Below are 144,179 nucleotides of genomic sequence, written 5' to 3'. Positions count from 1 at the left end.
TGGCACTAAAAAGGAACTGTCTCAAGACAGAATATTGTTGAATATGTGTTCCGTGTAATTGTGAGGGTTATACAACTTGCAGTACACTAAAGACTGCTGAATACATATTGACTGTTTTCTTGTTTAATATCTACAAACGCTTTCCTACTGAACACGATGACATTGGCTAAGTGCATTATTAATAACTAATTTTCTTTGTTATATCTATTTCCCTGCCAAATTCCTAAGCTCCACCTCCAGAAGTTAAAGAAAATGCTTTGACTGTAGTTTTCAGGTAAAGCTGCCATTTCATTTTCACTGATCCTTGCTCTTTCCCAACCTTTAACTGCAGAAAAATTTTTCTCTACGGTCAAAATATTTTGAACTCAGGAAAAGTATGAACTGTTCAGAAAGGATTTGAGTTTGAAAAAAAAGGATGCAGCTTTACCAACTAAAGTTAATGAAAATTGTTTGTTAAGTGCTTACTATGTGCTAAGCACTGGGGTAGAAGCAGTATAATTACATTGGACAAGTCTCTGTCCATAGTCTGGCACATAGTAAGCACTTAATAAATACCACAGTTATTATTGTCATTATTATTGTTAATATTAAATATGAAGGCTTCAGAGAAGGCCTCTTGGATGAGATGTGATTTTAGGAGGGCTATGAAGCCGGGGAGTGTGGCGGACTGTCAGATATCTAGGTACAATGAGAAGGTTGATCTGGTTGGAGGAATGAGCTGTGCAGACTGTTTTGTTGTAGTAGATTACCTAAGTAACATAGAAGGGGGAGAGCTGAATGAAAGTCTTAAAGCTGATAATAAGGAGTTTCTGTTTGATGTGGAGCTGGGTGGGCATCCATTGGAGGTTTATGAGGAGTGGGAAGATATGAGTGGAGTCTTCTTTTAAATGCATTATTGGGGCTGCAAAGTGAAATATAGACTGGAGAGGGGAGAGGCAGTGGCAGGGAGGTCAGTGAGGGGGCTGATGCAGTAGTCAAGGCAGGATAGGATAAGTACTTGGATCAGCGTGGTAAAAGTTTTGATGGAAAGGACAGGATGGATTCTAAAAATGTAAAATATAGAACAGGCAGGATTCCATGAAAGGTTGACTGTATGGGTTGAATAAGAGAAATGAATTGAGGATAATGCTAAGATAATGCTTGTGAGTCAGGGAGGATGGTGGTATAGTCTACAGTGACAAGGAATTGGTGGGAGGAGAGACAGTCAGATAAGGAAACTAAGGCAGAGAAAAGCTAAGTGACACTTCAGACAAGTGGTGGAGCTGGGATTAGAACCCAGATCCTCTGACTCCAAGTTTTGTGCTCTTTCTCACATTTAGATTCTAAGTTTCTTGAAGTCACAGGGACCTAATAATGATGATGAAGATGATGATGATAATAATAATAATAAATGTGGCATTTGTTAAGTGCTTACTATGTGCTAAACATAGGGACAACACAGTCAGATAGGACCACCCCCATCCTACATGGGATTCACAGTCTAATGGGGATGGAGAACACTTAATAATAATAATAATAATGGTATTTTTAAGAGCTTACTATGTGCCAAGAACTGTACTAAGCACTGGGGTAGATACAAGCAAATCAGATTGGACACAGTCCCTGTCCCAAATAGGGCTCACAGTCTTAATCACAATTTTAAAATGGGGATGAAGACTGTGAGCCCCATGAGGGAGAACCTGATCACCTTGTATCCCCCAGTGCTTAGAACAGTGCTTTGCACATAATAAGTGCTTAACAAATACCAACATTATTATTATTATTATTAATTGTATAGATAAGGTAACTGAGGCACAGAGAAATTAAGTGACTTGCCCACGGCCACACAGCAGACAAGTGATGGAGCTGGGATTAGAACTCATGACCTTCTGGCTCCCAGGCCCATGTTCTATCCACTATGCCATGCTGCTTCCCTTAGTATAATGCACTTACTGTACACTGTAGGTGCTCAATAAATGACTTTTACACAGGTCATGATGGCAACTGTGTGGAGTTAGCATTATCCCATAGTGAACTGGCCCATACTGATCCAGTTCACTATGCCCCTGGCTTCTCCAGTGTGGACACATTCAAGAACAGGCCAATTCCACAGGGTCTGTAGGACCCATATGCCCAAACTCCACCAGGACAAGAACAGAGGAAGAAAAGGAAGAGGGGGAGATGATAGAAGGGGGACACAGAAGCAGGCAGGTTCTGCTTCTCTCCCATTCACTCCTATCACTTCACCTCTTTGAAAATTCTCCTTAGCTACTCTGAAAGTTGACCTTCATATTTAAGAATATTTCCTCATCTAATAACCCTATATCTGGACATAGATGGCTTTACAGGAAAAGAAAATTTCACTGTGAAGCCTGTCAACTATATGAACATTCAATTTACCAGGCAGTTCATGACAAGAAAGCAGACTTTGAACTGGGTGAATTGCCACGGAACCTTGAATCCCTAATGTTTCTTTGGTTAACATGGAGAGCAGAATGGGAAAACCACAACTGGGAATTGGATGGATGGAGGTGTAGGAGGAATGTATTCAGTTATGCTTTCAGATCATCTGGGTCTCCTTTCCCTTTACTATCCTCTACAGCTAATATATCGTGATAGATGGTAATACAGCAGAATGAATACATACTTCACAAAAAATATGTACACATGAAATACTGTTCGTAGATACTCGTGTCACACTATTATTCAATTCAGAGGAGCTATGAGTCAGCCTTTGTCTGGTGTTGGGGTTGTTGCCCATCAGATTGTAATCTCCCTAACGGCAGGACCTGGATTTCGTGCGGTTCATTTCCAAACCACTCATTCAGGGCTATGCACCCACTAGGCGCTAAAGAATGCTGTGGTTGTTGATAATGATGGTGAGATTGGCACTCACAAGTCAGAAAACCATGTAATATGTCCTGGTGGTGATAGAAGAATTTTAGGAAATTACTAAACTACTAAATTAAAATCTCCTCTTCTATTCTTTCCCCAGGATAGCACACTTTTATATATTTTTTAATATATATTCAGTGGTAGAACATGGGAAAATGCAGCTCTGTCATCTTGAAAGTTCTAATTATTCAGAACTAAAGTAGAGCAGGGTTCCCAGAGTCCATCATTTTCATTTCCCTCCCTGTGTGTGTTCCAGAATTAACCAGTCTCTTCTTTTTGTCAAAATAATAAGGAATTTTGGCTTTTTGACATAAATTTGACACTTTTTCAGTATTATGTGACCCTGGTTTTTGCTTTGTCCTCATTTACTTGTACCTATTTGTAGGAAAGAAATCTTCGAGCATCCGTGCTCACCCTTTGTGTTTTTTATAATTTGTTTTTTGTTATAGGGTATTTATTAAGCACTTACTATGAGCCAGGATATTAGGTTGGACACAGTCCATGTCCCACATGGGGCTTGCAGCCTTACTCCTCAATTTACAGATGCGGTAACTGAGGCATAGGTAAGTTAAATGACTTGCCCAAGGTCACACAGAAGACAAGTGGCAAAGTTGGAATTAGAACCCAGGTTCTTCTGACACCCAGTCCTCTGCTCTATTCACTGGGCCATGTGTCTAAGCCCCAACAATCAGTGTTCTAGGCCTTCTTCTGGAAAGTTGAACCCATTTGCATTTGGGGGTGCCCGTGCCTAGATTTTTTTGTTTTCTTTGCTTTTTGGTGGGGAGTTTAACATTTTAGGCTCAACAAAAAACAGAACAACTTTTAGAAAATTGGGTTTTATCCATTTTTAAATTTTTTTAAATAACAACAACAATAATAATAATAATGATGATTGTGGTATAAGGCTTTGAATAGGGGGAAAGTAATTGTCTGGAGGATTTGAGGAGGGAGGGCATTCCAGGCCAGAGGTAGGACATAGGCCAGAGATCGGTGACAAGACAGGCGAGATCGAGGCACAGTGAGAAGGTTAGCAGTAGAGGACCGAAGTGTGCGGGCTGGATTGTAGGAGGAGAGAAGAGAGGAGAGGTAGAAGGAGGCAAGGTGATGGAGTGCTTTAAAGCCAATAGTGAGGAGTTTTTGTTTGATACAGAGTTAGCTGGGCAACCATTGAAGATTTTGAGGAGTGGGGTGACATTTCCTGAACGTTTTTGTAGATAGATAAATTTAGGCAGCAGAGTAATCAGGTCAGACCCAATCTTTATTCCACTTGGGACTCACTGTCTTAATCCCCATTTTCCAGATGAGGTAACTAAGGCACAGAGAAGTGAAGTCACTTGCCCAAGGTCACACAGTAGATACGTTGCAGAGCCAGGACCAGAACCCATGTCCTCTGACTTCCAGGCCTGTGCTCTTCCCACTAGGCCATGCTGCTTTGGGGAAAAAAACTCCAAAAAACTGTGTATCTTGAGAGGAAATGTAAGCCATGTGTTTCCGATCCATCCTAATGCTATTTTGTCAGAGTAATTTGATGCACAAGAAGCCTTTTTTTTATTGCTTTAGGAACTTCTTTTTTCTGCCTAATAATGGGAAATTGTGTTTGAAAAAGAGTGAGTAAACTCAGAATCCAAGAACTCAAGATTCAAAGTGTTTTTCTGTTGGCGAAATGGCCCTGCCTTCCCTGATGTCTGTCCCACATCATGGAAACAGTCTATTCACACACCCATTCTCTCTACTCTGCAGAGAAACAGTATACATCCACACTGCCTGGCAAATCTCCATGTTGGGTTCCTGAAGTTTAAGATCACTTCATTTTTCTCTGGTTGGGGTTCAGAAGTAATTGTTCCTGAATACATTTTTAGAAGGAAACTTTCCATAATGTATTTTGTAAAATGTATACTGCCTTAAACTCTAATGATCCCAGAGACATTTTCCATTCCAGGTTTCTTTGGCTCATTTCAGTATGTCATTTTTTCCTGTTTCTTTTTTTTTTCCTTCTTCCATTTCTCTAGCCTGATTTACTTTAGTTTTTTCCTCTCCATGAAAGATGTTAGAGTGCTATATTGAATTTTAGACCTAAACTCTTGATGATCACTTAATCATTCCATGATATTTATCAAGCACTCACTGAGTGTAGAGCATTTTATTGAGTGCTGAGGAGAGTACAATGTGGAATTATGCTAATTTTTAATTACCATACCCAGCAAGTCTAACACAAAGGATTACTCAATGAAATTCATATAATCTTTACAAAGCATAAGTAAAGATATTTTAGGAAGTAGTATTTATTGAGCATGTATGAGAACAAGTCTTGGTCCCTGCCCTTGAGGAGTTTACGAACTAATAGGAAGATGGTTAGACATATCAGATACATACATTAGGTACGGGGGAATGTTGTACATATATCATTCAATAGTATTTATTGAGCGCTTACTATGTGCAGAGCACTGTACTAAGTGCTTGGAATGAACAAGTCGGCAACAGATAGAAACAGTCCCTGCCGTTTGACGGGCTTACAGTCTAATCGCTGACAACAGCAAGAGTACCTGGGTTCTAATCCTGGCTTCACCGCTTGACTACTGTGTGACCTTGGGCAAGTCATTTCATTTCTCCATGCCTCAGTTACCTCATCTGTAAAATGGGAATTAAAAGTGTGAATCTCATGCAGGACATGGTCTGTGTCCCACCGGATTAGCTTGTATCTATCCCAATGCTTAGTATAGTGTCTGGCACTTAGTAAGTGCTTAACAAACACCATTTAAAAAAGAGTAGGGAAAAATGAATGAATCAGTAAATCAATGCAACACGAAAATATCACAATTATTACTATCATTACTACCATTAAAATAATACATACATAGGGGACTAAAGTTGTTCTCCTGATTGTTGTACTTTCAGAAGCCTTTCCAAATGGAAAGAGTGTTATCCTTTGGATTTGAATAGGGATTGATTTATTCATTCAATCGTATTTATTGAGCTCTTATTCTGTGCAGAACTCCATACTAAGTGTTTGGGAAAGTACAATGCAACAATAAACAGTGGTGTTCCCTGCCCACAATGAGCTTACAGTCTAAAGGATGAAGTTAAAGTCAGGGGGAAAGGTGTCAGTAATGTGTCAGAGGCAGGAGTGTTGAGAATAAAGAATGATAAGATTAGGTTGGGAGAGAGGAATGAAGAGCACAGGGTGGGATGTAGCGATTGTAAGGAGCAAATGTGTAACTGCATTAATCACATACTGTGAAAGATCACTGGGACTGCTTGGATGATTTACACCTGACAAGGATTAAAGGTAATAAAGTGAATATGGATCCTTCTAGAACCGGCAACCTCCAGAGGAAAAAGGGCAATAAGGTTTGCCAACATCCATTTGTTTTCTCCACAGAGTCCCAGTATTCATGACTGAACTAAGTCTCCAACCAAATCACGAGTGGATCAGTATTACAAATTGGAAATGATTTAAACAGAAAAATTCGAAGACAGATTTGCAAGTGTAGGTCCAAAGGATGATCAAAGAAACACTGAGAGCTCTAGCATGTGCTTGGAGTCAGATCTCCAGCCCATGTGACCTGCCTAAAGCTCTTCCTCGGGCAAGAGGGTGGAAAAGGTTTGAAACTAAGGCAAACCCAAATTGGATCACCCTAGTTTCCTTTATCCCAGTTGTAGATTAAGCAGAGATTAAACAACCTCACCACGTGGAAATCTTCTTCTGGAAGGATCCCAGGCAGGAAGAGATCAGGAACCAGAAAGGCGGTTACCAGCAGGGAAGAAAGCAGAAACAAAAAAGACCTCTCCTCTAGGAAAATCCCTTAGGGAAACCAAGCCCCACCCCAGCCCATGGATGGGTGTAGCCACTTTATTAGTGAAAAAATGCCAAACTCCACCTAGAAAGGCCCAGTGGCCTTTGGGAAATATAGGCAAACCAGTCCTATGCTTCCTGGATCCTGTAAGCCCTCAATAAATATCACTGATAGATTGAGTGATTTTCCTTTCCTTCCCTGCAACTGCCTTGTCAGCTTTCAAACAGATCTGCTTGGAAGGTTTGAAATCAATCAATTGATGGTATTTATCAAGCACTTACTATCTATAGAGCACTGTATTAAGTAAGCATACTTTCTACTCACAAGAGACGGTTGTGACTCAGCTGCCTAGCAAAGATGGACAGACTTACAGAGAGTCTTGAAACCCAAGAGTCAGAACTTTGGTTCTGAATCTTCAGGGAAATGGGTAGCCATTCGAAGCTTCTGAGGAGAGAAATGTGTTCAGAACAATGTTTTTAGGAAGATCTGGGCAGCAGAGATGAGAATTTGGAGGCATGAATACCTATTAGGAGGCTGATGCAGTAGTTTAGTTAGGAGATCATAAGAGCTTGAACCAGGGTAGTGACTGTAAGGATGGAGAGGAACAGGCTGACCTGAGAAATATTATGAAAGAAAATTTACAGCTAGCATTTATTCCATCCACATCCACCTTTCCCAAGCCCTCCTCAAGCAAGAAGAAAAAAGTGTTTCTAAGACAATGAGTCAACTTCACTCATTCCTCCTCTCCCTTCTCTCCCCACATAATATATAAATGCTAAATATAAATCTCCTTAAAAGATCTCTCTCTCCAAAGCCCCAGGCCTCAGGATGGCTTCGAGAAAATGAAGATTTGTTTTGCCACTTTTTTAGCCTACCCTTCACAATGATAAGTCATATTACAATTACAATCCCATCATATATCCATTGACAATTAGCTTGCCAAAACTCACAGAAGAAAAGACATTTTATGTTACAAAACCATTCTTTCTACTTCTCCCAGTGAATGAAGACTAAACAATTTTAGCTGCTGATTCTCTTCCATATGGGAAAGATGTTTGCATATAACCTAATCAGAACCCCAGTTCTCTCTACAAGTACTCAGAGGAGCCAGAGATTTCACTCTATCCATTCATTCTGAAGGAGTATGCTGAATGCACTAAGGCAGACAGACGCTACCCAACCCCCACAAAGCAGAACAGAAAAGATATTTGGCAGGCTCCAAGATGAATGACAATAGTAACAGTGAATAAAGACCCAAATATTCTGACTATTGGGGAGACGTTTCCCCAATGTAAACATAAAGTGCACATGACAGAGGGAACTTTTACAATTTTATGATCTACTGTGTTTGGCAGCTTCTCTGGCACTGACTGTTGTATCTATTTTGGGGATCGCCTGTGTATTCCCAGATTGCCATTTTCTTCTGTGTTTCTATCTGCTAAATATTCTTCAGTATATTATCACTTCATTTTACTTTCAGCCATTTCCTCTGAGAGAGGCATCAGCCAGGCTGTAAAGGCAGAGTCACTTCCCCCTAAAGCTTATACAAGTTTAAATTTAAGTTTAAGTTAAGTTTAAGTCAAAATATCAAAAGGTTTAAAGGAGGAACAGCATGGCTTAGTGGATAGTGAATGGACCTGGGTTCTAATCCTGGCTTTGCACATGTCTTCTGTGTGACCGTGGGCAAGTTGCTTAACTTCTCTGTGTCACCATTACCTTATCTAATAATGTTGGTATTTGTTAAGCGCTTACTATGTGCAGAGCACTGTTCTAAGCGCTGGGGTAGACTCAGGGGAATCAGGTTGTCCCACGTGGGGCTCATAGTCTTAATCCCCATTTTACAGATGAGGTAACTGAGGCACAGAGAAGTTAATTGACTTGCCCACAGTCACACAGCTGACAAGTGGCAGAGCTGGGATTCGAACTCATGACCTCTGACTCCAAAGCCCATGCTCTTTCCACTGAGCCATGCTGCTTCTCATCTGTAAAATGGGGATGAGAGTGTGACCTCCCTCCCCCAAATGGGGGATAAGGACTGTTCAACCTGATTAACTCACCTCTACCCTGGTACTTAGAACAGTGCTTGGCACAGAGTAAGTGCTTAAGAAATGCCATAATTATCCCCTCTAGACTGTGAGCTCACTGTGGGCAGGGAATGTGTGTATTTATTGTTATATTTTACTCTCTCCAGAGCTTAGTTCAGTTCTTTGCACACAATAAGTGCTCGATAAATATGATTGAATTAATTAATTAATTAAAAGAATGAAGTTCCTTACAATAGTGGAAATAATAGAATTATGGTTCTTGTTAAGTTTTTACTATGTACCAAGCATCGTATTAAGTGTTGAGGGTCCATGCAAATGATAAGGTCAGATCAAGTCCCTGTGTCACATGGAGCACACTGTCTAATTGGGAGCAAGAACAAGCAACAAATTCCTATTTTACAGATGAGGAACCTGAGGGACAGAGAAGTTAAGCGACTTGCCCACGGTCACACTTAAGACAAAAGATAGAGCCGAGGTTAGACTGTAGGTCCTCAGACGACCAGACCTGTGCTCTTTCCCAAAGGCCATGCTTCCCTGAAGAAATATTTTATGGTTGCTAGTCTTTTCCTGTTTTCCCTTCTGCCTTCCCTAACTGTAAAAGTCACTCCTCTTTTCCCTAGTGCAATATTCTACATAGTACGAAGCTGTGGCTTTTCTATAGGACATCCTATTTTTCAGTCATTTTCCTCCAACCTTTAATGTATAATATGCAATAATATATCAATTCTAATTACAGACCATGGCTATCTAGTTTTAAAAATAAATCTAACAATTTATGCTGCTCCATCCCTTGTTGGAGTGGTCCCAAGTCCTTTAATAATAAGAATAATAAGAATAATAATAATGATGGTATTTGTTCAGCACTTACTATGTGCCAAACACCGTTCTAAGCCCTGGGGTAAATATAAGGTTATCAGGTTGTCCCACATGGGGCTCACAGTCTTAATCCCCATTTTATAGATGAGGTAACTGAGCCACAGATAAATTAAGTGACTTGACCAAAGTCATACAGCTGACAAGTGGCAAAGCCTGGATTAGAACCCATTACCTCTTACTCCCAAGCCTGTGCTCTTTCCATTAAGCAACACTGCTTCTCAAGTTTAAGCAAACTTGCCCTATGTGTTTGGGTTTGTTTTATATCCTCCATGGCCACTCAGTCCATTCTTTGATCAATCCACATTGATCTCTATTTTAATCGATTTATCAGTACCCTTTGTTGTTTAACTTACTATTTGTGGAGGACCGTACTATAAGTGCTGGGAACTGCCCTAGAGGAGTTTACAATCTAGCACAGGATGACTGACACTATCCATAGTTCCCTGAAGCTAGGGATCTAGGAGCCTCCCTTTCAGTATTGCACCCAGAGAGTTTCTACCCCTCAACCACTCTCGGCATCTATCCTGTCGAGCAGAGGCCTACCCATTCCATTCCTAGCTTGGCCAGTGGCTAGCAAGTGGAAGGCAATCTCCTACAAGTAAAAACTCACCTATGCCAGGCAGCAGCGCCATGGGAGAGACTCGAGGGTGGAGACTCAAGTTGACTGCGTGGAAGAAGTAAACCACTTCTGTATTTTTATCAAGAAAAGTCTATGGGTACACTAATAATAATTATGCTATTTGTTAAGTATTTACTGTGTGCCAAGCACTGTTCTAAGCACTGGGGTAGATACCAGGTGATCAGGTTGGACACAGTTCCTGTCCTAAATTTGGCTCACATTCTTAATCCCCATTTTGCAAATGAGGAAACTGAGGCCCAGAGAAATGAATTGACTTGTTCAAGGTCATACAGCAGTCAAGTGGTGGAGCCAGGATTAGAACCCACAACCTCTGACTCCCAAGCCCAGGCTCTTGCCACTACATCATGCTGCTCTTCTACATTATTGCAATGATTACAGATGGAGGTGGGGTATTCTGGGAGAGATGTATCCATGGAGTCACTATGGGTGGGAAACGACTCGACAGTACAAGACAAGATAAGACAAGGGAGATAGGACATGACCAGTCTGGGGAGTGGCGACCATCCTCCTCACAGCTTATCCTGTCCCAGTTATATCCTTTCCCCTTGGCTTGGGTGGCTTTGGGTTGTGCAAGCTATAAGGATTCACCAGATTGGGAAGGGAAAGGGGTGGCCTTAACAGGACAGGTTTAACAACAAGTAAAAACCACACAGGGCAGTTGGGGGTTACAGGCTGGGGCCAGCTGGGCTGGAGAAAGTTTGGGCCCAGGGTCAGGTTTCGCTGTGGGATGCAGGGAGGAAGACAGTCTGGAAAGCTGGAAAATGGGGATTCATTGCCTAGTTTCCCTCCTACTTAGACTGTGAGCCTCATGTGTAACTAGGACTGTGTCCGATCTAGGTATACTGTGCTTACCCCAGCACTTAGAGCAGTGTTTGAAACATAGCAAGCATTTAACAAATACCCTAAAAAAACTTATGGGAACAGAAGTTTCAAAGAGCCTTGGAAAGAAGTGTGAGTGAGGAAAGGAGGTGAGGGGATTGAGAGAGGGCGGGGAAAGGAAAGAAAAATACATTTAAATGCTTACCTGGATGAGAGGAGGGACATTGGAAAAAAATATGTTTTTCCTAATACACTTTCCAGTAATGATTTTGCATTACTTGATGTCAAAGTTTAAAAAAATATATATGTGAATTTCTAATGTGTTTTTTGAAAAATCTTCCCTCTAAAATCACCAAACATACAGGATTACCCTATTAGAAAGTTCCTTTGGCATTGGAAACTAAACACGCTCTGAATAAAGACATTTTGTTCTGCATCATTCAGTACCCAGGATGGTTGGTAGTTTTGCTGCAGATTATACTACTTACAAAGCTTGGTAGGATTGATGAAAAAAAATTGATGATAAAATTAGGGAAGTGGCAAGGTCTAGTGGAAAGAGCACAGGCCTGGGGGACAGAGGACCTGGCTCTCTCATTTGCCTACTGTGTGATCTTGGATAAGTCACTTGACTTTTCCTCAGTTTTCTCTTCTGTAAAATGGGCTTTCAGTACCTCTCCTCCCCTCTGCTTAGACTGTGAGCTCCATATGGTACAAAGAATATGTCCAATCTACCTATACTTTTTCAACCCTAGCATTTGGCGCAGTGCTTGTCAAATTGAAAGTGCTTTACAAATACCAAAGTTATCATTATTATTCTTATTATCATTAATAATAGAGTAGAAGAGTTAATCATATTCACTGTAAAAGTTGACCTACTTTCCTTGTACCTCCCACTTTTATTTACTTTAACTCTCATGCCTCCTAGTGCTATTATTTCCAGAGCTTTTTGGAAGATAAAGAACAAATTGCATAAAATGATTTATTGAAGATTTAAATACCTCCATTTGTGGGATAAGTATCAGAATTTTCTATTTCAAGGTTATTTTAGTGAATCTTAATGATAGGCTACCAAGGATGAAATTAAGGTTGACTTAGGGTTAACAGAATTCAGTGATAACACATAATTCTGTGGTAGTACTGTCTGGGATTAATAAAGTTCTTTACCCAAAAATGCTTTTATTGAATAACTTTATGTTAAATAGTTCCACTGCTTCCTTTGTGGTTTAAGCAGAAATATGTGTACAGAAGAGCCTGACTAGCTCCCTCATAAGCAGAAGCAGGATGTGACTCCACAGTTATCTTAAATAAAAATGTTACTGCACTCTTTCACTCTTTCAATAGTTACCCAATCAATCAATTAATGTTTTTTCATTGAGCACTTACTCTGTGCAGATTACTTTACTAAACACTTGCCAAAGTACACATTTGCAGATGCACTGTGTCCAAGGGGAAAGAGCCTGGGCCTGGAAGTCAGAGGACCTGGGTTCTAATTCCTGCTCTGCCACTTGCCCACTGTTTAACTTCTCTGTGCCTCAGTTTTCTTAACTGCAATATGGGGATTCAGTACCTCCTCTTTAGACTCTGAGCCCCCTGAGAGATAGCCCTTGTGTCTGACTTGATTATCTTGTGTATATACCCCAGTGCTAAGAGTACAGTGCCGGCATATAAGTCCTTAAAGCCAATTATATTATTATTATTATCACAATGCAATAGAATTGATAAATACAAAATTCGATGGAGTAGCTGTGAAGATTTCATTGACAATACAAAATTTTATCTGTTACCAAATTCTGCTACTTAGGCAGTGTATTATCCAACATTGAAATAAAAATCATAAAAATATATAGTAATATTCCTACCAAATATAATATTTATTTAAATTTACTATAAGTGCCAAGTATTAGATTAAGTTCCCTTTATGTCAAAGCACTGAAACTCTAATATCTGGCTAAGAAGCTGATGGGAGAGAGAGGCAATGAAGTCTTTTGCTCTTTTATGTTCCCATTCTGTTCTAAATCCTTATGTTTCCCCAAGAGGTGGGTCCTAATATCTCTGTGGACTTCTTTCAGATTTGAGAAAATATATTATGATACTGGTAGGAAGTCACTGACCCAAAAGAGGAGAAGAATAAGAAACAGAAAGCTTTAGCCTTCTGTAAAATAATAATAAAAAATCTGGAAGCACAAGGATGGCCTTCAGATGACTATGAGTTATCATTTAAGGGGACCGTATTCACTTAAATAAAAATGGCTCTAGTCAGAAATGCTAAATTAAATGAGACAACATGGCAGCAATATGTTCGGCCTGATCCTGGCTGCAGGCCTTGAATTACAGTCATGCAAACTCATGGGTACATATAGCTTGAAAATATGAATTCAGTCATTCGTGTAGAGCACTAACATAGGGAGCATGTGTTCTGTGGCGGCTGTGTGTCAGAGTGAGGTGGCAAATAGAAGGGGTTTTGGAAAATATCAACGAGGCTTCATGAGCTTTCTTGAGATTCATTCATTCATTCAATAGTATTTATTGAGCGCTTACTATGTGCAGAGCACTGTACTAAGCGCTTGGAATGAACAAGTCGGCAACATATAGAGACAGTCCCTGCCGTTTGACGGGCTTACGGTCTAATCGGGGGAGACAGACAGACGAGAACAATGGCAATAAATAGAGTCAAGGGGAAGAACATCTCGTAAAAGCAATGGCAACTAAATAGAATCAAGGCGATGTACATTTCATTAACAAAATAAATAGAGTAATGAAAATATATACAGTTGAACAGATGAGTACAGTGCTGAGGGGATGAAACGGGAGAGGGGGAGGAGAGCGAAAGGGGGGAGAAGAGGGTTTAGCTGCGGAGAGGTGAAGTGGGGGGGTAGAGGGAGCAGAGGGAGAAGAGGAGCTCAGTTTGGGAAGGCCTCTTGGAGGAGGTGAGTTTTAAGTAGGGTTTTGAAGAGGGGAAGAGAATCAGTTTGGCGGAGGTGAGGAGGGAGGGCGTTCCGGGACCGCAGGAGGACGTGGCCCAGGGGTCAACGGCGGGATAGGTGAGACCGAGGGACGGTGAGGAGGTGGGTGGCAGAGGAGCAGAGCGTGCGGGGTGGGCAGTAGAAAGAAGGGAGGAGAGGTAGGAAGGGGCAAGGTGATGGACAGCCTTGAAGCCTAGAGTGAGGAGTTTCTGTTTGGAGCGGAGGTTGATAGGCAACCACTGGAGGTGTTTAAGAAGGGGAGTGACATGCCCAGAGCGTTTCTGCAGGAAGATGAGCCAGGCAGCGGAGTGAAGAATAGACCGGAGCGGGGCAGGAGAGGAGGAAGGGAGATCAGAGAGAAGGCTGACACAGTAGTCTAGCCGGGATATAACAAGAGCCTGTAGCAGTAAGGTAGCCATTTGGGTAGAGAGGAAAGGGTGGATCTCGGCGATATTGTAAAGGTTAAACCGGCAGGTCTCGGTAACGGATAGGATGTGTGGGGTGAACGAGAGAGACGAGTCAAGGACGACACCGAGATTGCGGGCCCTAGAGACGGGAAGGATGGTCGTGCCATCCACGGTGATAGGGAAGTCTGGGAGAGGACCGGGTTTGGGAGGGAAGATGAGGAGCTCAGTCTTGCTCATGTTGAGTTTTAGATATGTGAATCTAATAATGAAACCCTGCCTCACTGCCTTGTTGCTTACTTTCTCTCATTATCTTGCCCATGAAAAAGATATGCCAAATATATCTATTTCAACTGTATCCATTCAAAAGAAGGACTTTGCTGATGAAAAGATTAGAAAAATGCAAGACTTTTCTAAGCCCGTATAGCTTAGTGGCTGTATCTGATCTAATATCTTGTACCTACCCCAGAACTTAGCACAGTGCTTGGTACATTGTAATTTCTTACACCACGATTATTAACAACTATTGCAAGATATAGTGAGAACAGGAAATGCAACTAAATAGCCAGAAATACACAAGATATTTGCCACAAAACTTACCATGGAAATTTCCAAACAAGCCCAGAACAGGCCTCCCTCGACCTTATTAAATTGACGGAGATGAGGAAATCATGAATTAATGTCCTGAATAGATTGACAGATCATAAGGATAACTCAACAAAGCCTTCCTTCCTTTTAAATGTTCTTTGTAAGAGAAAAAAATTCAATCTTTAGTCTGGGAGGTCTGTTCAGTAGTATTTTAATGCCTTCTCTCCAGCTAGCAGCCCAATTATAACTAAAAGATCAAACATTCTCCATATCTTAGATATTCTCACAAATGGAGCATGAAAAGAAATGCTTTGCTCTCTACTGACCGAGGTCTACCATTTCCTAACTATAATGGCATTTCTAGCGGTAGAGATGAGATGCAGCAGCTAAAACAGTTTATTTAGAGTAATTCATTAAGTAATTGCACTCATTAAGCACCTACTGCATGCTTACAGTCCAACCTGATTTGCTTGTATCCATCCCAGTGCTTAATACAGTGCTTGGCACAAAGTAAGCTCTTAACAAATACCACAATTACCTTTATTATCAGAGTCCTGAGCTAGGTCCAGGGGAACATAGAACAAAACTTAAAAGACATAGTTCCTCTAGTGCAGGAAGATATAAATTCTTAACAAATAATGGGAGCAGGAGGAAAAATATATATAAATTTGGAAGTAGCAAGAATATGAAAAAAAATGAATAAATGAATAAATGTAGTTTGTCCTGGTCAGGAAATGTTTCTCTTTATTGTTATATTGTACTCTCCCAAGTGCTTAGTACAGTGCTCTGCACATCTCTCAGTAAATATGATTGAATAAATATATGCATAGGTTCTAGAGAGGCAGTGTATGCATAATTGTTAAGGGTGACTTTCTCTTCTCTTGGTTCTCCTCCTATCTTTCTAACCGCTCCTTCACAGTCTCTAATCCTCCCCCGCCTCCTACCTTCTGATAATGGGTGACTCTCAAAGTTCAATTCTGGTTCCCCTTCTATTCTTCATCAATATCCACTTCCTTGGAAAACTTATTCCCTTCCATGGCTTCAACTACTATCTCTATAAAGATGGTTTCCAAATCTCTATCTCCAGCCCTGACCTCTCTCCATCCCTGCAGTCTAATATTTCCTCCTGCCTTCCTGACGTCTCTACTTAGATTACCCAAGAACATGTCCAGTTTAACACTTCTAAAACAGAGCCCCTCATCTTCTCACTTAAACCCTGTCCTCTCCCGTTTTTCCCATCATTTAAGATAATACCACTATCCTCCCTATCTCAAAAGCCATAACCTCTGCGTTGTCTTCTACACATCTCTCTCATTCAACCCACATATTGAATCTGTCATCAAATCCTGTTGGTTCAATCTTCACAACATCACAAAATCCTCCCTTTCCTCTCCATCCAAACTGCTACTTTGCTGATCAAGCACTTTCCTTTTCTCACCTTGAATACTACATCTGCCCCCTCACTGATCTTCTTGCCTTGTTTCTTCCCATACCAGTCCATACTTCACTCTGCTGCACAGATCATTTTTCTAAAAAGAGTTCAACCTATATATCCCTACTCCTCAAGAACTTCCAGTTGTTGCCCATCCTCCTCCACATCAAACAAAAACTCCTTATCTTGGCTTTAAAGCACTCAATCAGCTCTTCCTCTCCTACCTTACTTCACTGATCTCTTACTTCAGTCAAGCCTGCCCACTTGGCTCCTCTAGTGCCAGCTTTATCCCAATCTCGTCTATCTCACCACTTACCCCTTTAATACGTTCTGCCTTTGGCCTGAAACTTCCTCCTCCATATATGACAGACCACCACTCTCCCCATCGTCAAAGCCTTATTAAGGTCACATTTTCTCCAAGACTCCTTCCCCGTTTAAGCCATTTTTCCCCAGCTCCCTCTCCCTTCTGTGCTTGGATCTGGGACCTTTAGGTTTTTGGTATTTGCCCCAACCTTAATCCTACAGCACTTATGAACCTATCTATTTATTATACATTATAAACCATTAATTTATATTAACATCTATCTCCCCCTCTAGACTGTAAACTCATTGTGGGAAGGGAATGTCTAACAATTATGTTGTATTGTGCTCTTCCAAGTGCTTCAGTTCAGTGATCCGCACATAGTAAGCACTCAATAAATACAATGGATTTGATTGATTGATTGATTGAACATAATGAGATAGAACATTTTTATCATATGACATTGTGGGATCACTGTATTTGCTGAGGATGTATGTAGTGAAGAGTAAATGACTAAAACATGGGCGAGAATTCTCAACCAGCAAGACTGACAAAAAAGGAAGCCTGATTTGCCATGGGCACTCCTTAAGAAATAATTTATAAAGATGTCAAGACATTCACCACTCTTCACCTTTTGGGTAGTGGATAAATATTTGTTGACTTAATCAATGTGGGCATATTCTTAAGAACATTTTGTGTAGTACTATTGATTTATACTTAAAGGTAAAAGAGTAGTCTTTTGAACAGAATTTCAGAGGTAGTGTACAGATTCGGTCATTTTTCTTGCACATGCATTCCTATCCATCTCCACATAAGACAAATCTCCTTACCATTGGCTTTAAAACACTCAGTCAGTTCTCCCTTCGTGCCTTGCCTTTCTGATCTACTACAACACAGCCCACACAATTGTAGCTCTAGTGCCAATTTAACTGTCTGTTTGTTAATCTCATCTGTCTTACTTCCAGTTCCTTACCCATGTCCTCCCTCTAGCCTGGAGCTCCCTCCCCCTTCATATCTGACAGAGCACCATTCTCCTTACCCCCAAAGCCCCCTCTAAAAATCATGTGCATGAAGTTTTCCTAAGCCCTCATTTCCTGTACCCACTTACCCCTCTTTGTCTACTCTGTACTCAAGTCTACATCCCTTAAACACTTATGGCATTTATCTGCTTATTATGTGCCAGACACTCTACTAAGTGTTGGGTTAGATACAAGCTAAGTAGGTGGCAAATAGTCTATGCCCTACTTGGAGCTCACAGACTTAATCCCTCGATTAATCCCCCAGTTAGACTATGAGCCAATCATTGGGCAGAGATTGTCTCTATCAGTTGCCGAATTGTACATTCCAAGCGCTTGGTACTGTGCTCTGCACATAGTAGGTGCTCAATAAATACTATTGAATGAATGAATGAATCCCCATTTTACAGATGAGGTACCTGAGGCACAGAGAAGTTAAGCAACTTGCCCAAGGTCACACAGCAGGCCAATGGCAGACCTGGGATTAGAACCCATGTCATTCATTTACTGTGTGCAAAACACTGTACTAAGTGCTAGGGAGAGTACAATATAAAAATAAACAGACATGTTCCCTGTCCACAGAGAGCTTACAGTCCTTCTGACTCCCAGGCCCATACTCTATCCATTAAGCCACACTGCTTCTCACTGGATATTTAGCACACTTTCAGCCCCATAGCCTTACAAACACAACCTTTCACTCCACCATTTCCCTTTTCTGTAATTTATTTGAATGGCTGTTTCCCCCTCTAGGCTGTAATCTTATGGACAGTTATCATGTCTACCAACATTATTGTATTGTACTTGCCCAAGTGCTTCATACCACATTCTGCACACAATGAGCACTTAAAATATGCTACTGATTGTTTGATTAATCCTGGAAACCCATATATTATCTTAAAACCGAGTTCCATCTACAATTCTTTCAATGGAGAATTAAGGATGATAATCATATTTATTATTTATAACAATAATAATAGTAATATGTTCACCAGATGCCAAATATTGTACTAAGCACTCGTGTAGGTAAAAGATAACTGGTTGGACACAATTCCTATTCCACATGGGGTCCACAGTCTAACTGGGAGGGAGAATAGAGAAGCAGCATGGCTCAGTGCTAAGAGCACGGGCTTGGGAGTCAGAGGTTGTGGGTTCTAATTCCGGCTCCACCACTTGTCAGCTGTATGACCTTGGGCGAGTCACTTAACTTCTCTGGGCCTCAGTGACCTCATCTGTAAAATGGGGATGAAGACTGTGAGCCCCATGTGGGACAACCTAATTACCTTGCATCTGCCCCAGTGCTTAGAACAGTGCTTGGCACATAGTGAGTGCTTAACAAATACCAATATTATTATTATTATTAATACATATTGAATCCCCATTTTACAGATGAGGAAACTGAGGCAGAGAGACATTAAACAACATCCTAGTTCGCATAGCAGGCAAGTATGAGAGCTGGAATTAGAACTCAGGTCTTCTGGCTCCCAAGCCTATGCTCTATCCATTAGACCATACTGTTTCGCATGATTCCAAGTCATTTGAAACAGTACAGAGCACCATTCTCCTTACCCTCAAAGCCCCCTCTAAAAATCATGTATAAAATTCAGCAAAATTCAGGAAGATTGTGGGATTTAAAAAAAAATATCTTATAGAGCTTTCGTCTAACTTTATAAGCCAAAATTGGATATGGATTCTTGTTCTTTGTTTCTCTGACATTTCTCTGACATTTTTTGACTACTTGATTTTGCTGGATTATTAATGTGTTGCCATTTTATAAAGGTACTGCTGGCTCTAGTATCCTTTGGGAGATACTTACTCAGATGACATTAGCACCCCCCTTACCCAACTCAACCGACTACCCATTTAAAACTAGTTTCTAGGAAAGGATGTTACTGATACCATTGCATCATTAATAAAGATTAAGAGAGATTCCAAAAGAATAGGGTCTGTTAAAATCAAAGTTTCAATGAGAGCTCACTGATAAGATGGTTTTCTAATGTCTTCCTTGCTATAGTTGTCTGGCTATATTTATGGTTAAATATTTCTTCATAATAGTAATTGTGGTATTTGTTAAACATTTACTTTTTGCTAAGCACTGAACTAAGCACTGGGGTATTGTAATGGTATTTGTTAAGCACTTACTATATGCCAGCCACTGTACTAAGTCCTGGGATGGATACAAGCAAATCAGGTTGGACACAGTCCCTGTTTCACATGGGGATCACAGTCTCAATCCCCGTTTTACAGATCAGGTAACTGAGGCCCAGAGAAATGAAGTGACATCCAAGATCGCACAGCAGATAAGTGGCAGAGACAGGATTAGGCAGATCTGACACATCTGTTCTGCATGAGATTTAATAATAATAATGATAATGTTGGTATTTGTTAAGCGCTTACTATGTGCCGAGCACTGTTCTAAGCACTGGGGTAGACACAGGGGAATCATGTTGTCCCACGTGGGGCTCACAGTCTTAATCCCCATTTTACAGATGAGGGAACTGAGGCACAGAGAAGTTAAGTGACTTGCCCACAGTCACACAGCTGACAAGTGGCAGAGCTGGGATTCGAACTCATGAGCCCTGACTCCAAAGCCCATGCTCTTTCCACTGCGCCACGCTGCTTCCCCTGCGCCACGCTGCTTCCCCTACCTAAGGGTAAGGGAGAACCCATAACAGATGAGGAAAATGAGATATGGAGAAGTTACATGACTTACCCAAAGTCACACGGCATGCAAGTGGGAAACATGGGATTAGAATACAGGTCCTCTGACTCCCAGGCCTGAGGTCCTTCCACTAGGCCATGCTGGTTCTTTGTTTTCTGGTCTTTGTTTTTTGTTTATGGTATCCGTTTAGCATTTACTATGTACCAGGCACTGTACTAAGCATTGGGATAGATATAATCAGATTGGACAGGCAGTCCCTGTCCCACATAGGACACATAGGACACATATGACCAAATAGGACAGTCTTAATCCCTATTCTACAGATGAGGTAACTGACTCATAAAGAATTTAAGTGAATTGTCCAAGGTCACACAGCAAAGTGGAGGTGTCAGGATTGAAACCCAGAACCTCTAATTCCCAAGCCTGTGCTCTTTTCACTAGGCCACGCTGCTTCCTATATTCTATTCCTCTTTTTCACTGCATTCTATCCAATTTACTAATGAAAAAGCACACTAGAGCAGAAATGACTATGTAGTGTCTTCAGTGAAATCTACTTTGTATCCTTTATGTGGCTTCATGATCTTGCTTGATGTTTAATGTGTCCCCGTTTCATATAGGTATTACAGGTTCTAGTTGAGAAGCAGTGTGGTCTAGTGGAAAAAGCACAGGCCTGGGAGTCAGAGGACCTGGGTTCTAACTTTAATTCCACCATTGGTCTGCTAGGTGACCTTGTGCAAGTCATTTCACTTCTCCGTGCCCCAGCTCTCTCAATGGCAAAATGGAGATGCAGTACCTGTTCTCCCATCTTCTTAGACTGGGAGCCCCATGAGGGACTAGGTTATTTTGTATCTACTCCAATGCTTAGTACTTTCTTGACACATAGAAAGCTTTTAACAAATACCACAGTATGTATCATTATCATTAGTGCATCACTGCAACCATTATCATTAGTTGTGGGTTCTAATTTTGGCTCTGCCATTTATCAGCTACGTGACTTTGGGCAAGTCACTTAACTTATCTGTGCCTCAGTTACTTCATCGGCAAAATGGGGATTAAGATTGTGAGCTCCACGTGGACAATCTGATTACCTTGTATCTATCCTAGTGCTTAGAAGAGTGTTTGGCACATAGTAAGTGCTTAACAAATACCATAATTATTATTAGTAGTAATGGTAGTATCCTCTGGGAAATACTCAGACAGCAAGCCCAATATGATGATTAACACTTTGTTAACACTTACTGTGTAGCAATGTTTTAAGTGCTAGGGTAGATACAAGTAAATTAGATCAGACATAGTCTCTGGCCTATATGGGGCTCACAGTTTAAGGAGGAGGAACAGATATTGAATCCCCATTTAACAAATAAGGAAACTGAGGCACAGAGCAGTGAAGCAACTTGTCCAGTGTCATACAACAGACCAATATCAGAGTCAGGATTAGAACCCAGGTCTTTGATTCCCAGGCCCATGCTATCTCTTTCCACTAGGCCAAACTCCTCCATCAGTGTTTACATACTAATATTTAGTATTCCATCACTTGAGGGCAAGGATCATGTTTACTAATTCTATTGTACTCTTTTAAGTGATCAGTGCAATGCTTTGCACAAAAATAATCACTCAATATGTAACACTGATTGATTGGCTGATTAACTTTCCCCAATAATGGCAGCCATCTGGACAGAGGTTATAGAGTTTCTGTGCCTACTTTACGTATGCTCAATCAATCAATAAATAAATGGTATTTATTGAGCTGTTACTATGAGCAGAGCACTGTACTAAGTGCTTGGGAGAGTACTACAGAGTTAGCAGAAATGTTCCCTGCTGTCCATTTTTATTCAGTCTTCAATCTCTTCGTCTCTTTGTCCCATAGAACAATGTGTTTGTTCAGTGACGTCATTCAAGTCTGTCTCCATTATAGATCCTTGGTTATGTGTGGATTTTGCCAGGTGCAGGCTGATACCTAATCTCAGTCTTGTTCTGGCTAGTCGTTAAATCCATAGCTCCTCAACAATTCTGAAAAGCCATTCATAATCACCTCCATCTCTTCTTGCAGGTTGTCAGCAAAGAGCAACTCCTTTCTGACTGATCCAGAGTCTTCAGTGGGAATTTCTTGATGCTATTACTGTCAGACCTTAAGGAGTCATTTAGCCGCCTGTTTATACTGCTCCATCTGCAGATGGAGATAATGATATGTGTCAGATACAGAGCCTGACAGGGTTGATATGACAATTACAGTTTTGTGAAGCCCTGAGAGTTCTTTTGGTGAAATGCTTCCTATATGCAAGTGGTTTATTGTAGCAAATGTCATCCTATTTCGTAAAGTACAATAGTGGACAAAAAGAAAAAAAGAAATTTAGTAGAGGGTAAATTATATGTGATAATGTTGGAATTTTGTCAAGCGCTTACTATGTGTCAAGCACTGTTCTAAGCACCGGGGTAGATACAAGGTAATCAGGTTGTCCCACGGGGGGCTCACAGTCTTCATCCCCAGTTTACAGATGAAGTAACTGAGGCCCATAGAAGTTAAGTGACTTGCCCAAGGTCACACAGCTGACAAGTGGCAGAGCAGGGATTAGAACCCATGATCTCTGACTCCCAAGCCGGGGCTCTTTCCACTGAGTCATGCTGCTTATATACAGAGACATGAATATATACATACACATATATTTATATGCACACACACCTATATGCATACATAAATACATATGCATGTATAATAATAAACGATAATAATATACAATAACATAATAATGATAATGGTATTTGTTAAGCCTATACTATGTGCCAGGCACTTTACTAAGCTCCAGGGTGGTTTCAAGCAAATCTTGTTGGTCCCAGTCCCTGTGACCAACTGTGGGGCTGGTTCACAGTCTCATTCCCCATTTTACAGATGAGGTAACTTAGGCACAGAGAAGTTAAGTGATTTGCCCTAGTCCACACACCAGACAGATTGGCAGAACTGTGGTAAGAACCCAGGTCTTTCTGACTCCCAGTCCCTTGTTCTATCCATTACCATGTTGCTTCTCATGTCACTTATGCACACACATATATATAATCACACACACTTATAATAATAATAATAATGTTGGTATTTGTTAAGCGCTTACTATGTGCCGAGCACTGTTCTAAGCGCTGGGGTAGACATAGGGGAATCAGGTTGTCCCACGAGGGGCTCACAGTCTTAATCCCCATTTTACAGATGAGGGAACTGAGGCACAGAGAAGTTAAGTGACTTGCCCACAGTCACACAGCCAACAAGTGGCAGAGCTGGGATTCGAACTCATGAGCCCTGACTCCAAAGCCCATGCTCTTTCCACTGAGCCACGCTGCTCATACACACAAATACACATACCCAGGTGTATTATACCCACATAGACACCTTCATTTACAAGAATAATTTATAGCAAAATTTTACCCATATAAGCCAGTGTGGCTGAAAAAGCTAATGTGAAAGTAACACATCATTCTACTCTGTCTATTCATAAAGATAAAATTTTGCTTTATTTTGCCCCTAGAGACCTTGAATCTTTGTTCAAGCCTGCATTTTGGAATCCCCATCTTCTCTTTACTTGCCAAGCACAACCCCTTTCCAAGATTTCAACCCTTCCACTCCAACTGATCACTTAAATTTTCCCATTTTCTATGTACCTTATTGCTCCTACTAGTTCCATGACAGTAGAAGTGATTTTCTGCAAGTTTTTTCTTGAGGGCCTGTGAGTGAGAACTAATTAACATGTGTTTACCCATTCCCAGTCATATTAATCAAAGCTTTATTACCATAACAAGGGCTTTTCTTTGGAAGTCCAAGAAGCTATTCGGTACCTATCACTATCATGATAACCACTTACTTCCCACAGTTTCTTGGGGGTCCTGAGGTCTCAGGACTGAAACTCATCCATCCTCCCTGATGAGATTCCACCAGGGCAAGATGCTGAATTAATGCATCCCCAACATGGAATGTGAGTGTCTAGCACCGGAGGAAAAGGACTGCCTAGTGGAAAGATCACAGGCCTGGATATCAAAGGACCTGGGTTCTAAACTCAACTCTGCCATTTTTTTATGGTATTCGTAAGCACTTTAAGCTTTGGGATTGTCAGGTTGGACACAGTCTCTGGCCTTCATGTAGCTCACAGCCTTAATCCCCATTTTATAGATGAGGTAACTGAGGAACAGAGAATTGAAGTGACTTCCTCAAGGTCACACAACAGACAAGTAGAAGAGCCAGGATTAGAATCCAGGTCCTTCTGACTTTCAGGCCTGTGCTCTATCCATCAGGCCATGCTGCTCCTGTCTCCTTCCTCAGTTTCCTCATTTGTAAAATGGGGATTCGATGTCTATCCGCCCTCCTACTTAGACTGTAAGCCCATGTAGGACAGGGACTGTGTTTGACTTGATTAACTTATATCTACCTTAGAGCAGTGCTTGACACATAGTAAGTGCTTAACAAATATAATAATAATAATGAAATAATAATAACAACAATGATAGCCATATCCAAGTTTGCCTATATACTAAATAAGGGCATTTGGAGGTGCAAAATGGAAATGGGCCTTAGGTAAGGATAGAAAGATAGTTTCAGAGAGTATTTTCAACACCTTTCAGATAAGACAATTATATGTGGCTTTAAAGAGGAAATTTGAGAGGATGTTCCAGTACTTTCAATGCACACTTCTTTCTAAGGGCTAATATTCACTACATTGCCCGAGTTAAAACCTGGGAGAGTGATATTGACAGGCTTAAAGAAGCTAGATGTTAGTTGTTTCTATTTCCATTAATAGAACTCAGTAGCACTGAATCAACCTTAGTCTACAGATTTCAGTGTAATGGTGATCGAGTATACAAGAAGTAAAAGATAAATTCCTTGGGTTAAATAGGAGTAAGACTAGAAGATTTAGAGAACGGGGATGCAAACTTTGGTCTACATTTCAACCATAAATCATGAAGAACAGTTTAAATCTGCTCATGATAAGTCTATTGATACAATTTTCAAGGGAGATAAAATTTGAATTTTCCCATTTATTATAGTTTCCAGGCTATTTCCTTTCAAAAATTGCTGGTTATAATTCTAACAAAAAGTCATATGTGCAACAGACTCGTCTCCTGAATTTTGTCAGCACATTATCTTGGAATGATACAGGATTTGACATAAATGTCAGCTCAAGTTGGGCTTCCACTGCCGGGGAAATAAATCTACAAAGTCCTTGACCCCAAGATAAGATTCCAAGGGTTCTCACAGAGGAAGCCAACAACTCACCAGACCAGGAAGGAATAGAGGAACTGCTCTGAGAAAATCCAAGAAGGCTAAAAGAAAATGGAGTCTTTTTGAAGATTATTCATAGTTTCTTTTCACAATAACCCAAAAACAGGAATGCTACCAGGCCAAAGACAGCTGTCTACCTTGAGTCTCTGGGATCAGAGTCCAATTTTCCTGGACCACTCAGTGGCTCTTAATAATAACAACAATCATAATAATGATCGTGATAATAATAATAATAGTATTTTCAAGTACTTACTAAGTGCCAAATGCAGTACCAAGCACTCTGGGTACAAACAAGTTAATTAGGTCCTTCATGGAGCTCAAATTCTAGTTAGAAGGGGAACAGGTATTGAATCCCATTTTGCAAATAAGGAAACTGATGCAGCTAAGGTTGCTCTGAAGATAAGTGGCAGAGCTGAGATTAGAAATCAGTTTCTCTGTTTCCCAGGCCCAGGCTCTTTCCATTAGGCCATGCTGCTTCTCAACACTCTGAACCTTCTCCTTCTCCTGTAAACTCTATCAAACCTTGGCTTCATTGACACTGTACTTTCCTGCTTTTCCTCCTATCTCCTGTCTCTCTGACCATTCCTTCTCATTCTCTTTCACAGGATGCTCCTCTGTGTTCCATCTGCTAACCTGCAAGGCTTAGTTCTAGGTTCCCTTCTATTCTCCATCTATACCCACTCCCTTGAAAAACACTGCTGCTTGAGTTATTTTTTCTAAAATAAAATTATGGGTACATCTCCCCACTCCTCAGGTGTCTCCAGTGGCAGGCCATCCATGTCTGCATCAAGCAGAAACTTCTAATCATCAGATTCATGACATTCAATCAGCTCTTTCCCCTTTAATTATCCTCATTTCTCTTCCACTATAACCCAGCTCAGTCACTTCACTCCTTGAATACCTAGCTCCTCATGATCCCTTGCTTTCATCTCTTTCACCATTGATCCCTTGCTCATACCCTCCTTCCTGTGTGGCATTTCTTCCTCCTACATAGCCAATCGAGCAGAACGCTTCTCATCTTCAAAGTCCTACTAAAATCATAATTCCTCCAGATAGTCTTCCCTGACTAAGCTCTCATCCCACACCTTATTTTCCCTCCCTAGTGACTCACCCATGTACTTAGTCCCACCCCCTAAGCCCTTAGGTTTTTACCTAATCCCCACCCCTAGATCACTAATGTATATATCCTTATACTCAGTTGCTTCGTTTACCTGTAATTTATTGTAAGGTCTGAACCCATTAGACTGTATGCTCCTTGAGGTTGGTGACTCTGTCTACCACCTGTATTGTACTCTCATAAATACTTACTACAGTTTAAGTGCTTAATAAATGGCATGAATTGAGACTGACAGCTTTATTTGGTTTTGGTTTTTTAAAGCAAGCGATGTAGAAAAGGGTGCAGAGGGAAGAGGAGCAAAGGAAGCAGAGGAAAAACAGGAATAGATGGGTGGATAGGAGGCAGCTTAAAGTGGAATAGGGTAGATCAATAGTCACAACAGCAAGTTTTTCTCTTGGAGTGATCACATCCTACGATGCATTTACAGACTTAGCATGATAGCTCTCTGAATTTTAGGCTAAGATATAACAGATACAGGCCAACACCTTACCACAACAAGGAGGTATCTTTTCACACACTTGCTGTGGAATGGATTGCCAACAGCACATTTGGATTTGACCAGCAGCATCATCACCAGTGAAAAGTGGCTGCATCAAATCTTCCTAGTGGCAATACAGAGTTGGAAGTGGTGATCAAAGTTTACCACTTCAGTAGTTATCAATTTACTAATGCAATTATAGACCAAGATGAAGGAAACTAAATGAAGACTGCCACATTTCCATTAAGACAAAACATTGTTGGTGTCTTGAACTATTTGAATATTAAATGGAAAAGAGATTTGGAGAAATGAAGGACACTAGGCTATAGTCAGACAACAAACGTTGAAGAAATGCCTTACTGTAGTTCAGATCTAGTGAGAGCAACATGGGTGAAGGATGGAGAAAAGAGAGTTACCTAGGTGGCTGCTATATGGTGAAATGTAATTGGGTTCCGTAGTCTGAGACTTGCTCTCCCTCTTCTTCCTGTTGAGAGAGATTTCATCAACTCATTCTACCTAACCCTTGTCCAGGCCATACATAATGCATATGATCACAGTCATCCTGTAAATCTGAAGGATAGTGTCAGTCAATCAATCAATCATATTTATTGAGCACTTACCTCTCAGGTGAGTGCAATATTGCACAGTTGGTAGGCATGTTTCCTGCACACAAAGATCTTACAATCATCTTACCTCCAGTCCTGAAGAGGGTGTAGTCCCTCTCTAGTATTTCATCAATTTTCTCATGGCTCACAGCCACAAAATATTTTCTTTCAGGATTCGGGCCCAGGCTAATCTCTGAAGCTGCTTACACTCTATTAATATAGCCTATCACTTTCTGAGATTAGAGTATGCAAAATATTTCCACTGCAGATTCCTTCATCGTGGCTTAGTGGAAAGAGCATGGAGCTTAGAGTCACAAAGACCTGTGTTCTAATCCTGACTCACTACTCATCTACTGTATGACCTCACCTCTATGCCTCAGTTATCTTATCTGTAAAGTGGGGATCAAGTGTGTGAAACCCAAGTGGGATAACAACTGTGTCCAAACTGATTAGCCTGTCTCTATCTCAGCGGTTAGTACAATGCCTGGTACATAGTAAGTGCTTAAAAAATACCACTAATATTATTATTATTATTATGTCCAGTAGAACTAAAAAGAGTCAAAGGAACTTAATATTTTTAATAGAAGTGGTGCAAATGTGCAACTGTCTATATGATTCATAAACACTGATGTGCCATAGTCTTTGAATACAGTCTTTTGATAGGACGTAAAATCCTTAGTTCAATAAACAAGACATATAATCCCGAAAATTGATGGCATCAGGATAATCAGATCCATCAGCACACTTAGTCACATCCAAAGTAGAAAAAAAAACACAGACCAACAAGCTAGGAGGCATTTTGCATGGCTGCTATTGCCAAACAGTTCCAACCAGATAATACCCAGCGTTAAGGAAAATAATCAGGAAAGTTTACTGAGTAAGTAACTGAAGAAAATTAAATTTATAATAAAATTCCAGAGGCCCTAAACTCATGAGGGGGTTCTTAGCATCAATCCAGATGCTAAGAAATTGGCCAGAGTCCTCCAACTCCCATAAAACCCTACCCATCTGGTAGTCACTCAAATAATGAACTTTTTTTAGTGGTATTTTTTAAGTGCTTACTATGTGTCAAGCAGTGTTCTAAGCATTGGGGTAGATACAAGTGAATTAGAATGGGCACAGTCCCTGTCCCACATGGGGGCTCACAGTCAAAGTAGGAGGGAGAGCAGACATTTAATCCCCATTTTTCAGTTGAGAAACTGAGGCACAGAGAAATGACGCGACTTGCTCAAGGTTACACAGCAAGTAATTGGAAGAGCTAGGATTAGAAACAGGTCCTTTGACTCCCAGGATCATGCTCTTTCCATTAGGCCATACTTCTTCTCTAATTAAAGAACTAGAGGATAAGGTTCAAGACAGCCACATCTCTGATTGTAAACTCCCCAAAAGCAGGAATGGCATCTTTTGTTTTCCCGGGTGCTTAGCAGAGGGGTCTGTGTTCACTGAAATCCGATGATAAATGAATAAACGAACTATGGAAAACACTCTCAAAAACATCAACCTTTCTTTTATCACTTCTGGTAGCATGTTCTCTGTCAGAGGGCAAATGCTCTAACCTCTCTCTAAGACTTTTTTCTCCGTAACATCATGGTATTAGAACTAGTTTCCTTCATCTAGCAAAGAACTTCTGTGAGGTTATGGACAAGCATTTGTGAAATGCTTAGAGTTCCCAGTAAGTAAAGAAAGTATTGTGAAACTTTTGCACATTCTATGGCTTGGAACGGCTAAGAAAGTCTACAGATAATCACATCATTCCCCATCCTGAAACCAGGTGACACAGATGTTTCTAACAGCTTTTTCCAAGAATAAAGTAGAAAAGTCAAAGTTTCACCCTGACCCTCCCCCAGACTCCCGTGAGAGGAGGAAAAAGGTAGAGGAAACATTTGTATGGTATATCGGGCAGGGTCCTGTAAGTTATAAATTGTATCCATGCTTAATCTTGTGTGATATTTGACAAATTGTGGGGGATTGGGGCATCTGTTTCCTGTGTGAGTATGTGTGTATGTGGGAAGGGGGGCGGGGGGGAGCTCCACGATGGGTCAGCACATTTTGCTCAACAAAACGTTATTCAGGCAAACTCCTTCAAGATGCTATAACAAGGTGGAAGGATTTTTTCTTTAATAGCTACTCAGCAATCCATCCCTTAGTTGGAGTTACTAGATCTGATCTGGTGAGCACTGGACGGTGTATGGAAAGCAGGGAGGAAGGAACCCAAGCTGACCATGGGTGAATACATGCTTTCTTCTAAAACCAAGGTGTGTGCCGGTGACCCTGGAGCTGACACCTGTGGCAGGGGAGACCCCCATTCTGGGTTGCAAAAGCAGAGGCTCCTCAGCTCCTTAGGAGGGTATGTGTTGCTCAAGGGTCATCTCTCCACTTGTCAGCTGGGAGCATGGAAAATCCTGCAGGAGAAAAGGGGTACAGAACTTGCAGAGAACTCTTGATGGAACTGCCACTGCTGCCAGGCTGTGTGTGGGAGATGTGCTTGCAAAGGTTCTACTGCTGGATTACAGGACAGAGGGGCTGCTCCAGTCATCATTTTTTCCCCCTGAAAGCAGGAAAGCGGTGCAGGTTGAAACGACTCTGTACTACCTCCTCAGGAGGGTTCATGCTGTCTGAGGTCCAGAATGATCTCCTAAGGAGCTAGTACCAAGTTGAATTGGCTGATTGAGGTCCACTGTGCCTCCTCATCCCCAAGGCAGCACAAACCCTTCTGAAGAAATATTTCAAGGCTGCTTTGGCTACTGGAGGCCCTTGGTCATCCCCCAAGGAGCTAATATCAAGCTGCCTTAGCTGCCCAAGGTCCAGCATCTCCCTTCAACCACCCAGCATGGTGGCAGTATCAGTTACATTGACAGCTGCCTGTAGGGCAGAGGTCACCAATTAGGGGTGGGCATCGGTATGGCCTTTGATTTCATCATATGACTGGGATGGAGAGGTGGTGTCATGCTGGACAGTAGTTTGGTAAAACTGATAGAACTCCCAGACAACTTTATAAGCCAAGCAAACACCTGTTAAGCTAATCATCCTTATCCTGTGTCTTCCCCATCCCCTCCTCCCCTTAATCATGGCCCTTAAGAGTGTATAGTGGTAATAGTATAATCATAATAATATAATGATCAGCCTTGGATGAACAATAGGCCATTTTCCCCAAAGCCTCTTCTGCATGTCTTTGTGTGTGTGCACACGCTTGTGCATGTGTGTGTATGTGTGCATGTAGGTGTGCACGCATGTGTATATAGGGGTTAAGGATGGGGAAGGGGAAAACAGCCAACATGCTCATCTAGACAATTATAAATCCCAGATTCACACATCTCCTTAACTACAGCCTCTTCTCTCTTCAGTTAATATTTCACTTTTCTAAGATCATGTTTCTTAAAAAAATTCTGCATACATCTCTCCTCTCCTCAGGAACCTCCACTGATTGTCCATTCCTCTCAGCATCAATTGATGAATTGCATTTATTGAATGTTTCTAGTGTACAGAACACGGTACTAAGTGTTTGGTAGAGTACAATGCCACAGAGTTGGCATATACATTCCCTGCCCAGTGAGCTTACAGTTTAGAAGGGAAGACAGACATTAATATAAATGATTAATTTTAAATCTAAAACCATAATGTAACACAATAATAAATAAGTAGAAATTCCTGTCCTTCAAGCTGTTTCCCCACTCCTCAAGGACCTCCAATCGTCACCCATCCACCTCTGCATCCAAAAGAAATTCCTTACCATTGGCTTTAAAGCAATCTCCTTGCCCATTCCTATTACCTTACTGATTTCCTACTATAATCCAGGCCAAACAGTTCACTCCTCCAACACCATCCTATTCACTGTACCTTGATCTCATCTACCTCCCCACCGACCCTTTGCCCATGAATCCCCTCTGGCCTGTAACTCCAACCCCCTTCGTATCTGACCGACCTCTACTTTCCTCACCTTTCCTTATTAAAATCACATCCCTGCCAAGAGGTCTTCCCTGACTGAGCCCTCCCTCTCCCTTCTGCGTTGCCCTTGCATTTGGATTTGTACCCTTCATTCACTCTACCATAAACCCCATAGCACTTATATCCATATCCATAATTCATTTATTAACATTCATTTCTGTCTTCCCCTCTAGACTGTAAGTTTGTTGTGGGCAGGGAATGTGTTTGCCAACTCTGTTGTGCTCTCTCAAGCACTCAGTATAGTGCTCTGCACACAATAAGCCCTTAATAAATATGATTGGGTGATTCAGTGACAGTTCTCTCTCTCTCCTATTCATCCACTCTCATCTCCCACTACATTACAGTTCACGCTCTTTTTTCCCATAAGAGAACCTACTTGCCCTGCCACATTCTCATCTCTCCCATCACAGACCTCTTAGGGGAGCCCTTTCCCCCAGCTCGAACTCCCTCCCACTTTGTATCTGGAAATCCACAGGTCTCCCCATCTGCAAATATCTTCTGAGATCCCATATATTCCAGGATGTCTTTCTCAGATACATTCCCATCTTCTCACTCAGTAGCTCTCAACCACCAACTTATCCCTGCAAACTCACCTAAGTACTGAAGTATTCACAACCTGATAGTATTTCTGTACATATCTTCCACACTCTATAACTACCACCTTCTGTTATTTGTCTGCTTCCCCCAGAAGATCCCTGAGGCCAGAATTTGTGTCTACTAATTCTACTGTACTCTCCCAGCACTTAGTGCAGTGTTCTTCACATAGTAATGGCTCAATTAATGCTATTGATTGACTGAATGATAAGGATAGAGTGGCAATGTGGGGTTGGGTAGAGAAGAAGGACATTCTGAACTCCATGGGGCCCTGTCTCTTCAGAAGATGACTCTGCCATTTTGCGGTATAATATTTCCTAAGCTGTAGCCCATAGAAGCTCTGTTCTGCTATCAGAGGAGACTGCCATCTTACGAAATGCTTTGTGGTACTTGGGCAGAAATTTCAGTGAACAGCCAAAAGACTCCATTTGATCATGTATGCGTACCTCTCCTTGAACCATGACACATATTCAACTGAGTCATCCCTCATTTTCGAAGAAGCTGAAGTTTCCCCTCCTCAACCTCTCAGATGCCTTTGACATGGTCGACCACCTATTTCTCTTGGATACAGTATCCAACCTTGGATTCAGTGACACTGTCCTCTCCTGGTTCACCTTCCAAGCAGCATGGCCTAGTGGCTAGAGCACGGGCCTGGGAGTTAGAAGGTCATGGGTTCTAATGCCAACTCTGCCACTTGTCTGCTCTGTGATCTTGGCCAAATCACTTCATTTCTCTGGGCCTCAGGTCTTTCACCTGTAAAATGGAGATTGAGATTGTGAGCTCCATGTGGGACCGTGTCCAACTGATTTGCCTGTGTCCATCCCAGGGCTTAGTACAGTGCCTGGAACATAGTATGTGCTTAATAAATACTATAATTACTATTATTATTCTCAATCTCTTTCCTAGGCTCCTCCTCTACCTTCCACCCCTAGCCATGGGAATCTCTCAAGACTCAGTTCTGAGTCTTGCTATTCTCCATGCATACCCACTCCCTTGAAAAAGTCATTGACTCCTTGTCACCCGTCTCCCAGGACAGGTTAATTGGGGAATCAGTGCAGCGAGAGAGAGAGACTGGGGATAGAAAGGGTCAATTTTATACAAATTTATTCGGAGAGGTGAATTATTTGATTATTTTGGACTCAGTGAATTGAACTTCCCTTTTGGAGGGCCTCTTTCAGGAGGAATATGATTAATTATATTAGAGCTTCCCTATCGAGAGGAATATACTTATGTGTTACATGCACATGGCAAAACACCCAGGTCCCATCCAGGAGGAATTCACTAGAAGCAGCGTGGCTTAGTGGAAAGAGCACGGGCTTGGGAGTCAGAGGTCATGGGTTCTATTCTTGGCTCCGCCCCTTGTCAGCTGTGTGACTTTGGGCAAGTCACTTCATTTCTCTGGGCCTCAGTTACCTCATCTGGAAAATGGGGATGAAGACTGTGAGCCCCATGAGGGACAACCTGATCACCTTGTATCCCCCCAGCACTTAAAACAGTGCTTTGCACATAGTAAGCACTTAACAAATATCAACATTATTATTATTATGTGGTGAGGCAGCTAGCTACCACCCATGTTTCCACTACGCTTCCCACCTGGGAGGAATCCATTTATGTGTTACCTACCCATGGTGAAGTGCCCAGCTTCCAGCCCCATGAGAGTTCAGCAGGACACTAACCTATTCCATGGTTCCTCACTTGGTGCAGGCAGAGAGGGCATCCTATGCTCTAGGCAGAGGCTGCAGCGAGTCTCAATCCACTGTACAGAAGGTCAGAGGTTTCAGGTATTTATTACATGTGCTCCTAGGCCATTCCAGCTTCTGGCCTGAGTTTATCCAATCTCCCCTCTCCCCCCTCCTCCACACCTAATTTGATTGACACAGGGGCGAGGGGCACCTTCTGTATTCCTGGCTTGGGCTGTCAATCTAGAGATTTTGGTTGTGGGGGTGGTATCCTCCCACACTTCCCAGTTCCACCTTGCTAGTTTGGGCAGTCAACAGATAGCATTTGACCTTGAGATGGTGGGTACCCGGGTTCACCTTGGGACACTCCCATGGCTTCAACTTCAACATAAATCTCTATGCAGATGATTCCCAAATTTATCTCTACAGCCCTAATCTCTCTCCTTCTCTGTAATCTCACATTTCCTCCTGCCTTCAGGACTTCTCTACTTGGATACCCTACCGACATCTCAAACTTAACATGTGCAAAATAGAAGTCTTTATCATCCCACCTAAACCCTATCCCCTCCCTGTCTTTCCCATCACTGTAGACAGCACCACCATCCTCTCTGACCCACTAACCCATAGCCTCTGTGTTATCCTTTGCTCATTTTACTTGTTCAACCCTCACATTCAATCTCTCACCAAATCCTGTCTGTTCAACCTTCACAACGCTGCTAAAAACCACCCTTTCCTCTCCATTCAAGCTGCTACCTCAGTGGAAAGAGCCGGGCTTGGGAGTCAGAGGTTGTGGGTTCAAATCCCAGCTCTGACACTTGTCAGCTGTGTGACTTTGGGCAAGTCAATAAACTTCCCTGTGCCTCAGTTACCTCATCTGTAAAATGAGGATTAAGACTGTGAGCCCCACGTGGGACAACCTGATTACCTTGTAACATCCCAGTGCTTAGAACAGTGCTTGGCACATAGTAAGTGCTTAACAAATGCCATCATAATTACTCTAACCACTTATCCTATTCCACCTAAATTACCCCATCGATCTCCTTGCTGAACTCCTTGTCTCCTGACTCAATCCACTCCAGTCCATACCTCACCCTGCTGCCCATATCATTTTTCTACAAAACTTTTCAGTCCATGTTTTCCCTCTCCTCAAGTTGCTCTAGTTGTTTTCCATCACCTCTGCATCAAACAGAAACCCTATACCATAGGATTTACAACACTCAATCTACTTGCCCCCTTATACCTCAACTCCCTGATTTCCTACTTCTACCCAGCCTGCAAACTTCGCTCCTCTAATGCCAAGCTACTCACTGTAACTTGATCTAATCTATCTCTCCACTGACCTTTATCCTACTTCCCGTCTCTGGCCTGGAATGCCCTCCTACTTCATATATGACATATGATCCCTTTCCCCACCTATAAAGCCTTATTAAAAGTGCATCTCCTCCAAGAGGCCTCCCCTGACTAAGCCCTCATTTCCTCTTCTCCTACTTCTTTCTGCATAGCCCTTGCATTTGGATTTGTTCCCTTTATTTATTTATATTAGTGTCTGGATTCCCACTCTAGACTGTAAGCTCACTGGGGCAGGGAATATGTCTACCAACTGGGGAAACAGCATGGTGTAGTGGATAGAGCATGGGCATGAGAGTCAGAAGGACATGGGTTCTAATCCTGGCTCTGCCATTTGTCTGCTGTGTGGCCTTGGACAAGTCACTTCACTTCTCTGTGCCTCAGTTACCTCATCTGTAACATGGGGATTAAGACTGTGAGCCCCATGCAGGACAGGAACTGTGTCCAGTGCAATATCCACCTCAGCGCTTAGTACAGTACCTGGCACACATTAAGCACTTATCAAATACCACAGTTATTGTATTATTCATTCACTCATGCATTCAATCATATTTATTGAGTGCTTACTATGTGCAGAGCATGCTAATAAGCACTTGAGAGAGTAATAAACAGTCACATTCCCTGCCCACAATGAGCTTACAGTCTACAGGGGGAAGACTCACATCAATAGCAATAAATGAAATTACAAATGTGTACATAAGTCCTGTGGGGTTGGAATGGGGGGAAGAGCAAAAGGAGCAAGTCAGAGTGAAGCAGAAGAGAGTGGGAGATGAGGAAAAGTGGGGCTTAGTCTGGAAAGGCCTCTTTGAGGAGATGTGTCTTCAATAGGGCTCTGAAGCTGGGGAGAGTAATGTCTATTGGATTTGAGCAAGGAGAGTGTTCCAGGCTAGGGGCAGGATGTGGGTGAGAGGTCGGTGGTGAGACAGGTGAAATCAAGGCACAGTGAGAAGGTTAGCAATCACTTAGTACAGTGCTCTGCACACAGTAAGCACTCAATAAATAGCATTGATTGATAAAGTAAAACAATCCACACTGAGATACACCTATAGGAGAATACGAGGCTGAAAAGCCCCACCCACATACTATACAAAGACTCGTCTTTGTTGAATTACACATTTGTTATTTGCAGTGCCTGGCACTGTTTTCATTTATGGATTGCTGCTGTCAGTAAAGGGCATCCTGAATCAAATATATGAAACAGTCATTTCCAGAAACAGGGTGGCTCCTTAGAGCTTTCTATCTTTCTTTTCTCAGTAAGATTCCCAATAAGATCTGATCTGATCTTTCCCAACTTCCTTTCTATATGGCAATAGAATCAATCAGTCATTAGTATCTACTGAGTGCTTATGCTGTGTAGAGCAACATACTAAGCCCTTGGGAGAGTAGGGTAAAGTTAGGAGACATGACTAAACTACAGCACTCCCTTCTGGAAATCCTGTTTTCATCTTATCCCTCTGTTATGAGAGTAAACAGCATAGTGAGAAGTAGCACAGCATAGTGGATAGAGCACGGGCCTGGGAGTCAGAAGTGTTCTAATCCCAACTCAGCAACTTGTCTGCTGTGTGACTGTGAACTAATCACTTCACTTCTCTGTGCCTCAGTTACCCCAACTATAAAATGGGGATTGAGACAGTGAGCTCCATATGGGACAGGGATCGGGTCCAACTTGACTTGCTTGTATACACCCGAGCACTTACTACAGTGCCTGGCACAAAGTAAGTTCTTAACAAATACCATTATTATTATTATTATTATGTGCCAAATTGTCTCAAGTCCTTTGGTTTCCATGTGAAATAAACCACTCTGCTGATTACCCCGAGAGCTTCTGGCTCTGTTTTAGAAGGAATTACAGAAGGACTTTTTAAAGACCACCGACCAGATGTACAGTGTGAGTGAAGGGCACCTCAGAAATCAAGAGGGACTCGGGGAAACTGCAGCTAGCCTCCTCGTTTTAGTGGAGCCGAAGGAGACAGGGCTACGCGTCCCAGCACGCGATGCTCCATTTTGATCTCAGCCCAACAGATTGGATCAAGATGGAAGCTTCACATGCCAGGACCCGTAGCCCCCGAGGGCCGCAGTTCCTCAGTACACAGAAAGGTCGTCTGAAATCGGCTCTTTTTATGCAAATGAGCAGCAGTCTTCAGGTTTTTAGTTAAGGCTCCCGGGTGACTTTCTGTTGGACAGAGCTTTGGAAACATTGTCTCAGTGTGTGTGTGAGTGTGTGTGCATCCACACATAAATATCCTGAAACGCTAAAATGGCAGGAAGGGTAAGAGCAGAGATAAAGAGGGAATGGTTGACAAAGGAACAACTTTGAAATGAAATATAGAGGAGGAGGACCGGAAGAGTAACATGAAAGCTGTCAGATTAAAATCTGTCTGAATAAAACTACTTCAATAGATTATCCAAAATTGTGAACTTGATGCAAATAATTCAAAACTCTCCTTGTTAAACTGGGTTCCAAATTTATGGAAGTGAAATGTGTAGTCTGCCCTGGGGTGATGTAATATATGTCAGGTTAGAGCCTCCCCTTGCTGCACATCCATGACTCTCATTAATGGGGATTTGAATGGCTTTCCTTTGCTGCTTTTTCTTGACTGATGAGAATATTGAGGTAAGGCCTCATTCTTGCTCAGAAGTAATTTACTTTGTAGCCAAAATGGTTCTCTCAGAGAAAGGGCTTCTAGATTCCATAGCTCGCTGAATCCCTTGAGGTAATCAGAGATTGCCACTAGAAACAGAAGTCTGTTTTTGCCCTTTTCTGAGTTGTCCTGCATACTGAGCTCATAAAGCAGGCTTGCTTCTCTTTGGAAAGGAAAAGTAAATACTGGGTTGTTCTAACTGAGGTCATAGTTTCTCCATGTCTAGACACCATGGGTAATCTCTGCCTTTCTATTACAGCTGCGATTTCCATGTATCCAGCTGTGTGTCGACTACTTTGCACTTTGGGCATAAAAAGGTCCTGCCTTTCCAGACCAGTTCTAAAAGAGCATCTTAGATTCTTTTGGCTAAGCCCCTGCATTCATTTACATTCTCCTCTACAGGACAGGACAGCGGGGCTTAATATGTTGGTGGCCAATTTGATTGCTGCTTTCCATAACGATCAGCCTGCCAGGCAAATGCTGTTGGATTTTAGTAAACAAGTTAACTTCTGGATCCACTGGTTTCATGTCTCACTGAGCTTTGAGCTGCACAAAGAAAACCTTGAAAGCTTAACAATGTAGTTAGGGGGTCCACAAATAAATGTTGGCAGCTCAACAGATATTTGGGAAGAAGTCTTTTTCATTCCCCATTTCTCGTTCTCATTTTCTTCATACAGTGATTCCCAGTCTTTTCCCTTGCTCTCCGAGTCCAGAGAATTCAACAAAGGTATACACTGAAAAATTGTACAGCTGCCCTTTGGAATAAGATGACGCTACCAATGGTGAGATATGGACTTTGAAGAATAGCCAAACTGTAAAAACAAGACAGAACAATGTGTAAGGCAAAAGACTCCTATATTGCACATACCTGAATTAACTTTTAAAAATCTCCAAATGTTATCCACTGAAATCTTACTGATACAGCCCCAAATCAATTTTATATTTCATTGGTAAACTATTAATGTATTTCTTTTAATGAAATTTGTCTTCTGAAAAATGCTTGAATGTGCTTCTGGGTATTAAAACGTAATCTAGCTTTCAAGAATCCATTCGGGTAACAGTATTGTCTATCATTTTTAAGTCTCATTTAACTTCGCCTCTTGTGGTATCGAAGACAACACAGCATGAAAGGCTCTTTGAACTTGAATTCTCAGCAACTGTCGGGAAGTTCTCAAAATGCGAGCAGTCAATAAAATGCTGGAAGCACAAATAAATGTCCAGAAACAGCCACGCCTCCAAATACAAGAGTTTTACTTGCTCTGAGTGGTTCCAATAGCTGTTGGCTATCTGCTGCTTTAAACTATACAGTATATTTAAACATTTAGCATTTCCCAACACTAGAATCATCAGAGGTTACGCACTTTTCCCCCTTCAGCTTATAGAAGATTTGTTCTCCTTTTTTGTTTTACAGTCCGAGGTATGAAGCGCACCTAATGGAACAACTTTTTTGTTGGTTTAGTAAACAGCACGGTACATTTGTAGTACACACTTACCGTGGTCCACTTTCTTAGCTGCCAGATTCTAACTTCAGCAAAATTATTTTCTAAGAGACAACAAATGTAAGGCACTGACGAATCAGAGATATAACCTGTGAGTGAGTTCTCGTTCCTCCGCATCGCCCAAATATCCCTTCGGCTCACAGAGGCTCTTTTGATTTTAACGTAAGCTTTTGTTATGGAACATAGAAGTAGGCGTGTTCAGGGTATCATGAGAGAACAGGAATTTTTGTTCATGTTACTGATCCGATAAAACCCTAACTTTCACCGTTAAAATAATACTCAGGATACTCAAAAACGTTTATGACGGTGACCTTTCTACACCAGTTTAACAACAGGTTAGTTCTGACTGGGAAAAAAGAAACAAAGTGATTAAACATTGACATTCATTATAAACACGCACCCATAGGTTATGCATAAACATGTGGATATACTGAATGCTTACAATATGCTAAGTATAAATTAATAGAATTTCCTTCCCCTCTGCCCCCAAACTTGTTCTGATGAGGCAATGTGAACTCATGGTTGAGGTTGGGGCTCAGCTTACTCTGTTTTTTGTTTTTGTTTGTTTTGTTTTTGTTTTAATCAAACCTATTCTGCTTTTCAACCCATTTTCCATGTGGTATGAGATATTGTCATATGAAGGTTGAGTTACCATTTCAGTTAAAATAACCTTGAATAATTAGAATGCATTTCCTAATATCGATAATAATAACTGTGGTATTTGTTGAGCATTTTGTTGAGTATTTACTACAGTGTTCAGTAAACTCTTAATAAATACTAGTACTTCTACCACATGCCAAACACTGTGCTAAGTGCTGGGATAGATACAGGATAATCAGGTAGACACAGTCCCTGTCCCACATGGAGCTCATGGAATCTAAAGGGGAGAGAGATCAGTTATTCAATTCCCAAATTGCAGTTGAAAAACTGAAACTAGGAAAAGTTAAGTGATTTGCCCTGGATCACACAGCAGGAAAGTAGCTGAGGCAGGATTAAAACCTACGTCTTCTGATTTCAGGTCCTGTGTTCTACCTACAGAATAACATACCCCAAATCAGGGCAGATGCAAGAAATGATAATTGTTCATGAAATTGCAACATCCCACCAGGTTTTGTGCCACTCATTTCATCTTTCAGATACCTGGGAGATCATGTTTGCCCTACTATTCCTGAATCAGTATGTTTTACAGTGCAGGGACCAGTTGTTTAATTATGACTTTGACCAGAGCTCAAAAGTCAATATTCTGCACTCAGGGGAAGGCTTATATGTGAAGAATAGGATGAGAACTTAACTTGGAATCACTGCGCTTAGGGAATTTAATTTGCATCTAATTGACTAAGCACACGTGTTTACATGACCTTTAGAAAAAGGATTTAAAGGACTTTCATCATCTGCTCGAATCTGTCAGCGTTGCTGGGCGATTTAATCAAAAAGCTGAACTGCTCATAAGTGAGCAGGACTGTAAAGAGAAGAATCATTTTCATATCATCCACTATTATATTCAAAGAAACATTAGCTCTTTGAATTGAGCTTTGTGACTGGCTGGAAAATGAGGAGATCTGGAGAGAGGTGATCATTCATAGTTTACTGATTTAAGTCTTCCAAACTGCCCACCACAGACTCACCAGATGACAAATCAATATCAGTGAATAACAATAGTGGGGTAGAATTGTCCCAGGTTTGGTTTCTGCCATATCCAGGAACCAGGATAGAGTGTGGAGAAATTAAAAAAACAAACCACACACACACAAAAAAACCTGAAGATGAAAGATTCTCAGTATTTCATGCTTCAGTTTAATATAGCCAGTTGAGAACTGAGATATAGCAGAGAAAGACAGAGAGATTGATAGACAAATGGGCATGCAGACAGAGGATTTTTATTATTATCATTATCCTCAATCTCTCTCCCTTACTCAGGATGACATGACTGGCTTGGATTCATGGGTGGAACTGTCATTAATATGTACACAGGTCAAGGTTGGCCTTGAACCATATAACTGCCATATGGTATTTTCTCTAGCTATTTCAGGAGTTGCACAAATACAGCTGTGATTATCTGACCCACAGGTGTGTTGGCATACCCATTTTTTTAATACTGCAACAACTGGTATGTACAAAAGCATTTACTCTCTAAAGGGAAGGCAGCCAGCCTTAAGTGGAAGTGCCATTGAGTGAGACAGGATAACACCTAATTTTTCCATGCATTACAAAATGTATCAATACGTTTTTCTTTAAAAAAAAAATCTTACCGCATTCCTTTTACAAACATAACCCGGAGCTTTTTACCCTTCTAAGGAATAGGAAACACATAAGACAGGAGTCTATGAGAAAATGTCAGTGGATTTGAAGGAGTCAGAAATTAGAGAGAAGTCAAAGAGCAATAAAAACCATTAACAAGCGGAAGAGACCCCAGATGAAAGAGAATCGTATAAAGGTTGGCTAAGTAGGGAGGAAGGGCAGGAGGACTAACCATCCGTGAGCACGTGAAGAATTAAATACAATGGGCAAGGAATGGTTTGGTATGTTCCAACGTGCAAAGATATAGCATGAATCAGGGAACTGCACCAAGGGGTATTTAACGGATGTGGACTGAGAATAAAAAGAAGTTGTGCAAAATAAAGGAGATAAGTGATTCAAACATGAAAAATATTTGGCACCCGGAAATTTCCATGGTTTCTTGAACAGTTGAATCACTCTATATTTTTAATAACATTTGTTAAGCACTTTCTAAGCCCCAATCACAATGCTATGTGTTGTTGTAGACACAAGATCATTTGATTTGATTGAGCAGCAGCATTGTCTAGTGGATAGAATAAGGGCCTCAGACTCAGAAGGACCTGGGTTCTAATTCTGACTTCACGAGGTATCTGCTGTGTAACCTTGGTAAAGTCACTTAATTTCTCTTTGCCTCAGTTAACCTCATATATAAAATGGGGATTAAGATGGTGATCTCCATGGGACATGGTCTTCATCCAACCTGATTATATTTAATTTACCCCAGCTTAGTGAATGGCCTGGGACATAGTAAGTGTTTAACAAATAGCATTAAAAAAAAAATGGATTCAGTCCCTTTCCCACACAGGGCTCACAGTATAAGAAAGGGAGCATTTTATTTCTATTTCTCAGGTGAGGAGACTAGGGATGGAAAGGTTATGTGACTTGCCCAAGGTCACACAACTGGCAAGTGGCAGAAGCAGAACTAAAACCCAGGAGAAGCTGTGTTGCCTAGTAGAAAGAGCATGATCCTGAGTGGCCACTTGCAAATCACTAAATGTTTCTGGGCCTCAGTTTCCTCATCTGCAAAAGGAAGATTTAATACCCATTCTTCCTTCTACTTAATCTCTGAGCCCCATTTGAGACAGGGTCTATATGATGATGATGGTATTTGTTAAGCGCTTACTATGTGCCAAGCACTGTTCTAAGCATTGGGGTAGATACAAGGTAATCAGGCTGTTCTATGTGGGGCTCACAGTCTTAATCCCCATTTTACAGATGAGGTAATTGGGTTAAGTGATTTTCCCAAAGTCACACAGCTGATAAGTGGCAGAGCCAAGATTAGAACCCATGACCTTTGACTCCCAAGGCCTTGCTCTTTCCACTAAGCCACGCTGTATCCAGCCTAATCATCTTGTAGCTCTCTCAGTGTCCAGTTCAGTGTTTGGCACATAGGAAACACTTAACCAGTATGACAATTATTACTATTATTATTATGATTATTTCTCCTATTTCCCAGGCCTATGCTCTTTCCAGTAGGCTATCCTACCACCCAAGATTCCTAAATATCCATAGAGGCATCTTTTGTCAGCTGCTCTATAATTGACTTTCTATCAATTGCCTGAATCCAACTGTAGTTTCCTGGATGTGCCAAATTTAGATTAAACTACTGGTGTGCTCAACGATGAACACTCCTCAGCTGGTTCTAGTTCTAACAGTTGGAGGATGGGCTATATGGAGTAGGTTTAGAGTACACGAACTAGTTTGTAAGCTCTCTCAGAGCAGTGATCATATCTACCAATTCTACTGTATCGTTCTTTCTCAACCCCTTAAAATAGGTTTCTGCATAAGATAAGCACTCAATAAATATCATTGATTGATTATTTGATCCCTCACTTCAAAGACTTCAGGTTTTCTGTTCTCTTTGGGGAGTACCTCACATGATTACTATTAATTGTAAAGGAGTTATGTGACTTGGGGTTTCAATTGCTCTAGGGACCCTCTTTCTTCCCTACTCTACCATGAAAATTAAGATCAGTCAGAGCCATCCCAGTAGTTGCCCTTAGATTTGGAACACGAGGGATTGTAGTCAAGTGCTTCTACCATACCACTTTCTAACCCAGCTCTTCCAAAAAGCAGTGTGGCTCAGTGGAAAGAGCATGGGCTTAAGAGTCAGAGGTCATAGGTCCCAATCCTGCTCCTCCACTTTGGGCAAGTCACATAACTTCTCTGTGCCTTAGTTACCTCATCTGTAGAATGGGGATTAAAACTGTGAGCCCCATGTGGAACAACCTGATTATCTTTTATCCCCTCCAGCGCTTAGAACAGTGCTTGGTACATAGTCAGCACTTAACAAATACCATTATTTTTATTTTGGACTAAGAGTCCTGATCTTTTTAATTAACCCAGATAGGGAGAAGTAAGAGAAGCTTTGATGATTAGTTAATCTCTATTTCTTCCTTGTTCTTTTCCAGTGTTAAATCACTTTAGCTTTTAGTGTCTGGTCTAGGCTGGTGGAGCTTGTAAATATAAGATGGTGTTTTTCACATACATAGAAAATACATTACTGGGTCAAAACATTAGTTAACTTCAACCAGGACCCTGTCTCTGTCAGCGCTACTAAAGAATGTTTGGAGGAGCAAAGTGATAATGACATTTCTTTATATCCACTTTCATGGTTATGGGTTTAGCACTACTGATAACAGGCTCATTTGAAATCAATCAATGAGACTGACCGTCTCCTCTCTGTTTCTATGGCAAAACCTGAATCTGACTAAAAATCAATAGTTCCTGCTTTTCCAATGCAGAATGGGCTAATTGGAGAAGATCAGAACAAATGGCAAGATTGGGGGTATCTCTGTTCAACAAGTCCCTAACCTATGTCAATTTCTCTACAAGGTGTCCATGCCTCTCTAAGTCTTAAGCAAGCCAGGGGTCAAAGCCAGCAACCAAGGGCAGTAATAATGCAACTCTGGAAGAAAGTGATTGTACTGGTGTTATTAATGAAATTGTTTTCATTAACTGAACAAATTGAGAAGGGGAATGAGGGTTCCTGTGTGCACAATGATCATTCATCAGCTCTCCACAGTTGAGGGCAATGGGCAAGCTGTTTGCCTCAGCCCATGAATAATTCCAGTTCTGTATTGTTAGGATTAATTTACTTGCTTTATTTCACTTAAGGATTAATTGTATTGAGAAGCAGTTGCAAAATAAAACCAGACATTTTAATCTGGAGGCTTAAGCATTGGCACAGAATTCTCATACCAAAGGTTCTTATCATTTGCATCCCATCCCTGATATAATAATAATAATTGTGGTATTTTTAAAGCACTTACTACATATCAGGCACTGTATACTAAGCACTGGGTAGATACAAGGTAATTAGTTTGGCCCAGTCTCTGTTCCACATGGGGCTCACAATCTTAACTCCCATTTTACAGATGAGGGAACTGAGGCACAGAGAAATTAAGTGACTTGTAAAAGGTCACACAGCAGACAAGTGGTGGCAGTATTAGAACTCATGCCCTCTGACTCCCAGGCATGTACTTTTTCCAGTAGGCAACACTGTTGGTCCCAGCAGCTGATATTTGCTCCTACAAGTTTAAAAGCACTTGGGTAATACTAAACAATAATCATCATGGTAGCATTTTTTAAGCTCTCTCTATGTGCTGAGCACTGAACTAGCTGCAAGGGTATATACAAGATTATCAGGTGGGACACAAGATAAGCAGGTCAGATCTTGGACCAGTCCAAATCTCTGTGACTCAGTTCCCTCATCTGCAGAATGGGGATTCAAAACCTGTTCTCCCTCCTCCTTGGACTGTGAGCCCCATGTGGGACCTGATTACACTGTATCTACCCCAGTCCTTGGCACATAGTAAGTGCTTAACAAATACCAAAATCATTATCATGATTAGTATGATTATTATTACTATTATTAGGCAGTCCCTGTTCACATGGGCCTCACAGTTTAGGATTCAATCCCTATTTTACAGATGGGAAAACTGAGACACAAAAGAGTTAAGTGACTTGACCAAGGTCACACAGCTAACAAGTAGCAGAGACAGGATTAAAACCCAGGTCCTCTGATTCCCAGGCCAGTGCTCTTTCCACTAGTCCTTGCTGATTCTCATTCTCATTACCCCATTTCTAGAGAGCATTATATTTGTAGCACTAAACTTCACATGTTCCCCTTAATTGTAATTCATTTTAGTGTATGTCCTCCCTGCTTAAGGGTAGGGATCATATCTGCTAACTCCATTGCTTAACCCAGTGCTCTCCCAAAGCATAACACAGTGCTCCTCACAGACTAAGCTCAATAAATACAATTGATTTAGCAATTGATTGATTCTCTACTTTTATGTCTTGAGAGGGGATGTTGAATAATAGCAGAATAAGCTACAAGATAAAGTTAGAAATTTCACTAGGAGAGATCTAAATTCTATCCCAGAAGTTTCTTGCATGCTATCAATCAATCAATTACTACAAAACACTGTACTAGGTTCTTGGGAGAATACAAAACAACAAAATTAGTAGACACAACCCTGCCCTAACGGTTATCATTATCTCTTTCGTGATCAACATCATCAGGAACAGTGTTTACTGAATGCATACTGTGTGTAGAGCACTGTACTGAATACCTACTCTGTGCCAAGCACTATACCAGGAGCTGGGGCCGTCCAATCAAAGATAGGCTAACTGTTCTCGGGAGCCTGTGTCCTAATGGGGGTGATAAAAGCCTATGTTCTAATGGGTGTGATAAGTGGACATTTATGGACAAACATATAATAAGAAAAATGTAAAGATGAGAAACAGATTTGATTTTTAAAAATCAATTAAGTAAAAAATGAACAGATTTATACGTGAGCTCTGAGGAAATGAATGGCATGATGTAGCCAAAAAGAAAGTTTTCACTGGGGAGATAAATTTTTGGAGGTTTTTGTAGAAGGACAAGGATCTGATCAGATGTATTTGGGGGCAGGTGGGAGCTTCATCCATCAGGAGTCATGGGCAGTGATTCGGAGATGGAGGTGTTCCAAGCAAGAAAGTAAGCAAGAAGCTGGGCTTACTGGAAAGAGCTCAGGCCTAGGAGTCAGAGGACGTGGGTTCTCATCCTGGCTCCACCACTTGCTCCTATGTGAACTTGGGCAAGTTACTCCTCCTCACCTCAATTTCTTCATCTTGAAAATGGGGATAAAATCTGATTTAGACTGTGAGCCCCATGTGGGACAGGGATTGTGCACGACCCGATTATATTGTATCTGCCCCAGTGCTTATTATAAGTCTTGGCACATAGTAAGCACTTAGCAAGTACCCCATATATATGTATAGGTTGAATTAAGAAGTTTACTTGGGAGGAACAAAATGTGCAATCCTGGTCTTAGCAGAGAAAGAGAGAGTATAGGTAAGAAGTTAGGCGGAGGAGCCCTTTGAAGCTGATGTCAAAGTTTCCCTTTGATAATACTATTAAAAAATCATTATTGTTGGTTGAGAAATGAGAATAGCATTATAAAGTCCTCAGAATTAAAGGCTACATAATTAAGCAAACAGCCCTAATGAGTATTAGAATGCATATGTACACTCATGGAGTCAAGAACTTAGATTTCTGCTTCCGGTTTCCTGTGAGTCTCTAAATTGACCAGCTATACACTCTGACCATATCCATCAGTACTGTATTCTCAAGGAGCACATATAAAAGTGGGTAGATAGTAAGCAGTGTGGCCTAATGGAAAGAACAAGAGACTACGAGCCAGGGGACATGGGTTCTAATTCCAGCTCTGGCATTTGCCTGCTGCTATGACTTTGAGCAAGTTGCTTAACTTCTTTGTCTTCCCACAGATGTAAAATGGGGATTCAAATATCTGTTCTACCTTCCCCTTAGATTAGGAGGCCCATCTGGGAAAGGGACTAATCTCCATCTGATTATCTTGTGTTTATCCCAGAGCTTAGCTCAGTGTTTGGCATACAGTAAGTGCTTAACAAATACCAAAATTATGTTATTACTTTTCATTTTTTAATGTTTAATATTGCAGCTTTCTCCTTGGTTCACCACAATAGTTAGGGTGGAAGAACTCTTAAGCTATACTGAGGAAGATACAAATTTTTCCTCAAGCTCTAGTTAAATTTTCAAATTGCTTCAGAGGATGACTCTATATGAATTTTAAATAATGTGCATTACAATCTCCTGCCCCCAACTAAAGCCATTAAAATATGTACCCTCTATTCTTTTTCTAAAGTCATTTTCTTTTGTTCCTGCAAAAGGATTTTCTTTTCACCTTTGAGTTTAAAGAGATAATTTAATCCAGCTGCTGGATGACATGAAGGGAAACATAAAAGTTATTGCTTTGGGTGCTGCTACTGGCAGATTTCTTTCATTTTTTCCTTCCTGTCCCACTATCTGGTAAAAAGAGAAAAGGGGAAAATCTTTGTTGTTCTCTCAGTTTCCACACTGCCCCACACAACCACCCAAGACACAATATTTTCCTAACTAATGTGCTTTCATGTTTGATTTCATGGAATTTCATGAATTATCAAAGTTGTTTTGAAGTCCTCTTAAAAGCGACAGTGCTTTTTGCATTCTCCGCATTTCCCTTTTCAGAAGTGTATCTCCCCCAAGCCCCATTTAAAGAATGCAAAGTTCTGAAGTATCTAAATATGGGGTTTAACTACCATTAGTTTCTCTTCTCTTACCTCCCCCAAAACCAGATGGACTAATATTCCAGAAATATGGAATATATTCCCTTTGGTGTGCAGCCCAGCCTAGTGGAAAGAGCATGAACCTGGGAATCAGAGGACCTGGGTTCTAACACCTACTCTGCCTCTTTCCTGCTATGTGACCTCCAGCAGTCACTTTATTTTTCTTTTCCTGAGTACCCTAGTCTGAAGAATGGGGATTCAGTCAATATCTGTTCTCCCTTCTATTTAAACTGTGAGCCTCATGTAGGACCTGTACAGTGCTTGGCACAAAGAAAGTGCATTATCATTTTATCATTATTATCCTAACTTCCTCCTTCTTCCCTATCCTGTCCCTCTTTTTCCCACATTTCCTTTCTCAATCCTTCTTCCTTTCCCCAGTTTTATCCACTTTTCCCCCCTCACTTCTCCCTTATCCTTTTTGCTCTCTCCTCGTCCTCCACTCCCACCTCTCAGTGCTGCTAATGAGAAATTGATCTATACTTATGGTCTTTGAGGTGAGAGCAGGATTCATACAACATCCATCTTTTTCTAGCTAACTCTATATTGTCGGATGGAGTATGGTGTCCAGTGGATCTCTGAAAGAGAGAATTCAAACAACAAAGATAGCAGTTTCTTTGAAAGTAGTTTTCTGCTTCATTCATTGCTAAAGAGCTACTGATTGACACATTTAGTTCCCCTGCTTTAATCTTCACTTCAAAGTGACACTATTAATTCTGGGATTTCATTCCTGTGTGTTGTAGCCAAAAATGATTATTATTATTATCATTATTATTATTATATGTAAGCACTCTGTCAGATATAAGTTAATCAAGTCAGGCACAGTCCCATCCCTCATAGAGTTCATACTTAGGTAAGAGGGAGAACAGGTATTGAGTCTCCATTTTACATATGAGGAACTGAGGCACAGAGAAGTTAAGTGACTTGCCCAAGGTCATTCAGTAGGCAAATGGCAGAGCTGGGATTAAATCCAATGTCCTCTAAATTCCAGGCCTGTGCTTTTTGCCTAGGCCAGAATTAGTTCTCTTTCAAACTGTCTAAATGTGAAGGTAATAGGAAATGGAACATGTGCCCTGGCATTTTTGAACCACCAAGAGACCACCGTGGGACTGTCTACCATTAAGGGTGTTCAGGATAGAATCAGAGGGGAGATAACGAAATATATCCTAGTATTAGCAAGACTTGAACATGATTTGCTTTGCTAGTAGAACTAGTTTTTACCCTTCGGAATGACAAGAGGGAACTGTTGGAATTCACGTGCCTTCTGATGAATGGGTGATACAAATAGTCCAGTTTTCAAGTCCCTGAAAGGGATACTAACTTTCACAGATAAAAGAAATTCTTTCTCCTGTATTCTGATTCTAATTAGTGACGGTCTAGCTATTGGATCCTAGGTAAACCTTGCCATGTAGTACTCCTATATCTGGCTTCTCAAAGACACTCATTTTTATTCATCAAATGCTGCCCTTTAAACAGGCCTACCTCTTTAAGTAAAGGAGGTGGGGGCTGCAATCTTTGTTGAGAAAATGACCAGCTGGGACTCATTTGGGCTTAAGGAGCTAAAGATATAAGAGCCCTTCTGATTACCTCCTCCCTTCCTAGTTGGGGGAAGAAATGAGGCTAACTAGGATAAGCTTCTCTCCTTTTGGCTGGGAGGAGGAGACAAGATCATCTTCATTCTTGAGTATGAGAAAAGAAGGTATGGAGCCCTAATTTTGAATTATTTTGGACATGAAGTGTCACTTGCTTTGTTTTATACTTCCAGGTTGCTAAATGCAATATATTTCATGTAGTGGGCTCTCACTAAATGCATTCATTCAATAGTATTTGCTTGCTATGTGCAGAGCAATGTACTAAGTGCTGGAAATGTACAATTTGTCAACAGATAGAGATGATCCCTGCCCAATGATGGGCTCACAGTCTAAATGGGGGAGACAGACAGCAAAGCAAAACAGAACAAAACAAAAACAAGGCAACGTCAAGATAAATAGAATCAAGGATATGTACACCTCATCAAAATAGAGTAATAAATTGTATATACAATGAACACAGTGCTGAGGGGAAGGGGGAAGAGCAGAGGGTGGGGGGGCATTGCTGCTACTATTGCTGAAGTCAAGGACATTTCTATGAACACCTTCTCTTCTTGAGAGTACTTTTCTAAAGAAACTAACATGACCACACATGTGTTTTCTGTAAATCTGTCTTCTATTGTATGTGATAGTCAAGAGTATTCTTGAGAATAATGGTTAGGTGTGATTTTCTGGTATCTAGTAAAGAAGCTCTTAGAAACATGCCCAGAACTGATTGTTGTGGAAAGCATTTTAGGGAAAGGTAATCAAATAGCTCTCTAGAGAAACAGCAGTGTGTTGAACTTCTAACTAGCTTGCTCGTGTATAACTCTTGATGCTGTATTCACCCTGGGGCAAGTCATCAAACTTCTTGTAGTGTGGAGAAGCTACATTTTCTATCTTGGGATGGGTGACAGCAAAGGAAGTCTCTAGAAAATCTAAAGTGTATCACTTAACTAGAAAGAGTTTCTACTGAAAAAAAGACCTTTTTTTTTTAAACAAGTGTGTCATTTCAGGATTGTAATGGAGGAGTGGAGAAGGTGTTTTATGAATGTGCCAAAAATGTGTTGCTCATATCATCCTTACTGTTTACTAAGGACACAGTATGTACAAAATGCCGAAATGACTGTCTAAACACTGTTTTAGACTAGAGTGAAGGCAAAGTTCTTAGAAGAGTAAACAGTGAGTTAACATAAGCAGTAAGCCTATAAATTACAGAAGATGGGAGTCAGGCATACCATGCTGAAAATGAGACTCATTAATTTGAGTTGTGTGTCCAAGAGGCTTACAATGAAAAGAGCGTAAGATCAAGGAAGAGGTAAAAAATGGTATGCCTTGCTTCTTTGGGTTCTTTGATTTTTGGTCTATATAACTTCATCAACTTCTAGAAACTTAACAAGTTAACTGCTTAAAGATGATTTGGACAATCAAGCCTCCAGTAAATGAGAACTTCAGAAATAGCTGTGAATAAATTCAATGTGTCAGAATTCTCGGTTTTATTCTCATATGGATCCAAAATGAGACCTATAGGAAAGAAGATAGAGCATCAGTTTCTCAAATTGAATCTTGTATGTGCCTACATGTACACATACCTCCATTGTCCTTTTATGAGCCCTATGTGGGACAGGGACTTCATCTAAACTGATTAACCTGTATTTAACCCTATACTTAGACCGGTGCTTTATGCATAGTGAGTGTTTAAATGCCGTAATAATAATAAATAATAACATAGCTAGGAAAACAGTGAAATTAGTCCCTTATCTTCCATTCTTTCAATAGTTCACTCCTTTCTGCCTCCATCTCCATCCTTGTTATACAAGGCTTTCTGCCCAAAGAAAAAATGTATCCCACAAGGAAACAAACTTTCTGTGAGCACAGAAAATGAGTTACAGTAGCTTTGCACATGTCAGTCAAACATATTAAGCACTTATTGTGTGCAGAGAATTGTACTCAGAGCTTGGGAGGGTACAACATAACAGAGTTGGTAGACACATTCCCAGTCCACAACAAGCTGACATTCTAGAGTGGGAGATAAACATTTAATATAAATAAATTACAGGTAGGTACCTAAGTACTGGGGGGTTGTGAATAAAGGTAGCTAATTGAGCCATGAGCTGATAAATCAGATATGTGGTTCCTTTAACACCTCCTGGCTTTCTGGAAGGCAGGCCCCTCTAATCCTTGGAATTCTCTCTACTTTTGTCATCTAAAATCCCCTGTTCCTCAAGGGGGAACACTCTACAAAAAGATCTGTCACTTCCTAACTATCACCCTGGGATGCTACAAGGCTAATTTACACTTTCCTTCAAGGGGAAACATCTCTAAAACAATCAAGTCCCTCTTCCAGACTTCTAACTCATTCCATACAGCCATTCTATATACTTGATGTAGATACTCTCTTTTTGTCAGCCTAATTTGTTAAAATTAATTGGGAGTTGTGCTTCTTACTGGAGTCTCAGGATGTGCTCTGATTTTTTTGTTATGCTTTTTTTTTTTTTCTCCAAGGAGGGTGAGGGGTAATGATTATACCAGAGCTTTTCTAATTTTCACAATCCTTTGATGTCACTTCGCCTCAACAATCCTTCATGCAAGAAGTGTCTACTAAATTCATGGGACCAATCACCCAGTAGCTCTTGGAGTGGGAGTTCCAGACTCTCTCATCCTAGATCTGAAGACTGAATTTCCCACCACAGCTGAAAAGATCCCCAGTCAGTGGCTTGCTAGCCTACTGGCCCTCTGAAGACAATCAATCTATAGTGTTTAGTGAGAGAAGCAGCATGGTTCAATGGAAAGAGCATAGGCTTGGGAGTCGGGGTAATGGGTTCTAATCACAGTTCTGCCACTTGGCTGTGTGACTCTGGACAAGTCACTTAACTTCTCCGTGCCTCAGATACCTCATCTGTAAAATGTAGATTGACTGTGAGCCCCATGTGGGATAACCTGATTACCTTGTGTCCTCCCCAGTGCTTAGAACAATGTGTGGCACATAGTAAGTGCCTTAACAAATGCTATCATCATTATTATTATGATGATTTTGCTCTGGGAGGAGCACTATATTAAGGGCTTGGGAAGGCATAATGGAGTTTAGACATGATCCCTGTCTTCCTCATCTTTCCCCTCCTGTCCCCAACTTCGTGCCCCACCACTTTCAAAATCCCATCTCCTGATAAATAAAAATGGCACCTACTCTTGGTTGGAGCTCGTGAAAAGGACCATAATTTGGACATCTTAGTAACAACTTGAAATATGAATAATTCTCCAAGTCCTTCAAAAATAAAATAATAAAGATCATGGTTCCCCTGTGTGCTGGACCATTGAGACACTTTAAAATCTGGCAGTAAGTAGTATTTAAGCCTAGAATGAATGAAGTGTAATGTCACAATCTATGCTTACGGTCTTTAAGTACAGTTATGTCACAACGTATGTTAGGCATCTCAATTGTTTAAATTGTCTGGACGAAAGGACAGCTGAGCCACTCTTACTTAGTCCTCAGGAACTACTTCTAGGTATAGTTAGTGCCTTGAAAAGACGGAGTTAGAAAGACAAGGGGTGGCCCACTCCATGATGGGAAGTGTTGGTAAGATATGGGACAGATAGCCATTCTGCTACAGGAGTTCATAGGATAAATTAAATGGCTGAGCAACTGTAGCAAATATGAACTCTGCCTCAATAAAGATGTTCCTGATGGCTTAGGGGAGTCCATTTTCTGCTTACAGCCTTCTCCATAGTAACCAAATTAAATCAACCAGGAAGAATAGGTGAAACCTGGAGTAGAGAATCTGTCAAAGGTTCCCCTGCATCAAGAAGTCATATATTGGTCAATTAAAGCTGCATGACCTATTGGAAGGAGCATGGGCCTGGGAGTCTGAGGGCCTGGTTTCTAATCTTGGCTCTTCCACTTTCCTGCTGTGTGACCTTGAGCAAGTTACTTAACTTCTCTGTTCTTCTGTTTCCTCATTTGCAAAATGGGGATTAAATACCTACTCTCACTCCTATTTAAACCGAGTCCCTTGTGGAGCAGGGATTATCAGACCTGCTTATATTGTAGGAGTATAGTGCTTGGCACATAGTGAGTACTTAAAAATTCCACAAATTATCATTATTATTATTATTACTAGAGCCTTCAGTCAGGAGCTTAGCTCTTGGAACAGATAATGACTGGTGAGTTCAAAACAACATGACCTACACACACAGTCTTTGGCAATTTTTCTCTCATTGCCTCCTCTGAGCTCTCTAGAAGCCCCCATTCCTGCTTCCTAGCCCCAGCTTCTTTCTGAAGCTGTATCCCAGTATAATACTTGGTTCTCACCCCTTCTCAGATTGAGTTCCTGATTGTTTCTGCTGGAACTTCAGGTGGAAAGAGGCCAACTCTGATTGGCACCTTATTGTCTTTCATAGAGACCTTCAACTTTTATGGAGACTGTTTTAAGATAATTGACTTGGCTTTGAAACTGCAAACATTATGGTTGGGAACTCTCCTTCATAATGATGGCACTGTTGAGAATTTCCTGAGCTCACCAAGAGTCCATCTGCCCTTAGTACAGTAGATGTAACTTTTGGAGCATTTTCTACTCTAGCTCCAAGATTAGTGCATTCTACAAATCAGTCAAGATGTGGCCAGTATAGATTGTTTGGCCAGGGGAAGGCATTCTAATGAATTGTCCAAAGTTTGAGCAGTGAACTGTCAAACTGTAAACTCATCATGGGCAGGGAATATCACAATGTTTATTGTTGCATTGTACTTCATTTTCCCCAGCACTTAGTACAGTGCTCTGCACATAGTAAGCTCTCATCAATTATAAGTGAATAAATTAACTCATTGATGATGTAATCAGCAGCAGCCCAACCATCAGTCCAATTTATCATTTCAGTAAACAGAAAATTAGATCTGATTCTAGCTTCCTCATCCACTGGCAGATGAGGCTTTTGAATGGGAGAGAATTGTCCAGGTAGAGCAGAAGACTAATAATAATTATTGTAGTTGTTAGGTGCTTACCATGTGCTAAGCACTGGGGTATATACAAGTTCATCAGATTGAATGTAGTCCCTGTCCCTCATAAGGCTCACAGTCTGATTAAGATTGAATTCCCATTTGACAGAAGAGGTAACTGAGGCACATAAGTGAAGTGACTTGTTCAAGGTCACACAGCAGATACATGGCAGAGGTGAGATTAAAACCCATGTCCTCTGACTCCCATTCCCATGCTTTTTCCACTAGGCCATACAGCTTTTCTGATAAACTGATCAGAACAATCGCCACTCCAGTGAAACAGCTTTCAAACCTGTCCCACCCCAACCCAGGGTCAACTGTAACACCAGGACCCAATTGACAGATGGGATAAATTTCAAAGCCCATTTGCCATGGAATTCCCAGCTGCAGATTACAGATCCTACATTTAAGATTCAAGTTCTGGATCCAGGTTGACCCAGGTTACCATCTGCTGGAATTTAGGAACTCTGATCAGTTCAAACTCCTTCAAGTGGTGGGATTTCCAGATGGAGTCACCTGTGTCATAGACACTCAATTTTGGGCAGTTTCTCTACAGATGTCTTATAGATTATAAGCTCCCAGAGATCAGGGACCATGCCTCCTAATTGATGCTGGATACTCACAAGCACAGACTAAAGTGGTCTGTATACAAGAACATTATGAGCATTGATGATGATAGCTGTGGGCAAATGCTAAAGTAATCTAACACTTTGTCAACAAAATTATGAAAATCCCCATCTATTATCTCACACCAACCGAGTTATTTTTCAATCAATTAATGGTATTAAATATTTACTGTGGGCAGAGCACTGTACTAAGTTTGAAAGAGTACAACACAAGAATTGGTAGATGCTTACATATGAACTCTTTGTGGGCAGTGAATGTATCTGTAACTGCCAACTAGTTGCTTCTTTCTTCCAAGGTGCAGTTTGAGGGAGCAAAACTCACCCCTGGCTCTTCCTGGTTATTCATCCCTCCCTCGACCCCACAGGACTTATGTACTTATCTATAACATTTATATTAATGACTGTCTAGACTGAACGCTCACTGTGGGCAGGGAATATGTCTACCAACTCCATTACATTGTATGCTCCCAAGTACTTAGTACAGTCTTCCTTGCAACTACTACTGATTGCTTCCGATCAGGCTGGAAAAGTTATTCTCAAAGCTCCCCTTCCCAGAGAAAAATCGTTCCAATAATTTTAACAATTTGCACTTTACACTTCTCAATGTAGTAAAACCTTCTGGATATAGCTCACATGTTTATATGGGTGTATGTGATGGTATTTAAACACTTAGTGTATTCCAGACACTGTACTAAATACTGGGGCAGATATAAGCTAGTCAGGTTAGACTAAGTCCAATTCCTACACAAGGCTTCACGGTCTTAAAGCTCTAGACTGTAAACTTGTTATAGGCAGGGAATGTCTGCTTATTATATTGCACTCTCTCAGTTGCTTAGTAAAGTGCTCTACACACAATTAAGTGCTCAAATCCAAATGAATGAATAAACCCCATTTTAAAGAAGATAAAACTGGGAAAGTCATTTAACTTTTGTGCCTCCAAGTGACACAACAGATAACAGCAAAGCTGGAATGAAGACCTAGGTCTAGGAGTCCTGTGCTATATTTGCTTCACCAAACTGATTTTTATCCACTGTTTTTAATAATAATAATAGCAATAATAGTGGTATTTAAGCACTTACTATGTGCCAAACACTGTTCTAAGCACTAGACCACCTTATATGACAATTTACTTCTCACAATACCCCTAATGATGGGTGTTATAATCTCCATTTCACAGTTGGGAAAACTGAGGTATGGAGGGGTTAAGTGAATTACAAGTACAAGAGGCAGAGCCAACAGTAGAACCCAGGACGGGAAACTTCCAGGGCTGAAGCTCTTCCACATGCCATACTACCTAGACTGGGAATCTATCTATAGGCCTACATGGAGCATAACTCTACAGAATCTTGAATGATATCCTCTAGGCTGAATAGATTTTTAATTTTGGGGCACTGAAAGTGTACAAGAAATAGTATACATAGCAAGTAGAGATAAAAATGAACATTACATTTTGGAAAAATGATGTGGGTTTAGCTATGATATAAATATCTTTGTGTTCAAATATTAAAATATATTGAGGTCTTGAAGTGAAAGTAGATTTAAACTACCTTAAAGGCTATACCATCAGATCTTTCTATTACTGTTTGAAAATTTATACATATATTCAGTCAGTAAAATATTGTAACAGTTCTCTTTGGTAAAGATCTCTCAATTCTAATCTTGACCATGAGAATGGTGTCAAGGGCATGAGTCTTTTATTTCTTCACCATTGAAACCACAGGCTTTATATGAAGCTTTCCACTGAAGGACTTTCCTGTGAATAGGCCAAACATTTTTTTAATGGAATTTAAGTGCTTATTATGTGCCAGGCACTGTACTATGTGCTTGGGTAAGTAGAAACGTATCAGGTTGGACACAGTCCGTATCCCACATGGGGCTCTCTCTTAATCCTGATTTTACAGATGAGAGAACTGAGAAGTAATAATAATAATGGCATTTGTTAAGCACTTACTATGTGCCAAACACTGTTTTAGACACTGAGGGACATATAAGGTAATCAGGTTGTCCCACATGCGGCTCACAGTCTTAATCCCCATTTTACAGATGGGGTAACTGAGGCACAGGGAAGTTAAGTGACTAGACCAAAGTCACACAGCAGACACGTGGTGGACCCAGGGTTAGAACCCATGACCTCTGACTCCCAAGCCCATGCTCTTTCAACTAAGCCATGGAAGCGACTTGCCCAAAGTCCCGCATTGGATGAATGGCAGAGCTGGGAGTAGACCCAGATTCTTCTGATTCACAGGCCTCTGATTTATCCACTAGGCAACACTGCTTTCCATGAAATGCTACTGCCACATGTTAAATGTTCAATGCTGAAAGCTAACTAGTGTCTTTAGAGAAAGATTTTTTTTTTCCTTAAGGGTATCTCTTTCACTTCCATCTCTCTGGAATCAAAATGCATGCGGAACACAAGAGCTTATGTGAAATTCTTAAAACAAACCCTTCAAAATCTTTCAGGAAGTTTTAAAACATTTTAATTGGCTATGCTCTTTCTGAACTTTGTGCCAAAGACATGATGTTGCCTGCCCATGCTTTCTTACAGGTAGTGACAAATTGAATGAGTTTGATCACTGTTGCCAGGAGAATCCTGAAGAAGCCATGTGATAGAGATGATTTCAGGCGTAGAACTGTGCTTCCATTTGAACTAACTTCCAGAGAAAGATGTCAATGGCAACTCTAGTTATCAACTAACACATTGCAACAGTGATATGAGACTAAGTCAAAAGAATCTGTAGATAGAAAAACACCAATAGGTTCCAAGGAACCCATGATGTTTTTCCTGTTGTTGATCACTTTTATTCTCAAACAACTTCTGTATTTGGATGGGACATTAATTTGAAGATTGTTCAGTTCGTACATCAATGACAATTATTATAAGCAAAGAATGGTACCAAGCTCTGACAAGGAGGAAGCAGCATGGTCTAGTGGATTGAGGAAGGGTGTGGGAATCAGAAGAGCTAAGCTTTAATCCTGGCTTCTCCTCTTGGCTGCTGTGTAACCTTGGGTAAGTTGCTTAACTTCTCTGTGCTTCAGTTTCTTCATCTGTAAAGTGGGGATTAAGACACTGAGCCCGATTTGGGACATGGACGTTGTCCAAACTGATTAGCTTGTATCTACCCCAGCTTAATGCATCAGAGGAATGGCTAATGGTTTCAGGTTTCTGGGAGGGGGGGAATGTACAGTGCCAGGTGCATAGTAAGTGCTTAACAAATACCATTAAAAAAAAATAATGTTGGTATTTGTTGGTATTTGTTAAGCGCTTACTATGTGCCAAGCACTGTTCTAAGCGCTGGGGTAGACACAGGGGAATCAGGTTGTCCCATGTGGGGCTCACACTCTTAATCCCCATTTTACAGATGAGGTAACTGAGGCACAGAGAAGCTAAGTGACTTGCCCACAGTCACACAGCTGACAAGTGGCAGAGCTGGGATTCGAACCCATGACCTCTGACTCCAAAGCCCGGGCTCTTTCCACTGAGCCACTGAAAAATACCTCGTGGACTTGATTCAGACGTAGTATCTGACCTAAGGGGCTCATTAAAGGGCCAGGACAGAGGAGAGCATAGCTGAGGAGAAGGAAAGGCTTTTCCTTAGGTACGTGGACAAGGCCCAACCCATGTTTCTCAGACGTTCCATGCAGCCCCCAGAATCTCTGATCTAGGGAATTCCAGTTTGTGTGATGTAGATTTCTAACTGCCTGCTCTCAATTGCTCAGTAATACCTGAGCACCTCTGGTGTCTTGGATACTTGCTCTGTGTACAATAACATTAGTAGGCATAGTACTTGCCCTCAAGAAGTTTGCAATCTAGTAGGGAAAGAAACATTCAGGTAATGTAGCTAGGAGGAAGAAGAGGATATAAAAAAAATTGTGTCTTTAGTAATAGGGTATACTATGCACAGAAATATACTACTGGCACTTATGGGGAATGTTATCTGGAGTGATTGTATGTTCATCAGGGAAGGCCTCCTGGAGAAGATGTGATTTTTAGAGAGGCTTTAAAGATGGAGAGAATTTTTCGATGCTGCTCTGTGAGCTTGGAATGGAGAGGGAATAATAGGCAAAGGACAGGGCATGAGCAAGAGGTCGGCAGTTGGTTTGGCAAGAACTAGGTATAGTGAGGTGGCTGACTTGAGAGGGATGGAGAGCGTGAGCTGGGGTCTAGTGGGAGACCAGTGGATAGGTAGTGAGGAGAGCTCTGTGCCTTAAAATCCTGTGTTTTGGAGCTTCAGCTTGATGCATAAGAAAGAGCAATCAATTCAGGTTTCTGAGGTGTGGGGAAATGTGTGCAGAACAATGTTCAATATCTCAAGAATTCACTCTTTTTCTCTCCACCCAAACTGCTACCAAAGTAATAATAATAATTATGGTATTTATTAAGCACTTACTATGTTCTAGGTACTGATCTAAGGGCAGGGATGGATACAAGCAAATTGGGTTGGATGCAGTTCCTTGTCCCACTTGGGACTCAGTCTCAAACTCCATTTTACAGATGAGGCAAAAGACACAGAGAGGTGAAATAACTTACCCAAGATCACATAGCAGACAAGTGGTAGAGCTGGGATAGTTTTAGCACTTGCCATACCTTCTCGACTGTAAGCTTTTTATGGGCAGGGATCGTGTCAAACAACTCTATTGTAACTTACTCCCCCAAGTGCTTAGTACAGTGCTCTGCACACAGTAAGTACTTACTAAATAATAATGTTGGTATTTGTTAAGCACTTACTATATGCAGAGCACTGTTCTAAGTGCTCAGGTAGATACAGGGTAATCAGGTTGTCTCTCATGAGGCTCACAGTCTTAATCCCCATTTTCCAGATGAGGTAACTGAGGCACAGAGAAGTTGTGACTTGTCCACAGTCACATAGCTGACAAATGGCAGAGCTGGGTTTCGAACCATGACCTCAGACTCCCAAGTCCGGGCTCTGTTATCTGACATCATCCCTTCTAGACTGTAAGCTCATTATGGGCAGAGAATGTGCCTGTTTATTGTTATACCATACTGTCCCAAGTGCTTAATGAAGTGCTCTGTACACAGTAAATGCTTAATAAATACAATTGACTGAGACTATTGCATCAGCCTCTTCACTGACTTCCCTCTCTGCAGCCTCTCCTCTTTCCAATCCATACTTGACTCTGTTGCCTGGATCGTTATTCTAAGAAAGCATTCTGGGCACATGTCCTCAAGTGCCTCAGGTTTTGCCCCCAACCAGCTCCACAGCAAGGAGAAACTCTTCATTATCTGATTAAAACATTGTCTATCTCTTCCTCGTTTATTCTCACTCTCACACTTCACTTCTCTAAGCTCAACCTATTTGCCATCCCTCAACTGCCATGAACCTCTTTCATTCATTCAATTCACTCATTCAGTGGTATTTATTGAGCACTTTGTGCAGAGCACTGTACTAAGCACTTGGAAAGTACAATTTGGCAACAGATAGACAATCCCTGCCCAACAACAGGTTTGCAGTCTAAAAGGGGGAGGCAGACAGTAAAACAAACAAGTAGACAGGTATCAATGCCATCAAAATAAATAGAATCATATATGTGCACATCGTTAAAATAGAAAAAATAATATATACAAATATACACAAGTGCGGAGGGGAAGAGGGACACAGTGATATACCAGTCCCTGGACCAAAATGATGGCCACTGTTGTTTGAGGTTAAAGGGGAGGGTACAGTTTCCTAGAGTATTGTGGAGGGAAAAAAATTACAGGATTTGGCATTAGATTTCTCCTAGATGGGAAGTGGGACTCATTACTAATTGAGTGCTTACGATGCATTTGGGAGAGTACAGTACAGTAGAGCTGATAAGTATGATCCCTGCCTTCAAGGAATTTGCAGCCTAATGGGGGAGGCAGACAATAAATTTAGTTACAGGTGAGGGGGAAACTGGGTATAAAGGATATGTATAGGGAGTGTCCACTTTCTGAAGTTCTGCTTTTGGGAAACATTTCCTACAATAAAATCCAAAGTAATTCACCTTCTAGTACATGAATTTGTGAAGGAATATATCAATTATGCATGATTTATTTTTGTATCTAAATATAAAATATTACTCACTTGGCAAATAGACAACTTCATTTGAAAGACAGAGAAATGCAATGATGGCGGGGGAGGGGGGGCGGGGGGGGGACAATCGTCGTTACTCAGTGGGATGATGTGAGGTTTGCTTCAAATATCATGAACCTTCCTGAAATAGACAAAAATAAATAACATAGTGACAATAACTAGGCTTAGAAAACCATAACATTGTCATGGGGAAATTTTGATCTGCAGATATATTAAGAATGTATCTGGGGGGGAAAAGAAAGAGATGGAGTCTCTGTGCTTCATAGCATTGAATAGAAGAATTGGCACCTCTTTTTTTTTTTCCTTGTGTAAGAGTATTTGCAGGAACTGAAGGTCATTTGGATATCAGATGAGGCAAGAGGGTATAGTGGAAGGCCATCAGCCTGGCAGATGGAGGATACAGATTAAAGTCTGAACTTCTCCCATCTGCACCACGATGTTGGACAAGTCACTTAACTTCCCTGTACCTCAATTTCCTCATCTGCAAATTGGGGATAATAACTCCTGCCTTTCTATGTCCCAGGGTTTTCATAAGGGCAAAAATGGGAAGCAATGCAAGGGCATTTGGGGAAACAAACCAGTATTCCAAAACAAAGATATTCTCCTGCGAACTAAGAAGAAAAGATACTGCAGACACGGTTTAACTAGGCCTAGAAAAATCTGAGTTATTTTTAGAGACTTTCAGTTGATATTAATTTGTACATACTCTATGAGAATTTGGATACTGATGGCACACACAAGTTTATATCTATTTTTCTGTGTACATTGATTACATTATGCATTGCATTACACTCCTTTCAAAATCCAAGAGTGTTGGTTACTCATTATGACTCCCTTCTAACAACATCCAAAGGTCCACCATTGTCTTCTGGTTGATTTTGACTGGCTATCATACGCTCCACTGGAAAGAAATGAGTTTGTTTCTTGAAACCATCTAATATATAGGTGTGGCTGGCATTCATCGGGATAGGTTTTTCCAGGAGAAGACATGCCAAGGTCTTCAGGCTAGAAGTAATTATAGCCACTGTAAATTCTTTATTCCCTGCCAATTTAAATGATGCCTTCCTGAAGAAGGATTTCAATCTGCATATGCACACATATGGCTTCAAGGAAAGAGCATGTGTTTAGAAAAGTTCAGGAAAAATGATGATACACTGTTGAAAAACTGAGAGAAAGAAAGCATTTTCAAAAATACAGGGTTATTTTTATTACTTTAAAAAGGTAAGGGAAAACTTTGAATTGATTTGCATGGTGGAAGAATGGGAGGTGACAAAAGATAAACTATTGCATCAAATTAACTCCCAGTCCATTGACCCATTGGGTCTGATAGCCATGTAAGGTTGAGGGCCCCAAGAGTCGGAAACTGCCAGTAGTAAATTGATGTGAAAACTAGAGGTCCTGGATGGGATCATGGTTTTTACTAAAAATGATTGAAATGATTAAAAACCCACTCCTGATTCCGCTTTAAGAAGAGGTTCAGGATTTCACTCTTTCTAATGTATTCTTGTTCTGGTCACTGGGGTTGGAGGTGGAGTTAGGGTCAGGTAAAATGTCTTATTCTTCTTATACCAGGCCAAATTCCTTTGGTCATGTCCCTCTAAAAAAGACTTTTAGGGACTCTTAGATCTTAAGCGATCTCAGTTTTTCACAATGGAATATTTTTTGCTTCTAAAATTTATTTTTGCTTTCAGGAATCCTCTGGTTCTCCTGGTGATAGTGAAGGAGGGTCTTTAAGAATCAGTTTCCAAAATATGCTAAGGGTGGCCTAGCAAATGGGCAGTCTGTGTGCTATCTTCTAACCTAAGAGTGTGTTTATGCCAATAATACATAGCACCATAATTACTGTTAATGTGGAATTAAATATCCACAAGTTAGAAATAGATGATACCCACTTAATATCTAAAGGTTTCCTCCAGGATTATAATGTTTTTTTCAGTGCTTGTTTGGTCTAGCTTCAGATATACCAGAAAAAGCAACAAATGTCATCACTGTTGTTACTAAGCACTTACTATGTGCCAAGCACTGTACTAAGTATTGAGAGTAGATAGATCATAATAACGTTGGTATTTGTTAAGCGCTTACTATGTGCCAAGCACTGTTCTAAGTGCTGGGGTAGATACAGGGTAATCAGGTTGTCCCACGTGAGGCTCACAGTCTTAATCCTCATTTTACAGATGAGGTAACTGAGGCAAGGAGAAGTTAAGTGACTTGCCCAAAGTCACACAGCTGACAGGTGGTGGAGCCGGGATTAGAACCCATGACACCTGACTCCTAAACCCGTGCTTTTTCCAGAGTCACGCTGCATACTGTACCTGTCCCTCATTGGGCTCCCAGTCTGTTGGAGAGAAAACAGGCACTGACTCATCATTTTACAGATAAGGAAACTGAAACACAAAGAGATTGAGTGTCTATTCCAATATCACACTCACTGTGAGCAGGGAGTGTATCTTTACTGTTGTACTCCCAGGCACTTAGCACAATGCTTTGCACACACATACTCAATGAAGTGTGAGCCTGTTATTGGATAGGGATTGTCTCTATTGCTGAATTGTACTTTCCAAGCACTTAGTACAGTGCTCTGCACACAGTAATTGCTCATTAAATACGATGGAATGAATGAATCACAATCGGCAAGTAGCAGAGCCAGAATTAAAATGCAAGGCCTCTGACTCCTAGGCCTGACCTCTTTCTCCTTGGCCAGGCTGCCTTCCAGGCTTCATTCATTGAATTGTATTTGGTTATTACATGCAGAGCACTGCACTAAGCACTTGGGAGAGTATAACAATATATTATTAACAATAAACAGGCTTCTTTTGGTATAACAATCCCAAGTGAAAAGACCTAGACCAGTGGGGTACAGGGCAATCCTGCAACCTCAGTTTTCCTTTCTAACAAATCAGGCAACTAATGCACTTGTTTAGGTAGATTTAAAAGCACAACCACTGTGAGAGCAGCCAAAATCATCCAAAGAGCCCATCCCCCACCTCCTGACTGTGGCAGTGAAGATTTAAATTGCTTTGTCTGGAACAACTTCTCTAAATTGCCACTGCTGGACTACCTAACATGTGAACCGAGGCTCCAAAAGCTAGGAGTTCTGGGGGGAAGTGTTGAGCAAAGCCCTCTCTCTGCCCAAGGGGGGAGAAGGCTTCACAGAAGCAGTGTGGCTCAGTGGAAAGAGCCCTAGCTTGGGAGTCAGAGGTCATGGGTTCAAATCCTGGCTCTGCCACTTGTCAGCTGTGTGACTGTGGACAAGTCACTTAATTTCTCTGTGCCTCAGTTCCCTCATCTGTAAAATGGGGATTAATCATGAGTCTCACGTGGGACAACCTGATTACCCTGTATCTACCCCAGTGCTTAGAACAGTGCTCTGCACATAGTAAACGCTTAACAAATACCAACATTATTATTATTATTCTTGGAGAACCATTCACATAGACTCTTCCATAAGTTGCACAAGAGTCTTGATATTGTGATATGTTTGCCAAAGATAGTTCCAACCTAAACTTCATCCCAATATGCCTAGTGCTTTCTTTATTGGGACACCTAATACTCGTCCCTCTTGTGTGTTCACACCCTTTGGAGATTTGCAGGCAGTTATCATGTTCCTATTTAGTGACTGCTTAGCCATGTTGTCCACAGTCTCAATCTGTTTTCCCTCCTTTTGCTATCCCCCTTTGTATGGTATGTAAGTGCTTTTTTTTTAAATAGTATTTGTGAAGCACTTACTAAGTGCCAGGCACTGTCCTAAGTGCTGGGGTAGATAAGATCATCAAGTTGGACACTGTTCATGGGATCACAGCTTTAACCCCCATTTTACAGATAAGGTAACTGAGGCACAGAGATGTGGCAGAAGCAAGATTAGAACCCAGATCCTCTGACTCCCAAGCTCATTCTCTTTTCATGAGGCCACACTGCTTTTCTTGACATTCTCTGATTTGACAACATTCTAATTCACCATTTTCACAAACACAAGTTTAACTTCACCAGTGTAGAAAATTTGGCATAGAGGTAAAAGGTCTGTGCAACTGAACATGTTGGAGGAAAAACATCAACTATTTTCATTACAAAGTGCCATTTTTCCAGGCAGAGGACAAATACCAAGTTGAGAAAATTGGCGGCTTCATATATTTTATTACTGGACTATCACCTGAGGTCTGAGGACTCTTCTCTTTATGAAAAAGCAGTTTCACAAATTGTGCATAGGAGTGGAAATGGGATGTGTGGGTTTTTTTATTTTATTTTTTATTTTTTAATGAGGCTTTAAAAATAGGGAAGAGTGATTGGTCTGTAATACATTAAGGAGGTTGGAGTTTCAGGCCAGAAGGAGGATGTGACAAGGGGTTGGTTTTAATAATAATAATAATGTTGGTATTTGTTAAGTGCTTACTATGTGCCGAGCACTGTTCTAAGCGCTGGGGTAGACATAGGGGAATCAGGTTGTCCCACGTGGGGCTCACAGTCTTAATCCCCATTTTACAGATGAGGGAACTGAGGCACAGAGAAGTTAAGTGACTTGCCCACAGTCACACAGCCGACAAGTGGCAGAGCTGGGATTCGAACTCATGAGCCCTGACTCCAAAGCCCGTGCTCTTTCCACTGAGCCATGCTGTTTTGAGATAGGTGAGATTGAGGCACAGTGAGAAAGTTAACATTAGAGGAGCCAAGTGTGTGGACTGGGTTGTAGTAGAAAATCAGAAGTAATATGGCTTAATGGAAGAAGTCCAGGCCTGGGAATCAAAGGACCTGAGTTCTAATTCCAGCTCTGCCATTTGTCTGCTGTGTGACTTTGGGCAAGTCACTGAACTTCTCTGTGCCTAGGTTTCCTCCAGTGGGAATTAAATACCTGTTCTTCCTCCTACTCAAACTATGAGCCCTTTGTGGTTCCGGGACTGTGTCCAACCTAATTAAGTTGAACCTGCCCCAGCACTTAGGATGGTGTTTGACTTATAGTAAGTGCTTAACAAATACTATAAAAAGGTAAGAGTGAGCAAGTTGAGTGCTTTAAAGTCAATGATAAGGAGTTTCTTTTTGTTGCAGATGGTCATCCACTGGAGGTTTTTGAGGAATAGGGAAAGATGGACTAAACTTTTTTTTTTTAGTTTCTAAAAAGAAAAATGATCCAGGCAGTAAGGTGAAATATGGAGTAGAGTGGGGCGAGACAGGAGGCTGCTGCACTAAGTAGTCTAGGCAGGATATAATAAGGTTTCATGACCAAGTGGTAGATTTTAGTTCTACTAGATGATAATCAGGTGAAATCCTTGAAGATGATTCCACAAACTCATGTTTTTAAAGCCTCCTGAACATGTCACTGTTAACTTTGCATTACAAAGTCACTTCCCTTTAAGAGCAGGGAACCACACCAGGCAAGAGGGAGGCAGGATTTTCCAGGAAGCTCAAGATGAAGCCTAGGCCAACCATGGATGCTTACTTCTGAAACCACGCCAGTGTGGATGTACCTGAAGTTGACACCCGTGGCAGGTGGGGACCCCAGGCAACTATAGCTGGGGCTCACCTGCTCCTTGGGAGAGTTCATGTTGCCCAAGAAGGTCATCACCCCACTCATCATCTGCGAGCACTGGTGGTACAGAGAGAAGGAGCAGGAACTTGTGAAGGGGTGCTGATATTTCTGCCATCACCATCAGATTGTGTGGGTGAAGGGAGATGTGCACACTTGTCTGGTGGTTGGGTTTTGAAGGGGAGGTCCTTCTCCATCCCCTCAAAATAGGAAAATAGTGCAAACTAAAGTGACTCTGTACTAGCTCCTCAGGGTTCATTCTGTGTGAGATCTAGCATTCGTTTGATCTGCATAAGTCCTACCAGGGAGCTACTTTAGAGCATCTTTTGCAAGCTGAGGTCTAGTATGACCTAGGGCAGCACGTACTTTCTCAAAGAGCTGGTACAGAGCTGCTTTGGTTTGAGTTGGTTTTTTGCTTTGAGTGGAAGGAAAAGAACCCTTTCTTCCCCCTGCCTATATACACATCTCGCTCCAACCACTCAACCTGATGACTGTAGCATCATCAGTAACCAGTGGAACTGTGCATCATGTCAGATTGGGTCACATGACTGGCTAAGGGAGGTGGAGATATGTGCAGGGCTGTGACTTGGGGATGAACACCAGACTGGCATCAGATTGTCATGTGATTGGGAGAGGGAGGCAGTGCCACATTGGATCATAGTTCAACCCTATCTCTGCAGGATTGGTAGAATTGATAGGATGGTACAACAACTTCTTCATAAACCAAATAGTTCTTAGGCAAACTGCAAACCCCGTTGAGGAGTCTATGAAAAATGGTTGGATCAGTATATAAGAGCAATTTGGATGGAAAGTGAAAGGAGGATTTTAGCAATGTTGTAAAAATAGAGCCAGCAGGATTTGGTGACAGAGTGAATATGCAGTTTGAATGAGAGAGAAGTTCAGGATAATGCCAAGGTTATGGGCTGGTGAGACAGGGAGGATAATTTTTTCTCTATAGTGAAGGAATAGACAAGAGGAGGACAGGGATTGGGAGGGAAGATTGGGAGTTCTGTTTTGAACAGGATGTCTACCTGGAAAGACATCCAATTAATGAGGTACTAGAGAAAAGGAGAGGGATCAGGGCTTGAGAGAGAGATTTGGGAATTTAACCAGTAGAGATGGTAGCTGAAGCTTGGGGAGTGAATGAGTTCACCAAGGGAGTGGGTGTTGATGGGGAGTAGAAGGGAACCCAGAAATAAATTTTGAGAGAGAGAGGAGAGGTATAAAGAATGAGAAGGAGCCATCGGAGGAGAATCAGGAGAGGACAGTGTCAGTGAAGCCAAGGTTAGATAGTGATTGCAAGAAAAGGGGGAGGGGGAAGGTGGTCCACAGTTCAAGACAGCTGAGAGGTTGAGAAGGATTATCATGGAGTAGAAGGTATTGGATTTGGCAAGAAGAAAGGTCATTGGTGACCTTGGAGAAGGCAGGCTTCATGGAGGGAAGGAGATCAGAGAGGAAATGGAGGCAGTAGGTTACTCACTTGGGGAGTTTGAAGAATGATAGGATGTAGATGGGGTGAAAACTGGAATTATTAAGGTGGGGGGTTTTAGTGTAAGGGTACATTAGTGTGTTTGACAGCAATGGTGAAGTCATTGGAAAGCCAATTGTTGAAATTAGTGGTCAGGGAGGGGGCAAGTGTTGAGAAGGAATGTATTCAGAGATCCAGGTGGAGGGGGTAGATCTTTGAGAGGAGGATCTCTTTGAGATATTATTGGAAGAGTGAAAGAAAGGGCAGGAGGAGGGAGTGGAAAGGAGTAGGGAAGAATTTTAGGGATATAACACCTGATGGTTTCAATTTTATCAAAGTAGGTAGCCAGGTTATTGAGGGGAAAAAGATGGGGTGGTGAGAGAAGTGGGGATTTGTGAAGAGTTAAATATCGAATAGCTGGCACAAGCAGTTGAAATGGGAGTCAATAAGGATGGAGAAGTATTGTTGCTAGGGGGAATGAAAGGGTGGAGTTTAAAGTAGATGAGGATGAATGCCATCTGGATAAATTCAGCCTGATGCCTGGATTTTCACCAGAGGTGATCCAGGGCTTTGGTTAGTGGTATGATATCAGTGGAGGGACAGAAGAGTGGAGAGACTCAAGTTCACTGATGGAGGTTGTAAGGATGGAAATATCAAGAAAAGGTAGTGTGTATATGGGGGATGGACTTTAAAGTTAAAGGGGGTCAAAGGATTGGAGGCATCTCGGAGAATGGGACAGATGTGTGGGGATGGGATGGGTGGAAGATGAAGGGGTTGTAGTCAAAGGAATTTGAGTTGGTAAGGGTAGAGATTGTACAGTGACTAGAGATGATTGATATCAATTATGTGTCCAAGTCAAATGGGTGAGGTGGAGTGGAGCAGGAGGTCACTGGAGTTGTGGAGTGAGATGTAGTGGGCACTGGAAGTGTCATCTGGAACATTCCATGGAAACTGACATCCCCAAAGATCAATGAAAGGATGAAGAAAGGGATCAAAATGGGTCAGAGTTGTAGCATGGGCTAAGAGATAGCAGGTGATTTGTGACTTGTAAGTTAAGTTGGTGGTATAAATGGATGATATGGGCTTCAAAGGAAGGGGAAGGGGGAGGTGGAATGGTGTGAAAGTAGCTTTGGGAAGCAAGAAGGAAGCCAAAAGAAAACCAAATCCTCTCCCCTCTCCCTTTCCAGTGGGTCATGTGGAGTGAGAGAAGGTAAAAGCCTCTGTTGAGAGAGCGCCAGGGGAGACTGTCATCTGGGCTAAGCCAGGATTCATGAGAAGCAGCGTGGGTCAGTGGAAAGAGCATGGGCTTTGGAGTCAGAGGTCATGGGTTCGTATCCCAGCTCTGCCACTTGTCAGCTGTGTGACTGTGGGCAAGTCACTTTGCTTCTCTGAGCCTGTTACCTCATCTGTAAAATGGGGATTAAGACTGTGAGCCCCACGTGGGACAACCTGATTCCCCTGTGTCTACCCCAGCGCTTAGAATAGTGCTCTGCACATAGTAAGCACTTAAATACCAACATTATTATTATTATTATTCAGTGATGGCAAGGAGGAGCAGTGATTGTATCAGGAACAGAACAAGAATGAAGGGAAGCATTCCTCTGGAGCAGGAGTTCCATGGGCTGTACTTGGCTGAGGCTGAATGTGTGTGGGGTGGGGCGGGTGGCTGAGAATAAAGTGAGGAGTGGGGAGGGGTTGGAAGGGAATTAAATGATAGAGTAGTGTGGGGTAGATGGACAATGAGGGCCAGTGAACACACACACACACACACACACACACAGAATAAAACACTAGAAAGACTGAAAGGACAAAAGGAGATAGGGAGATGGAGCACGACATGAAAGAAAAAAAGTTGCCCGGACTTTCAATGCTGATCGTTGTCTCAAAGTATGATTTTTAAGACAGCGATGGGCTGATTAGAAGGAGCAGGTTGAGGGGACATGGTGTGGATAGAGAAATTTAGGGTTAGAGGAGACGTTGTCAGCAGCAATAATTGTTTAACCTCATATTTCCCTTGAACAACTACTGGATTTGAATACAGGTCCGTGGGGCCCCCAGAGCAAAGAGGCAAATGTTCAGGCACAAACAGGAGACTGAGTTGATGTGACGGTAAGCAGTTGTTGACATGTAAAAATATGGACCTTTGTCCCCAGGGTGTCAGTTGGCCACACTTGTTCTGTGCTCGCCCTGTCCACCCGGAACAGGCCACAGACAGAGTGGGAGTAGGGAGTGGTAAACTGAACGAATGGCTGCTTCTCAGCCGCAGCAGTTCAGGAGGAAGTATTTCATTTGTGGCCAGGTGGTGGTTGGCCGTGGTTATAATGTTAGCGGCTCCTAACAGAATTATCTTGATGAAACTTGGTATAGGGCCTGCTATAGCTGAATGTTTTGGGGGGTATTTATGCTCTTGGGTTTTATTGGAGGTCCAAGAATGTGATAATTCACATATCAGATCAAGTAGGAGCAGTTGTTGTGGTCCAATGAGAAATGGCAGTGAAGAGGCACAGGAAGGAAGTGGGTCGTTTGAAGATTGCTTTCACAGCTTTTCTAGGTTGATCTCGGTCTTCCTCTTTGAATCAGGGCTCAGAAATACCAGTTCCAAGTAGGTTTGGGACTGCTTATCACCTTTTGGGTAAAAACATTTTACCCAACAGCCTTTTTCTGAGCACCTTCCTTTGTCTTTTCTTCCTGTTTTCTTTTCTTCTTTCATCAAACGTTCCTTTTCTTGTACTCCTTGGCTTTTCTTTTTTTGCTTCTTACCTGACAGCAGCAGCTCAGCAGGACTCCTGGCTTGTGGTTGGTTCAAGCCTGGTTGGGCTGAGCTGGGGGGGTATCTTGATCCCTCCCAGTCAAGTCCCACGGTCTGTGGCAGAGGCCTCAAGCTACATGTCGTTTGGCCCAGACAGCTGGAACAGGGAGGGAGTAGCAGAGCACCGCTCTCTCAACCCTCAAAGCATTATTAAGATCACATGTCCTCTAAGAGGGCTTCCACGATTTAAGCCCTCTTTTCATGATCTCCCTCTCATTAATTCAATCATTTATTGAGCACATGCTGTGTGCAGAACACTACTAAGTACTTGGGAGCATACACTGTATCAGACACATTCCCTGTCTACAACGAGCTTACTTGCATCACGTAGGCAGCTGGTTATGTGACCTTTGGATATTTGATGTTCACCCTAACCCCAAAGCACTTGTGCACATGTCTTTATATATTATAGATTATTCATATTACCTCTCCTCCTCCTCTAGACTGAAAGCTCATTATGGGCAGGGAATATATCTAATTGTGTTGAATTGCATTTTCCCAAATGCTTAATGCAGTGCTCTGCACACAGTAAAGATCAATAAATACCACTGATTGATCCACCCTATTCATTCACTTAAATTGTACTGAGCACTGTACTAGGTGATTGGAAGAGTACAATACAACCACAGTCACATTCCTTGCCCTCAATGAGCTTACGGTATAGAGATAGGAAGACAGATATCCGATACAAAAAAAGTTACATATACCTACATAAATGCTATCAGCCTGGGATGGGGTGGGGGTGGGGAGGAGCAAAGGGAGCAAATCAGGGTGATGCAGAAGGAAGTGGGAGATGTGGAAAAGTAGGTCTTAGTCTGGGAAGGCCTCTTGGAGGAGATATGACCTCATTAAGGCTTTGAAGGGGGAGAGAGGAGGGAGGGAGATGCAGGATGTGGGTTAGAGGTCGGTGTTGAGACAGGCGAGATTGAAGCACAGTGAGATTAGCACTAGAGGAGTGAAGTACATGGGCTGGGCTATAGGAGACAAGTGAAGTGAGGTAGGAGGGTGCAAGGTTGTGAAGTGCTTTTAAAACCAGTAGTGAGGAGTTTTTGATTGGGCAACCACTGAAGCTTTTTTTTAGAAGCAGGGTGACATGTTCTGAATGTTTTTTGTAGAAAATGATCCGGGCAGCAGAGTGAAGTATGGAGTGGAGTAGGGAGAGACAGGAGGCTGGGAGATCAGCAAGAAAGCTAATGCAGTATCCAGAGGGAATAGGATGAGTGATTTTATTAATATGGTAGCAGTTTCGATGGGAAGAAAGGGTAGATTTTGCGATATTATGAAGATGGGACCAACACAATTTAGTGATGGATTGTAGATGTGGGCTAAATGAGAGAGAGGATTGAGGATAACACCAAGGTTAGGGGCTTGTGAGACAAGATGGTGATGCCGTCTACAGTGATGGCAAATTAGGGGGAGGATAGGGTTGGGTGGCAGGGCGTAAAGAGCTCTGTTTTGGACAAGTTTGAGGTGATGGGAGGACATCCACGTAAAGATGTCTTGAATTCAGGAGGCGATGCAAGATTGGAGATAGATCAGGACTTTAGATGAAGTATCATCCACATATAGGTGATAGTTGATTTATATTGATGCTATTGATGTCTGTTTACTTGTTTTGATGTCTTTCCTCCCCCTTCTAGGCTGTGAGCCTGTTGTTAGGTAGGGATTGTCTATATGTGTTGCTGAATTGTACTTTCCAAGCACTTACTATGGTGCTCTGCACACAGTAAGCGCTCAAATACAATTAAATGAAGCCATGGGAGTGAATAAGTTCTCCAAGAGAGTGGGTGTAAATGGAGAATAGAAGGGGACTGAGAACTGAACCCACAGTTAAGGGTCCCTACCTAGTTAGAGGAGGAACCCCTGAAGGGGAAAGAGAATGAGTGGCCAGAGAGATAGGAGAACCAGGAGAGGATAGTGTCAGTGAAGCCAAGGTTGTATAACATTACCAGGAGAAGAGGGTGGTCAATGGTGTTTAAGGTAGCTGAGAAGTTGAGGAGGATTAGGGTGGAGTAGAGGCCTAGATTTGACAAAGAGACCATTGGTGACCTTTGAGAGAGCAGTTTCTATAGTGAAGGGGTGGGAATCAGAAAGTAAGGAGTCAAGGAGAGAATTTGTCAGCTAACTAAATATCCCTTAACTGTCTTTCCCCCAGGTGTGCTATCTTTAGTTCCTGTGTGTTTTTGAAATCACAAAAGTCTTCCCATAGTATGGCTGTCCTTAATATTAGGAGATGTCACTACAGATAAGGACACCCAATCCTTGTGTGCAATGGTGTCTGAAAAGGCCAATAAGAATCCAACATTGCCTTGCATGTTAGGCTCACAAAGATAGAGCCTGGCTGTGTTAAGGGGTTTGTCCTATAGCATGCCCTGAATAGGATACCAAGAGGATGCTTCTAGAGAGAAAGCTCACTGTGGGCAGAGAATGTCTGTTCGTTGTTGTATTACATTCTCCCAAGCACTTAGTACAGCACTCTGCACACACTAAGCACTTATTAAATACAATTGGATGAAAGGGGCAAGTTTGCAAACCATCTTTGCGAAGGCCCCACTTGTGAATAGGAGTACTCTCCTGCCTTAATACTTTCAGGCATACTTTCTCTTCTGAAGAGACCAAGTAGGTGTCATGAGTCTTCAGTGCTACACAATCAGATGATCTGTTTCTGATCATGACAAACTCCCATCCTTAGGCCCCCAAGCCCACCATTCAACAACGATGACTATGGAGGCTGTGGCTCCTCTTCCCCCTCCATCATTGCAGCAGTCAAACATGTCTACTTACCCCACCCCAACTAAAATATTATCTAATGGGTCCCCCCTCACCCCTTAACTGGAGGGAAGAATCCTAAAATATGTCTACCTGATGCAAGATAAACAGTCATCTTAACACAGAAGGTGGAATAATAAATATGGTACTTAATGATGGTATTTGTTAAGCACATACTATGTGTCAAGCACTCTTTTAAGAACTGGGGTAGTTATAAGGTAATCAGGTTGTCCCACTTGGGGCTCACAGTCTTAATCCCCATTTTACAGATGAGGTAACTGAGGCACAGAGAAGTTAAGTGACTTGCCCAAAGTCACACAGCTGACAAGCGGCAGAGCTGGGATTAGAACCCATGACCACTGACTCCCAAGCCCATGTTCTTTACACTGAAGCCTTAATCAATTTACCTTTTCCTATCATAAGTATTTGCTATTCATTCAGTGCTTGGAACAGTGCTCAGCACATAGTAAGCACTTTAAAAATGCCAACTTTTTTTTTAAATTTTATATAGGTGACCGGGACTTGACTATTTGTTGAACTCCTACTGGATGTTTCACTCCTAATCCCTCAGTAACAGGAGGAATCTCTTCTTGAGAACCCCAAAGGAAGATGGGAGGTAGTCTGGGAGTCCTGGATCAGGGTTCAAGTAGTAATAATAATAATGGTATTTGGAGAAGCAGCGTGGTTCAGTGGAAAGAGCACGGGCTTGAGAGTCAGCGGTCATGGTTTTGAATCCCGGCTCTGCCACCTGTCAGCTGTGTGACTGTGGGTAAGTCACTTAACTTCTCTGTGCCTTAGTTACCTCATCTGTAAAATGGTGATTAACTGTGAGCCTCATGTGGGACAACCTGATTACCCTGTATCTACCCCAGGGCTTAGAACAGTGCTCTGCACATAGTAAGCACTTAACAAATACCAACTTTATAATTTTATTATTATTATTATTATTGTTAAACACTCACTATGTGCCTAGCACTGTTCTAAGTGCTGGGGTAGATACAACGTAATCAGGTTGGATGCAGTCCATGTTCCACGAGGGGTTCACAGTCTTATTCCCCATTTTAGAGATCAGGTAACTGTGGCACAGTGAAGTGATTTGCCCAAGGTCACACAACAAATGACAGAGCTGGGAGTAGAACCCAGGTCCTTCTGACTCCCAGGCCTGTGATCTGTCCACTACTCAATCCTGCTTCTCAATTAATAATAGTACAGAGGCAAAATAAGTTCTTAATTTACCGTATTTTTCAGTTAGTGGGTTTAAAATCACACTGACCCCCACAACTCCTCTTTCTGAAGTCTTTTTTTATTGTAACACTAGCTCGTGTGTGCTAGCCAAGCACGCGTGTGCTTGCTCTCTCTCTCTCTCTCTCACTCTCTCTCTCCAAGGCTTTTACTTTACTTAGCAAGATCTCAGCTTCTAGCACTGATATCCTCACTCCTCTTAAGTTTGTAATTTTGTTACCAAGGTTGTTGCAAACATGGAGGTGGGAATCAGCACGGACTAGTGGATAGAAAATAGACCTTGTTGTCAGAAGGACTTGGGTTCTAAACCCAGCTCTGCCATGTCTCTGATGTGAGACCTTGGGAAAGTCACTTATTTTCTCTGTGCCTTCATTATCTCATCTGTAAGATAGGAATTAAAACTGTGAGCTTCATGTGGTACAGGCACATAGTGCCCTGCCACCTAACATTACTAATTTAAAAAGCCAGGACATTCAAGGAGAATAAGCAAGAATATTGTGAGACACTGAGAAGACAGTGAAGTGAATGAGCAGGAAATCCATCTCTAAGGGTGATTTTAGGGTAATAATTGCATCTATGTATCTCACACCTTTGAGGGTATGTCCAAAATAATGTTAGTATTTAAGTGCTTACTACATGCAGAGCACTGTTCTAAGCGCTGGGGGTAGATACAGGGTAATCAGGTTGTCCCATGTGAGGCTCACAGTCTTCATCCCCATTTTACAGATGAGGTAACTGAGGCACAGAGAAGTTAAATGACTTGCTCACAGTCACACAGCTGACAAGTGGCAGGGCCAGAATTCGAACCCATGACCTCTGACTCCCAAGATCGAGCTCTTTCCACTGAGCCACCCTGCTGGATGACTGAATAAATTACCCAGGGTGTCCTTACTTGTCATCTGAGGTGTCTCAGATATGGTGGAATGCAATTGAACAGCATTCTAAGCATTTTTTCTTGTATCTTTGGATTTTCCTAATGGAGTATTACAAAACCACAAACCTTACACTCAATTTGGAAGTGTTCTCTTTTCTTTTTTTTTTTTTTCATTTGTTTGTTTTTTCTCCTCCCACCATCTAACCCTATTCAAACCTATAATAGACTAACTGTTAGAGGGGCTGTTCCAAGCTCAGATTTCATGGACATTACCAACATTGGGAGTTTCACTCAAGTTTACTTAAACCTTAGGAGCTCTGAGCATGCTTAACACTACAATTTATTTTTGTTCATTGAACACTATCAAAGAATGCTTCCCCACAATTATATTCATGTGCCAAGGGAATCCTTTATTTTGGGAATACCCATAATTAAGCTTTAAAATGAGAAAAATGCACTGGCCCAATTTCAAATGGAAGAGGTGACAGGAAGTAGGTATTCCTCTTGATCCTCATCCATTAACATGAGCCCAATTTCCTAAACCCCTTTAATACAGGTCACCCTATGGTCAAACACAAATTCCTACTTTTGGATTGACTGGTCCCAGTGAGAAACTAAAGGTAGGAAGCAATCTTGGACTATGGAAAGAGTCCAGACTTGAGAGCTGGAGAACTTGGATTCTAATCCTCCCTCTGCCTCTTGCTTGTTGTGTGACCTTGGGCAAATCTCTTAACTTCTCTGTGCCTTAGGCTTCTCATTTGTAAAATGGGAATTCAATACCTTTTCTTCCTACTTAGACTCTGAGCCCCATGTGTGACAAAGATGGTGCCTGACCTTATTATCTTGTATTAACCCTGGTGCTTAGCACAGTGATCTGTTCATCTGCCCTTTTAAGGTCCAGGAATGTTCACCACACTGACCTCAGGGTGCATTAGGAATCACCAGTTGTCACTCCAGGACAAACTTTATGGGAGATTCATTACCCAGGCTGCACGGTGTTCGGTAGGAACTGCCAGAGATGGTCTAGCTGGTTCAACACTCAGAGGCACAAATGGCCCACCCACACTGGCAGAGAAGCCCAACTACACAGCAAACTCTCAAAGACTGATCAGGTTTGGCCTTCCCAGTGGGGTGCAGAATCCCAGGCCAGAGCTGGAGAAGGCGTCTTACTGAGTCTCCAGTATGGGCTATATTTTTATATTCTTCATCCTTCCTGCATCTTGCCCCTTCTTTACCCAGTGGTCAGTCTGTCTGCTTTGCCTTGGTCAGTCCTCTTTGGAAGGACTTATGTATATATTCATAACTTATTTTAGTGTCTTCTAAGCTCTTTGGCAGGGAATGAGTCTACCAACTCTGAATTGTACCCTCTCATGTGGTGAAGGAACATTTTTCACATGTAGTAAACTGTTGTATTATGGTTTGGGCCTGTAGCTCTTTGGCTGATAAGGCTTGGCCATTTTTGCTCTAGATAATGTAACAAAGGGTCTTCCTGGAAAGCAAGTCGCCTTGGGCAAGTTTCTTCACTTCTCTGGGCCTCAGTTACCTCATCTGTAAAATGGGGATTGAGACATTGAGCCCCATGTGGGGCAGGGCCTCACTTTGCTTGTATCTACCCCTTGTGCTTTATATAGCGCCTGGCACAGAGGAAGCGATTAACAAATCCTATTATTGTTGCTGCTGCTGTTGTCATTGCTATTGTTCCAGATGTCATTTGTTTTGAGGTTCTGTTTCAGATAACTATCCTCAATATTGTGAGGGCCTATGGTTCTAGGACAGAACTCTTCTCCTTTTAGTGATTCCTCTTCATCTTTTTATATGACTATATATGGTTTTCCTTCAGTTTAAGATATCATTGGCAGTGAGATTTTTAATATTGGTGGTATCTATCTATAATATACTAAGAATTATTTGTTAGTCTGACTCCCTAGACGGTATGCTCATGGTGGGCAGGGAATGTCTATCAAGTCTGTACTCTTCCAAGCCCTTAATACAGTTCTCTGCACACAGTAAGTGCTCAGTAAACATTATTGAATGACTGATATTTAAGGGTCTATTTGCCAAGAATTCTACTTCACCCTGGGATAGATACAATATAATCATATTGCACAAAGTCCCTGCCCTACACAGTGTTCACCATATAAGTAGGACAGAGAATAACAATTGAATTGCCATTTTAAAAATGAGGAAATAGAGACCCAGAAAAGTTAACTGTTTTGTCCAAGATGACCCAGCAAGCAAGTGGTAAAGCCAAGACTAGAAGCCAGGTTCTATCATTTCTAGGATCATGCTCTCCCAACTAGATCACCCTGCTTGTTTTTATCAATTTTTTCAGGCTGCTGATTTGAGGTGAAATCAACAGCCCCTCCTGTTTCATTCATGAACATACAAGGATCACCCCATGCTGCAGCGTCATATCTGCTACACAATGACTGGCACCATTTTTCATTTCTCTGCAATCTTCTCAAAGCCTCTGTTGTAAGTCACACCACTTCCAACTGAATATTGGTTTAGAGGTTATCTGCAGGCTGTTTAATTCTACCACAGTAAGAGTAACCATATTTTGTGTCTACTTTATGCAAAGTATGGTAACAAGCTCTTAGGGATGGGGGAAAAATACATGAGTGAGAATGTGATGTGATGTCTGGCCTTCCGGAGGCTCACAATCTAAGAATAAAGTGCGTATAACATAAGTGCGGGGGCCTTCCCTAATCTAGGGAACAATGAGCTTCCGTTGAGTTCTATAGTATCACAGCAATTTTTAGGACACTTAAAGTCCTATCTCTTACCCCTTCTGAGCGGTTTGGAACAGAATGGAGCATTTTAGAAGCAAATTCAAAACAGCTGGAGCAGGCAGCAAATGGACTCATCCTGTACCATGTGTGGATTTTGAATTTAGCAGTATTTCCTTCCTCCCTCGCCCCATCCCTCCTCCACAAACTCCAAGGGCAGAGTCTATAAATTCAGACTGAGAGCCTCCATACACTTTTGTTTTATGGGCTTGGTGAGTTTGCATTGTCATCTGAGAAATTATAGCACCAGGGAAGAGAGAAGTTAGAGGGGAAAGGAAGCTTAGTTTCCGTTTTTAAGCTCAACTAAAGTGAGAGGGGAGCCCTGCATTTTAACTCTCTAGATCCTTAAGAGTTTTTGTGATCTCAAACTTTAAGAAGGATAAACAGACACATGAAAGATCCAGAGAAGAGTACTAAAAATGAGTGAAAGAATTTAAAAAAGTCCTATGAGGAATGGTTAAAGGAATTGGGCTTGTTTTGCTTGAAACTGCAAAGACTAAGGGGTGACAATTAACTGGATTCAAATATGTAAAGGGCTTTTATTGGTAGTCTGACAAATTGCTCTCGATGTCTACTTAGGAAATGGGTTGGAATTAAAGCAGGAAAGACTTGGGTTGGACATAGGGAAGAGTGTTTTGACAGTCAGGGTTACAAAGTAATAGACCATAGAGAAAAAACTGGGATAGCTGAAATTCCTCTGCCTTGGGACCCACTTGAGTTCTATCAACCACCTTGAGAAACAGTGACCAAGTGGAAAGAGCATGGCTCTGGGACTCAGAGGACCTGGGTTCTAATCCCAGCTCTGCCACTTGACTGCTGTGTGAACTTGGGCAAGTCACTTCATACCTCAAATGGGAATTAAAACTGAGCCCTACCTCATAAAGAGACTGAATCCAGCCCAATTATCTTGTATCTACTTTAGCACTTAGTACAGTCCTTGGAACATAGGAAGGGCTTAACAAATACCATTTTAAAAAAAGAAAAAAAAAACTTGAGTTACTGATGGGGAATTTGAGGCACACAATCTCTGAGTGGAGGGGCATTCATTCGGGCAATACTTACGACTCAAAAAACTCCTTGCCATTGGCTTTAACACACTCAATGCCTCTCACATTCCTAGCTGACCTTGCTAGTACTTCCCAGTACAGCCCAACCCACAAACATGGCTCCTCACACCAACCTGCTCACTGTACCTCAATCTTGTCTGTCTCACTGACAACACCTTGCTCATGGCCTCCCTCTAGGCTGGAATTCTCTCCCTCTTCCTCCCTCTCTGGCCACAAATTGAATCCTAATTCTGTGGTGACCTCCTCTATACTGTAAGCTTATTGTGGACAAAGAGTGTTTCTACCAACTCTGTTGTTTTGTACTCTTCCAAGTGCTTAGTACAGTTGTTCTGCACAGAGCAAGGGCTGAATAAGAATGACTGATTTGATAAAAGTAGAGAGGGTGGACTGTTTCTAATTTGTCCAGTTCCCCACAGCTCCACCATGACCTCTTTCCCTTGGAAAATGTGTGTAGGGAGCCACACTGACTACTCACCCAGCAGAATCACTCTACACTGAAGGCACAATTTGGCTTCAGCAGAACATTTTCTTCTGGTGAGGGGAAAAGCAGACTGACTATCGTTTGGGTTTCTAAGCAAACACAGAGCTCAATTTTGTTCCCTGTGCCTAGCCCATATGCCCCTTTCAAATGTTGCTATGGAAATACTAGTGACGGACTGACAAAACAAACCATCCCATAAATATAAAAAGATTGAAAGAGTGAGAAGTTAGAACTCTGTTCTCATCAGCTACTCGTCAGATCATTGAAAACTATAATGAAATAGAAAACCGATCAGGTCTCTTAGTTTGTTTTGCTTTTCTTCCTATCAGATTTTGTCCAGTTGGAAGTATGATTTTTGTTTTTGTTTTTGCTTCACTTCTTCATGAACAGTGCTGATTCAGAATTCACTTACTAAGAAAATAACTGGTGCTATTCTGGCAGAGGGGCATTGCATGGAGGTACAGACTGAGCTACGAGCTTGCTTGTTAACTACATACTAAAAAACCCAACAATGCTTTGTTTGAGGCAAATTTTTGATCTCTTGTATTCAAGCTCCAATTAAAAGTTAAATTAAGCAATAGAGTAGCCTTGTTTTAATCAAGATCCTTGGGCTACTCTGACTTGTTTTCCTTATGTGCTAGATTTACTTATTTAACATTAAATTTAAACTTAAAGGGCACCAAACTAAATTTTTAAATACAGCCGAACATTTTATGGTATCCCCAAGGTTTCTTCTGACAAAGTAATTTAAATGACTCATTTTAATATTCCACCTTGGGAATAATCAGTTGGGAATGTAGTAATTACTTGGTTTTTCCTCCCCACAGCCTCCCCTCCTCACCTCCCCACCCCAGGGAGAGGGAAACATAGGAATAGGAAAAAAAAATAACTTGCCTAAAGCAGGGGTCATGTGCTACTTGATCTTGTATTTCCCCAGATTTCAGTTATCTGAAGCTATATAATGGAGTGTCTATCGTGTACTGAGCACTATTCTAGTCCAACACATTGCAAATCATATTTTGCAAATGGAAAGTGATAAATGAAATAACTGACAATATGGGAAAATACCATTACCATTTTACTTGGTGAAATCCAGTTTCTCTTAGAGTGCTGTGCAATACACCCAAGGAATAGAGCAGTAAAATGAAGCACATTTAATAGGAAAATAATCCTCTTCTCCATGAACCATTTTGTCTGACTTGAGCTGAATCAAGGCATGCCTTACCCTTGGAGTTTGGCAGTTTGCACTATTGTCGGCCTGGGTAATAATAATAATAATGTTGGTATTTGTTAAGTGCTTATTATGTGCAGAGCACTGTTCTGAGTGCTGGGGTAGATACAGGGTAATCAAGTTGTCCCTCGTGAGGCTCACAGTCTTAATCCCCATTTTACAGATGAGGTCACTGAGACCCAGTGAAGTGACTTGCCCACAGTCACACAGCTGACAAGTGGCAGAGCCGGGATTCGAACCCATGACCTCTGACTCCCAAGCCCAGGCTTTTTCCACTGAGCTATGCTGAACAATAGAATTAATAGTCATGATCCCTGCCTAACCCAAACTTACAGATAAGTGGCAATGGGAGGTGGGCACTAAAATTAATCACACGTAGGAGGGAACAATAATTATCAACAAGCATGCATTAATGCTGTGGGGATGGGAGAGGTATGTGTACCAAATCCTTGGCTTACACAAAAATGCTGAAGTGGCAGTTGGGAGGGATGTAGAATGGGGATATAGGAATCATCAAGGAAGGCATTCTGGAGGAGGTGTGATTTCAGAAGGCTCTTGAAGACAAGAGAGCAGTGATCTGCCAGATGTGAAAAGGGTGGGATTTCCAAGCAGGAGGGAAGGTCTGAACTCAAGGTTGATGACAATAGGAGAGATGAGCCCGAGGTACAGTGGTTTTGCAGGAATGAAGTGCAAGACGAAGTGTACTGGGGAAAAGAGCAAAGATAAACAGGGAGGAGAGAGAGGGAAACTGCTTTATAGCAGTTTTTGTTTCTGCTTGATGTAAAGGATTGTTGGGAGCCTTTGGAGGTTTTTGAGGAGTGGGGGGATATTAACAGAAGAAAAGTAACTCAAGCAGTAAGTGAAGAATAGACTGGAACACTTCATTCCTTTAATACCAACCTACTCACTGCACCTGAATTTTTGTCTATCTCACCGCAAACCCCTTGTTCACATCCTTCCTCTGGCCTGGAACCCCCTCCTGCTTCATATCTACAAACACTCTCCCACCTTCTATGTTTTATTAAAATCAAATCTAATCTGTAAGGCCTTCCCCGACCGCCCTCATTTTCCCCCTCTCCCTTCTGAGTTGCCTTTACATTTTTATTTATACACTTTATTCATCCTCAGCACTTGTATACATATACATAACTTTTAGCATCTGTCTTCCCCTCTAGACTGTAAGCTCCTTGTGGACAGGGAATGAGACTACCAACTTTGATATATTGTACTCTAACAAGTGCTTAGAATAGTGTTCTGCACACAGTACATGCTCAAAAAATACGATTGCAAGTGAGCAAGCTAATGCAATCGAGCATGGAAGAGGTGACTGGGGCAGCATGTTGGCAGACTGGCCAAACAGCAAGGGGCCTTTTCTAGAAAGGTGTTAGAAGAAGAATCAATAGGATTTGGCAGCAATCTGACTATGGGGCTTGAAAGAGACAGAGGAGTCTAGATTGATGCCAATGTTACAGATTTGGAGGATGATGGTGGTTTCATCTGTGATGGGAAAGTTAGGAGAGGACTTGGGAAAGAAGATAGATATTTCAGATTGGGATATATCCAGCTTCAGCTGCTGGCAGGACATCTTGGAGGCAAGAGTAAGTGTGAGACTGTAGAGGATGAGAGAGCTGAAGGCTAGTAAGGTAGATTTGGGAATCATGTGCATAGAGGTGGTAGTTGAAGCATGGGAGTGAATGAGATTTGCAAGGGAATAAGTGCAATTTAAGAAGAGGCACAACTCCAAGACCTTCCCTGACTAGCTCCCCCATCCCTTTCCTCTTCTCCCACTCTCTTCTGTGTTGCCCTGACTTGCTCCCTTTATTCATTTCCCCTCCCAGTCCCACAGCACTTATGTACATATCTGGAATGTATTTATCTCTTTCGTGTGCCTCCTCCTCTGGACTAAACTCCTTGTGCCTAGGGACTGTGTTATATTGTACTCGCTTGCCAGCTGTGTGATTTTGGGCAAGTCATTTAACTTCTCTGTGCCGTTACTTCATCTGTAAAATGGGGATTAAAAACTGAGTCCCACGTGAGACAACCTGATCACTTTGTATCCCCCCAGTGCTTAGATCACTGCTTTGCACATAGTAAGTGCTTAGCAAATACCACAGTTATTATTATTACTCTCCCAAGCACTTAGTATAGTGCTCTGTACCCAGTAAGTCCTCAATAAATATGGTTGAATGAAAAAGAAAGGGGCCCAGAACTGAGCCTTGAGGGGAGCGGGAGGCCGGGGAGCAGCCATTGAGAATGAGAATAATAATACTGATATTTGTTAAGCACTTACTATGTGCAAAGCACTGTTCTAAGCACTGGGGTTAATGCAAGGTAATTAGGTTGTCCCACTTGGGGCTCACAGTCTTAATCCCCATTTTACAGATGAGGTAACTGAAGCACAGAGAAGTGACTTGCCCAAAGTCACAAAGCTGATAAGTGGCAGGACCCAGGATTAGAACCAATGACCTCTGACTCCCAAGCCTGTGCTGTTTCTGTTTCCACTGTGCTGTTTCCACTAAGCCATGCTGCTTCTCAAGGACCAATTAATTAATCAATTTGAGTGCTTCTCATTTGCAGAGCATTATACTAGCACTTAGGAGAGTAAAATATGACAGAGTTGATAGATATGTACCCTGATGAAATTGAGCTTATAGTCTAGAGGCAGACATTGACAGAAATGAGAAGCAGCGTGGCTCAGGGGAAAGAGCTTGGGTTTAGGACTCAGAGGTCATGGGTTCTAATCCCAGCTCAGCCACCTGTCAGCTGTGTGACTTTGGGCGAGTCACTTAACTTCTCGCTGCCTCAGGTACCTCATCTGTCAAATGGGGATTAAGCCTGTGAGCCTCATGTGGGACAACCTGATTACCCTGTATCTTCCCCAGTGCTTAGAACAGTGCTCTGCACATAGTAAGCGCTTAACAAATACCAACATTATTAAATTAAAGATATGTACATAAGTGCTGTGGGACAGAGGGGTGGGAAAAGGGAGCTAATCAAAGTGCAAGGGTGATGCAGAAGGGAATTGAGGGTTTAATCAGGGGAGACACCTTGGAGAAGGTGTGCCTTGCAATAAGGCTTTGAAGATGGGGTGAGTGACCATCTGTTGGATATGAAGAGGGAGGGTATTCCAGGCCAGAGGCAGGCTGTGGGGGAGAGGTTGGTGGTGAAATAGATGAGATCGCTCTTGTAATGCCTTTCCACTCACTGTACCTCGAAGTGTGCAGGCTTATTTATAGCGGGAGAGCAGTGAGGTGAGGTAGGAGGCGGCAAAGTTACTGATCGTAGGTGGAGAACCAGAAGCGAATGGTCAGAAAAGCTAAGGTGAACCAGTGCTTGCAGAAGAAGAGACTAGTTAGCTGAAAAGTCAAGAAGAATTAGGACAGAGGAGAGTCTATTAAACTTGGCAAGGAGGAGGTCATTGACTCTGAAGAAGCAGGCTCAGTGGAGTGAAAGATGAGAGCCTGGCTGTAGAAGGGTCAAAGAGAAAGCTGAGGCAGAAAATGTATGTAAACAGTTCTAGCGTTCTGGGAATAGGAAGATGGGGTGATAGCTGGATGGTACAATGGGATAAAAAGAAGAGGCTTCTTAGGATGGAATCAATCAAGTGTCAGTTTAGTGTGCAAACAGCTCTGTATTAAGCACTAGGAAGAATACCATTCAGAAGTTGGTAGACATGGTCCCTTCCCACAAGGAGCTTACAGCTGAGAAGAGGAGGTAGACTTTAACAGTAACTACAGATATGTACAGTCCCTCTAGACTAAGCTAGCTGTGGGCAGGAAGCATCTGTTTTTTGTTGTATTGTCCTCTCCCAAACACTTACTACAGCGTTCCACACACAGTAACCACTCCATAAATGTTTGAATGAATACATGTACATAGGTGCTGTGGGACTGAGGATGGGTTGAACATCAAGTGCTTGAAGAAGGAGAAACAAGGATATGTTTGAAAGCAGAGGGAAAGGAGCCACCAAAATGTGTGACTGAAGATGAACGGATAAGGGTAGAAAATTTTTATAAGGTGTGAAGGAAAAGGTCAGAAGTAAAAGGGGAAAGATTTCAAAACAGGCAAGTGTAAATAGATGTTGCAGAGGTTTTGTGCCTATACTGTGTAGAACCTGTTCTAAAATTTTGGGATTGTGTGCTAATAAGCTAATGTCTCTATCCTCCTGGAGTTTTCAAATCTAATGAAAGATGAACAAACAATATTACTTATAGTAGGAGCTGGAGAAAGAACTGTGCTATAATTACTGATGGCCATAATGCAGATGGGTAAGTGTAAATTAAAAAAAAATACCTAAATGCTTAAGACAGGTGCTAATGATAGCCCTGGGAATAAGCAACTAAGGTGATGGAAATTAGTCAAGGAAATGAAAATCCTCGAGATGAGTTTTCAGAAAGGCTTTGAGGATGTAGTAGAGTTGCAATTCAAGTCCACTGATTTGTTTGTAAGGGGATCTGTGTTATAAAATACACATGCTGAGTTTCAAAACAAGGTATTAAATTCAGATGATGGTCCCTTGGTCTTTAAGAGGTGCAAGATAAGCAGTGCCAGAGGGTAATACTTCGCTTTTTTCCAAACCTTTCAATGGCTACCCATTTCTCTCCACATTACATATACTCCTGATTACGGGAGTAATAGTATTTACTAAGCACTTACTAAATGTACTGCAGAGAACTAAGTGCTGGGAAAAAGTACACAAGAGGGAAATAGAAACAGTTCCTGTCTCTCAGAGGACTTACAGTGTAATGAAAATGGGAAGAGAAGACTGAATACAAGCTTCTTGTGTGTGGAACTTAATTTGGTTTTGGTTTTTTTGTACATCCTAGGCATTCAGTGTCTTGGACCCAGTGATTGCTCAACAAATACTATGACCACCTACTATGCCCTTTCTGCTCTTTTCCCTGGTGCATTCCAATTTGCATTTTGCAAATCTTCTAACTGAATAAATCTTCCCTCTCTCCCCACCCCCCAAGTGGTCTTTTTCTGATTAATCTCAACCTCACCAATTATATAATTTTAGGCACCTATCAGTATCACCTATCATATTCCTGCCTCTCCCTCTATCAGTGATATTAGACTCCTGCCCACAAGGATCTTACAAATGTGTCTACCAACTTTGTTATAGTGTATTCTCCCAAGTACTTAATACAGTGTTCTGAACACAGTAAGCACTCACTATGTATGATTGGTTGTTGCTGTATTCATACTTTGTCATTACAAACTGAATGTTCACAATCTGAGTGTTTATCTCCCTCATTCAGTTGTAATTGCCTCCAAAGTAGTGGCAGTATCCCCCCCATTTTGCTCCCAAATACCCAGGACAATGTTTTGCACACACTAGGCACCTAGTAAATACTGACCTTGATTGACTTCACATTACTGACCAGCTTTTGACTCTAAACTCTTTCGATCCTTAAGAAGAAAGACAAGTACTCTGCTTCTGTGCCATTGTTTTAAATTAAGGTCTGAGCCCAGTATTTCCCAAAACTCAATTTAAACTAGCACGTACAAATTATCCTTCATTTGATTTTAACGAGTCTGACTTGATCTTTGGTTACTGTCTCCGTGACTAATAGTTCCCTGTCTCTATCATTTTTCATAGGTAGAACAATCTTCCTTTTACAAGTGAGACTAGTCTATAACGTCCACATTATGCTGAATCTGTTTTTCTTTTTCTCTCCATGAACAGTTAATGTTTCTGGGAACTATCTCCATTAGTTTTAGATTTATTTACTCATGTCTGCTACGTACATCCTTTCCCCTTTCAAGTCCCTAGATGGGAGGGAGGAATTTATCCACTTTGAACCAAATAACTAGGCCACCACATTTCTGATTTTTTTTTTTTTTTGAGTAAAGTAAAGGTGTTTATGTGGCTGTTGGCAAGGGGGAGTGGGAGCACAAGGGAGGGGGTTTAATATGACAAAAGGGGCCATGCCAGAATCTTAAAATTATGCAAACAGGGGGAAATCACCCAAATTTTACTTACATTAATACACAGAAATAGTGTGAAGTTGTTTCAATTTTGGGTCACTTCAAGCTCTCTAACTAGAAAATTGACTTTTTTTTTTCCAATTTCTTCAAAGGCAATTTCTAATTACACCTCAGAAATTTTCCTCCTGTCTTTGTTTTTTGAGGTCTGATGCACATCCTTTTGAACTACATATCTTTTAATATTAAAGTTTATGACTTTACATAGGAATAACATAAATCCTCTTGGAATCTTTATTATATAGAGAATTGTATTTTTCCCCCATGGAGTGTATAGTACACAACTACAACTTTAGTATTTTTTAAGTTGTATATCTTCATGCTGACTCTTTTTAGGATACCAGCTAATAGCATCCTAGATTTCTTTTTCTCTGTCACAATCACATAGCTTTTTTTCTCCCAGTATCTCTATCATTAAGAAGTTCGCAGCTTTTTCCAAAAGATGTATGAAGAAGCAGTTTGTGGTTTGTGTACAAAAAAGTCCATTTGGTGCATTAAAAGTGTAAATTATTACCTACAAATTTCAAATCTTGTACTCAATAATTTTTTCAATTGTCTCTTTGCTTCAGAGGCTATTGTGCATTTGGAATGCATTTTCTTTATATCTGTAGTTTCTCTAAGTTTTCACATCCATGTTCTATGTCTTGGTAGTGAAAATTCTGAGATCAAAATTAGCAGGACTGGTGTGATTACTTAAAAAAAAAAAATAATCAAAAAAATTTTGCAAAATGCATCATAGGGCCACAGGAACTAGTTAGGGGAAAGAGCTCATAAATCAGCCAGACCATTCCCCAGGAGATGGTGCTGGGTTTAGCCTTTACAATAGTCTGCCTTGTGAGGTTTTCTGGCTGTCTGGCTTAAAATATCTCTAAAACTGAAGATTTCATCCTTACCATGGAAAGTCTGCCTAGCCATCCAAGCCTTTGAAAATGCACCTTATGCGTTTTTGTTTAAACAAATACCCTCTTTCAATCAGAGGGGTGATCCTATGCACCATCACCTTGTATTCTCCATACCTTTCAGTGGCCCAGGGCAATCCACGTGGCTGAGTTTGTGATGGCCTCTCCCTTTGTCACCTGTCGGTCACATTCACTGGTCACTAATCAGCAAAGCCATAGTTTTAAATGGGGACATACAACCCTTCTTCCGTTGGCTTACGCGGTTTCTGGGTTCCTTAAGGGCTGGCTTCCAAGCTGCATCTAGTTTACAGTTGAGCCGCGCTAGTCAGCAAAACTTGGAGCTCTGAGGTATCCCAGAACGTTTTGCCAGTTGCTTTATTACTTCAAAGAAGGGCTCTGCTGGAGTGCCCAGGATCCTTTGCGCTGGCTGCCAAAGCCCCTCTTTTGAAGCACCATGGTAGCCAACAGAGAGAGGATTCTGTGTGTCGTACAGTCTGATCCTGGAGGTGCCAACTACTATGAGTCAGCTAAAAGCAGAGAAAGTCTGTAAGAAAGAGGGAACTTGCTGAGAGGAAAAGAGGAGTAGCAACAATCCTTTATCATACTCCCCTGCCCCCACCAAAACTACCATCACCACCATCTCCACCAATATTGGCTCCAAGTGGGCTCAAAGCACCCATCTGAAAGAGCTTTTGTGAATGGACAAAAAGAGTCCAATCACTCCTAGTCTGAATATCTTTAAAGTTTAGTGGATTCAGTGTACAGGAGAAATGATTGAGCTAAGCAAAAATATAGAAAGCTGAGGATATTGGCACCCGATTGCCTCGGTACCAGGGGAAATACTGGCCTTGTGGACTTTCTTTAGGGTCACGTTTGTTGAAATCAAAAGAACGACGTCACTTTATTGTAGAGGACATATTATTAAAGTGCATCTGTGCTGTACCCACTTGTGCTATGGCAGGAAGGCAGTTAAGGCTCCGAATCCGTATGGAATTATCCATTTCAGGGGTAAATGTGAATCTAATTTGCAAATATTACAATAGAGTATCAGACAGAATCTTATTTATAAAGCACTTTATTATGCAAACATTCCGGGGCCCTGGGCAATTTAAAAAGGATTACACACACACAGGCTCTCAGCTCAAAGCCATTCTAAAAGAAGAAATTTCACTCTTGTTCTTTGAACCACATTTAGCCCGGGAACTTTGCTCCATTTTACAGGGAGGATAGTTTGGTCAGAGGGAACGGCCAATGCAAATGTACCATTTTTCTTTTGGCAAAGGAGGGGGTAGTGAGGTAGCTGAGGGGTTTGTGGGGGGGGTGGGGGGAAGGCTGGGGGTTAGTGGGGTTGGAGAGAGGGACTGGAGAGCTGCAAGCCCAGGGAAGACCCTAGTGTCACGAAGAGTTCTGATTAAACAAGATGATGCAAAATGAAGAGCTGGTTGGGAAGTCGAGCACTGTTGAAAAGGCAATAAGCTGACGGCTGCAGAGCAAGATAAAAGCAGCACTGAATAGGTACACGATGAAGCAGTGTACTCCCACCTGAAAATCTAGTTAGTCTCTGCTCCCCAGCCTTGTTTCAGTGGCTGGAAGAATAAGAATCAGGGAGCCCTCAAGATTATTTCGGGAATCAAGTCTGCTCATGATGCCTGAGTGGATGAGCCCAGCTCTTCAGCTTGGCAACGGGTGTGCCCTGCTCTGGCAGTATTTCTAAGGTGATAAAATGTTGAACAAGTGGCGGCAGCTATGCGCTGAGGGGGAGACAACTCAGCCTCAGGAATCACCTTAATAATCTTTTCAGATTTTGCTGACACAAAATATACCAAATTGATCTGGGAAACAGGAAGCTCACCTAACTCAGACCAGATTCCAAACTCTACACAGCAGCTAAACCAAGGCCAGGTTTTCATATCAAAGTGGGGATTTTTTTTTTTTAAAGACAGGCTTTAGGTAAACGTTTCTTTTCATCTCACTTTGGACTTGTAGTGAATGAATTTTCCATATATTAGGTTTTTAATGGGATTAATATGGATCCATTTTGTATTCAATTCAAAATGGCATTTTGAATTGCCATTAAGAATCGCTAAGTCATGGAAATAGACTTCATAGACCTTTAAATAAAGGTTTTTGGGTTTTTTGGTACATGTAAAGGAGAAACTAACTTCTTCATCCCTAGTATTTGGGGAAGTGTCAATTCAGTTGGGGGAGAGGCTGGAGTCAATCAGTGGTATTTATTGAGCATTTAATGTGCTGATCACAGGCCTAAGCACTTGGAAGTGTACAAGAGTTGATGATAAATCAGTCATTGGTATGGATTGACATATTTGATTTTTGTGCAGAGTACTATGCTAAGTGCTTGGGAGAGTGAAATACAACAGTTGGTAAGCATGTTCCCAGCCCACAAAGAGGTTATAGTTTAGAGGGGGAGACAGGATCCTTGCGCACAGGGATTTACCAACTAGAAGGGAAGACAGACATTAAAATGAATGACAACTGACGGAAATAACAAAGTATTAGGATCTGTACATTAGTGGGATGAGTTTCAAATTGCTTAAGGGATGCATAGCCAAGTTCATAGGCGATGCAGGGAGAAGGTTGAATAGGGAAGTGAAATGAGGGTTTAGGCAGGGAAAGCTGATGATAAAATTCAAGCCATGCATGGAGGAGAGAAACTTCCTATACATGCTAACTAGACTATCTAAAGAGAAGATGAGGACAGAGTGATGTTTTGTTGTTGGAGAAAGCAGCAGAGAGGTTCCTTCAGATCAGTCAAATTTGAGCAAGACCATGTGCAGAACACTGTACTAAGCACTTGGGAGACTACAGTCCAACAGAGTTGGTAGAGACATTCCCTCCCTACAAGGAGGGTGGGGTGAAAAAAGGGTACAGATCCAAGTGCAAGAGTGATACAGAAAGGAGTAGGGGCAATGAGAGCTTAGTCTAGGAAGATATCTTGGAATAGATATGATTTTAATAAGGCTATGAAGGTGGGGTGAGTGATCATCTGGTTTGTATAAAGAGGGAGGGAATTCTAGGCCAGAGCCTGGATGTGGGCAAAGGATCGGTAGTAAGTTGAAATCAAGGTTCAGTGAGTAGTTTGGTGTTAAAGGAAAGAAGTCAATGTGCTAGTTATAGTAGGAAATAAGTAAGGTAAGATAGGAAAGGGCAAGGTGATTGAGTGTTTTAAAGCCAGGGGCAAGGAATTTCTGTTGGATGTGGAGATGTATGGGCAACCACTGCAGGTTCTTGAGGAAAGTACTAAGTAGTTTAGAGAAAAGTGACCCAAGCAACAGAGTGAAATATGGACTGGAGTGGGAAGAGACAGAAGGCAGGGGAGTCAGCAAGGAGGCTGCAGTAATCAAGGTGGATGAATTTTCTCTCTCTCTCTCTTTCTTTTTCCTCCCCCCACCCTTGGTAATAAGGGATAAAGGAGACCCATGTGACTTCATAGGTAGTATACTGGGCATGCAGTGTAATATGCTGAAGTTCTAAGTGTCATTTTTGGCAGTAGTACATTGCCCCCTGCTCTGAAAGCATTTCTCTGGGGGCAACCCTGATCCTCCTCTTCCTCCATTCTTCTACCCACTCCTCTTTCCCTCCCCCCACCCCACTGACACATGCACTCACTCATTCTCTCACTCCTGAATCCTGCCATCCCTTCCCTAGTTCCATCTGAATGCAGGTGCCTTCTCTAAGCAGCTGCTCTGTTTCAAGGGCTGTGTGACTGATAGGAGAATTGGTGCTGAAAATTGAAATATGGAACATAAAGGCAACTGATACTATATCCATATCAGAGGCATTCCAGCAAAAACCAATCTGTGCCACATAAAATCAAGTAACTGAACACCTTCTCCTCATCCCTCTCATTGAGCACCTATTGAGAAATAGTCTTGTACTGAGTGCCTAATGTGTGTTGTTTTGGAGTACTGTACTGTGAACTTGGCAAAGTATAATGAAAGTGAAAGTCACAGTCCACCCTCAAACCTTACCTCTGAAACCCAAAAAGCAGAGACCCCCAAAACAGGGCAAGATGGAGTGGGGTTGGAGAAAGTGGAAGAGGGAGAACTGGATAAACTGGTTAAAAACTGATGGATATTAGCCCCAGGTTAGAGAGAGAATGTTCAGATCTCAGAAGAGTCTTCCAACTAATGTATGGCCAGGGTTCAAGTCTGTCGTGTGATTTTAGGTGACTCACCCATTTCTGAGGCACCACTTGCTCCTAGTCTGGGCAGGAGCATTTCTGTTGCATCCTCTGGTGATTTTTTTTTTTCTCTCCAGGGGAAAGCCCCAGCTCCCAAAATTTCAGTTGAGTCCAGGAAGCCTGTTCACTATCTCTCATTCTGGGAGAAGCAGAGTCTGAGAAGCTTTCCAGACTGGAGAGTCTCACACCAGCAGACTGCCTGCAGTGAGGTCCTAAAAACAGCCACAGTTTGGGGAAAGTCCCCCTGCCAGGACAAATTAACCCATAGAAAACTTGGCTGGGAGAGTTTCTGATAGAACAGTGGCATTTTTCTTTAACCTCTCTCCCCAGAGGCAGGTATCTGCAGGTGTTTAAGAAATCATTGAAAGTCTGTGAAAAGTAGGGCAGTTTCCTTGACAGCAGAAATTAGCATGGAGAAAGGTACTGGTTTTAGAGGGTCAGGGGCACTGGCTGTAATTCTCTGCTCTGATCAACTCAGCACTGCAGCTGGCTTGGGGAGAAGCCCAGCTGACCCTGTAGAAAGCCTTTCAGTTAGGCATAAATAATGAGGTGAAGTTATTTCATTGAAGCAGAAGCCAAAGCTTGTGTTTTCTCCCTGCTTTCCCTCTCTCTCTCCTCCCCCCTCCCCCCCTCTGCCCCCTTCCCCTCTTCTCCCCCCACCAATGTTTTTGATGATCCAAAGCAGCCTACAACTTCCCATGTACAATAAAGTGGCAGCACTCATGATGAGAGAGACGCATGACGGAGGGGTTCAAATCTGTGAAGGAGAATGTTCTTTTGACAGCCAGCACTGCTGTTAGTTTTGCCTGCTGGCTTACACAAATTGGCTTTAAAATGCCTTATTTTAGACACTAACAGTATGGAGAACTATTATATATTTTTTTTCCAGCACAAGCAGAGCAATGTTTTCCATTGCACAAATAAGACGGAGAGACTGCCAGCAGCAAGCAAGCATACAGTGACACAGCGCATACGATGCATCATTTTCTAACATTAAGTTCAGGGCTCAGAGCCCAGGAATGTGTTTGTTTGAGAGCCAGTTGAGGTAGTTCTAAAACTTCTCTCCATTGTGTAGAGCTAGATTTGGGATTGGGAAAGGACATGAAAATGGAGATGTGGGGGCTCAGATGTATCCTTCCTTTAATGATGATGATAATGGGTACTTGTTAATCACTATGTTCTAAGTGCTGGGATAGATACAAGATTAATGGGTCGGATGCAGTCCCTGTCCACATGGGGTTCCCAGTCTATGCAGGAGGGACAACAAGTCCTGAATCCCTATTTTACAGATGTCAACACAGAGGCATAGGACTGGTTAAGTGACTGGTCTTAGGTCACACAACAGACAAGCGGCTCAGATATCCAAACTGTGGTTCCCAGATCTCCTGACTCACAGGTCCAGGCTCTATCCACTAGGCCATGCTGCTGCTTGTAACTTAACTATTTCCATCCATCCTCAGTCTTTATGTACCACTACAGAGGGGGTACATAGGTAGCTCTATACCCTACTTTAAATCAGCAATTCATCTATTTCATCTTCTTACCCTTATCAGTCGTAGTCTTGCATTCACCATTTGTAAGTCTTTTGGGTTGGCCTGACTGGTCCATTAGATGGTCAGCTCCTTGAGTGATTTTTCTGTTGTGCTCTCTCAAGAGGTAAGTACGGTTGCATGGTGTGGAGTCAGTGCTATAATGTGGCTGAGTGACTCCACACACTGATCCTCATGCATCTGATTAAGTTCCTTGTGGACAGGGATCGTGTCTTCCAACTCTCCTGTACTCTCCCTAATCACCTAATTCAGAGTTCTGCACACAGTAACTACTCAGTAAATACCACACTGATTGTTGTGATGGAGCTGGGTCTCATTCTTCTTTGGTGACCGGACTCACTTCAACTACATCGAACTGAACGGATCATGCTACCAGGTACCAGGATATTGTGGTGATGGCACCTCAAAACTTCCTTTTTCCCATATCTTGTCACGCATCTTGAATTAAAATGCACATTAGAAGTTCTGAAGAGGAGGATAAAAAACTTGTTTGAGGGCATGTCACCCTCAACAAGAGTTGGGGTAGACAGAAGCTGAACAGAAACAGGTTAGACACAGCCCCTATTCCACATGGGGTTCACAGTCTTAATCTCCATTTTACAGATGAGGTAACAGAGGTGCAGGAGAGTGAAATGACGACTTGCCCACGGTCACCCAGCAGATGTGTGGTGGAGCTGGGATTAGAACCCAGATCCTTCTGGCTCCCAGGCCCAGGCTCTATCCACTAAGCCAGATTGCTTCTCAATTCTCCACAGAGAAGCTGTGGTTTGGAAAACTAGTGTTGGAATGCAGGAATAATTGAGGTGCAGGTAGGTCTGTGTTGAGCAGATAAATGTTCGTACCTGCCATTAGGATGCCCATGTTGGCACTTCATGGTGGACCACCTGAGTCTCTCCTAGCCTTCCTCCTTTTTCTTCCCCCTCTTCTCCTGGCCCTATCCCACCCTCCACTTTGTTCTGTCTCCAGCTCTCACCACTTAGCCCAGGGGAGAGCGATAGATCAGGCTGGTGAAGGGGGCACCTAGATGCAGGGAGAAGGAATGGGTGCAGTGAACACAGGCATTGCTTAGAGACCCATGATAGTCTACAGATCCCCACATGAATAAGTAGATACTTCTGTGTGGGAGGCTAGAGTTGTCTGTCAGCTACAGGTGTTAAATCGAGTGCCTGTGCAGCTCTCTACTAGGGTTGGGAAACTCCAGGAAAGGACTTTAGCCCAAGAATTCCCCTAGTCTCCAGAGGATGTTACAATCCAAATTATGTGAGAAAGTGTCCATCTCAAAGTCACACTTCTGCCCTTCAGATTATTCGCCTCTGAAGCTGCTGTCCCTTTTTCTCCCTTCATGCCTACTAACCTGGAGATTTTCCTGGGCCTCTTCATCCTTCCCACTCCCTCACCCACCTCCAGTGCGTCCCTCCAATCTGCTGCCACCATCACCTTTAGTCTCACTATGACCCCCAGTGGGACACGGACAAGGTTTCTGGCTCCAATCACTGTGACAGTAACAAATCCTACTTGGTGGGTACCGTAAATATTGTGGAAAATGTCCAGCGAATTGCCATCTCCCTATTTCTGACACTCCTGGTGCTAAAGAAGCTCTGCCAAGATTCAGTAAGGAGAGGCATAATGAAGAAGGAGTGAGAAAGGAACGGAGACATGTTAACACCATGCTGTATCCAAACAAGCAAGCCCAGATGGCACCCTTTATTCCTTCTGCCACTGACAAACGGTTGTGGAGGAAAAATAAGCAATATAAGGAATAGCAGCTGACAGCCATACCAAAATGGGAGGCAGCTTTAAGAACAACAATCCAGTACAAATGCCAGTGCCATTCATAGGGTTATGATAAAATAGAAACCTGCAACGTTCATTCAGCTTCTAAGGCCCAGATGTTATGACATTCCGGTCACGTGTTCATGGCTGGATTGGAAGAGATCCTGAAGTAGAGGAAAGGTTATCGTAAAGATCATGTATATTAATGACTCACATTTCTACAGCCTTTACCTCATTCCAGAATCCTTTTTAACGAATTCTCATTTCACCCTCACAACAAGCCTGTGATTTATCATTATTCCCACTTTACAGATGAGGAAACTGAGGCATGGGGAAGTTGAAAGATTACTCAAGTCCTCCCACCCAACCATGACAATACTGGGTCTTGTCTCCTGACTCCCAGCTCTGCACTCATGCTTTTAAACTGAGTTGGAACTCATAATAGCTTTGTACAAAAAATCATATCCAAATGCAACACAATCATTTTTGGAACTTGCTTAGAGAAGAAAAACCAAGGAACCCAAAGGATTATACTGATCCATGAATATACATATTCATGGATCAATATAATAGGAGAAGTTTCTATGTGCTGAGCCCTTGGAATAAGACAAAAGAATTAGCAGAAATGATCCCCTGCTCTACAGTAATTTACTTGTGTAAAGTAGATTGGAAGAAGGTAAATGAGAAGCATCTTGGCCTAATAGAGAATGGGCCTGGGAGTCAGTAGGACCTGGATTATAATTCCGGCTGTGCCACTTGTCTGTTGTGGGACCTTAGGCAAGTCACTTCTCTGTGCCTCAGTTACCTCATCTGTAAAATGGGAATTTAGTTTTGTGAGCCATGTGTGAGACGGATACTGTGCCTGACCTAATTATCTTGTTTATACAGCAGCACTAAGTTCAGTGTCTGGCACATAGTAAGTGCTTAAGAAATACCACTATTATTATTAATGTCTTTATTAAAAAAAATTTCTTCATTAATAAAATTGATACTATCAGGTGTGAGCTCCCCAATATTTCCCCTGCCCCTCCTCAATCCCTTTCCTTTCTGGCCCCCTTTTCAACGCTCCCATCCTTCCTAGCAATATCTCTAGAGGAGATCTCCTGCCTCCTCTCAAAAGTCACCCCTTCCACATGTGCATCCAACCCTATTCGCTCACACCTTATTTAAACTCTCACCCCCTCCCTTCTTCTCTCCCTAACAGCCATTTTCAAACGTTTGCTCTCCAGTGGCTTTTTCCCCCACTGCTTTCAAACATGCAGGGCCTCCCCATATTAAAAAAAAAAAACCCAACAAAAACAAACAAAAAAAACCCCTCCCTTGACCCCAAAGCTCCCTCGAGTTATTGCCCCATCTCTCTCCTACCATTCATCTCCAAAGTCCTTGAGCAGGTTGTTTATACCCCCTATCTCAAATTCATCTCCTTCAATTCTCTCCTTGACCCCCTCCAATCTGGCACCTGTCCCCTTCACTCCCCAAAAACTGCCCTCTCAAAGGTCACCAATGATCTCCTCCTTACCAAATCTAATGGCCTCTACTCCATCCTAATCCTCTTCAATCTCTCATCTGTCTTTGACACTTTGGACCACCCCCTTCTCATGGAAACATTATCCAAACTTGGCTTCGCTGACTCTGTTCTCTCCTGGTTCTCCTCTTTTATCTCTCTGGCCATTCATTCTCAGTCTCCTTCATGGGCTCCTCCTCTGCCTCCCATCCCCTAAACGTGGGGGTCCCTCAAAGTTCAGTTCTGGTTCCTCTTCTATTCTCCATCTACACCCACTCCCTTGGAGAACCCATTCACTCTATTCAACTACCACCCAAATCTACATTTCCAGCACTGCTTTAACCCTCTTTCCAGTCTCACATGTCCTCCTGCCTCGAGGACATCTCTACTTAGATGGTCTTCCTCCACCTCAAACTTAACATGTCCAAAACAGAAGCAGCGTGGCTCAGTGGAAAGAGCACGGGCTTAGGAGTCAGAGGTCATGAGTTCTAATCCTGGCTCTGCCACCTGTCAGCCATGTGACTTTGGGCAAGTCACTTAACTTCTCGGTGCTTCAGTTACCTCATCTGTAAAATGGGGATTAAGACTGTGAGCCTCATGTGGAACAACCTGATTACCCTGTATCTACCCCAGCGCTTAAAACAGTGCTCAGCACATAGTAAGCGCTTAACAAATTCCAACATTATTAATAAAACAGAATTCCTTATCTTCCTACCCAAACCCTGTTCTCTCCATGACTTTCTCTTCACTGTAGATGGCATCACCATCCTTCTTGTCTCACATGCCCATAACCTTGGTGTTATCCTTGACTCTTTTCTCTCATTCAACCCACATATTCAATCCATGACTAAATCCTATTGGTCCCACCTTGACAACATAGCTAAAATCTGGCCTTTCCTCTCCATCCAAACTGCTACTATGTTAATACAGTCACTCATTCTATCCCGCCTGGATTACAGCCTCCTTGTTAACCTCCCTGCCTCCTGCCTCTCCCCACTCTAGTCCATACTTCACTCTGCTGCCCAGATCATTTTTCTATAAAAATATTCAGGCCACTTTTCCCTACTCCTTAAGAACTACCAGTGGTTGCCCTTCCACCTCCACATCAAACAAAGTCCTTACCATTGACTTCAAAACACTCAATCACCATGACTCCTTCTACCTTAATCCCCTGATTTCCTACTACAACCCAGTCCACACATTTTGCTCCTCTAAAGCCAACCTACTCACTGTTCCTCAGTCTTGTCTATCTTACTGCTGACCTTTCACTCACATCCTGCATCTGGCCTGGAACATTCTCCCTCTTCATATCTGACAGCCAATTACTCTGCCCACCTTCAAAGCCTTATTGAAGGCACATCTCCTCCAAGATGACTTCCCTGACTAAGCCCTCATTTGTTCTTTTCCCGCTCCCTTTTGCATGTCCATGATTTTCTCCCTTAATTCACCCCTCCCTCAGCCCCACAGAACATAGGTACATATCTGTAATTTATTTACATTAATGTCTGTCTCCCCCTCTAGATTTTGTGCTCATTGTGGGCAGGAAATATGCACTTAGTACAGTGGTTTTCCCCTCCCCAACCCACACACACACTTCCACTGTCCATGGGACACTGGGTACTCTGCTATTCATAGCCTTTACATCAGAAAAAGGAGCAGGTATGGAGTTCTAGAATCTTGTTATTTGGTAGAGCAGGAGTGGCAAAGCCACCACTAAAAAACCACAAATTTTGCACTTTACAGGCACATTCATTGTTCCTAAAGGAGGAGGAGGATAGCTGCCTTTTGACATGGCGCAGTGGATAGAGCAGGGGCCTGGGACTTATAAGGCTTTGGGCTTTAATACTGGCTCTGCCACTTGTCTGCTTTGAGGCCTTGGACAGGTCACTTCACTTCTATGGACTTCAGTTACCTCATCTGTAAAATGGTGATAGGGACTGTGTCCAACCCGATATGCTTGTTTCCACTCCAGCTCTTAGTATAGTGTCTGGCACATAGTAGCATTTAACAAATGCCACAATTATTATTAAATGCTCAATAAATATGATTGAAAGCCCCCTGGGGGAAATGCAATGGGAGAAAAGCTTTGAAGTTGGGGACTACTGTGATTCTTCTGCCTGGTTTTAAGGGAAAGGGCAGTTCCAGGCAGTGGGGTGATGTGAACTAGAGGTCAGAGGAGGCAGAGTCAAGAACAAGGCACAGTGAGTATTTTACCTTGGAGGAATGTAGGGTTGAGCTGGGGTCTAGTGGGATGCTCTCTTGAGGTTCATATCTCTGATTTCTTGCTCAACCAGCAACCAGCACTTCATTCTCCCTCCAAATCTATCAGACCACAGCATTCCCAATCTCCACCTCTAGTCTATAAATTCCTTGTGGGAAGAGATTATGTCTACCTATTTTGTTATATTGTGTTCTCTCATGTGCTTAATACAGTGCTCTGAATACAGCAAATCCTCAGTAAGTATCATTGATCGCTTCAAAACTTTCCAAAATCCCATCTCTTCCAGAAACCCATCTCTCAGAAATTCACAAAATCCTAGTCAGACATATGATATGCATTCTGAATGATGATGTATTTTATTCTTAGCTAGAAAACATGTGTATATGGCTTGTATATGGAGGTATTTACTTAGCTATTTCATCCTGAAGTATTTGTACTACTACCCATTATATCCTTGTTCTTCTTCCTTTTTCCACTATTTGGAAATCATTTTGGTGTGTCTGCCTTTGGATTGTAAACTCCTTGATGGCAGGGGAAAAGATAGTGCTTCTGTTTACTCTCCCAAGCACTATGCAGTGCCTTGCACACACTAAGTGTTCAAAAATACCACTAATGGAGTTTCATAGGCATATTTGATTCCTGGTGGTGCAAGGTACAGCTGGTACTCACGTCTCCTTTCAAAATCAAGAAAGCTTCATGGAAGAGATTGTTTTCAAGGATCTTGCCCAAAGATGAAAACTTAGAAGAATGTGACTTCCTAAATCAATGAAAAACTTGGAATCTCTAATAACATTAATGCAAATTACACTTTGAAATCATAGTAATTTTCTTAAGAACTTGGGTATAAGGAATATGCAAATCAGATTTTATATGAAATATCCACGTCAAATGAGATCAAGTTTGACAGGTACTTTTATGAACTTCACCTCCAATGCCACAAATTAAATTCTAGTTTAAAATGCACAACTGTCACTTTTTATGGAGCGATTCCAAGATGAGGAAGGAGACCCAGGAGTTAGAAATGATACTCCATAAATATCAAGGTAGTGTGGGAAGAAGGTTCTAAAAGAGGGAAAAACTGGTGAAACTATAAAGTAATAGTAAATAACACACAGTAAAATGAAGTCTCTCATCAGTCTTAATGTTCTTTCTTCACTGTCAGTTGGTCAATAGTATTGAGTGCTTACTGGGTGCAGAGTATTGTACTAAGCACTTGAGAGAGTACAATATAACATACATTTCCTGCCCATGACAAACTTAGTCTAGAGGGGTTGACAGATATTAATATAAGTGTTGTAGGGCAGGGGTATCTATTCATCAATTATATTTATTGAATGCCTACTAGATGCAGAGCACTGAACTGTTTGGGAGACTACAGTATGACAGACATGTTCCCTGCCCACAATAAACTTACAGTCTAGAGGGGGAGACAGACATCAATATAAATAATTACCAATATGTACATAAGTCCTGTGAGATAGAGAGGGGGTGAATAAAGGGTGGAAATTCTAATGCAAGGGTGACACTGGAGTGGGAGAAGAGGAAACAAGGGCTTAGTTGGGGATGGTTTCTTGGAGAATAAGTTTTTTATAAGGCTTTGAAAGTGGCAGGAGTAAACATTTTTCAGACAGGAAGAGGGTTAGCTTAGAGGTAGAAAGCACATGAGGGGTTGGTGGCAAGATAGACAAGATTGAGGTGAATGAGTAGGTTGGTATTAGAGGAATGAAGTGTGTGGGCTGGATTGTAGTAAGAAATGTGAGTTGATAGGTGAGTGTCTTAAAGCTGAAGGTAAGGTGTTTCTGTTTGCAGTGCTGGATGGGCAACCACTGGAAGTTCTTGAGGACTGGGGAAACAGACTAAATGCTTTTGTAGAAAAATTATCTGGACAATTGTAGGGTAGATGCAAAAGTAATCAGGTTGGGCCCACAGTCCATGTCCCACATGGGGTTCACAGCCTTAATCCTCATTTTACAGATGATAATTTAGGAGCAGAGAAATTGTGACTTGCTCATGTTCACACAACAGGCAAGAGGCAGTCAGGATTAGAACCCAGGTCCTTCTGACTCCCAGGCAGATGCTCTCTCCACTAGGATATTGACCACTGTACTAACCACTTGAGAGGGTACAATATATCAGAGTTGGCAGATATGTTCCTTGCCCACAAGGAAATTACAGTCCAGACTTGAGGTATATGCTATGAATTTTCTTGACTGAAGCATTTGGGACTTCTCACTAGCTCCCCACCTGAAATATTTTTTGTAAATATATATGCATTGTGTTTTAAATTCAGAATTCTGCATGATGGTGGTTGTCCCTCTTATCTCCAGACATGGGAGGAATGTGCTGGGGTAATAGTACATAGAACACCAGTGATGTTTTCATACTCCGTAATGCTACATCGCTACACCAGTTTTCCCAGCCAACAATTAAACAGCTGGATGACTTTGGGGCGGGAGGGGGAGGAGAAGGAAACCTAGGATTCCTTTATGATGATCCTTGGTTTTGCTATTTTTGCAGTAGTCTTCAGGATAAATGTGCAGGCTGCCATCTCCATGTCCCTCCTCCAAACCAGACATGCCCTTTCCCCTCTATGCCCAGGAGCACAATGGCTAATACCTTCCACAATGTGAAGGGAGAACAGAGTCTGTTATGTTCCCTTACTCTACAGTTGTCTCTTGCTCGATGGTCAGAGTGTTCACTGTGACATTTTTCAGGTGGCCAACTCTGCTAATTGGTTAAGAAAATGAGCTATAAATGAAGAGGTCTTTATTCAAACATATGCATCATGCTACACTCATATAAGGATATCTTTTTTTTTTTCCTTCCTGATCTTATTTGCCAGAAGGGCCCCATTGTGTGAGGACAAGCTATGGGAAATCTGCCTGACAGTTACAAGTATCAGGGAAGGCCTCGTGCTACATAATGAATCACTGTTGTTGAATGAAATAGGACAAAACAGCTATTATTTCCTGGATGAAGGTGAGGCTATCCTGGCTCCTTGGGTGATTGTAAATAAATCTTTTGCAATGTCCTGGAACCAGATCAGCCTACAAGAGAAAGAACAGTTGTGAAGCTTCTAAGTCATTGACCACAGCCTGACTTTGGAGGTAGGGGGGCGGGGGGCTGTTTTTCATATGCTGCCTCCTAACACCTTCAGCATGACAAGATCTGGAAGCTAAGGGGGGAAAAAAATCTCCCACCTCATCTGCTCATAAATGTAACAGAAGCACAGTCCTCTTCACAGAGAATGTTCGGCTAAGTTTCCCTTCCTTAATTTGACTGTCTGCAGTGGTTCTGTCTAGCGCCAACCTGCAGGAGCAGTTTGATCCTCATCTCTTAACAGGAAAGAGTTGTGTGCCAAACATTACTAAGCCTCAGGGATGGGAGAATGGTGCAATAAATGTTGAAACAATCTATATTGAATGAATGGGTAAAGTATGTATGGGATGTATACTGAGCCAGGCACATGGGATATTCTGTGTGTATGTTAGGCTTGTTACTGACACTTGTGGAATGACCCCAAATAGTAATAAAGCAACATGGGCTGGACTGGCCTGCTCCATTTGAGTCTCTCATTCCTCTCTTCTCCCGATTGCCTGGGCAGGAAGACATCTGGAATGGATATTGAATGAACAACTTAGAGGAACCTTAGTTTGTGGATTCTTCCCTTTTGCAGAGAAGAATTATTTCCTTTGCCACCTTCCAAATTCCCCCTTTCCCCCGGGCTGAAGTCCCAGTTTATGGGAAAATTATCTGACCACTCTCAGAATCATGCAACTGGTGAGTACTTTCACCTAGTCCTAGGCCAGGAAACATGCCTCAGTTTTTTTTTAATTGGTACTTGTTTATCAGTTAATCATTTGTAGTGAGCACTTACCGTGTGCAGAGCACTGTACTTAAACACTTGGAGAAAATATAATATAACAGAGCTGATAGATGTGTTCCCTGCCCACAGTGAGCATACAGTCTTGAGTAAGTAAAACACAATCAGTGGTGTTTGAGTATTATTATTAATAATAGGGTATTTAAATGCTTACTATGTGCCAAGCACTATATTAAATGTTGGGGTAGGGACAAGGTAATTGGGTTGGACATTGTCCCTATCCTACATGGGGCTCACAGTCTTAATCCCCATTTTACAGAGGAGGAAACTGAGGCACAGAGAAGTGAAGTGACTTGCCCAAGGTCACACAGACATATGGAGGAGCGGGGATCAGAACCCAAGTCTACTGATTCCCAGGCCTGTGCTCTTGCCACTAGGCCAAGATACTTCCTGGACTTCCTGTGTGCAGAGCACTGTACTAACTGCTTGGAAGAGCACAATACAACAAAATTGATAGATACATTCTCCTGCTCAAGGAGAAATAATTGAGCTGCTGGAGCTGGGTTTGAAAGGCACAGCGAGCTTTGGCCCGAAATGTGGCAACAAAAGATCTCTGCTCTTCTTACTATGGCAGTCCAGGTGGGTGAGTGAGTTTTTGTTGTTTTGCTTGGAGTTTCTCCTGTGCATGTCAGATGGTTAAACATCCATAGTTGAAGTAGATAGGGTGTTGGCCAGTCTAGGTTTTGGCCAATTCAACTTATGGCAGGAATCCAAGAGGTTGGAGGAGAATGTCAAGTTCACAGCATATAAATTAGTCTCCAGGATAGATGTGAGGCAGTCCCAGGTTTTCAGGGGTCTTGGCCCAGACTCCAGTAGACCTGGAAAATGTGTTCTTTTTGAGCCTCAACCTCTCCTTTCCCGAGATCATGTAAGAAGAGCAACTGTTCCAAGCTTCGTTTCTTTCTTTTTTTTACGGCATTTGGTGAGTGCTTACTGTGGGCAAGGCACAATACTAAGTGTTGGGGTAGATACAAGCTAATTAGGTTGGACACAGTCCCTGTCCCACCTCCTCACTGTGCCTCGTTCTCACCTATTCCGCCGACGACCCCTGGCCCTCGTCCTACCTCTGACCTGGAATGCCCTCCCTCCTCACATCCACCAAATTCTCTTCCCCTCTTCAAAGCCCTATTGATAACTCACCTCCTCCATGAGGATGCCCCAGATTGAGCCCTCCCTTTCCCTCTGCTCCTCCTCCCCTCCCCACAACACTTGTGCATATTTGAACATATTTATTACTCAATTTTATTAATGATATGTGTATATCTATGATTCTATTTATCTATTTTGATGGTATTGATGACCCTCTACTTGTTTGGTTTCTCTCCCCCTTGTAGACTGTGAGCCCGTTGTTGGGTAGGTATTGTCTCTGTTGCTGAATTATACTTTCCAAGCACTTAGTATAGTGCTTTGCACACAGTAAGCACTCAATAAATACGAATGAATGAATGAATGAACATAGGGCTCAAAGTCTGTCCCCATTTTACAGATGAGGTAACTGTAGCCCAGAGAAGTTGAAAGACTTTCCCGAGGTCACACAACAGACAAGTGGTTGGGCTGGCGTTAGAACCCAGGTCCTTCTGACTCCCAGTCTGTCATTTATTGAGGGCTTACTGTGTGCAGAGCACTATACTAAGTGCTTGGGAGAGTACACTGTAATAATAAACATACATTTCCTGCCTACAGGCCCATGCTCTATCCACTAAACTATTCTGCTTTGTCTCATTCCTAATTAGAGGGAAGTGCCCTGGTGTAGAATTATGCACCATGGGATAAACCCTTCTGTCTCAGACTCTGGACTCACAGAGCATGACACACAACTCCCTATACAATAGGAAAAAGGACATAGCAAGCAGCCCGGTGCCTCCTGACTTCCTGGCCTACCCGGGAACAGGGCATACTTGGTAACTTTATTTTTGCATTCTGTACCCCAAAATGGGGATGGGGCAAATGTCCTTGTCCGCTTTCAGATACTTAACTTGCTTTCATTGTATCTGAATTCTACTCTCTTCATATAGGTATATATGCCAGATCAGTGGAAGCTGGGAGTTCGCATGCTATGCAAATCAGTATCTGAATATGCATCCTAACACCAGTCAACTAGACCAAAACCTGAAATTCCCTCCTAGAGATATGGCAGGAAAAATCCAAATACTGACCACACAATGGATTCAGGCCCTTTAATGCTTCTAAGAATTGCTATCAGCAGAAATGTGATTAGTCAATTGTATTTATTAAGCACTTAGTGTTTAGAAGCACTGTACTAAGCCCTTCGAAGAGTACAGTATAAAAGATGCATTCCCTGCCCACAACTAACTTACAGTCAAGAGGGAGGAAAACCACTCTGTCTCAGGGAATGTGTCTAGCAAGTCTGTTGGAATATATTCTCCCAGTGCTTAGTATAGTCCTTGGCACGCAAATACAATTGATTGGCTCCTGGCTTGCAGATGCTTTGTTTTATTCCTAGATTTTTTCCACTTGCAGCACCACAACCTCAAGAAGTTTCTCTAAAATTCTTCCGGATGTGTGTGTGTTCTTTTTCAAGGAGATGAGTCATTTTATTCCAGTACTAGCATGGATAGTAGTAGCAGCTTTAAAAGGATACCCCTGGCGATACACTATGTCATCTCTTCGCCTTCCGAATGGCCATCTCACTTGAAAAATCTTTACCTAGAAAAGCTGGTAAAATATCACTGAAGAATTAGAAAAGGAAATTAGTCCAAGTGTAATACATAGTGTCTTGTCTTTTTAGAATGATATCTTGGTGCTTGAAGACTTGCTTTGATTCAAAAATCATCATCGTTTCTAATGAGGGCTAAAACTAACAAAGGAAAGAAAACAGCTTCTGCAGTTCAAATGAACACAACTCGAATGACGCGTGGACATTTTTTTTTTTTGAAAGTCTTCTAACTCAAGGCCTGAGACTGTCTCCGTAAATGATACAAGATGATAGGAATATCCTGAATAATAAGATGCCTGTGGTCTTTCCATCTTTAAATGAGTCACTTGTTATGCATCTCCTTCAAATGTTTATCTGTAAAGGAGAAAATAAAGACATGACTTAATGACAAGGTTTATATGACAGATTAAGATTGTCCAGAAAAAACTTCTTTGGGATGTGAGATTAAAATGGTAAACTGTTGGTTCTGGGTATTTTTGCAGATTGTAATTCAAGGACTGGAGCCACATATCTTTGTATGCTGGTATTTCCACCACGTTCCTAGTCCAGTGCCAAACTCACAGGAGCCATACCAATAAATCTTCAAGAAGAGGATATCATGCTAGAGATTCTTATGCTAGGATGTGTTTTACACATTTTGATATGTGAGACCTTCCCCCAAATAAACCGTCACTTCCTTTTCTAAATCCTCTCTTCTGTGTAGCCTGTGCACTTGGGTCTGTCTCTCAAGCATTATTGATATTCACCCCTCCCCCAGCCCTACAGCATTTCTGTATATATCCATCTGCAAATTACGTTCATCTGTCTTCCCCACCCCCCTAGTCTAAATGCTCTTTGTGGGTATAGGTCATGTCTGCCTACTCTTGTACTGTAGTTTTATTCAAACCCTAAGTATGATGCTGTGCACACAGTAAGCACTTGATAAATATGTTGATATGACAGTCCTCTCCCAAGGATGTTTGAAACAAGAAAGTAAGCAAAGTCATACTAAATCAGATCAGTGACCAAAAAAGTCAACATTTTCCTGAAGTGGCAATAAATGAAATTTGGCTGCCCTCCTGACATCCAAGTTCCTGGTTAGATGCACCACCCAATCTTCCTAACTCCCTTCAAATAAGCAGTGATGGACCACTTGTCCATGAGTTTATCCAAATCCTTTTTGACCCTGTTTATCTCCTGTCTGCACAACTTCCTGTGGTAATCCATTCCATATGCTTATCACCTCCTGGGTGAACAAGTGTTTCCTTTTGGTTTGTTTTTAATCTTTAACTCCAAATGTCAGTGAGGGCCCCTAGTCCTGGTAATGTAGGATTTGAGGAACCTCAGTTCCTTGTTTGAAGATAATGAAATCACAAAATGTGAAGACAGAGCAATAGCACCCTTTCTCCTATATCTTTCTATATTATTCTTAGTCCACTTCTCCTTGTGGCAGCTGTTCCTTACTCCAGAATATTTTGGCTGCCTTTTTCTGTATTTCTCCTGTTCCATTATCCTGAGAAGAACCTTGGCCTAATGGAAAGAGCTCAGGGCCTGGGAATCAGATGGCCAGAGTTCTAATCTCAGGTCTGACACTTGCCTGCTGTGTGACCTTGGGCAAGTCTGTTAACTTCTCTGTTCCTCAGTTTCCTCATCTGTAAAATAAGGGAAAGATATCCATTATCTCCTATTTAAACCGTGAGCCTCACGTAGGACAGGACCTGAGTCTGATCTAATTAACCCAGCACTTACTATGCTCTAGTGCTCAATGCATAGTAAGCACTTTAAAAAAAACAAAAACAACAATTTATCATTATTGTTATTTCTGGATATGCTGCCATAGAATTGCATGGGCAGGCATATTAGGGTTTTATAAAATGGGCAGTCTGCATTTTGTTGTTTGGTACACCCTTCTGGGTCTGCCTTTTTTCTTTTTCATCCATTCTTTGCTGAACTGTGACTGATAAATCCCAGCTTCATCATCATGGAGTTGTGACTTTGATTATTTTCTCTAGATGCATTAATGTAAACTTCCTCACTTGTCACTCTTCCATCCATTCCCTCAGCTTGAATATTTTCCGTAGATTTTCTCCACAGTTAACTACCAAGTAAAGTTTGGTGTAATATGGGCCTTTTAAGTTTCTTTATGGTCATTTTTTTCTGCATTAGTGTCCATTAGTCATATTAATTGAGTGCTTATTGTGTGTAGTGCATATAACAGAGTTGGTAGACATATTCCCTACCACAGTGAGCTTACAGTTTGGTTTTTTTTGTGGGGGGGAATACAGATATTAATATAAATAAAATATGATGGATATGTTCATAAGTGCTATAGTGCTGATGGAGGGATGAATAAAGGGTGCAAATCCAAGTGTGAGGGTAATGCAGAAGGTTATGGGAAAAGATGACATGAGGATTTAATCGGGGAAGACCAACCTCTTGAAGGAGATGCGCTTTTAGGAGATGCGAGGTTTTGATGGTTGCAAGAGTAATCATCTATCAGATATGAAGAAGGAAGGCATTCCAGGCCAGAGGTAGGATGTGGGTAAGGGCTCAGCATCAAGATAGATGAGATTGGGATACAATGAGTAGGTTGGATTAGAGGAGTGAAATGTGCAGGCTGGGTTGCAGTAGAAAAGAATGAGGTAAGGGAGGAGGGATCAAGGTGATAAAGTGCTTTAGAGCCTACGGTAAGGTGTCTCTGTTTTGATATGGAGGTGGATAGGAAACCACTGGTAGTTCTTGAGGAGTGGGGAAACCAACTGAACAGTTTTGTAGAAAAATGATCCAGGCAGTAGAGTGAAGAACTGACTGGAGTGGCGAGAGATGGAAGGCAGGGAGGTCAGCAAGGAGGCTGATACAGTAGTCAAGGCAGGCTTGGATAAAAACAAAATAGTAGTTTGGAGGATAAATGGATTTTAGTGATGTTATGAAGGTTGAACTGACAGGATTTGGTGATAGACTGAGTACATGGGTTGAATGAGAGAGATGAGTTGAGGGTAATGCCAAGGTTATGAGCTTGAGAGATAGGATGGTGGTGTGGCCTATAGTGATGAGAAAGTCACAGGGAGGACAAGATTTAGGTGGGAAGATGAGGTGTTCTGTTATGATGGTAAATCATGAATAAACTAAATCATCAATTCCTGAGCAACCCAAATAGTTATACTTTGCAACCCTGAAAAGTGGCTGCTTGTCTTTAATCCATCAGTGGCATTTATTAGTGTTTACTGTGTGCAGAGCTTAGTCCTAAGCACTTGGGAGAGTTTTTTTGGTGGGTTTTTTTTTGGTATTTGTTAAGCGCTTACTATGTGCCAAGCACTGTTTTAAGCGCTGGGATAGATACAAGGGAATTAGGTTGTCCCATGTGGGGCTCACAGTCTTAATCCCCATTTTACAGATGAGGTAACTGAGGCACAGAGAAGTTAAGTGACCTGCCCAAGGTCACACAGCTGACAAGGGGCAGAGCTGGGTTTAGAACCCACGACCTCTGACTCCCAAGCCTGGGCTCTTTCCACTGAGCCAAGCTACTTCTCTTAGAAGCTTCTCTTAGAGAGTTCAGTATAATAGCATAGGTAAACTCAATCCCAACCCACAAAAAGCTTACAGTCTAGAGGGGGACCTTACGATTTCTTAGCCAGATTTCTGTTTAGTGAAGAGCATTGCTTTCGATCCATATTTAGTCAGTTTTTAAAAATATCTTTGGTTTAAGACTGTTAGTCCTTTTAAAAATCTAAATATACTACATGCACCGATTTTTACAATTTATCTATATTTTTTCTTATTTCTTTGCAAACTCCAGGATATTAGTGAGATCTGATTTTCACCTTGGACAACTGTGTTGTCTCCATACCCCAAAGATTATGTTTTCCTAAATTTTCACTGATTCCAAACTCAGAGATTTTAATAAGTTGCCAGACATACAAGTGAGACTCCTCATCTATCATTTTCTTGGGAACGCCACATCTATGGGTTTGTTTACTCATCTGTAAAATGCGGATTAAATCCTACTCCCTCCTATTTAAATTATGAGCCGCAAGTCGGTCAGGAACTTTGTCCAACTTGATTATCTTGTCTGATTATCTTAGCACTCCAGTGCTTAGTACAGTGCTTGGCGCATAGCATTTAACAAATACTATTAAAAAAAACCCCACTACTTACTGATGGGAGTTACATTGATCTTCTATTCTCTGAGACAGTGACCATTCAGAATGATAGGTTATATGTTCTTACTAAGAGTTCTACAGCTTCTCTTGATCTTTGGAATCAGTTCGTGATCAAAGCACTGTAAATAAAATTCTATCTGCTCTGATATTTTCTATTGAGGGAATTTTCAAAGTGTTTAGTAAAAACAAAATAATTAGACCTCATGGATAAAGACCCTTATTTCATTTCAGTTGTACAGTGTTTTCATATTGCTCTTTTCACTGTGCTATACTATTTCAGCAAATGATACTGCAAGATTTGAAAGTCTAATATAATGGCAGTCTGGGTTATACCATAGTATTATAGACAAACTGAAAACCTTACTTGACCATAGGAGATAGCCTGGATGACTTAATAAAGTAACTGGAATAATGAGTTACTTAGAGAACACCAAGGATTAACTAAATAACTTAATAGAAAACTAAAAGCATGGGGTAGCATTTTTTACATCTGTAATTATAGGAACAAATGTAAAGTCTAAGATTTTTTCCCTCCCCTTTTGAGGTTCATTTATTCAGCATACGAGGCAGTACTTTTTGAGTCAAATTTCAGTACTCCAGACTAACACTAACACTAACACTTAGCAATCCTCTTATTCAATCAATCACAACTACTGCAGTGAATTTGCTGCTTACTTGATTAGCTATGACTCTTATAAATCACACTTCTCTGAAACTTGCTTACCCTCTCTTAGAATTCCATATTTCCTTGTGGGCAGAGAACATACCTACATACTCTATTGTATTGTACTCTCCCAAGCATGTAGTGCAGTACTCTGCACAGAGTATGACCTCAATAAATATGATTGGTCCACAATTATTCAAATATCAATCACATAGGGGCCTGTTTTTTTCAGTTCTGAATGCTGAAGAGAATACACAAGAAAAGGAGCTCAAAGATAGCCAAAGATGAAAATGAATGCATTCAGTTTACACGGCAGCCTCTTACAGTGGGGAGTTGGGTGCCCTCTTTTTTTTCAATGACTTGTTTCTGAAAGAATCCTTTCTAGAAAGGAGTTGTAAGGGACCAGGTATAATGATGTCCATTTCCTATCAGGAAGCATCCCACAACTCACTTCTGTTCTTTGACTTCAAATATGCCCTGGGAAAAACTAAGACTCCCTACAGTGAAGTAAACATCAGAGGGCCTGAGTAATGGGATGATTTTTGATTAGAGGCAATTGATGATGATGGCATTTATTAAGCGCTTACTATATGCGAAGCACTGTTGCCAATCAGCCTGGCATGAAGCATCCTGGCAAGACTGATGTTCCAACTGAAGATGGGATTCCAGCTTCTCTCCCTTCCCAGTCCAATGTCCTTCCTTTCCCCAAGTTCCCAGCAGGCTGAAGCTGAATTAAAAGTGTAAGTCTAATTAATTCCTTGCTCCCAGGATCGAGAGACACAGGCAAGAGTTAAGCTTAGGGTATTTACACTAGCACAAGAAAAGGAGAGGATTGGGGAAGGAGTGTGGGTTAGTGGAAAGAGTACGGGCTTGGGAGTTGGTGGATTTGGGTTCTACATATGTCTGCTGTGTGATGTGTGACCCTGGTCAAGTAATTTCACTTTGCTGTGCTTCAGTTTCCTTATCTGATTTCACTTTGCTGTTCTTCAGTTTTCTCATCTGTAAAATGGGGATGAAGTGCTCCTTCCTCCTTCTTAAGACTGAGCCCAATGTGTGAAACAGGGATTGTGTCCAACCTGATTAACTTGTATCGATCCCTTAGGCCTGAAATTTCCCAACCTACAAAATAGAACTGAGCAGAGCTTCCACTTACCCAATTTCATTGGCAAGTTAGGTCCTGTTGACATGGTGCCTGGAAGAAATGCTCATCAAAAATGGCTATTAATTGCACAACCTGCTCCATTCCAGCACTCTGACCATCTGGGTTTTGGGCGGTTGCTAACTGTTCTTTGAATACTTTTAGTCTAGAAATGCTCCCAATAGGCTCCTTATCTCAGAGTTCCACCTGAGAAGAGCAAGAGCAATTTTAGGCTGAGAGTGATTTCTCACCAACTCTTCCACCAAACCACCCCAAGTGTGAGGGAGGGCTGACTGTGAGCCTAGGTCTGGAGGGAGTAGAAATTTCACATGAAAGCATGAGGCTTCACAAGGATCCTCTTAAAGATTTTAAAACTCCCGATTTCTGCTACTGAAAAAAATATTTGTTGCCTTTTACTTCCTCAGCTAGTGCTTCAATTGAGTTTTGTTGCTCTGCCTTGGGTCCTCTGTTCTAAGCAGCTCCTGTATTTTTCTCCACAGTTCATGGAATTCTAAATGCCACCTGGATTTCAGCTTGTGGTAACCTATTTCAAAACAGAAAACAATAGAATTCCATCTCTTGGTAAAAAGGGATATTAAATGTGCCTACTGATTGTTGCCTTTTGAAATGTGCATAGTATTGATCTTTGGATTAACCCCATAGCATTTTCCCATGCTGATCCATTAGTCATAGGTGCCTGCAGAAGGTCCTTAGTCCTTGTATCCCATCATATTTGCAAACTTTCAACAGAATGTAAAACCACAGGTATTCTCCAACTCCCTGAAATGCCAAACAGTTCATACTCGTAACAGCGGTGCTCATTTGTTATGATTAGAGAAGCAGCGTGGCTCAGTGGAAAGAGCCACAGCTTGGGAGTCAGAGGTCATGGGTTCAAATCCCGGCTCAACCACTTGTCAGCTATGTGACTTTAGACAAGTCATTTAACTTATCTGGGCCTCAGTTACCCCATCTGTAAAATGGGGATTAAGACTGTGAGACTCATGTGGGACAACCTGATCATCTTGTATCCTCCCCAGCGCTTAGAACATTGCTTTGCATGTAGTAAGCACTTAAATGCCATCATTATTATTAGTGCTTACTATGTGTTGAGCCCTGGAATCGATGAAAGATAATCAGGTTGGACATAGTTCCTGGCCCACATGGGGTTCATAGTCTAATTAATAAGCCTATGTATTGCCTACTACAAGGAATATCCATTCAAGAAATACTTGGAGTGGAAAGTTTTCTCAGTCAAATCCATTAAGGGGTGACCTTTACTCATTCTGCCTTTCTAGAAAACTTTGGAAAAGAAATAGATTGTGAGCTCCATATGGGAAAGGAATTGTGCCCAATCTTTCCATTTCAGCCCTCAGCCATGTATTCTGTTGAAAAACTGAGACTATGTAGGAGAGTGTCTCATTGTTGGCACCTCCATCAATTGGGAAACTGAGAATCATTGAAGTGCACTGTAGTTATTCCTATGACGTGGCTTGTATCTGAGAGTGGGTACAGCCACTGCCCTATTTAGCAAGGAAAAATTTTGCTGGGAGCAAAGTTTGGGGGTCTTCCTTATGTTCTTGGTCTTTCCATGGTTGAGGATGAGTCAAATGGCAATAATTATAGAGCTGACTCCACATTCTATGTAAGGGGAGAATGGACTGTAGCATCCATCTGTCCCTCCAACCCTCTTGGCATGAATGTGTGAAAAGCATGAGAAGCAGCATGGCCTAGTGGCAGGAGCACAAGCTTGGGAGTCCAAGGACCTGGGTTCTCTCCCCCTTCCCCCTTCACCTCCCTTCAGATGAGCCTCCTTTCCCTCTGCTCTTCCCCCTTTTCCCCCCTTCTCCTCCCCTTAGCACTGTGCTCATTTGTATATATTATTACCCTATTCATTTTGTTAATGAGGTGTACATCCCCTTGATTCTATTTATCGTGATAATGTTGTCTTGTTTTTGTTTTGTTCTGTTTTGCTCTGCTGTCTGTATCCGATTAGACTGTGAGCCCGTCACTGGGCAGAGATTGTCTCCATCTGTTGCCGATTTGTACATTCCAAGTGTTTAGTACAATGTTCTGCACATAGTAAGCGCTCAATAAACACTAATGAATGAATGAATAATCTTGGCTCCACCACTTGTCTGCTATGTGATCTCAGGCAAGTCACTTAACTTCTCTGAGCCTCAGTTACCTCATCTGTAAAATCTGTAAAAGTCTGTGAACCCCATGTAGGACATGGACTGTGCCCAACCTGATTACCTTGTAAAATAAATAAATAAATGGTGGTATTTGTTAAGCGCTTACTATGTGCAAAGCACTGTTCTAAGCGCTGGGGGTTACAAAGTGATCACGTTGTCCCACGTGAGGCTCACAGTTTTAATCTCCATTTTACAGATGAGGCAACTGAGGCACAGAGAAGTTAAGTGACTTGCCCAAAGTCACACAGCTGGCAAGCGGCGGAGCTGGGATTAGAACCCATGACCTCTGACTCCCAAGCCCGGGTTCTTTTCACTGAGCCATGCTGCTTCACCTACCCCAGTGATTAAAAGTGCTTGGCACATAGTAAGTGCTTAACAAATACCATAATTATTATTATTATTACTAGGAAATGTGTTCACAGGGAGTAACCCCAACATATAGCAAGGGTTCTGGGGACGTGCCTAAGGTCATGCTTTGAGGGGCAGGGGCAGGTAGTACACACTGGCTAGCAATATTTACCATGTCAATACTACCTAGGGTCTGTCACCACATCCTTTCCTTTCTTAGACTGTGAATTCCCTGTGAGCCAAGGACCAAGTCTGAATTTGCACCTTGGTACCTTTCTCCAGAAATTTCTGATCTCCCATCCTCCTATCTCTCCCCACTTCAGTCTATAATTCATTCCGCTGCCAGGATTATCTTTCTGCAGAAATGCTCAGGACATGTCACTCCCTTCCTCAAAAATCTCCAGTGGTTGCCTATCAACCTTTGCATGAAGCAAAAACACCTCAATCTTGGCTTCAAAGCTCTCCATCACCTTGCCCCCTCCTCCCTCACCTCCTTTCTCTCCTCCTGCAGCCCAGCCCACACACTTCACTCCTCTGCTGTTAACCTCCTCATGGTGCCTCATTCCCGCCTGTCCTGTCGTCAACCCCTGGCCCATGTCCTACCTCTGACCTGGATTGTCCTCCCTCCTCACATCCACCAAACTAACTCTCTTCCCCACTTCAAAGCCCTACTGAGAGCTCACCTCCTCCAGGAGGACTTCCCAGACTGACCCTTCCCTTTCTCTCTGCACCTCCCATTCCCATTGCCCCTACTCCCTCCCTCTGCTCTACCCCCCTTCCCCTCCCCACAGCACTTGTATACATTTGTATACTTGTATATATTTATTGCTCTATTTTTTAATGATGTGCATTTATGGTTCTATTTATCTATTTTGATGGTAATGATGCCTGTCTACTTGTTTTTTGTTGTTGTTGTCTGTCTCCCCCTTCTAGACTGTGAGCCCGTTGTTGGGTAGGGATTGTCTCTATCTGTTGTAGAATTGTAGTTCCCAAGCACTTAGTACAGTGCTCTGCACACAGTAAGTGTTCAATGAGTACAAATGAATGAATGAATTTAGGATCAGTACTCTCCCCCTCAGTAAATGCTATTTTAGGTCTAGGAAGTACTGTACAGGGGTATTAGCAACTCAGGGCTGCTCTGCTCATCCCCTTATCAGCCTGCCTGGCCCCTGGAGACTATCTTCTCCAGCATGAAGCAGCAGAGGAAGCTGGGGAAGCAGCATGGCTCAGTGGAAAGAGCCTGGGCTTCAGAGTCAGAGGTCATGGGTTCGACTCCCGGCTCTGCCACTTGTCAGCTGTGTGACTGTGGGCAAGTCACTTAACTTCTCTGTGCCTCAGTTACCTCATCTGTAAAATGGGGATTAACTGTGAGCCTCACGTGGGACAACCTGATTACTCTGTATCTTCCCCAGTGCTTAGAACAGTGCTCTGCACATAGTAAGTGCTTAACAAATATCAACATTATTATTATTATCTTCAGACCCCACAAGGTGGAAAGGTAGTGGTGGAAGAACAGGGAATGGAGAAGTTCAAAATGACCACTGATGGATTCATATTTTGGATAGAATAGTATGCTAATAATAACAATAATAATCACTGTGGCATTTGTTAAGCGCTTACTATGTGCCAGGCACTTTACTAACTGCTGGGATAGGTACAAGGAAATAAGGTTGGACACAGTCCCTGTCCCATGGGGGCTCACAGTCTCAATCCCCAATTTACAGATGAGGTAACTGAGACCCAGAGTGAAGTGACTTGCCCTTAGGTCACCCAGCAAACAAATGGCAGAGCCAAGATATGCTGACATAAGGATAGCTAGAGCAACTGGTCCAGTCTGTATTTTGCCATTTGTGCCAACACTGTAATTGTCCTGACCATATCTAAGCAAAATGTGGAGTTGCACTGGGCAGACATGCCCAATAACGGTAGGTTTGGGGAAAGAGAGAGGCCAGGGCTAGGGAAGCTGAGACAGAGATGGAGAGGAGATGATGGAAACTGATTATTGTACCTGGAAGAGATATTATTTTTGCAGAAGCAAAAGGGTTTAGGAGCTGAGAGCTGAGACAAGAACAAGGAGAGGGAGCAGAAGCACAGTTTGCTCAGCGAAGCTGTGGGCATCAGCACCCTTCCAGTTGCCTATGACCTTGTGAATGCTCCTGCTTATACAGGGAAAGAGCTGTCCGGCCATTAACACCTATGCCACTTCTCATCTGTCCTTTCAGACAGGAAAGAAACCTTGGTGTGCTGCTTCCCAGGTGTGGACAAGGGGATGGAACGTGGGCAGAGACTGTCCTCTTAGTCACTTCCTGGGGCTGAGGGGCTTAGCTTTTCTGTGAAACAGACACCAGAGCAGAGGCCCTTCCTGGCAATCCAGTGGTTCAGGACAGCTGTCAGAGCTTCCCGCCACCTGGAAACGGGTGACCTTGACCCTGAGCCCCATTAGTGTTGCAAACATGTATTCTGTCGAGTTGATCATCCTGTTTAACTTGGCATCACCCTCCACCACTAACATTTTGTGAATGAGCTTACTGCCAAATCAGTATGAGTCTGATTCAGTTTCACTTAACCCATTATCTCTGAGTGCTTTTCCAGTACTTGTACTGACAACACACCCTGTTCTCTATCTTTGTGAAATGAGCCTTTGGGTGATTGACGTTCATCTGCTAGAAGGAAAGCCAAATGACATTTTCCAAAATATTTCAGACACTGTAATTTTCAGTGGCCCCCAGGAAGGGCATATCCCAAAATGAAGACAAAGAAGCCAGTGAGCAGTTACAGACTGGGAATTCAGTGGCCATTAGTCAACATGTCAGTGAGCAAACATGCAAGTCTTCTTCCATCTCCTAATACAATCCTCCTGTCTTAAGTGACTGGATTTAAGGAATTTCAGATAAAGATAAATGCCCCTAAATAATTACTATATTAAGCACTTTCTGTGTGTCAAGCTGCTGGGGTAGATATGAGTTAATTAGGTCAGGCGCAGTTCCTGTCCCAGATGGAATTCTGTCTAAGAGAGTACAGGTATGGAATCCTCATTTTGTGGATGGGGACTGAGGATGGGTAAGTGAAGTGACTTGCCCAAGGTCATACAACAGGCAAATGGCAGCTCTGGAATTAGAACCCAGGTCCTCTCACTCCCAAGCCTAGCTTCTTTCCACTAGGCCATGCTGTTCCTAAAGCAGAGTCCTCCAAAAGATGGGTCTTATTCCACCCGCCAGCTGAAATGGGAAGAAGTTTCATATTAACCTCAGGGAAATGGACCATGTAAAATGTTTCAAGTTCTTAAATGTTACGTTTACTTCTCCTGTGCTTGTGAGTAAGAAAGCATTGATTGTTGGTTTGCCGCAGCTAGGTTAAGTGCTTTCTGGTTGCAACACAGTACTGATTGACAGCACCTTTGCTGTCATCCATGATGTCTCACTTTCAGCTCTCACACTCAATCAACTGTTAAATCCTTCTGGTTCTTCTTCCATAATAGCTCCTGGATTTGCCCCTTCCTCTCCACCCAAACAGCCGCCACCCTAGTTCGAGTTTTCGTCATGTCCTGATTAGACTAATGAATTAGCCTCCTCACTGATCTCACTGCCCCTCCCTCTGCTGCCCAGATCATCCTAATATGTGCTCAGCACTTCTCTCCAGGCCTGCCAAAATTTTAATGGCTCCCCTCTTTCCTTCACATCAAGCAAAAACTCCTTATCATTGATTACAAAAGCCTCTCCCATTTTACCGGCTCTCCAACTGCTGTTCTACAGCTCACATTCTTTGTTCGTCCCAAGCCAATCTTCTTACTGTATATCATTCTTGACTCTCCCACCTGAACCCTTTGCTCAGCCTGTTCCCTGCCTCCCACTTAAAATCCTTCCCTAAACCAATCCTCAGGGCTTCCAATATTCATGTGGATGTTCCTAAAGATCCCCCAGTCCCTTACTTTCTCATTCTCAGTTCTTTTAGGCCTCCCACTCCACCTCACTCAACAACTTGGGTGTTTACTGGCTCTCATCATCTCAGCTAATCACCACACATTAAACCATATCTAACACCTTCAACCGTGAAAGTTTTCTCTGCAACCACAGCAGCCTTACCTGCCTTCTCTCCTAACACCCTGTTTTCTCCCCATTAACAATCCTCCAATATTTAGACTCCCAGATCATCCATGAACCACTTGGACTCTCTACCCTACTTCTCTTCTCTCAGTGCTCATATAATATAATTAGGTATTTAAGTGTTTACTATGTGCCACGCACTGTTCTATGTGCTGAAGTAGATACAAGGTAATCAAGTTGTCCCACATGGGGCTCCCAATCTGTCCCCATTATACAGAGGAGGTAACTGAGTCACAGAGAAGTTAAATTGCTTGCCCAAGGCCACACAACAGACAAGTGGCAGAGCTGGGATTATCTACTTTGCCAGCTCTCCTTCTGCCTAATGGAGGATATCCCACAAAGTTTAATCATAAGTCCTCATCTCTTCTCATTTTGCATTCTCTTACTTGGTGGACTCATTTGTCTTCCATGGCTTCAGCTAGCACCTTTATGCAGATGACTCTCAAATCTACCTTCCTAGGTCTGACTGCTCTCATTCCTTGCAATCTCTTATGGCATCCTCAGCCTCTAGGACATTTTGTATTGATGTCTTGTCTTTATGCCAAACTCAATTTGTCTAATCCATAGTATTTATCAAGTGCTTACTTTGTGCACAGCACTGTACTCACCGCTTGGAAGAGTACAACAGATTTGGCAGATCCATTTCCTGCCCACATTTCCATATTTCACTCTGCCTGGATCATTTTACTGCAAAAACATTCAGTCCATTCCTCAAGAGCCTCCAGCTATTGCCCATCCACTTCTATATCAAACAAACTTCCTATCATTAGTTTTAAAGTACTCAATCATATTACTCCTTCCTTGCTTTGCTACTCTCTTAGTAAGGATGATGGTGTGTCAGTGCTTACTATGTGCCAGGCACTCTACTTAGAGCAGGGGTAGATACAAGCAAATCAAGTTGGACACATCCCCTGTCCTGTGTGTGGCTCACAGTTTCGATCCTCATTCTACAGATGAGGTAATTGAGGACCAGAGAATTGAAGTGACTTGGCCAAAGTCACACTGCAGGCAAGCAGTGGAGCAGAGATTAAAACCCATGATGTTCTGACTCCCAAGTCAGTGATCTATCCACTATGCCATGCTGCTTCTCTTCTGCATGCTTCAAATCTCTAATGCCAACCTACTCACTGTAACTCAGTCTTTTCTATCTCACTGCCAAACCTTTGCCCACATCTTGCCTCTGGCCGGCAACATCCTCCCTTTTCACATTCGACAATTACTCTCCCCACCTTCAAAACCTTACTGAAGGTACATCTCCTCCAAGAGGTCTTTCTTGACTAAAACTTAATTTCTTCTTTTCCCACTCCCTTCTGCATTACCTTGATTTTTTCCCTTTATTCACTCCTCCCTTAGCCCTATAGCATTTATTCATGTATCTGTAACTTATTAATATTACATATCTGCAATTTATATTACATATCCATAGCTTATGTGTATTAATGACTGTCTCCCCTTCTAGACTGTGAGCTTCTTATGGGCAGGGAATGTGTCTACCAACTCGGTTTCATTGTACTCCCCCGAGTGCTCAGTTCAGTGCTTTTTATACAGTAAGTGCTCAGATATGATTGATAATGGAGGTTTTTGAGGAGTAGGGAAACATGGACTGAGCATTTTTTTGTTTCTTTAAAAGATGATCTGGCCATCAGAGTGAAAATAGGAATAGAGTGGGGAGAGGCATGAAGGAGGGTGATGTAGTAGACAAAGTGGAATACAAATGTTTAGATCAGCATAATATGAACATCTCATCTTCCCTCCTAAATACTGTCTTCCAGCTAATTTTTCCATCACTGTTAACCACCGCTATCTTCCCCATCCCTCAAACTTGTAACCTTGGTATTATCTTTGACTTCCCTCTCCTTCAGTCCCCTCATTCAGTCTGCACTACATCTTGTTGGCCTTCCTACGCAACATCTCCAGGATCTGTCCCCTCCTCTCTTCCCAAACAGCCACCATTCTGGTCCAGGTACTCATCCTTTCATCCCATTTTGACTACTGCATCAGTCTCCTTGCTCTCCTCCTTGGCTCCAGCCTTTCCCCTCCCCTGTTCCTCCTTCACTCTGCTGCACTGACTTTTTTCTAAAATGAAAAACTTTACACATCTCCCCAATCCTCAGAAATTTCAAATAAAAGCCAAAACTCTTCACCACCGATTTTAAGGCAGGTAATTCGTTCTCTATCTCCTACTTATCCAGTCTGTATTAGTCAATCGCCAATCCTCCCCTCCTTATGTGGATGGCCTAGTGGGAAGAGCACAGCCTTGGGAGTCAGAGGACCTGGGTTCTAAGCCCATCTCTGCCACTTCCATCCTGTGTGAACTTCAAGTCATTTAACTTTTCTGTGCTTCAGTTCCCTTACCTGTAAAATGGGCATTGATGCTCCCTGTTTTCCCAACCCCTCAGACTGTGAACCCCATGAGGGACAGGAACTATGTCCACCTTGATTATCTTGTATTAATCTCAGTGCTTAGAACTTTTCTTGGCACATCATAATGATGGTATTTGTTAAGCTCTTACTATGTGCTAAGCACTGTTCTAAGCACTGGGCTAGATACAAGGTAATCAGTTTGTCCCACGTGGGGCTCACAAACTTAATCCCCATTTTAAAGATGAGGTAACTGAGGCACAGAGAAGTTAAGTGGCTTACTCAAGGTCACACAGATGACAAGTGGCAGAGGTAGGATTAGAACCCACAACCTCTGATTCCCCAGCCCATGTTCTTTCCATTAAGACATGCTGCTTCTCATAGTAGTGCTTCTCATATAGTAAGCTTTTATGAAATACTACAATTTTAAGAAATACCACAATTATTTTCATTAGATTATGAATCTTTTAAGGTTTCTATACATGTACTTTCTTCCTAGAGCTTTATAGATTTGGCTCTTAAATACTATTATTACTATTATCACCTTCTTTGCGACTGACCTCTTGCTTGCCATCCTTTCCCTTGCCTAGAACTCTCCCCTTAATGTCTGATGGACCACTGCTCTTCAAAGCCCTTCTGAAATTACATCTCTTCATACCCAGTGAATTGCTAGTTCTCCCAAATACTCCCTATTCCACATATTCAGCAGTTCTGCACTACCTGCGACTGAGGGCCCATACCCCTCTCACAATATTTCCTTCAGTCTAATTAATTTTATGCCTCCATTTCCCCAGCTAGATTGTAAACTCCTGCAAGACAGGAATCAGGTCTCCAATTTCCATTGCACTCTCCCAGGTACTTAGTATAGTGCTCTCTGCCCACAGAAATAATGACGGTATTGGTTAAGTGCTTACTGTGTAGCAAGCACTGTTCTAAGTGCTGAGAACTGTTTACAAATTATATACTTTTAATAAGTGCTGAGTTGAATATTCAAATCATAATTCGGATGTTTCCTTATTTAGCTCCTAATTGTCAAAAATAGTATGACTTTCAGGCCTCCCTATCCATCTGTAACCCTACAGGACATAGGACTATTTCTTGCTATTTTCGTATTATGAGTGCTTGTATAAATGTTGTGTACCTAGGAAGCACTCAGTATAAATGAAATGAAGTGAATACGAATCCAGTTATTTTGAAAAGAGATCAGTATAGTAACTGTAATGTAATGTTCAGAAACAGGGTTACTATTTTAGATGGGCCAAAAAATTTTCTTTGGAAATTAGAAAAGTTGTTTGTTTTTTTTTAATTTCTGTTTTAGATGCCTTGGTGTGCTACAATTATTCAAGGAAAAGTGATAGAGGCTGAGAAGAAACCTCCCAAAGAGAGTGTTGATTTCCCTGTTTTAGTACCAGAGGCTGTATTAGTCATGGATTGATCATGGATTGGGTGGTACAAGCAAGCACTAAAATTGTAGTAGTGTGGGCAGATAGGCACCATAGTCTTTATTTAAATTTTCTAACAGGTGCTTACGTCTTTAGAATAGATGTTTTTAAAAAAAAAGATTCCTGTCAGTGATCTATTTTCATTAGCATTGCCACTAGTTTCAAGAACTCATTTGTGTTACGCAGTTCTTTTCCATTTTTACTGGCTCAGGATGATGGCATTGCCCATTATGAAATACATTTAAGCCTTGGTGCAGGCCTGGAGACTTAGGACTGCAGTGCTTGTGTAGCATCACTCTCCATTCTCTCATTTCTGATAGTGCCACTCTCTCTAGAGCAATTAGTTCAAAACCAATTGATAGGTGGGAAGAGATGCAGCACATTTAGGAGAGAATACAGGGAATTTTTATGTACAAAACCAATTACAGCCAAAGTGACCATAGCAGAATACTGATGACCTGCTTGTGGTTGTCATGGTAACTGCCTCAGTAGCCTCTGCAGTCTTTGCTGACCATGGAAGTTAGCTGTTTCTAGGATTACTTCTGAACCTGTCAATCAGTAATAGTAACAGAGTACTCGCCGTGTGCAGATCATTATACTAAGCTCTTGAGAAAGTACGGTTTAGCTGGTAGACATGATCCCTGCCTTCAGGGAGCCTACAGTCCAGTAAAGAAGACACTAAAAATGTCCTAGGTGAGTCTTTGGCTAGAAAAAAATTTCTCTTTAACTCAACACCTACTCATCACCTATTTTGGGCTGTTTTACTATTCCATTATGGTGAAGTGTAGGTTGGAGCATGGCAATTCATATGTAACATATCCTTGATATTGTTAAATTGTTGTAATTTTCAAAGATGATGCCATGGACCATGAAAGAGACACCCTATTGGATCAGAAACAGTTTACTCCTTATTGGACCCAAAAATGTTCCCATGGATAATGACCCAAATATTGTCCTCTCCCTCCATGCCCCACTAAAGAGCCTCTTTCCTGCTTAGCCCAAGCTTGATCATCCATCATTGCCCTCTTCAGGTGTCTCAATCAATCACAATTGCCTAGTATTTATTGTGCGCAGAGCACTGTACTAAGATCTTGGGAGAGTACATTGTAGCAGTTGGACATGTTCCCTACCTACAACAAGCTTACAGTCTACAGTCTCGTGTTATCATTTATTTTAACTCTTAATGTATCATGACCATCAAAAGACCCCTCCACCTCCTCTTGACTCCCCAGAAGCAAGGAGAAGAGTAAGAGGAGATATTCTCTATACCTTTGCTCCGCCCCCCCTTTGCAGTACTGGACCTCCTCAGATAGGGAGGAGAAGCAGCATAGCTTAGTGGAAAGAACAAAGGCTTGGGAGCCAGAGGTTGTGGGTTCTAATCTTGGCTCTGCCACCTGTCTGCAGTGTAACCTTCTGAAAGTCACTTAACTTCTCTGTGCCTCAGTTACCTCACCTGGAATATGGGGATTAAGACTGTGAGCCCCATGTGGGACAACCTGATTACCTTGTATCTACCCCAGCATTTAGAACAGTGCTTGGCATGTAATAAGCACTTAACAGATATTATTATTATTATGGGGATGTGGGGAGCAAGCATGCTGGAGACATGTGGTAGCTAATGCTCAGGAGACTGTGGCTCAGCTTTGGTAAGTGGGGAAGGGCAGAGAGCTCCCAGACCTGCAGGGAGAGAAGTGGGGTTCTCTCATTTTCTCCCCTTTCGCTTCTCCAAAATCCCTGGGCTGTGAAAGAGCTGCTCTGAGCAGAGCAGTTCCAGCTGCAGCCCCTGACCCAGAGGGAAATGTGTTAATATTGCCAATAGCACTAGCTTTAGTGATTGCTAAGGTGTATACCAATCAGCCCTGAGCTGGACTGGGAGAGTGGCACAGTGGAGCCAATTTGGGGACTGAGACACAGTGTTTTCATCTTCCAGTGGCTCTTCAAGAAAATTATCTTTAATCCAAGCAGAGATCCAGTCATTTCAGTTTTTTGCAGCCCTGGGTATCCTTTGATCATCAATTCTCTTCACATCCATCCTGCCCTTAGGGAAGCAGCATGGTTTAGTGGATAGAGCAAGGGCCTGGAAGTAAGAAGGACCTGGGTCCTAATCCTAGCTCCACCACACATCTCCTGTGTTATTTGGGCAAGTCACTTAATTTTTCTGGGCCTGTTACCTCATCTTTAAATGGGGAGAAAGAGTGAGTCCCATGTGGGACAGGGATTGTGTCCAACATGATTAACTTGCATCTACTCCAGCTATTAGAACGGTGCTAGGCACATAGTAAGTGCTTAATAAGTACCATGATTATTATAATTACCTTTCAAAGATGTTCCCAGATGAGGACAATGTCAACAGACCTGATTTCAGCCCTTTGCTATCTGGGGTCCCAACCGGTCACTGGTCAGTGTCGGATGAGACAGCTGTGGAAGGCCCAGATCTTAAAGCTGCAGAAAAGAATACTCAGCTCTAAAGTTCTGTAGATCTTTGGTTTGATCTGAAGCTTAAATACACATTGATCTCCCAATCTTTGAAAAATCTTGCTTTAACTTTTCGTTTTATCATTGAACATCTAATTCGTCACCTATCATACTGCCTAGGTAATTTAATTGTAGCAGCATTCAGTTTTTTTGTGTGGAAAATGAATGTCTCTGGTTTGGGCTTTTTTCCCCCCAGACATATTCATTTGTTCATTCAGTTGTATTTGAGTGCTTACTGTGTGCAAAACATTGTAGTAAGCTCTTGGGAAAGTCCAATACAAGAATAAACAGTGATATTCCCTTCCCACAATAATCCCCAAGCCATAGCTCCATACTGACTCTGTAAAGTGATCCGCAGTCATCTGAATGTTGTCCTAAGAGTGTGTAGCATAGAACCACTCCTTAAGGAAAAGCCTGGGGAAAAACATGTCTTAAAGCAGTGAAGTCCAATGGCCTTGTGGAAACAGCACAGTCTAAGAATCAGAGGACCAGGGTTCTTATCCTAGCTCCACTGGGTTGTCTGCTTGAGACCTCAGGCAAGTCACAACTTCTCTGTGCCTCAGATCATCTGTTAAGTGGGGATTCAGTCCTTGTTCTTGCTTCCCCTAAGACGGTGAGCCCCATGTGGGATAAGGAATGGATCTGACCCAGTTATCTTGTAATTATTCCAGTATTTAGTGCAGTACCAGACACATAGTAAACAATTAACAAATACTATTTAAAATAAACAAGTGGTATGTCATGCTTGTAGACCTCAGGTGTGCCATCAGTTCTGATGTTTTGCCATTTGTCATAGCTCTGACAGTGTTACTGACTTAATAGTTAAGAAGACTGCCAAGTCTTCACCCTTTGTCACAAGACTGAAAGTCTTGAAGGATGTAGGCAGAGCCAACATGGGATTGTTGTTCACTAAACCCAAGCATTCCAGAGTAACAGGACACTTTTCTTTTCCTAAGTTTCCCATCAGTGTTAATGATAACATCATTCCCTCTGTCCTAAAGCTTTCAGCTTTAGTGTTGGTTGACTCTTTATTCTTCTTCCAGAGTAAATCTGCCTCTAAATCATATTTGCTTGTTGAATATTTAATTGCTTTGCAACTTCTCCAACCCTGCCTCAAGACTTCCTTAGCTCCTACGTGGAATACTGGAACCAACTCCTTCCTAGTCTTCATATCAGTAATCACCTCATTTTTCAGTCTACTTTTTCATGCATGCCAATCAAAATGCAAGACTTTCCTCTTCAAAAACTCAGATCTTTTATGTTAAACTAAACCATTTGAATATAGAAATTCTTTAAGCTGATCAGTTGGCCTCCTCTCAACTATTTGCTCTTTTTGTCCTCTGCATTCTAGCCCAGTCTTTTCACTCCTGCTGAACACACCTACTCATTGTCCCATCATGACTGATCCTCCTGTTCTGTATTAATCTGTGCTATTTTCAGACAATGGTATTTATTGAGCACTTACTGTGTGCAGAGCACTGTACTAACTGCTAGGGTCTACAGAGTTGGTAGACACATTCCCTGCCCACAACAATCTTCCTATCCATCACTCACATTTCCCTCTTACTAGAAGACCGAACTTTTCCTTTATTAAAAGCGCTTTTTATAAAACTGTCTCTTTCAGGATTAATTCCTGATCATCCCATTTCTCATCCACCTCAACACTCCTCTGTTCCTCTCTGATTATTTCTTCTTGATTTATTTCTTCACTTGTGTTCATTATTTACATCTACTCTCCTAATTAAGTCACACTATATTCATCCATTCATGATCTCCAGTGGAGTGGGAGTTCTTGCACTCCAGCTTGTACTCCTTCTGAATGACCTTTGAATGCTTATCAGGGTTCGACACATGAAAGAGTCTCAGTATATGCAGCTGCTGCTGCGAATGGTAAACCTGATTTTCTTTTTAAACTTTCTGCCCTGAGAAAATATCTGTGAATCAGTACTGTTTCTAGTGCACTGAGAGATCCCCATTCTACTAGAACAAAACACTCAGCATGTAGCTTCAAGTAATTAATCAGTAGTGTACTGAGTGTTTACTAAGTTCTTGGAAGAGTGCAATAGAATTAGTAGTCACAGTCCCTGGTTTCAAGGAGCTTGAAATTTAGCAGGGAAGGCAGACACTAGAAAAATTACAGGTAGGGGGAGGCAGTAGGGTATAAAGATATGTATATAAATGCAACAGGGTGAGGGGGTTGTGAATAGCCAGTGCTTAGACGATGTGGAAATGCAGAAATGGCAATAGTCAGAAAAGTGTGGTGGGGAGATGAAAGATTTATCAGAAAAGGGTCTTGAAAATAAGGAAAGCAACTGTCATCCAAATGTGAAAGGGAAGGGAGGGTTTAAACAGCAAGAGAGATGAAAATGAAACTTAGTGAGTAGGTTGGCTTGAGGAATCAAGCCTGTGAGCTGGAGAGTAATGGAAGAAGCTGGATATAGAAGTGAGAGAGTTGAGTGCCTGAAAGTCAGTGATCAGGAGTATCTGATCTTCAAAGGAATGGGCAACCATTAGATGATTTTGAGTAGTGGGAAGTCATACACAGAACGATGTTTTAGGAAAATGATCTAAGTAGCAGAGTGAAGCATGGGCTGGAAAGGGGAGAGACTGGAGTTAAGGAGATCAGCTGAGAGGCTGATAATGTAGTTGGGCCAAGATAAGATAAGTACCTCGGCCAATACAATGGCAGTTTGCAAAGGAATGGGAGAAGATGTTATGAAGGAAGAATCATCAGATTTAGTGACTGAAGTTGCAGGTTGAAAGAGCATAGTCGAGGTAATGCTAAGGTTACAGATTTTAGAGAGGATGAGAAAGGTGGATCGCATATTTGGGGAAAGGTGAGTTTGATTTGAGACATGTGACAGTGGGACAGCCCCGTAGAGACATCCTAGAGACAGGAGGAAATGTGAGATTGCAGGGAAGGAAAGATTAGGTCTTTTGAAGTAAACCAAATCTACATGCCTAAAATAATAGCAGTACTTAAGTGCTTACTAAATGCCATGCACTGTACTGAGTTGGGGGATAGATACAAGATAATCTGGTCAGATAATCTCTATCCCACATGGGGCTCACTGAGTGAAAGAGGGAAAGGAGGTCTTTCATCATTCTCCTGACACAGAAATTGAGGCACAGAGAAGTTAATTATCTTGCCCCCAAATCATACAGTGAACAAGTGGCAGAGTTGAAATTACAATCCAGATTTCCTGAATGTTCCATGTTCTTCCCACTAGGCAATGCTGAAAATTCTAACCTGCCCCAATTAGTCAAGATCAGGTAAGCAGTCCAAAAAAAAAAATCAGCTGGTAACAGTCACATGTGGAGTTCTAGATTGTATTCATATCTGGAGAGGACTACAAAGCTGGAGTATGACTGACCCTGGATAGGAGTAAAATTTGTCTGTCCCTACCAAAATATGGTTTTCAAACCCAGCTGGGGTGGTTGCTCAGGAACACAGTCATTAATGGCAACGCAAGTATTGAAACCAACTTCCTTCTTTTTTAGTTTCCCTATTCTCCTCACTTGGCTAGACTCTTTATAATTTCTTAGCCATTTCAGAAGGGTAGTCAAGGGTGAGTCCAACTGTGAGTCCAAGAAGTGATACCAACTTCTTCACTCCCAACAGGCTTCAAGTAACCACTGATCCTCAGCCTTCTCTTTTCCTTTGATCATTTTCTTTCTCTCCTGAACTTTCTCCTTGCCTTTCACATCTCTCCCTTTAAATTACAGAAATGGGAATGAACTACAGTCCCCTAATGAAGTCCTCACCAATGCACAGTAGAGTAGGAGGTTGCCTTTGGAGCAGTCCTTGAGTTTTCTTTCATCCTTTGTTTACCAGCTGTAAATGGGATAGACATAATGAAACATTTGGATTCAATTGAAGCTTTGGATCCCCTAAGATCAAGGTACGAATAGCTGGTCCAATATGTTTCCAATAATAAGACTATTGTTGCAGGTTGCTCTCCAAATTGATCATTCAATAGGGGAAGCTGAGGCTGCATATCATAAGAAAGCATCACTCATTTAGCTGATTTCCTATGTCCTTGAAGATCAGTATTTAGCCTGATGAGTGTGCATATAATTTATACAGTGATATTTATTAGGTCTCAGTGGCTATGGTATTCTTTAATTTTCATTTTTACATAGAGGTTTCAGGGGGATAATTAGGATATTTTCACCTCCTCAGTCCTCTGGTGGCATCTTCATGGAACTCAGTGGAATGGGATGGAGAAACAAATGCATATTGTTATTAATTTGCTCACAAAGCCACCCTAAGATCCTACCTCCTTCAACAAGTCTTCCCTGACTATCAGCAACCTCTTGAATCTTATCAGCCCTTCACCCACCTCTTTTACTCATAAATAATCTAAGTAGCCACTTAATCCCTATTTTGGGAGAAGCTGTGCCAGAGGTCCTGGGTTCTAATCCTAACTTCTCCAGTTGCTTTGTGTGTCCTTGGCCAAATCACTTCACTTCTTTTTGCCTCAGTTTCCTCATCTGTAAAATGAGGATTCATTGCCTCTTCACCCTCCTACTTAGACTGTGAGCACCATGTGTGCCAGGGATTGAGTCCAACCTGATTGACTTGTATCTACCCAAGGTTTAGAATAGTGCTTGACACATAGTAAGTGCTTAACAAGTGCCATAATAATAATAGTACATATATAACTGTACTTCACACTTGAAGAAGACACTGCTGACTGATATTCCCCAGTGGGTTTTCCTGTAACTACAAAGTCCAAGGTCTGTCCCACAGACCCACCCATATTGTATATCTTCCTTAAGGTTCTTTCTTCTCTACACAAGAAGTGATTTTAACAATCATTATTCTCCTCCTCCCATGATTTGAAGTTATATAAATAGCAAGAGGAGTTGAGATGCTAGTGCTCTGGCTACAATCCATGTCCTGAATGTAGACAAGTATCACAAATATCGTCGATCTTTCTCAACTGCAGCTACACCAGCAGCAGGGGAAAGACGTTTAAGCAGATAGTTATGGCCCATATGGGCCTGGGAATAGGAGGACCTGGGTTCTATTCCCGGATCTGTGCCTTGTCAGCTGTGTGACCTTGGGCAAGTCACTTCTCTGGGCCTCAGTTCCCTCATTTGTAAAATGGGGATTAAGACTGTGAGCCCTATGTGGGTTAGGGATTGTGTCCAGCCTATGTCCAACTGTAACTACCCAGATCTTAGTTCAGTGCCTGACACATAGTAAGTGCTTAATAAATTATTAATGTCTGTTTCCCCATGTAGACTGTAGACCGTGGGCAGGAAACATGACTGCTAATTCTGATAATTATAATAATAATAATGCTGATATTTGTTTAGCGCTTACTATGTGCTGAACACTGTTCTAAGCCCTGGGGTAGACACAAAGGAATCAGGTTGTCCCACGTAGGGCTCACAGTTTTCATCCCCATTTTACAGATGAGGTAACTGGAGCCCAGAGAAGTGAAATGACTTGCCCAAAGTCACACACCTGACAAGTGGCGGAGCTGGGATTAGAACCCATGACCTCTGACTCCCAAGCCCGGGCTCTTTCCACAGAACGATGCTGTTTCTCTCTCAAGTGTTATGCACGTAGTAAGTGCTCAATATTCATTTCATTCAGTAGTATTTATTGAGCACTTACTGTGTGCAGAGCACTGTACTAAGTGTTACAATAAATACCAATGATTGATGATTTCAAAAAACCTAGAACTTGAGCTAAACTAACCTAAGTGGTAGAACCAAGAGAACCCACTCCAAGAGACACTCAAACAGACAAACTCAAGCCAGAGAACCTAGATGGTCTTCATGAAGTACTTTACATCAAGCAGTTCTAAAATTGACAGGGAGCTCTATGCAGACCAGCTAATAAACTCCTACCTCTCCCAACAGTCCACCAATAGTCTATAATTCTAAGACATCATCAATATTTAATGAACACCTAAAGTGGGCAGAGCACTATTTGATACCTTTTTTTAATATTTAAGCATTCTGTGCCAGGTGCTGTACTAAGGTGCTCGAGTAAATAGAAGCTAACCAGGTTAGACAAAGTCCCTGTGTGGTCACATTCTTAATCCCCATTCTTACAGATGAGTAAACAGCATCACAAAGAAGTGACTTTCTTGCTGTGCGACCTTGGTCAAGTAGTGGAGTTGGGAATAGAATCCAGGTCCTTCTGCCTTCCAGGCCTGTGCTCTGTCCACTAGGTTATGTAAAAACAGTACCACAGAACATGTAGCCTTACCTTTGAGTAGTTCAAAATCCAATCAATGAATGGTATTTAATGAATGCTTACTGCGACCTCTACTGTATTGTACTCTCCCAAGCTCTATACATAGTAAGCACTCAATAAATACCAGTTATGCTACATGCAGACTGCTATATAAACACTCAGAGTCCAAATACAAGAGTTGGTACACTCTGCCCACAATGAGCTTACAGTCTAGCAGGGGGAAACATTCCTACCAGTCACACACAAATTAATATGTTTTCCTTCCGGTATTTTTTCCAAATAACAGAAGTAAACACATGAATTAAGTAAATAAACCAGTATGTTAAGGGTAAGTGTGTCTGATGAGATGGTATGACCAGGGAGGTAGAGAATATCTCCCGGGGCAATAGTGTTTTAAAAAACTTCAGAGGTAACTTGATGGAGTTGAGAAGGGAAGGAGCACCTGATGGATGGAGGGAAGGACTTAAGCAATAGGAAATGAGGAAGGCATGAATGAGGGGACAGCTGGGCGGTATCTGGGACAGAGTTAACTCAGGCTTTCAATAAGCATCTTTTATTGTTCCCAGTAATATCTAGGAAAGATAACCAATACCAAAACCTCTCTTAGGTTACACCAGGTTGGTCTCCATATACCTTTCACACTTATATGCAGAGGTTTGGCCACAAGTGAGTTTTTTAAAATTACTGATTATTGGACAAGAATATCTTTATCATAATCCAATAATGAAAGGTCAGATTATGAGTCTATGGCACTAGGGTGGAGGGGAAATAGTTTCAAAAGGAGTAATTTAATAAATTGCACACTAATGACCTGAAAAGTAAATGCCAATAGTGCCTAGTTTAAATCTAGAGAGTAGCGAAGGTATTGGGGGAACTGGGCCCATGACAGAATAAATGATCACACAAATGGAAAATTGTCTTCTGCTACCATTTTGATGTTAGTAGCGTCCATTTGAGGAAGGCTAGTCAGTTAAAATAGGTATCTTTAGGCAGCAAACTCAGACAGTTGATTTTAGAGATTACAGGTTTGGTATATCTAATGTATATTTAGGAATTTCACAATTCTCAGGAACACAGAAGGTTAATTTTCCCTTCTGTTGCATCCTGTGGAGGCAATCATTGTCACTCATTTGTCAAAAAAGGCCCAGAAGATCTACATTTTGTATTGACTTTAGGTAACTTTTTTACTTTTAATAGTAATGATGGGATGGCACTGGCCGAATTAGTACTTCACAGAGAACTGGAAGGACAAATCAGTCAACAAAAGGTACCGTGCCATCGCCACGCAGAGCACCATATTGAGCACTTAGAGGAATACAACAGAAACAAAAAACAGATTTCCCATCTTCAAAAAACTTAATAGAGAAATGTAAATCTAGAAATAGAACTCTGTATTTTTAGAATCTAGGAGTGAACACAACTTTCAGAACTCATACAGGTGTTGGAACCACTGGAATGGAACCTCTTCCTCAGTGCTCATCAGTCAGACCAGTCAGTATGTTTGCAGTAACTGTTTTGCCTAACAGGCCTACAACTTCCAAGTGAAGAATTTAGTCATCAAGTAATTTCTTAGATGATATGCTCCATGTAGACAGCCATACCTGGCAAATTCAGGCTAAAAATATCCACTTCAGGGCCTGAACTATCCATTTAGGTTTTCTACATGAAGTAAATTAACTGATAGCTTTTTCAACCCTCACTCTGTGTGTGTGCGCTGGTCAGTAGGCCAAGCCCTGAAATGTGTGATGTTCCAAAAGGGTCATCTCCACCCATCCACCCATTTGGTGCTCACAGAATTTGTCTGAATCACTTCTCTTCATCTTGCTATTAATTGTGGAGAGTCAGAACTATTAGACCTGTAACATGCTATCTTAATTCTCAGCCCTAGAATGACTAACCCCACTAAGAAGATTTGTTAAGGCCTTTTTAAAGGATCAGGTGGAGCAATTCAAAGGCAGGGCATAAGGAATGTGCTTGGGGCACATGACAAGCAGAAGACTGCCATTAGTTCCCAACTGGGTAGAATTCATGACTCTATTGCTTTCATTTCAGCTAATGCAAATATTAATTAGCTGGCAGAAATCTAATTGTTGATAATGGCGTAATCCCATGAACAAAGATGAAAAGGTTTGTGCTTAGACTGCTCAGATGTTAGGCTGCTTCACCCAGACCAATTTAAAGCTGTCCCAAAAGAGCCTACCCCTGCATCCCACTTACTGTGTTTATCACACCCATGGCTGAGTCACGAAATTTTTGAAATGACATTTTCTCAGACCCTGAACCTTGAAGGGTGGGGTTCTGATAAATTTCACTTTGGCTTTAGTAGTTGTGTTCTACATAATGGTTTAGGTGTCATTTCATGTGAGCATTCCTAGTCCATTTCAATCTTACTCAGCAGGATACCTACATATTAAACAGCTCATCAGAGAAGCTCTTTGGCGGACAGATTACACTTCAGTATTTTTAGGATTTTTTCACTTAAATAATACTCTTCTCCCTGAGATCTTCTTTGGGCACCAAAAAGAGATTTTAAAAATAAAAAATTTGAAATCAATAGATTCGTAAATCCTCTCCTTTTCTGGGAAAATATTGCAAATAGACCAAGTATGAAAAAGAAATTGCTATATTTTTAATAACACTAATGAAAATTACATTCTTGACATTTACACCATCTAACAAATCAATAACTTTTATTGAGCTCAATAACTTTTATTGAACATAAAATATCTTATGGTACACAATCTTTTGAAAAATTTGAACAGTTACCACCTGAAAACTTTGCAGTCATGTACATTTTCTTTTCTATTTTACAAAACTTTATTTTCCACTTGGCAAATTATCCAAAATAGTTTCATTCCTCTCACACCCTGACTGATAATTCTTTGAAATCACAATTTCTATTAGTATTTTGCAGTTTGTTCTCTGAAGAACTTGTTCATAACCATTATGGAAACCTCATCTTCCATTCTGTTCTAAGTAACACTATGATTTTCACTAAATATATAATGTCACCCTTCAAGAGAGTAAGTGGTGCTATACAAACTAGTACCACTATAATCAATTCCTTCAAATACCTTTTTCAGTCCTAAAGGCTAGGGTTTGTAGATTATGCTTTGTTCTCTGGAAGATTCCATCTTCAGTGTCAAAACATTTATACCAATTTACATAGATCCATGCATACTGTTTAGGTTTGCTGCTACGCCCAGTTACATTTTTTAATCAACAGTTTCTATTCCTTAGGAAAACCATCTTTCTTAAAGGAGCTGAGGAGAATCAAAAGTTTGATCAATATCACAGATGGGGCAAAAGAGGACTAGTACATATGCTTCCATTGTCTGAGTCCTGCACTTTGCCAAGACTCTGCATTTCTGATGCAGAGAATGGATTGCCAAATGGTCACATCCTATGGTCATTTTAATAATTTTAGTAATGTTATTCAGTGCCCAGAAAAGAACAAATCATATTTGCAGGTGATTGCTGTAAACTAATCCCTTCAAGATCCCTGCACTCACTTTTTTAAAATTTACAAATTGCTTTTCTTCCTTCTCCCTTTCAATTTTTATTGTTTTAATATTTGAATGATTTAAAAATCCCTTAGCATCTTACAGTATACCTGGGTCACTTAGTATCAGTGATTTCATTCATTCAATCACATTTGAGTGCTTACTATGTGCAGAGCTCTCTACTACAGACAAAAGGAATAAAAATAGATCAATAAAGCCAAAACATCTAGTGGGAGTCAGTGTCATCATAATCTCAAACTTCAGAACAAAGTAAAACTGTACTGTTCATTCGGATTGCCCCAGATAGTTTAGGGCCTTCATAGAAATTTATGTTTTCCAAGTAACACAACCTAAGTTAGGACCCTGGATTTCCTCCCATAGCAAGTGTTTCTGGAAATTGTAGCTAAAAACCTGATCGAGAACTACGTGAATCAGAAGAGCTTAGGTTCACAAGCTCTGTCCTTCTTCACACTTCTGCTCCCTCCCCTTCCACAGTTTATTTAAATCTGTGTTCACTGTATGCAGTGTATATAGGATGGTTATAGCACATAATCAGTTGTATTTATTGAGCACTTACTGTGTACAAACCACTGTAATAAGTTCTTGGGGAAAGTACAATATAATAGAGTCGTTAGGCACATTGCTTGCCATCAAGGATCTTACAGTCTAGAAAGTTTACAGTCTATCTAATCTCTATATGTTCAACCAGTAGGTATAGTGTTAATATTTATTTTTGGCAATGTACAGTACACTATGTACTGAGGCCAGCTATATGACAAGGTTCCTCAGATACCCATTTCTTGAACTATATCCTCATTACAGTTATCTACTTACTGGATGTCAAGGCACTGTAAAGAATCTCATTAGTGTCGTATGTCACACTGCATATCCTTTAGTGAGATCACAAACAATCAGAATTTGGAACACAATTACTCTACCATCTCAGTTTTACTTCGTGCAATGTTTCCTTGAGTAGGATGTGCCAGGAAGATGGATGAACCACGTCAGTGACAGATGGGGACCTTAAGTGTGGGAAAGTGTAAGCAAAGAGGCCGACAAACACTTTAAAGAGAATGAAACACAGCTCAAGTGATAAGGCAGAGCTATGGATTGCTGAGATGATAGTAGTAACCAGAGGTGTCTGGTGTGTAGAGTGATCAGAAACAGCCAATAGGAAGAGACTTTAGGAAGAACGTAGTAAGAAACAGTCTGAAACCTGGACCTCTCTTGGCAAATGCATTCACACAACAAGGAGAAGGTATTCAAGTCTGCCTGATTGGGGAGGAATGACCAGTCAACCATCTGTTTTCTTAGGTGACACCTGCATGTTGTGGATAAAATATGATTAGCATCATTGTTTTCTGATTAAAATATAGCATACTTTCTCTCCTTCCCCTTCTTCATCCCACAAACGCATCCAGTCTATTTCTGAGGATTTTCCAGGAAAGGCTAGAAAGCTCACACTTTTCTTCAGCTGTAACTACAATATACGAACCCCATCCCTTATCACTGACCTACAGCATTCTCCCTACAATCAATATGGTTTAGAGTTAGTCCTTCTGTACAAAGATGGTACTGCTGATAGTAAGACTGTATCCACATGGGTGTGTATCACACTGAGATTCCCTTGCACACTGTGTCCTTGAAACTTCCCGCTTCTAGACCGTGAGCTCGTTGTTGGGTAGGGATTGTGTCTATCTGTTGCCAAATTGTACTTTCCATGTGCTTAATGCAGTGCTCTGCACACAGTAAGTACTCAATAAATACAATTGAATGAATGAATGAACTAATTAGAGCACCTTTTCTGCTCCTTCCCATCTCAGGGAGGATTGTTCAGATGCCAATGGTTAAGAGAAGAAAGGTGTGTCCTCCCACACCGGTAGGACATCTTGGATTGTTTTGCTGTAGTGGTAATAATACTTTGTGCTGTGTCCTCCACCCTCTCTTGTCACTCTCTCCCAGCAACACAAAGTGCAAGGTAGTTGTGTAGAGAGAATGGGTGCAGTCTCTCAGTTTGAATGGAATACTTCTGAGTCTTAATTTCTCTGTGCCTCAGTTTCCTTAGTTCATCAATTTTCCCATCTCAAACTGCCCAGTGAAGTTCTGCACTGAGCAGAACTCTGAGCATCCAATGCTGGTTTAATGACACAAAGGCATGTCACAGAATCTGTGCCTCAGTTTCCTTTTTCCTTTCTACTTAGATTACAAACCCTATATGGGACACAGGGACTGTGTCTAGGCTGATTATATTGTATCTACCTCAGAGTTTAGTACAGTGCTTGGCACATAGCAAGAGCCTAACAGACACCATAATCGTTATTTCAACAGCCACAGATACCACTGTACTTTCACTCTTTTTGAAGGTCATTTCAGAATTGCTTAGTAAGGGAGGGAAATCAACATGTCAACATATGACACACACTGGGTCGTAATGTCTGCTCCAAGCCCACCTACATAAGATATTTGACCCCAGGTGTAGCCAGAGAGACAAGTTAAAAATCCATCTTGGAGGTTTTACATGAATTCACAATGAAATATTGATCTTAATGGATCAGCCAAGGAGAACAAATTATTTTGTTGAAATTAAGGACATTGGAATACTATTCAAAATGTTTTTTTGTGGGGGTTTTTACTATCTTTCTTAGTGACAGTGTGAGAAAGAGAAAGGAAAGTGGGGTTAGTCTATTTGCATGATGGGAGGCCTACATTACAGGTCTCACTGTGCTGTAGGACCTGAATTGCTCCAGATACAAAATGAAATTCATCAGCAATAAGGAGAAGCAGCTGGGAGTCGATCTATTTTCACTGGACATGTGACCCTGTTCATTCTTAACTGTGGTATATCTACATCATTTTAATAAAATTGTTCAGAATATAATTATTTTTATTAATTTGACTCTCTCTCTAGGTGGTTATCTCGTTGTGGGCAGAGAACATGTCTGTCCACTGTATTTTCCCAAGCACTTAGTTTAGTTCTCTGCACAAATTAAGTGCTCAGTAAATATGATTGATATAAAAATTCAGGATGGTCCCAGCTAAACTGTACTCATATTTCATTTTTGGAGAACTGTACTTTTCCAAGCCTTTACATTTTTTGAAGGGGAAGGTTGTTTCCATTGGTCACTGGTTCTCATTTGCAGTGCGGCCTTCAGAACACTGTGGCCTAGTGGAAAAAAGCAGAGGTGGGGAGCCAGCCCCTCTCAGGGTCACACCTGGAGAGTTACCAGTACTCTACCAGTCTCAACTATGGGAGGGTTAAGTGGAGCCATACTCATTCCATTCCTAGCTTGAGCAGTAGCTAGTGAGTGAAAGGTAATCTGCTGCAAACTCACCTGTGTTGGCTAGCAGTGGCATGGGAGAGAGTAGAGGGCAGGGACTCAAGTTTACTGCACAGGAGGTGGCAGTGGTAAACTACTTCCATATTTCTACCAAGAAAATTCTATAGATACACTACCAGAATGATTGCAGATGGAGGTGGGACATTCTGGGCGAGATTTGTCCATGGTGATGCTATGGGTAGGAGACGACTCGATGGCATAAGACAAGACAAATGGGAGCTAGAGGACAGGGTTTCTAGGCGTTTTTGACCACTTGCCTGCTGTGTGGCCTTGGGCAACTTAACCTCAAGTTTTCTTAGCTATAAAATGGGTATAAATACTTGTTTTCCCTCCCCCAGACTACTTAAAAAAAATACCACAATTAGTATTGCTGATAAAAGCCTTGCTGTAAGAAAAAGAAAAAAATAATCTTTGATAATTGAAGAGACAAAACTGTGTAGGAAACTATCAAAGTTTCTGAAAATGTGTAAGCAAGCTTGAGGCCATCTTTAACTGGTAATAATTCAACTTAAATAGACTGTTTACATAAGGAAAGTGGTATCTTTGTGTCCGACATGGCTAGTAACACGTGTTCGCCTGTCTTAGAAGAACAAATACTAAGAGACAAGAGCTCAGAGTGAATGAAAATGTATCCAATTCACAATCAAATGAAAAATGCTATGGGCTTGGAGCCAGAGAGTATTCTTGCATGGGACTTTTTTTTTTTTAAGTTCTAACCAGCTGGAAATATTTTTTAAGTATCATCCAATTCAGCATTTTGAAATGAAGGATTTGACTCTTAATGGGAAATCTGCATCACATTGTAAAGATGGAACACAATGTTCTCAGCTTAATTATTCTCTAGAGAAGCAGGCTCTTCTACTGAATTCTTAGCACATTGTAAAGACACAGATTTGAAACTTATTTTAGGCATGAGAGTCTAGATGCATACATGAAGATGGATGGATAAACTAAAGGACATAGTCTTTCACTCCTAGTAACACATGATGAAAATTGAAAGGGGGAATGTTCCTAACTTTCAGTCTGACAAACAGGAGTTTGACAAATGGTCTGTGATACAGGACCAATTAAGAGGGGGGAAAAAAGCTTTAGAACGAATACTGTAGTTACAATTATTGGATAGGAAGGCCCCATTCTCCAATGGCAAAATATTCATCATGAAATTTAAGCAGTGAAGCTGTGTACTTCAAACTGTTTCTTGAGCTACAGGAAAATCATTTAGAAATTGCTAGAACAAATGAAATAAGGAGGACAGAAGCATTCGTGAACAGCCATTGAACTGTTCTCCCACTGTACTTTCCCGTCGATCTTGTCGATACTTTACATCATTGACAATATTAGTAGGGTTCACTGAGAACTCCGTTACTACCGCTAGGAAGAAAGCTGGCCCATTTTCAATTCGGCATGACCTGCCCCATGTTGAGATCGGCATAGATCTATCCGCTGCTTGTTCCAAAACACAAAGGTATGTCACAGCCTGAGAGGGGAAGTCAGGTACCTGTGTTGGACTGACTCCACCCAGTAGGGCTAGGCAAATTCCTAGGATGCCAGACTGCGGGATGGTGTTTCCAAGGGTGAGGCTTCAGGGAGTTGGTGACATCCTGTGACACATCACTGGGGCGTCTAGTTGGGTTTAGACCAGAGGTGCTGCTGTTCCTCACCCCTATTTAGGAAAACTGCAAACAAACTGATGGTTGGGCAAGTGCTTGAATGATCTGAGAGAGACCCACCTTGCTGATTCTCACAGTAATTTTAAGTCAATTTCTTGGGGGGTGGGGCAAGGGAAGGGAAGTATCTATAAGCACATATTATACCTAGGTAAGAGTTATTGATTTCAAGTTATTGATTTCAGAAACAATCAAAATAGGCTGAGTCAAAAAAAATACTGGGAGTGATCATGGGCAAATGAAGCACCTGGCAGTGGAAATATTTGTTAGGTTTGAAAATTCAGCACCATATAGAAAAGGATGACATGAAAACTTCAAATGGGCATCAAACCAAAATTTTGGAAAAAGCACTAGGAAGTTGTGCTTTGAGTATCATCTATGAATATCTTTAACAAGATCACAGAAACATTAATTGTACATGCGGAAAATCTTTGTAGCCAAAATTTTGGGTAACTATTCATGAAAGCTATTGCAGTTCTGCGAAAAAATGTGAAAAAATTGAATACAACTGCCAAAAGATTATGAGTAAAGGAAAATTAGAGCTGGAGCCAACATAGACCAGACTGTAAACTTACCCCTCTAGGCTGTAAGCTCTTTGTAGGCAGGGAACAAATCTACCAACTCTGTTGTATCCTCCCAAGTGCTAAGCACAGTGCTCTACACATAGTAAGCACTCAGTAAATACCACAGAATTGACCGATTAACATAGGAAAATGTCTCATGTAATTTTTGAGTCAGAAATGGAGAACTGTCACCCAAATAGTGGAGTGAAATTCTGCTCTGTAAGAATGTCTGGGTCAAAAGGTCACAAAAATGCAAATCATCACTGTTCTAGTTTACGTGCCTTTGCCCAACCCTATGAGCATAAATTTACACGCCCTTCAAAATAAGGTATAGCCCGTGAATGTTCAATGCCTTCTATAAAGAGTTAAGGGCTCTAATATAAAAATCTGAACTTATTAGTGCTTCACAGTATTTACATTTCCCTTATAAATTGATTTTGCTGTTAAATTGTTCCAAGATTGAGTATGTGGAAAACTTATCTAATTTAAGAGATATCAAAGCCAGGCTGAGTTTTACACTGATGAACTCTTAGAGAGTTTCATGCTAATAGGCTCTATAATAAGTCACTGACTATGAAGCAAACATTAGTTAGAACATCAATATTCATTAAATGATCAATGTTCCAGGAATGGACCAAAGTAACCATTGAGTTCTAACCTAACGGTTTAATCTTTTTCAGATGTGTTTTGATGCAGGATTGATGTTGTTGATCTTGATATATTTGAGGTCATTCTTGGTACCATGACAGCCTCCAGGAAGAATATATGATATTAACTTACGTATATTCAAAAAGTATTGAACGTACATTGATGTAAAAGTACAAGCTTCTGCACAGAAATGTGAGAAGCATAATGAGAAGCAGCATGACTTAGTGGAAGGAGCACAGGGCTGGAGTCAGAAGGACCAAGGTTCTAAGCCTGGTTCTTCCACTTATCTGCTACTGATCTTGGGTAAGTCACTTCACTTCTATGGGCCTCAGTTCCCTCATCTGGAAAATGGAGATAAAGACTGTGAGCCCCATGTGGAGCATGGACTGTGTCCAACCTGATTAGCTTGGATCTACCCCAGCACTTAGTACAGTGCTTAGCACACAATAAGTACTTAACCAATATCATTTAAAAAAAATAAAAGTATTTCCCTGAAAAAGAAATTAGGATTTTTTGCAAAAAAACTTTAGAATGACATGATCCCATGCTCCCAGTACACTCTTGGACAGATTTAGAATTCAAAAACAATCTTAATAGTTAGACAACTATTTTGGAGAATCTATCCCATAAGTGGCATTTGTGGGATTTAAGTGCTTACTATGTGCCTGGCAGTCTACTTAGCACTGGGGTGGATATAAGCAAATTGGGTTGGACACAGTATCTGTCCCAAGTGTCACAGTCTTAATTCCCATTTTACAGATGAGCTAACTGAGGCACAGAGAGGTAAAAGGGCAAGCCCAAAGTCCCACAGCAACTTTAGTGTTATCTCTGATTCTCTATTTCATTTAGTTCCCAGACTCTCCTCCCTTAAAATCCTGCTGGTTCTTCCCCTTTAATATTTTACAGGTCAATCATTTCCTTTAAATCCTCATAAGCTTACCTGGATGAAAACTTGCATCACTTCTTGATTAGTTTCTGTATCAGCCTCCTTACTGACCCACCTGTCTCTAGCCTTTCACCCCTATATCTTATATTTAGCTGCTCCTTAAAGATCTACAATTGTTCTTCACAATTTCTCATAAAACCAAATTTTCTGCTCATGGGCTACAAGTCTCTCTAGCTAACTGCCTCACTGCTACTGGCTGCCTTGCTTCATGGCAGCTAGTAGTCTTTTTTTTATTGGTTATTTAAGTGTTTACCATACATTGAGCACTGTTCTAAACATTGGGATAAATACAAGATAATCAGGTCAGACACAGACCCTGTCCCATAGGGTGCTCACAGTCTATGGGAAGCAGCATGGTGTAATGGATAGAGCACAGGCCAGGGAGTCAGAAGGTCATAGGTACTAATCCTGGCTATTCCACTTGTCTGCTGTGTGACCTTGGGCAAGTCACTTAACTACTCTGGGTCTCAATTACCTCCTTTGTAAAATGCGGATTAGTAATAATAATTATGGCATTTGCTAAGTGTTTACAATGTACAGACACTGTACTAAGGGCTGGATTAATATTGTGACCCCCATGTGGGACATGGACTGTGCCCAACCTGATTATCTTGTATCTACCCCAGCGCTTAGTACTGTGCCTGGCACACAATAAGCACTTAACAAATACCATTATTATTAGTGTTATGTAGGAGGGAGAACAGGTATTGAATCCCCATTTTACAGTTGAGCAAACTTAGGCATGAGAAGTTAAATGACTTACCCAAGGTTACACAGCACACAAGCAGTGGAGCCAAGATAAGAGCCCAGGTACTCTGGCTCCCAGGCCCAAGCTCTTTCCACTAGGCTTTGCTGCCTTTCAGGAAGACCTTTAAACAGCCCCTCCTACCTGACTCTTCTGCCCTTGATTTCTATTTCATGCTTCTACCTGGACTGTTCCCCCTCAGTTTCATGAAATTATGAGACACGTATCCCCTGTTAATTGAAGTGAAATGACTTGAAGTGAATTGACTTGCCCAGGGTCACATAGGCGACAAGTGGTAGAACAAGGATAAGAACAGAGATCCTTCTGATTCCCAGGCTGGTGGTCTATTCACTAGGTCATACTTCTACTCCATAATGATGGTATTTGTTAAGGGCTTACTATGAGCCAATCACTGTTCTAAGCCCTGGGGTAGATACAAGTGAATCAGGTGGGGAACTACCTTGGTTTGAACCATTTTCCTCCCTCTGATCATTTTTTGTTCAGCTCTAACCTGCCCCAGTGCCATATGCACTAGGGCTTCTCAATCTCAGCAGCTGCCTTATTGCCCCAGAGCATCAGTTGCCCCTGCAGATGTCCCTGGTCACCCGGTCTCCCAGCAGCTGTAGTCCCTAATGGAACCCAATAGCTTTGGGTTCATCAGCAGCTCTGGGCATACAGGGCCACGAATCCTTTCTAGCAACTGAGGTCAGTCACTCAGATGGATGCAGAGATTTCAGAGTTTGCAAGACTACATTTTCTGGAGAATGAAGGAGGAAGGTTAAGGTAGGATAAGCAGCAGTGTCTAGAAGATAGAGAATGGGCCTGGGAGTCAGAAGGATCTGGGTTCTAATTTTGGCTATGCCACTTGTCTGCTGTGTGATCTTAAGCTAGTCACTTCACTTCTAGGTGCCTCAGCTTCCTCATCTGTAAAAAGGGGATTAATACTACATGAGCCCCTGTGGAACAGGGACTGTGTCCAAGTTGATTAGACTGCATCCAACCCAGTGTCT

The 144,179-nt window shown here is 41.7% G+C and overlaps 1 long non-coding RNA gene across 2 annotated transcripts; it reads left to right on the top strand.

The window, feature by feature from the left end:
* The first annotated feature begins 50,095 nt into the window (after positions 1-50,095).
* On the top strand, positions 50,096-107,366 carry LOC114811307. 2 transcript variants are annotated; one of them, XR_003758984.1, is made up of 3 exons: positions 50,096-50,180; positions 78,749-78,891; positions 107,163-107,366. It is a non-coding gene; the product is annotated as an uncharacterized LOC114811307 (long non-coding RNA). The 2 variants fall into 2 exon arrangements; XR_003758985.2 differs by having other exon boundaries at positions 106,753-107,366.
* Positions 107,367-144,179: the final 36,813 nt, after the last annotated feature.

The sequence above is a fragment of the Ornithorhynchus anatinus genome, chromosome 4, assembly GCF_004115215.2.
Source record: "Ornithorhynchus anatinus isolate Pmale09 chromosome 4, mOrnAna1.pri.v4, whole genome shotgun sequence".
NCBI lineage: Eukaryota > Metazoa > Chordata > Mammalia > Monotremata > Ornithorhynchidae > Ornithorhynchus > Ornithorhynchus anatinus.
The sequence above is the reverse complement of the archived record's forward strand: the minus strand, read 5'-3'. Positions and strand labels throughout refer to the sequence as shown.